The 135,410-nt window shown below is 37.8% G+C and overlaps 2 protein-coding genes across 21 annotated transcripts in view; one reads left to right on the forward strand and one right to left on the reverse strand.

Annotated features, from left to right (window-relative positions):
* The window catches only part of LOC136839275 (popeye domain-containing protein 3-like), a 465,954-nt gene extending 454,524 nt beyond the window's left edge, over nt 1-11,430 (forward strand). For all 17 annotated transcript variants that reach the window (XR_010853282.1, XR_010853283.1, XR_010853281.1 and 14 more), the window contains one exon: nt 10,797-11,430. Coding sequence is in view for 10 of the 17 variants with exons in the window: in XM_067105090.1 (XP_066961191.1) it covers nt 10,797-10,961 (165 nt within the window). In the remaining 7 variants the exon portion in view is untranslated. The remainder of the gene's footprint in view (nt 1-10,796) is intronic.
* A 32,853-nt stretch (nt 11,431-44,283) lies between these two features.
* On the reverse strand, nt 44,284-120,607 carry LOC136839274 (gem-associated protein 5-like). Of its 4 annotated transcripts, none has more exons than XM_067105073.1 (25): nt 120,354-120,607; nt 101,070-101,222; nt 100,394-100,552; nt 99,509-99,734; nt 99,218-99,382; nt 97,256-97,422; nt 95,772-95,900; nt 94,785-94,969; nt 91,644-91,752; nt 91,260-91,422; nt 76,110-76,187; nt 75,823-75,940; nt 70,362-70,540; nt 66,093-66,248; nt 62,597-62,755; nt 62,087-62,179; nt 58,780-59,029; nt 57,439-57,608; nt 54,515-54,662; nt 52,360-52,453; nt 51,378-51,541; nt 49,531-49,741; nt 48,767-49,063; nt 46,327-46,480; nt 44,284-46,036 (listed from the first exon to the last, which is right to left on the reverse strand). In XM_067105073.1, exons 1-25 carry the CDS (start codon nt 120,486-120,488, stop codon nt 45,435-45,437), a joined length of 4,464 nt encoding a protein of 1,487 aa, XP_066961174.1. In that variant the 5' UTR covers nt 120,489-120,607; the 3' UTR covers nt 44,284-45,434. The 4 variants fall into 4 exon arrangements, with proteins under 4 accessions (XP_066961174.1, XP_066961175.1, XP_066961176.1 ...); XM_067105074.1 differs by having other exon boundaries at nt 57,439-57,605; nt 120,354-120,587; XM_067105075.1 differs by lacking the exon at nt 120,354-120,607 and adding an exon at nt 110,742-111,088.
* Between the last annotated feature and the right edge of the window lie 14,803 nt (nt 120,608-135,410).

The raw sequence follows: 135,410 nt of genomic DNA on the forward strand, positions 1-135,410 counted from the left end.
TTATTAACTCGCAGTTCTTTAAAAATTTGATATATAAAAAGTGGAAAATAATGAAGATTTAGACAAAATTGCCATAGGTACAGTACTTCTTGTCAACATGATACTATAATTGAACAGAATTATATGCGGGGTGTAAGACTAAATGAGGTTCAGTTTGCTTTCAAAATGATAAATTTTTAATTCGTATTTTTCCTAATATACAAACCTAAGGTCTTTACATATGGAAATACCTTCGGCACAGCTGGAAACTGGTCATTCAACTCTAACAAGGTTGTTAGGTAGTTAACTACCAGACGGTCAGTTGGGTAGTCCCACCCTTCCGTCACGCAGTGCATTCACTTACCTTCTCCCCCAGGTATCAGAATGAGGGGTGGCTTGAGGTGGGCAGTTTATGTAAAGACCTCATGTTTGTATGTTAGGAAAAATACAAATTACTTTAAAAATTTGTCATTTATTCCTACACAAGCACAAACCCTCAGTCTTTACATATGGAAGACTTACTGGTGGAGGGATAGTGAGTAAGCTTCTGAACCAACTGGTGGTTCACTTCACCTGGGCCTCTCTTCCTGGTCGTGTAGAGCAAAGGAAGGAGTCACTACCTAACAACCTTGTTAGAACTCAATAGCAGGTTTCCAGCTGTGCTGGCAGTATTTCCATATTGTAAAGACCGAGGGTTTGTATTCATGTAGGAATAACTATCATAGGCTTCAGCTACAAAATAATTAAAGGAAAATAGAAGAGATTGTTACTATTATTTAAAAGCTACTGAATATAGCAGTGTAAATGCAATGAAACAGAATCTATTATATTTTGGAGGTAACATTAGAATAATAATTGTGTAGTGCAAGTAACTCGCTGGCGGCCTCAGGTAATTGTCTGCAACTTTTATGCACTTGATGTCTTCTAGAGAGTCATTTTCAGGCTTGTATCCAGAGAATTTATTTTATTCCAAAATTGTATGCCCCTTATATTGTCAGTTTAATTTAATATTGCCTTTAGCTGGTTGCTGACAAGTGGCTTATCTTTCTTAAGTTTCCCCAAAATAGAAAATTACTGCTGTCTCTGCAGATTCCACTGCAGATTTATATGCAATTGATAACATTTTCCAGTTTCTAGTACACAATTTGTTTATGCGTCAGGAAACCAAGTTTTGTGGGTTCACTTAATTTTAAACTGTTATGAACAGCATACTGTACAAATTACATCATAATGTACTAGTATCAAGCTGGAAATAGAAACAAAGTGGGTTGTAGGTCTGAAGATGTGAAAATACACACAAATGTAAAGGTAACATTAACAGTTCTCCAACATGAATCCTTAACTTTTGATATTGATTGCATCGTTCCCACTGTGGAACTCGTACAGATTTTGAATATTCCTCATATAAGTAATTTGGCACCTAAGGAATGTGAAACTTTCTGTTCACAAGTAATGCAATGGTTTCAATTATTTACCTTAAGCAAGGGTGGTTTGTTTATTTTTTCCTTCCTCTGGTACTCAGAAAATTATTAAAAAGAAACATTGAGATGAATTTTCTTGTGTAGGTTACAGAATTCAACTAAATTTGTCCATTTGAAGATTCTGTTTTTAATGTATTTATCTGAATATTTTTGTACAAAATTATGTAAATAAAATTTGTATATTCAGTGTTTTACCATGATGATGAAAAATACAAAATTTTACCTAATTGCCCTTTATGCTTTCTTCAGGTTATATTTTATATTTCTCCTTTGAATTCATCATGTTAAAAGAAGTGTTGATTTAATGTGTGGTTCTATTTCCAGTACTACACAATATGAAAAATTAGGTCTAGCATGTAAACCAGTGATAATTTCTTTTATAGTGCTTCAGCTTTTGTGCTGTAGCCCAACAACAGTGCCATCTGACATGTTTTACTTTTATTAAATTACATAATACCCTGTACCCCACTTAAAAGTTAGGTAGTATGACACTACCCTTCTGCAGTAAGCATTGTGTAATTGTGTGAATGTTGCTTTTTGATCATAGTAGCAGGCCTTAAAACTGATAATCATAAATTATACCTTGCAATGTAAGTTATTCATTAACATCATCTTGATCAGTATGCATTGATGTCCTGATAGTGGTAAAAATTGCTCCAATGACCATCCCTTTCTTGATGTGCATGCAAGTTCTACATTCCAACATCTGTGACCATTTTTATCACCAACTCTACACCCCTTTTGCCTTTTTATTGTAGGTTAAGCTCCAATACCTTTCAAAATTTATTTGTTCTTACAGGGATAAAACCATCACCTTTCATACATTGGAATCTTCTTTAGTGCATGCTTGAAGGGCTGTTGAATGTTGCTAAACAAGGTAGTTAAACTGGTGGAGATGGGAGGGAAGGAGGTTTCTCACTTGCCCTTCCATAATTTCTTTGGCTACCATAGCAAAAGAACAGTGCTGCTCTCTTCAGTGTGTGATCATTTAATTTTAGATGACTACCCCGATTTCATTGTTCCTTCTACCTACCATGCCCTATGTATAGTGATGGGCAATCACTTTTTGCTTGTTTTTTGTCTTTTGGCCCTGTTTTTCTGTTATGGAGAATAAGACTAGCATGGAGGTCATGGGCAGACTTGTAGCTTATGTCTCCTTTTTAGTAAACCACATACATTTTGTACTACTTGTAGAGTAAGAGAATGTCCTTGTTCCCTTCTGTGTGATGAATTTTGTTGGATTCTTCAGAAGTTAATGCTTCACCAGAAACTATGCCAAATGCTTCTAGAACCTTCTTGTTTCTGGCTACCATTCCTCTCCTTCCTACACCCAGCTCCTCACTGTCTAAGAGGGGTATGTCACCCAGTAACAAAACTGTTCATTCCTCATCTGACGATATGGAAGTTAGAGAATTATCCTTTTTTGGCTACCTTCATAAAATGTGGCCATCTTTGAATATCCCTGTTAGTTCATCACTTGCTGCATTCATGGATTTGCTAGAAGGAAAAAATCATGAGCAACCATCTATCAATGCATCTGCTTCTGCATCTTCCTTTACTACAGGTGATCCCCCAGTGGTTATGGTGATGTCTGTAGCTGAGAAAGCTGATGATGTTACTTCTCTTCCCCCTGCCTAAACCACCTCTCCAGCGTGCAAGACGAATTAGACTCAAGTCAGACATAGTGGCAAAAGGGAAGAAGCATTATTGTCATTCTTCTTCATTTTCTGCATATCACATACTTTGTCGTCTTCCTCCTCATTCTCAGACGTTTGCTCAGCACAGGAAGAGGTCCAAGGCCTGTAGGAAGAGGCCCTAGCAGACTTCTCCCTATTGTTTTCTTGGCAGCAGAGCACAGGTACCAGTTTGCCTCTGGGTAAATATTTTACCTCTGGTAGGGATAGTGCTTTGGCACATACCCACTTTGACGTGATCATTCCCTTGCCTTCCTCCCACCGTGAGCTCTTGGCCTCTCTGGGATGTTGCTGTGCAGCCCCCTCAATTCCCCTGCTCTGAATTTCCAACCCAGGGTCGGGGCTCAACTCTTGCATACTCCCTCTCTGTGGAGCTAGATTGAGCCACAACAGAGCAATCCTGCCTGGTCTCTGTAATGTGCACAGATGAACAGCAGGTTAGGATTTGTTCACCTTCAAATGGACAAAGATGGGACCATGTACCACCTTCTTACCCAGTGCATTTGCAACCCACTCTTGTTGTAGGGAGATATCTCCAATTTTATCCTCTCTAACAGTGGTTGAACATCTGAGTCTTGGTCCAAACTCTGTTCAGACAAAGATCCTGTTGGTTCCTGACTAACTTTTCTGTCAAGAGGCTTGACTGGTACAGGAAAGGAGCAGCAGCAGGAGAGGGAAAGGAAGTCAGGCTTGGCTTTCCCTCCTGGAAGATGGGGTAGCTCGGACATCTGGGAAACCTTTAGTTCCTGAGGGGTGTGCTCCTCTGAAACCCCTTTAGGCAGGGTTGGAGCAACATTTTCAGGTTATTTCACTTGTTCATAATCACAGTAGTCTTGGGGAGTCAGTTTTAGCTTGTAACCTTCCAACAATCTCAACTTCACAGCAAACTTAGGCTTTGCCTTGGGGGCCAAGACCATTAGCCAAGTTGCCAGTTATCACAATTAAACTGGGGTGTTTTGGCAGATGCTCCAGTTCGAGGCTTTTTGCTTGGGATTGGTGATAGCTCCTCAGGTGTTCCCCTTAGTGTCAGCTTGGGGTTTTCAAAGAGTTTTTGCCTGTATGATTAGTTAATCTTAGCTTCCTCCAAGGAACATCTTCTGCAGGATAAAGATCATCTGCTAGTGTTTTGTCACAACCAAGAGACTGTGATCAACTGGCATAAGTCTGATCTCATTCACAAGCAACAGATTAAATATCAGGATATGCTTCTAGACACTGTAACAATGAGAGCCTTCCCAGTAGGCTTACACCTAGACAACTTCAGGGAGGTAGTGGTACAGTTCTGTGTCATGAGAGGAACAACCTCTCAGCGATGGAAAGTAGTCCCTGGTCATCTGTCATTGGTTGTCCTCCAAGAGGACAACCAATTCTACTTTAGTTGCCACTCAAAAAATCATAAGTGGCTCTGCCCGGAGGAATCAGCTTCTCTAACAACAGATGACCCAGGACTACTTGCAACTGAGCAGGTTGTTCCTGCTATTACAGGGACTGAGCCACTACCTTCCTGAAGTTTTCCAGATTTCAGCTCAATGGGAAGGCTCTCATTGTTACAATATAGGCAGTCCCTGGTTAACGGTGATCTGGTTTTATGGCGCTTGTCTAGCAACGAAAATCGGCAATTTTCGGGGCCGAAAATCGCCGATTTCCACTTATCGGCACCGATAATTGGGTATTGGCGCCAATACATACCTAACACAGGCACCGATAACCGAAAAGGCTCTGAAAATTGTCGCTTTTCAGTTAGCAGCGATTTTCAGTTATCATCACACCCTCAGAAACGGAACTCCGCCGATAACCGGGGACTGCCTGTATCTGGCATCATCTCCAGATACTAGATCTGTTGCTTGTAGATAAGATCAGACTTCTGCTAGTTGATCACAATCTCAAGGTTGTGACAAAATGTTACCAGATGATCTTACAGGTCGTCACCGTGATCTGTTTGCAGCCAGACTAAACAGGAAACTTACTCTCCTCTGTTTCCCAATCCCACACCTGTGGGCAGTAATGGAGGATGAGTTGCAACATCCTCAGAACAATCTGGATGTGTACACCTTTCCATCTTTCAATCTTTGCAGGATGATCAACAGTGTTTGATACTGTGTCTTTGGTTGACTCTGGTGACCCTACATTAGCCACATGCCAAGTGGTATGCAGATCTGCTGACACTCTTGGTCAAGATACCAAGGGAGTTGCTTCCTTGCCAACCCTTCTTTGTCAACCGTACATTCGTAAGTATCACCAGGCAGTTCAGTCTCTCCACCTTCACTCGTGGAGGTTATCCACTGTTTCCTGCAAGTGACAGGCTTTTCTTGCAGAGGTGTTGGAGTACCTCCATCATAATGCTCTGCAGACATGTACCAAGGAAAGTAGGAGTATCTGTTCAGAGGATGACAGATTTCATCATTTTCTCCATCAAGACAAGCACCTCTCAGTTTCTGCAGTAGAGGGCTATCACTCAGCCTTATCCCAGGCTTTTTAAACTAAAGGGGTTGAATCTCTCCACACTGGCAGTTTATCCATCCTTAGAAACTTCAAGCAGTCTTACCCTTTCTGAGAAACCCAACCTTTCAGTGGGATGTTTCACTGGTAGTAAGGAAGCTTGCATGCCTTCCCTACAAACATGTCTCATTCTATGGACAGAGATCTAACTTTGAAGACTGTTTTTATCTTAGCTTTAGCTTTGCAAAGAGAGAGGGGAGCTGTATCTGTGTTGGGTATCCCTCTTGTTCGCTTTCATCCCAGAGTTTGTAGCAAAAACTCAGAGCCAAGGAATTGAGAAACTCAAATTTCTCATCCTGAATTGAAGGCTCTGAGACTTAGTGGAGACCTGGATGAGATGCTGTTGTGCCCATTCCATGCTCCTAAGTACTATTTGAAAAGTGCCTCCCACTCCATGCCCTTAAGAACTTTTTGAAATAGGAAACTTATCATTAGCACAGGTTGGCACAAGACAGTGGTGTCTTCTTGGCATTCTGAGGTCATTAACCCTTAAACGCCGAGCCTCTATTTACAAAAACGTCTCCCGTATGCCGGCGGCGTTCGGGAGTTAGCACCAAAGCGGAAAATTTTTTTTTTTTTTTCAAAAAATCACAGCACGCTTAGTTTTTAAGATTAAGAGTTCATTTTTGGCTCCTTTTTTTGTCATTGCCTGAAGTTTAGTATGCAACCATCAGAAATGAAAAAAAATATCATTATCATATATAAATATTTTAATATATGACAGCGCAAAAAAAAATTTTCATATATAATTTTATACATTTGCCCTGTGAGCAAAACGGTTAAAGCTAACGGGTTATTTTTTTTTTTCTTTCTATTGTACACTAAATTGCGATAATGTTGGTATATAACAAATTGTAAAACGATCAAAGCAACACAGAGAAAATATCATCACAAAATGATGCATGAATTCGTAACGCGCTGACGTAAAAAAATGTTTTTTTAAAAAATTCACCATAAATTGAAATATTGTGCTAGAGACTTCCCGTTTGTTGAAAAATGAAGCTAATTGATTGAATATTACTAGACTGTAAGTGTTTTAGCTTACAATTGCAGTTTTAGACCATTTTGGTCGAGTTAAAGTTGACCGAAAGTCTAATTTTTTCTATTTATCGTGATTTATATGAAAATATTTCCAAACTGATAAAAGCTACAACCATGAGTTATTTTTGTTGTATTCTACATGAAATTGCGCACATTTTCATATATAAAAGTTTATGTAACGACTAATATAAAACGGTGCAAACATTACGACAACGTGACGAAAGAATTTCTGAGATGTTCAGCTGAGTTACCTCGCGGACGTAAGGAAAATTTTTTTTTCAGAAATTCACCATAAATCAAAATATTGTGCTAGAGACTTCCAATTTATTGCAAAATGAAGGTAAATGATTGAATATTACTAGAATGTAAGAGTTTTAGCTTACAATTGCGTTTTTCGACCATTTTGGTCGAGTTAAAGTTGACTGAAGGTTGAAATTTTGTCAGTTATCGTGATTCATGTGAAAATATTTCAAAACTGATAAAAGCTACAACCATGAGCTATTTTCTGTTGTATTCTACATGAAATTGCACACATTTTCATATATAAAAGTTTATGTAATGACTAATGTAAAACGATGCAAACATTACGACAACATGACGAAAGAATTTCTGAGATGTTCGGCCAAGTTACCGTGCGCAGACGTAAGGAAAAAATTTTTTTTTTTTTTTTTTTTTCAGAAATTCACCATAAATCGAAATATTGTGCTAGAGACTTCCAGTTTGTTGCAAAATGAAGGTACATGATTGAATATTACTAGAATGTAAGATTTTTAGCTTATAATTGCGTTTTTCGACCATTTCGGTCAAGTTAAAGTTGACCGAAGGTTGAAATTTTGGCAGTTATCGTGATTTATATGAAAATATTTCAAAACTGATAAAAGCTACAACCATGAGTTATTTTCTGTTGTATTCTACATGAAATTGCACACATTTCCATATATAAAACTTTATGTAACGACTAATATAAAACGGTGCAAACATTACGACAACGTGACGAAAGAATTTCTGGCGCAGACGTAAGGAAAAGGTTTTTTTCAAAAATTCACCATAAATCGAAATATTGTGCTAGAGACTTCCAATTTGTTGCAAAAGGAAGGTAAATGATTGAATATTACTAGAATGTAAGAGTTTTAGCTTACAATTGCGTTTTTTTACCATTTCGGTCGAGTCAAAGTTGACCGAAGGTTGAAATTTTGGCAGTTATTGTGGTTTATTTGAAAATATTTCCAAACTGATAAAAGCTACAACCATGGGTTGTATTTTGCTGTATTTTACATGAAATTGCGCACATTTTCATATATAAAACTTTATGTAATGGCTAATATAAAACAGCACAAAAATTATGACAAAATGACGAAAGAATTTCTGAAATTTTCGGCCGAGTTACCGCGCGGGCGTAAGGAAAAAGTTTTTTTCAAAAATTCACCATAAATCGAAATATTGTGCTAGAGACTTCCAATTTGTTGCAAAATGAAGGTAAATGATTGAATATTACTGGAATGTAAGAATTCTAGCTTACAATTGCATTTTTCGACCAATTCGGTCGAGTCAAAGTTGACCGAAGGTTGAAATTTTTTGTAGTCGACGTACGGTACGTCCACTTGGCACCCAACAGACAATTTTAGTCGACGTATGATAAGTCCAGTAGGCGTTTAAGGGTTAAGTGGGTCTGCAATTCATCCACAGAGGAGTCTGGCCTCCCTTCTCAGTCAGGAGTAAACAGTTTGGGGCATGGGACCATCTCGCCTTTCAGAAGAACCTTTCAGTTTTTCACATAATGAGGGCAGGAGTCTGGCATAGTCAGGCTACCTTTACCTCTACTTGAGGGATGCTGCCCACAAATCCCTGGACACTTTCTCCTTGTAAGTAACTGGTGGTGGTTGCTCAACAAGTTGTGTAGTTACCAGGTCCCAAATGGGTACTCTGCATCTCATGTAAGTACAAAAGCTTGGAACATCAGTATATGAAGAGTGATTGAGGATAGAATGGTTATATTTTCTTTCCTTTTCCCTTCCTATGGACTTACAAGCCAAAGTACATGCTGTTCTAAGTATCTTAGAATGTGTTGCCCTCTGTCCTTTCTCCTTTAACAAAGAGAAGGAAGGGTATGGAAGAGCTTTTCTCTGAATCCATTATTTATGAATAGCCAAAAAAATTCTGCCTGCTGACTTGTCAACACCTATGGTGGTTGTGTTTCTCCAAAATTGTTCCCACTTGAGTTCCCTTGAATTTTTGGGGACCTCAGGCACACGGCCTCTCAGGTCATCTTTTCACCAGAATGGTTGGAGGTTGTTACAATAATCACATCCCTTGCTTGTACAGACAACCAGGAGCTTGGCTTTTCCTGGTGGAATTCAACTCTCATCATCATCATCATCTTCTGGGACTACCACCCTCCTTTATATGAAAGCTTATGGTCATATTCCCACAGGAACAAAAAAATGTCTGAAGCAATTGGTATTTTTCCTAGGTATAAAACCATAGCCTTTTATACAGGTTGTACTCACCTCAACCGTCCTGCTTCATCCATGTGGCCAAAGGAAAGAATGGAATGGAAAACTTGGGTAATCCAAACCAATCAACTTCACCATTTTAATTACCTTAACAAGATTCAATAGCTGTTTCAGCTCAAACTGAAGAATACACCATCTTTGAGGCCCTGGTTTATATACCTGGAAAAATTACAGATTATCAGGAGTTAGATTACAGTTTTGAAATTTCAGAGTAGCATGAAAAATATAAATATATCTAAAATTGTTGGAATCCTTATATCACTTACAAATACAGGCAGTCCATGGTTAATGGCGGGCTCGGTTAACAGCGATCCGGTTTTATGGGGCTTGTCTAGCGACAAAAATTGGCAATTTTCAGTGCCGCGATTTCCACTTATTGGTGCCGATAATTGGGTATTGGCGCCGATACATACCTAACAGAGGCGCCGATAACTGAAAATTGGCGCTTTTCGGTGCCGATAACCTCCGAAAATCGCCAAAAAAGCGCCAAAATTGCCGATTTTCAGTTATCATCACACCCTCAGAAACAGAACCCCGCCGATAACCGGGGACTGCCTGTATATATAAAGTATATTTATTTGGGCAGTAATATGCAGATAACCATAATATTCAGTATTTACGAATTTATTACATGGATTATAGATTCCTGTTGTGTGAACTGAAAAGGAGATGGAAAACAGCAGCTCAAGACTGTCATTGTGGTGAACCTCCTTAAATTTTACGAGTATAACATGCTTTTGTTTGATATATATGTAATTGAAGTTGGTTTTTCACATTGGAGGAGTCACATAATTTTTGAATCACTGTAATCAAAACTAGCTAAGTGGGGTATTATATGCTGATGAATTATTTATTACCAAGAAAATCTGAAATGTGATATATCAACAATAGACTACCTGGATCTTCATCAACCATTATTTAATTATTCAATTAAAGCATTGGTAATAGTAGTGCTGCTATTCAGGATGGTAAGTGAAGTAGACAAATTATTTGTAAGTTAAAGGTACAAAACTTACAGCATATAAATCACTTATCAGACCAGCTTGGATTATATGATTTACCATATAGTGTGCATTCATCTGCTTTCCTTATTTTGCATCTAGAAAGGTTCTCTATATATATTCTCTATATCTTGAAGGGTGTTCTACATTTTTGAAGTCTAACAGAATTCAAGATTTTAGTTTCTTTAAATGTTAAAATCAATGTTGCCATAGAAATACTGTTACAATACTTAGCTTAAGGTTTACATGCAACTTGTATTATCTGGTTCTCTCACTGAATTTCATATACAGGTACCTTAAGATCTTTCAAGCACAGCCTTCATTTTCAACTACTCTTTGAACCTCATGTTCCCACTAATGTTTTATTTCACATTTTAGCAAGAAAATGGAGCTTTCCAAGGCTTATTGGAAATACAATACAGTAGAGGCTTAGATAAAGTCTTGGGTTCATGAATTTTGTATTCACTTAGTGGTGTTAAGAGCTTCAATAGAAATTACATATCAAAGTTGTATATATATATTACATAATATTTTACAAGGCAGAGTTATTGATAATTTGTAAATTTTAATTTTGTTTTTTCTCGGCAGCTAATGACACTCCTCCGTGGCGACTCGGACGCATTGAGGAAACAGATCAGGAGACTCCAGTATGAGCCTCATGAGTTAGGCTCACCACTTCTCAATGCCTTCAAGCTCTTTGCCCCCCAGTTGGAGAATGCAGAGCATTATCATCATCACCTTGTTGAGCTTTAGATATTATCATTATCCTACAAACAATGGAGAACTGTACCATAAACTACCGGCCTTGACTCTTAACAGTGTTGTCAGATATGACAAGTTTTTATGACCACATCAAAATTAGTAGTTTACTCAGGTTTCCTAAAGTGCACCATCAGTTCTTCAACTTCGACATTTGGTCAGTCATTTTCATATCTCCACTGATTAGACACTGGCTCCAGTGGCCCACTCCTGTTGTAAATACATTTTATAAGTCATTTATATACGTATGAAAATATATATAAGGTGAAGTCTAAGAAAATGAAAGGATATTTCTGATCCTGATTTTGTGAATTTTATGAAGACTGAAACTCTATATTTATAAGTTGAAAGTTGCTGTTTATATTTATGTTAATAAACATTTGTACGAATTTTATACAAATTGTATATATGGCTATGAAACTTGGGCTGTGTGCTTACATTTAATAGACACTCTTGAACAAAATGTCTTTTATTCTCCAAAGCTTTTAAAGTATTTTCATACTCCTAAATATCTTATGTAAAGGTTTTTAGTGATTACCACTATCTTAAATGGAACTTGAATTCCAAAAATACATGAAACCTCTTTAAAAATGTTTCTTATTTCTTAGAAAATAAATCATAGTTTTACATGTACTATGTAGAAAAAACTTAAGAGGAGATTGCTGACATTGTAGCTGCTCAGAAGAATATTGCATAAACAAAGTGTATGTATAGTACAGTCCGACCTCTAAAATCCGGTACCCTTGGAACCAGGCCACTGCCAGACCACAGAAAATTCTGAATTTTAGAAATCACCCCTAAAAAACCCCCTATACAGTCTTGCCAGCTCATTCCACATATATAGTGCCATTATCAAAAGTAGAAAAAAGCTCATGAATAATAACTGTCATTTGTTAGGTTATTTGCTTACACCTTTGCTATGTTGGAGCTTAAACCTCTTTAGTGCACTGTCAAATTCTGATCTCCACCCTTCATTGTTTTCTGGCACTTCAAACTTTTCTGGCTTTCGTTTTCAGCAAAAAGCCTAAAAATCTGCTGCTTTTGTTTCTTTAAACCTCTCTCTCTGTGTGCGTGTGTGTGAGAGAGAGAGAGAGCTAATGGACCAGTTAGGTTGTTACATCTATACATATCCATTTGCAAGTCAAATAATACAGTTGTATTAAGAATAACAATAATTTTAGTAAAACTTGTTTTACGTACTGTGTGCAATTATATTTCATGCATTATAGTCATTATTGTATTATAACTGATGAACAGCAAATGTGTGCCATTTGCATTCTCTTAATGTTTACATACTTAAAATCATCAGCTCATTGCATTTTACCAATATCATCACAGCCATTAGTTACTAAATGAAACATTTCGGAGACTCGTTTTATATGTAAATTATCAAAGCAGAATTTAAAAAACAGGTTTTGACGTAGGAAAAACCTATTTTTGGTAGTCGCTGTTGAGTCCTCAAGGAGTTACCTTCCATGGTCTACCAGAGCTCCATGGTGACCAACTAATATCAAAGAATTCTCTTCTAGTTGGTCTTTTTGGCCAGGTATTGTGTTGTAATGATTAACTTTATAACAGGTGATGGAGTATATAATGGACTCCACAATAAGAGGGCACTTTCCCTTACCTTCAGCGAAGCTGAACCCGGTTTTTCCAACGTCAAAAGAACCTGTAAGAAAGAGAAGTGACTATTGCGCATGGTGCAAGAAAGAGAAGTGACTATTGCGCATGCACTTCGCCCTCTTGTTTACAACTGGGCCATTGAAAGACCAAGGAGCCATTACTGTCTGTTGGTCAATGCAGGTTGACCCCTTCCCCAAATCCCAATCCTTTTCATCAGGGAAGTGGGAGGGTTTTGAGGACTCAACAGCAACTACCAAAAATAGGTTTTTCCTACATCAAAACATATTTTTTTATAGCGTAGTCGCTTGTTTCATCCTCAAGGAGCTTACAAAGAAATTAACAGATGATGAAAAAGGCTGAAGCTCTCACTTTATAAACCCAACACCCCAAAGGAAATAACATTTCTGGTCCAAGGTCAAGCCACAGATTTCAAGTCCCATTCTTTATTCCAAATACTCTTCAGGTTTTGATACCAAGGAACAAAAAACTATACACAAACTTACGTTTTAGGATACAGTTCTACAATGGCTTACTTAAGCATGCTGGGTTTGGTTGCAGTACTGTCGCCCCTCCCCCAGCAACAGTTAGCATACTCACCATCAATAAGACCCCTGGTTTTCTGCCATAGCACCTAGGGGTTAAGACTAACCATGCCACATACTGATACACAGTGTAGTCGAATTTGTTCGAGCATGTGGCAATAATTTAACTGATGACCACCCTATACATTTGGAGATTTCTTTGAAAGAGAGACTTCTGAAGGTCAACGATGTACTTACTTTCCTAACATCATGTGACCTATGAAAAGTGTGGATTTGCCTTTTTAATGAGAAACACTACAATCATTATAGAGCCTTTGTAGGGAGAGTGGTTAGTGTGTGCTAGAGTGTAGGAAAATAGGATCTTCTGGGATGTTTGCCGTGACTTCTAGGTAAACCTTAAGTGCTTGAACTGGGAATAATGTCTTGCCTGCTAAATTTAGTTTTCTTATAAGACTGGATTTCCTTTTTAGAGGATCCATATTCTTGGCCAGGAATGATGGGCCAGGGGACAATAATAATTGATGGTCAGCTATTTGTGTGATGCATCATAACCATCTAAGAGAGCACAGTTCACTAAATACAAGCTCCTGATAATAATGCAATCAAGAAGATCACCTTTTGTAGCATGTGCATTGTGGTTGTATTGGGTCCACTGAATTGAGGGGTTGATAAAAGACTTTCTAAGCACCTTGTTCAGGGACCAAGTAACTGGAAGCCTTTCAGGGGTGGGCTTTTGTAGAGCAAAAGACTGCAGGGGGGAAGTGACAACTTCTATACTGGAGTCAATCCCGAATCCATAGAGCAAGGGTTCCGTTAATGCAGCCTTGTATGCAATGAATGTTGTAACCGCAAGGCATTTGTCTACAAAAGGGTATATAAGAAAAATAAAAAGTGTTTCTATACAAATCTCAACTGGGCTCTCAGTATGGATATAATCTAACCATATCTTCCAAACAGGCTGGTATTGCTGGATAGATGATGTCCGTAATTTTTGTACTAGGTACCTAGCAATGTTGGGTGAGTAATTATCACGATAGATATTTTTTAAAAAAGTCTATACATGAAGGTCTCGGCTCAGAAAGGAGGATGCATAAGAGACTTTCCCTCCTAGTGTCTGGGTCAGAACAGCGGACACTAGTGGAATTGATCTTTTTGTCCGTTGTTGAGGTAATAGGAACCAATGCCTGTTTGGCCAATTTGGGGCTATTAAGTAAACTGTTCCTTTGAAGGTTAGAAGTTTGCTCAAAACCTCTGAAATCTGGGACAATGGAGGAAAAAGATATCGTCCTCCCCTTGTTCCAGTTTTTAGGAAGGCATCTCTTGCTGTTGCTTGACTGTCCAGGTTTGGAGACACATATATTAGGAGTTTGTGATTCTAGTATGTAGCGAACAGGTCCACTTCCGGTTGTGGAAGCATGCTGGCTAGTGTTTGAAAAGAGTGGTTGTCCAACATCCACTCTGTTGAGGCTGTTGTTTTCCTTGATAGAGAGTCTGCTATTACAACGAGACCCCCTGTGAGATGAATTGCAGACATGTGCCACTTCCTTGCTTGCACCATCTGAAGGATGGCTAACATTACCATACTGTATTGAGAGGAGGCGAACATGATCCCGACCTCTTGATGTAGGATATTGTAGTTATGTTCTCTCTCTTCTGGAGGTTTGAGTTTTTTGAGAGAAAAAAGACAGCCATCAGCTCCAGGAAATTGATATAAAAATTCCTGAGTACCTAATCACCTCCCTGCCACCTGTTGATCCTCCCAATGTCCTCCCAACCCGTCAAAGAGGCATCTGTGTGTTTCTCACTCATACAGACGGAGGAGTCAAGGTGACCTGTTTTGTCAGAGAATCCTTCTGGATCCAAGGCCAAAGTATCTCCCCAACTCTTTTATTCCTTCGATGAGGTAGGTCTCGCATCTTTTTTTATTGCATGCAATAGCCAGAATTTGTTCACATTTTTAGTTGCAATCTAGGTATTGGATCTATTACTGATGAGAACGGCAGCAGGCCCATCATACGTTCTGGTTGCCATCTGGAAACTGGACTGTGCAAGGAACCTTTTGAGGACTTGCCTTATTCTGTTTTGAGTATGATGGGGGGAGACAACAGGCCGTGAAGACTATCCCAACACAGTCCCAGCCACTGAAAGTGTCTGCTGGCGTGAGGCAGGATGTTTTCAAATTTATTATAAAACCTTTTGACCATACCGTAGTCTGTTGACCATTGCTCTTAGGTTTTTCAAGCACTCTTTTCTTGTGGGCCCCCAGATTTTTTGTTTGAATTCTCGAACAAATAGCGTTGCTAATTTTGTAAAATATTCTTTAGGCAATGTTTAGCCTAAAGGGTGTGACTTTGAATCTGTATGTATCTTTTCCTATCCAGAACCTTAGGAAGGGGCGGAAGGGAACGGCTATAGGGATGTGCCAGTGTGCATCTTTCAGATCTATAGAAACTGTCTGAGTCCTTTTTGGAATGATTCAATGTACTTAGGCAACGGTAATTATCCGAAACTTTTGGCAAACAATGTGCTTCATCAATGTTGATTGGTTGAGGATCACTCTTCTTTTGGAGGAATCCTTTTTGAGGACACTGAAGAGACATACTTGGTGGCGAATATACGCATGTTTCTCTATGGGCCCCATTAACAGGGCCTTTTGGTATATATAAATAATGCTATACCCCACACGGAAAACTCCATTGTCTGTGATGTCATCGAAGCCGACCCCCAACCAATATAATTCCTCTTGGTATCCGCCTCCTCCTCTGCCTTCCCCATTGATAGTTATTACAGGTGTTGTTGTTCATTTGTAGAGAATTGTCCCTTCTGACTACCTACCTGTTTTTTGAGGAAAAATTTTTGGGGGTGACTGAAGGCTTATATGATTTTTTATCAAAGTGAGCCTTTTTTTGAGGATGGGTCAAGGGAAATTTTAGATTCTTTGTTTCCTGAATTCCCCTTTCCCCAGAAGAGCGTACACTGTACAATTCTGTTGGTGGGCATGCTCGCTGAGTTGAGCCACAACAGACTCCTCAAACAGCAAAAATTATACTGGGATCTTCTGGAAGCCTTTAGGTGGCAACTTCCAGCAAGGTGGTAGAGGTTATAATGCTAAGGAGTCGGAGCCTAGCATGAAATTCTCACGAGGCTGTCCCCTCTGAGAGTCTTATAGGTCCCAAACTGCTGAGTAGCTATATCTAAAGGGAGCTTTTTCCTTTCAAAAGGGAGTTGCAGCATTGCCCATTCCTTGGTGGAATTTCCCAAACCTGGGATGACTGTGGCAGATGGTCTTAATTCTGCCACTGTCTCTTGTTTCTAGTCACTACAAATTCTGAAAATCTGTCTTCACATGATTAATAATTTTGAAAGTGAAGGGACAGAAATGCTAGGGCTACTTGGTGAGCAACTTGGGTCTTATTCAAAATGGAAGTAGAGATCCATTTTTCATTGACCTGGTAAAAGGCAATTTCTATAGGTTTTAATGCTATAGGCACAGGTAAGGAAACCATTTCTGTTAGTGGTTTCTCCATGCCTGGTGAAGATGGTACCAGGTGCCATTCTGCATTAGGGAATGCTGCTGTTTGTAAATTCTACATTTACAACTTCGATCATAGTTTTCCCTCATTAATTACCTACAGTACTTGCCATCGGGAAAGAAAGTGCACAATGAGGCCACTGTACATCCTAAAATGTAAGTTCGTATATAGTTCCTTGTTCCTTGGTATCAAAACCCGAAGAGTATTTGGAATAAAGAATGGGACTTGAAATCTATGGCTTGACCTTGGCCCAGAAATGTTATTTCCTTTGGGGTGTTGGGATTATAAAGTGAAAGCTTAAGCCTTTTTCGTCACCTGTCAATTTCTTTGTAAAGCTCCTTGAGGATGAAACAAGCGACTATGCTATAAAAAAAATAAGTTTTGATGTAGGAAAAACCTATTTTTGGTAGTTGCTGTTTAGTCCTCAAAACCTTCCCACTTCCCTGACAAAAAGGCATGGGATTTGGGCAAGGGATCAACCTGCACTGACCAACAGAGAATAATGGCTCCTTGGTCTTCTAACGGCCCGGTTGTAAACAAGAGGATGGATGTGCGTGCGCAATAGTCACTTCTCTTTCTTGCACCATGCACAATAGTCACTTCTCTTTCTTGCAGGTTCTTTTGACATTGCAAAACTGGGTTCAGCTTCGCTGAAGATAAGGGAAAGTGCCCTCTTATCTTTGAGTCCATTAAATACTCCATCACATGTTATAATGTTAATCATTATGACACAATACCTGGCCAAAGACACCAACTAGAAGAGAATTCTTTGATATTAGTTTGGTCACATTGGAGCTCTGGTAGACCGTGGAAGGTAACTCCTTGAGGATGAAACAAGCGACTATGTTATGAAAAACGTAACTTATTTTATTTATAAATGCAGTAAATTAAATAGACGTAAAGTTGTGATTTCGGCAGCATCGGATGTTGCTTTTAGCTCTTCCAAGATGTTTTGTGGCCTGCACATTATTTGTCTCTTCAGCCACAGCTACAACCGTAAATTTAGTGGCATATTCTCTTAACACTTTCCTCTCCAATGAGTGAGGATGAATAAAGATTTATTCTATTCTTATTTATGAAAGTTACCATTGAAAATCAGCAATTTTTAACAAGTCGACAACTGTAAGGCAACCCTTAATAAACGTGTTGGTTACGGTAAATGACATCAGCAAACGGCTGATTCTCCATTCGATTGTTTATGTCAGTACACAACTTGCTGTTAATTATAAGAAAATAGAGATGAATTCTCGACAAGTTACAATGTTGGTAAACCTGATTTAATGTCTGAAGAATAGCATTTAACCTAATGAGCTTTGGCTTCTAGGCCTATTTATTAGTTAAAAGCTAACTTGGATGTAATATGCATTATCGATGGTATCTACCGAAACCGAGACAGGCATAGAAAGCATAACATAGTGTAATCTACTGAAAATACATCTTGCAATATACAAGATGTATCTGATGAAATAATGTTTTTGGACGAAATTTTAATGATCACGATACATGAGATCGGAAGATACACGAGTAAACTGTATACGCAAATTAAAGTTCTTTTGTATGCCATATATTTATGAGTTTCACAGAATGTTTTTGCTGAAAATAAACTCTGCTTGTGTATTTATGGAGCAAGCTTCAGTACCGAAATCCGAAAAATTCCAAAAACTGAAACGTGGCACCGCCCTTGTGGCTGCTCAAGAACTACTGGCAGCAGATTCAAAAACGTCCTGGACCACGAGAGTTCCAGGACCACAGAATGCTGGATCTTTGAGGTTGGACTGTACACTGAAAAAAGCAATTAGTAACTTTATTTGATAGCAATATACTAAAAGGCCAGTCTGTGGATTCGGGAGGTCCGCATCCTAGCATCATTATTATTACAGTACATAGTTTAACCTGACCACTGAGCTAATACCCCTAACTCTTACCAGGGTTGTGTGCATCCAGCATGAAACTACAGTTAGCATACTACAGTATACTGAACCTTAATTTTTCACTTATACTATACTGACGCCAAAGCATTGTGAGTTAAGTATACCTTAGTTTAACCAGACCACTGAGCTAATTAACAGCTCTCCTAGGGCTGGCCCAAAGGATTAGACTTATTTTACGTGGCTAAGAACCAACTGGTTACCTAGCAACGGGACCTACAGCTTATTGTGGAATCCAAACCACATTATACCGAGAAATGAATTTCTATCACTAGAAATGAATTCCTCTAATTCTTCATTGGCCGGCTGGAGACTTGAACGCCAGCCCAGCAGAGTGCTAGCCAAGAACTATACCGACCCGTCCAAACGCGAAACTAGCATTGTGAGTGCCATACTAAATTCATGAAAGAACTAAGTCTTCAAGCTGCTATTTTTGGTTAATGGTTTGACTCTCAAGCACAATGAATGATGAACTAACTAATCAACTTAGTCAATGAAGGATGGAATACCTGTTTTACAAGTCTACTATATATGGTTGTTAGGATGAAAACACATGTCCACATGATAATTACATTAATTGTATGCGATAATTACTCGGGAGCAACATGAAGTCCTTACCTCCACAGGATTACATGTGGCCTTCTTCTTTGTACTGTAAAGTTAAAAAAACATTGTTCAAACATATCAAAATGAAGTATGCAATTTAAAGGAAAAAACGCAAAATTTTTAAAGTAATTTATATCTTTCATAGGTATACAAACCACAGCCTATTACTGCACTTTACCACAGTCTACTTTGTATGTCCTGTGAAACCTCAAACAATTCCACTGTACAAAAAAGATCAAGTGCCTCTGGTAGGATAGCACACACACTTACATTCCCTTAGGTCCATAATGGTTAATTTAATCACATGCATAGCCTGAGGTGCAACAGAGCCATACGGAGTAACAGGTTTGTACTAAAAAGACAAATTATGTTTTTTGTTGAAAATAAACTGTTTTAAAAAAAAATTACATTTGTTTTTACAGTATTATAAAACATCACTTATCACAACATGACTAGCAACTTACAATTAATGTGAGCTCAGCTGCTGGTACACTGATAAGGTGCAAGGTACCTGAAAACACAAAGAAGCCCCTGGTATGAGATGTGTAAAGATACCCAAGGCTTCAAAGAAAAACAAGGGTAAGGGCTGGACTCGAACCCAGTAAACAAACTGGAGTATTAGGTTAACGTAAATTTTTCCCTTTAATTTTCGCTTTAAGTAAATTTAGATTAGCCTTGTTTCTTTTAATTTTAAGTATTATTCTTAAGGAACGCCAGTGCTTTGTAAAAATTAAGTGTAAGGTGATTTTCAAGTATTTGTTTACAGTTTTGACGCCTCCTCCCCGCTTGTTTACGTTTATTAACTATCATATTAACGACTGTTCCGTTATTTTATTTTTCGAGTGCTGTTGGACGCTTGTGGTCAACGTTTCACTGTGAATGCTGCGGCCCAATCAGTGCGGGTTTAACTTCTCCCTTGATTATTACTCAGCTGGAGCCTTTGGAATACTATCTTGGCATCCTTGAAGTGAGTTTCCTACTCTGTATGTGGCTCGTAGGTATTTCTGTCACCTGTCGTTACCCTGGTGAGAAGGATTTTCCCAGGGTGTTGATGGCGTTGCTGTTCTCCATCACCAACAGGAGTTGAATTGCCACTGATCGACTTCTGCCAGGACACCTTTAAAGCTGCTGTTGGGAGCAAGTTTGCTCGTGAGGAGGCCTGTAGGGTGGCCATACCCAGGTAGGAGTGAATATCTCTGTTTTGTCAGGCAGGACCGCCTTAGACACTTGCATTTGACCTGGTGTGTGTGACTTCTCTTGGCAGCAGAAGTAGCAGTTGGATTATGGCCTTCATATTACTTCGTTTTTCTCCTAATGTGAGATTATTGTTCAAATATTAAAATACATATTTTCATATAATATGTCTAGCCGTTTTTATGTTGTGACGGTAGTGTCCACTGACAATTAAATTATATTGTTGTGTAAAGACTCATTGTAGTTTAGTTTTGTGGTGATAGGTAGGAGATTATCTCCTGAGTGTTTTCTTGCTGTTTATTCTCTGCCTTCCTTCGCTTACTTTTAGCTTTAGGTTATTGTGTTCAGGTCTGGCCAGCAAAAGTGTTGGATCCGAGTATTCGTTTATCTTAATTTTCCTTACTTTGTTAGGGCTTAGCTTTATTAGCTGTAGGTAATCCTATGGGATTTGTAAAGGACCAGTATTTGTCCTTTTTTGTAGTCTTAAGGTTATTTTCAAAGACTCGAGGTTGATTTAAATATGTCATTTCTTTAAATAATAAATATTGTTAAGTTTTCTCAAATGTTTATTGTTTTTACTGACCCTTTTGCTCTGAGTTACTTTTTGCTCGGTGGAACAGCACTTGGGTAATTTTACAATATTTTTGGTGTGGGTTATTTGAGTATTACCTTTCTCCCAAGTTAATTTGTTTAGTCATAATGGAGGATTTTGAGTTTGATCTAGCTGAGTTTTTGAGGGCTGCTGACTGTATTAAGCATTTGCCAATTTTGACTAAAGATTATTTAGCAAGTTGTGCACGGTGGTTGGGTATTCCGCTGAAGGCAGTGCATACAAAAAAGCAGTTGTTGGCAACCGTTAAAAGTAAGGGTTGCTCAAGGGTTAGCTGAGGCTGAGCATTTAGTGAGTGAGAGTGGTGAGGATAGTGATTTTGAAAAGGATGATGATATTGATAATGTATTGAAACCCAACTGGGACAGCTTGTCTTTTATTGAAGCCCAGAAAAAGGAATATAATTTTTATTTAGGTGACACCACGGATCTGACTAAACCTAGGTTTTGCATAATGAATAGTTTATTGTACCGAATTAGTCGCCCCCACTGATGATCTGAGCAGGACGTCTCGTGTTGAACAAATTGTCGTCCTGTCTCAGTTTCATAAATCTGTTTTGAGTCTTGCTCATGATAATTCTTTTTCAGACCATTTTGGGGTATGGAAAACTTTTCGAAAGTTGGCAAAATGTTTTTGGTGGCCTGAATTAAAATCATCTGTGAAGCAGTTTGTAAAGGAATGTGAGGCTTGTCAGGTTATGGGAAAACCTAATCAAAATATCCCTAAAGCCCCTTTAAACCCTATCCCTGCAATCGGCGAGCCGTTTGCAGTTAGTTATTGATGTGGTGGGACCATTGCCTAAAACTAAGTCTGGTTTTATGTATCTTTTAACCATTATGGATAGGGCTTCTAGATTTCCTGAGGCATTCCCTACGAGACGAATAACATCTAAAGTAGTTTTTGAAAAACTAATAGAATTCTTTTCCAGGTATGGTCTCCCTCGTGTAATTCAGACTGTGGTACGAATTTCACGAGTAAGGTATTTAGGGGTAAGTGTGCTGAACTGGCGATTCAGCACATTACCAGCGTACCTTATCATCCAGACAGTCAGGGTGTGGTGGAAAGGTTTCATCAGACTCTTATTTCTATATATATTGAAGAAACATTGTTATGAACAAGTAATGAATGGGATAAAGTGCTTCCCTTTGCTCTCTTTGTGCTTAGGAATCACCTGAATGCCTCCACTGGTGTAGCTCCCTTCGAACTGGTATTTGGGCATAAGGTACGTGGTCCATTGGAAATTTTCAGTGAGATGCTCAAGTCTGGTGAAGGGGAGATGTGAAAATGGGGAATTTGTGGAGGATTTGAAAAAGAGGTTGTCTAGTGCTTGGAAGTTTGCCTGGGAGAATTTGAGTTCTTCTCAGGCTGTTATGAAATAAAATTTTGATAGAAAAGCTAATGCATGATCGTTTGAGCCCGGAGAGTTGGTTTTGGTTTTGAGTATGGACCCGGACAATTTTCTTGAACCATGGTATAAGGGGCTGTGGAAGGTATTGAGGAAATTGTCTGAGGTAAACTATGAGATAGAGGCTCCGGGAACAAGTCGTAAGTGCAAAATATTTCATATTAATACATTAAAACCATATCATTGTAAGTCTTGATCCTCTAGCAATTGTGTACGAGTCTGTGTCTGTAGCTATGGAATTACCTTCTGAGGATTCAGATGACTTGATGTGTCAGATACCTTAAGATGCTCTTTTTGACAATGTAAAAAATTTAGAAGTTTTGCAGGAAGGTTTAGAACATTTGGATGTTAGTCAAAAAAAAAAGGATGTACTGTACTTAATTTAATTTATCCCTTTTCAGATTTATTTCAGGATTCCCCAGGATTTCCTCCAGCATGATGTGGACGTGGGAAATGCTTCCCCTGTTAAACAAAGTCCTTATCGGTTGAATCCCATAAAAAGGGATATAGTCGATAAGGAGATTAAGTATATGTTGGAGCATGACCTCATTAACCTTCAATTAGTCCATGGAGCTCCCCTATAATTCTCGTTAAGAAGCCTGACGGGAAGTTCCGCATGTGTGTGGCCTACCGGAAGGTAAATGCTCACACTAAAAATGACTCTTTTCCTTTGCCTCGTATAGATGATGTTCTTGATCAGATAGGGTCTGCCAAGTATATTACTAAATTGGATCTATTGAAGGGTTATTGGCAGGTTCCTTTATCCGATTGAGCTCGTGAAATCTCTGCTTTTGTTACTCCCTTTGGTCTGTACGAGTGTAAAGTGATGCCCTTTGGGATGAAGAATGCTGCATGCACTTTTCAAAGGCTTTTGAATCGGGTCATTTGTGGTCTGGAAGGTACTGAAATTTACATAGATGACTTAGTAGTTTACAGTAATGACTGGCATACGCATATGGTATGGTTGCGTAAAATTTCTGAGGTTCTTACAACTGCTGGTCTTGTAAATCTGGCCAAGTGTGAGTTTGGTAAAGCCAAGGTGTGTTATTTGGGTCACGAGGTTGGTCTGGGTCAGGTGGCTCCTAAGCAAGCCAATCTCGAGGCCATTATTAATCTAAAGAGGCCGTGCAATGTCAGAGAGGTGAGAAGAGTTCTGGGAATGACAGGTTATTATCGCCGATTTGTGCGAAACTTCTCGGACCTTGATCAGCCTCTTACAAAGTTACTCTAAAAAAGCAGAAATTTTTGTGGTCTCCTCAATGTGAGGAAGCTTTTAATACCCTTAAATTAGTATTAATGTCTAACCCTATACTGACTTCCCCAAATTCTCAGAAACCATTTGTTATTGCCGTGGATGCCAGTGACGTAGGTATTGGTGGTGTCCTCTTTCAAAGGAATGAGGAAGGAGAGGTTCATCCCATATCTTACTTCAGCCATAAGTTACTGGCGGATGAAAGGAGGTATTCCACTATAGAGAAAGAAGCCCTTGCTTTGGTCCGCACTCTTTTACATTTTAAACCTCATGTAACCAATTTTTCTTTTCCCATAGAGATTTGGACTGATCATAACCCGCTGGTTTTCACAGAGCGTATGAAAGGAGCCAACCAAAGGACCCATGCAATCTGCCAGTCCTCTACTAGCTCCCGCTGGAGAATGACAGAAGTCTGTCGAAACGTCGCGGCAACAATTGTTTAGCAACTATGTCATAATACTCTTACTGTATAGAATATATAAAGAAGCAGAATCCACATTTTTTTTCTTTTCCCCCATGAAATGACAAATATAGGCGAGCTGTTAGCACGCACCTCCAATGAAGAGAAGTCCGCAATAAGGAAAATAGAAAAAGTCTTCTACAAAATAAATGCAGCTGAAGCAGCAATAATATTCAATAGAACCAATAATAATAATAAATATACAGTGATTACAACAAAAACAAAAATGGACAGGATCAAAAAAGGCCCAGGAAGGAAGACTGCAGTGGTAGGCCATGTTACGAGAAGGGATGAGACATATGTAGGGAGGAGAGTCATGCAGATGGAGGTGCCTGGTGGGAGAACAAGAGGGAGACCGAAGCAAAGGTGGATGGCTGTAGTTAAAGTAGATCTGGGAGACAAGCAGTTGTCAGAGGACGATGTGTTTGACAGAACAAGATGGAGGAAAGCTGTCAGAAACATCGACCCCACATAGTAGTGGGAAAAGATGCAGAGAAAGAAGACTGCAATTACAACATTGATGCATTTCTATAGTAAGTTATGAAAAATTCTAAATAAATTCAACCCCGATCTTTTCCTTGAGTCTTGGAGCTCAGGGGGGAGAGTGAACCTGTCAAATATGTCAAATTACTCGACATTTCTGACCAAGGGTAAATGTTGCCACAATGTGATCAAATCAATTTTCTTTTTTTTTTCCTTCCTTTCTCTCTCTCTCTCTCGCCAAAGGGAATGTGAGAAATATATATAGATAGATAAACAGATTAGTTAGTTAGTTGTAAATGATTTGTTTAACCAGATCTCTGAACTCTTTTACGGTTCTTCTCGGGCTGGAAAAAAAAGAGGGGGGAAGAATTAATAAAAAATTAAATAAGTAATTAAATAAATAAATAAATAATAAAAAGGGAAAAAATTAAAATACAATAAAAAACTGAGGGAAAGAAAAAAGAGGAGGGAAAAAAGGGGGCGAAATTATACTCTATTTATTAATTTTTAAGAAGAGAATGATGTTATTAACTGAAAAGTTATTACCTTCAGATAGCATATCCTTTATTGATTTATTTTGTAAATAAGTATTTCTTTCATGTTGCCATCTGGGACAGTCAATCAAGATATGTTTGATTGTTATTGGGATGTTACATCTTTCAAAAGTCATTGGATTTGTGTGTGGAGTTGACATCAGAAGACCATGTGTGAGTCTGGAATGTCCTACTCTGAGTCTTTTTAAAATTACTTCATTAATTCTTTGTTTTTGGGTAGAAGAATGGCACTTTTTAACTTCGTCCTTAATTTGTCTTAGTTTGTTCTGAGGGGGTATATTTGTCCAATCATTTTGCCAATCCCTATAAATTAAAGGTTTAACTGATGCTAGCCAGTCTGATAAGGGAACTTTCATAGTAGTCAGGGGGATTGTACAAGCCAATTTGGCAGCCTTATCTGCTTTCTCATTACCCTCAATGCCTACATGGGCTGGGATCCAACAAATATGAACTTGATGGCCCTTTGTAATTAAATGATGAATTTCCCGTTGGATATTGTGGACAAGGTGATTAATTGGATTAAATGATCCTATTGCTTCAACTGCACTTCTTGAGTCACTCAATACGAGTGCTGAAGGAATTCCTTTTTTTGATATAATCTGGAGAACCAATTGTATGGTTGTTAATTCAGCTGTAAATACTGATGATATCAGAGGAAGGCCCATTTGGATACTTTCATCACTTGAATAGGCTGATGAGCCTACTACAGCTTCATTTTCGGATCCATCTGTATAGATTATGAAGGGATTACCCTTCCATCTTATGTGTTCCATGGCATATTGATGATACATTTCTGTGTTGAACATATATCTTTTTAAAGATATGATAAATATGTGCATATTTTTGCCCTTTTTAGTGTCCATGGTGTGATCTGATTTATTTCTTGAGTAAATTTGGGTATTATGTTATGTAAATTCAATAGATGATTAGTTTTTTTAGTAAATGAGTTTTGATTTGGGTTATTATTTGTATTTTGATTGAGAAATTTATTTGATACAGGAGATGTGCCTGCTTGAAGGAAGAAGCCTCTTCTTAAAGTAATTAGATCTCTCTAATATTTTAGAGGCAGCTGGCCTGCTTCTACTAGGATAGAGACAGTTGGAGATGAGCGGAAGGCTCCTGTACATATACGCACTCCCTCGTGACGTAAAGCATCTAGATTTTAGAGTTGCTTCTGAGGCAGTTGAATAAATTGGACAGCTATAATTTATAATTGATAGTACTGTTGCATTGTACAACATTAACATTGTATCTCGTCCTGCACCCCATTTGGTGTGAGAGATTTTCTTTAATAATGTACGGCCTTTAGATCCTTTGGATTTGATATATTTGAAATGATCTTTCCAATTTAAATGTTGATCAAAAATTATACCCATGTTTATCTCTTCATTATAAAGATATATAACTTAATGGTTTGTTGTTTCAACCATCTTTTGTCTTTGTAGAAGACAATGCCATTTGTTTTATTTGCCGACAACTTGAAGCCTACGGAGTTAGTCCAAGTGGTTACATTATTTGTTGCTATATTAAGTATTCTTTGAGCATGTCTCAGAGAATAACTTGAATAATATATTACAAAATCATCCACATACAAACTATTTTCTACACCCTCAGGCAGGTTCACAGTAATATCATCTATTGTGAGGGCAAATAAGATGCAGCTCAAAACACTGCCTTGGGGGATACCCTCCTCTTGTATGTAGGAATTTGAATATGTATTTTCTATGCGTACTTGAAATGTACGATTTGTTAAAAAATTGTTGATAAATATAGGAAGGTGACCTCGAATATCGGATTTGTGGAGTTTGTGCATAATATTGTATCTCCATGTGGTATTATATGCTTTTTCTATATAAAAAAAAATGGCCACTGTCAGCTTTTTCTTTTCAAATCCTTTTTTAATATGAACTTCTAATTGAGTTAATGGGTCTAGTGTAGATCTACCAGCTATTCATCCCGTTTTCTCCAACAGTTTGTACAAGCAACTTTAGTGATATTGGCCTATAATTAGTGGGGTTGCTAGGGTCTTTTCCTGGTTTACTGATGGGTATGATTATTGCATGTCTCCACTTAGTTGGGAAGACATGCCTTAGCCATACATTATTGTATAATTCTTTAGCTAGTGTAACTAAATTCTGTATCATTTCAAATGAAATCATATCATGACCTGGAGCTGATGATCGACATGATTTTTGGGCAAAATTAAGTTCACTCATATTGAATTCTTGATTATAATCAAGGTCCTCATCAGTTTCAAAATTAAGTGTATGATTAATTTTTTGTGTTCTAATTCTTTTGAAGTGTTCATCTAAATAAGAATAAAGAACTAATATCTTCTATATGTTTGGCTAATATGTAGAATATACTGGTCACTTTTACCAGACACATATGTAATTCTAATAGCCACAATGCCCTTGGCTAATATATTTGAAATATCTTGTAGGTTATGATTTAGTTTGCCATTATATTGTATTGGGCTTCTAGGTGGTCTTATATGTTTACCATTGATTTTATGAGTTTTGTGCCATATTTCCTTCATTGAAGTATTTGGTGACAACTCCAAAATATAATTTTTCAACAATTGAGCTTTTTCAAATATTATTGTTTTTCGAAACTTTGCATTATATTTATTGTAAAGTGGTTTAACCCTTAAACGCCGACTGGACGTAGCATACGTCGACTAAAATTGTCTGTTGGGTGCCAAGTGGACTACAAAAAATTTCAACCTTCGGTCAACTTTGACTCGACCGAAATGGTCGAAAAATGCAATTGTAAGCTAAAACTCTTACATTCTAGTAATATTCAATCATTTACCTTCATTTTGCAACAAATTGGAAGTCTCTAGCACAATATTTCGATTTATGGTGAATTTTTGAAAAAATTTTTTTCCTTACGCCAGCATTACAAAACTCGGCCAAAAATTTCAGAAATTCTTTTGTCATTTTGTCGTAATTTTTGCGCTGTTTTATATTAGCCCGTTACATAAAGTTTTATATATGAAAATGTGTGCAATTTCATGTAAAATACAACAAAATACAACCCATGGTTGTAGCTTTTATCAGTTTGGAAATATTTTCATATAAACCACGATAACTGTCAAAATTTCAACCTTGTCAACTTTGACTCGACCGAAATGGTAAAAAACGCAATTGTAAGCTAAAACTCTTACATTCTAGTAATATTCAATCATTTACCTTCATTTTGCAACAAATTGGAAGTCTCTAGCACAATATTTCGATTTATGGTGAATTTTTGAAAAAAACTTTTTTCTTACGTCCGCGCCAGAAATTCTTTCGTCACGTTGTCGTAATGTTTGCACTGTTTTATATTAATCGTTACATAAAGTTTTATATATGGAAATGTGTGCAATTTCATGTAGAATACAACAGAAAATAACTCATAGTTGTAGCTTTTATCAGTTTTGAAATATTTATATACAATTATATACGATTTTTTTTTCGCTGTCATATATTCCAATATTTATATATGATAATGATATTTTTTTCATTTCTGATGGTTGCATACTAAACTTCAGGCAATGACAAAAAATGAGCCAAAAATGAACTCTTAATCTTAAAAACTAAAGCGTGCTGTGATTTTTTGAAAACTTTTTTCAGCTTTCGCGCTAACTCACCGAACGCGGCATACGGGAGACGTTTTTGTAAATAGGGCTTGCATCGTTTAAAGGGTTAATTCATTGTTTTTGATGTCTACATTCCCTCTCTTGTGTGGGGTATACTTAATAATTTGTTCTTTAATATGGCTGGTAAGATCTGCTTTTCTGCTTTTAATATTAAGAATCTGGACCAATTGTCTGGTCCAAAAATATGTTCAAAATGAACTAGTGTTGGATTGAGTCGATAGATATTTCTTTTTTATATTTTTACATTCATTGGTGATGAGTTTGTGAAGTCCCCGCTCAACGCGTTCTCTGTGGAGAACATCCCGTTTTCTGCGGTGCCTTTCCACAACCTAAAATCAAGTGGAATATATATTTACCATCACAACTATAAACTACGTATATGTTGTCTTTCCAAACAATCATTTATTATGTAAAAGTAACAAGTTATTTCATATGTCAGACATTGTTTATCACTATGTTCTCTGCATGAACCTGTCCTGTTTTTTAAGAACTAGTTTGACCTCAGGTCACCTGTAAATCTTTGTACCAGCGGTCTCTGCGCACTATGCAGACGTCCGCATCCCGCTTCATAAGCAGCTATTTTTTACCAATAAATTAGCAGTATTAGTCTCTCTCACAGTGGTGACCCCCAGAGTGGTTCTCGGAAGCCATTAACGGACCCAAATGGCGACTAAGTCTTGGCCCAATGAACCTAATCCACGCCCCTAACGGACTAACTACGGCGCTCTAACAGAGCGTTCAGGTGTTGACCGGCCCTTGTCAGCAGGTCGCCAACGTCATCAGCGGACCCACACGGCACGCTCCCCCAGCGTGTATTGGCGTGAGTGTTCCCACACACTCCAAGTGAGAGCGCGAAGAGAGCATGGACAGAGACATTCCCAACCACGTACAAATTACCGCGAACCTCTTGAAGGCAGACACCTCCCTCTCGCAACCCCCTCCTGCGAGCACCTCCACACCGGTACCGCCGCCCCACACGATGGTTCCCGACCAACCAAAGATAGCCCTTAACATAAGGCTGCTGCCATTCACCAGGGAGAACGCAGCATCTTGGTTCTACAGGGTCGAGGGGCAATTCAGAATAGCAGGCCCTCCCGGAGGAGATTTATAAGAAGATAGCCCCATGGTTATGACGACGTCGGTCCCCGCCACCTTCCAAGAACTGAAATCCACTCATGTCGAGACCTGCTCCCCGCCAGTCTCCGAGAGAGCTGCCCACGCCCTCGACCTCGCCCTCAACCCCCGGCAGGAGGGAAACCTCTTAGAAGTGTGGCACACCCTCCAGGACCTCCTCCTTCTCCAAGACTGACAGCAGCGGCAGGCGCAAGGAAATCAGTCTGTCGAGGGAGATCTTCCTGCGGCAGCTACTGCCGGAGGTCTGTGGGCAGATCATGGACGCATACACCCTGCCGGTTGAGGACCTAATCAGGTTAGCGAAGGCAGCCAAGTGGGCAACCACGGCCGCACACTTCGCCAACTGCCTCCTGCCAGACCCCACCACAGAGCCCGTCAACTCCATTGAGCAGAAAAGGTCGCCCCACCAGCAGAGGAGGGAAGGGCCGGGGCTGTGCTACTTCCATCAGAGGTTCGGGAGAGCCGCCCGGAAGTGTGAAGCCCCCTGCCCTTTCTTCCCTTCAAAAAACGGAGGCGGCAGCAGCCAACCCCAAAGGCTGCCGTGGCAGCAACAACAAAAATACCCAGGGGCCCCTTACCAGTAGGGTTCTATGTCTGCGATACCATTTCCAGAAGGATGAAGTTGGTCGACACTGGAGCCATGCATTCAGTGTTTCCACCTTCAGGAGAGGACCTCAGACGTCTGCCGGACCCGACTACCTGCCTGACAGCCGCAAATGCGTCCCTCATCCTCTCCTACGGCACCAAGCTCCTGTCGATCTCCATCCTTGGCCGGAGGTACGACTGGGAGTTCATCATCGTGGACGTCGGGACTCCACTCCTGGGGATGGACTTCCTCGCCCACTTCAGTCTGGCAGTTGACATCAGCCGCAAACGCCTGCTAGACACCCAGTCCTGCCAGTCCCTGCCCTTGTCGCCAGGCCCCAGGGAGCCCGCAATCTGTCCCATCGAGCCACACCAGTATGGTTCCCTCCTGAAGGAGTTTGCATATGCAAAAAGGCTCCCAGCCTGTGGGCTTCCCCTCTTCACATGGTGCAGAAAGCAGACGGTACCTGGAGGCCCTGCGGCGACTACGGGCAGCTGAACCTGGCAACAGAATCGGACCTCTACCCCCTGCCAAACATGCAGGACCTGACAGCCTCTTTCCATGGGGCCAGGATATTCTCCAAAATGGGCCTACTAAAATCTTATTTTCAGGTCCCAGTAGCTCCGGAGGCCATCCCCAAGACCGCCATCGTCACGCCCTTCAGGTCCTACATCTTTGCCTTCTCCACCTTCGGCCTGGGGAACGTGGGCACGACCTTCCAGAGTTTGATGGACAGCGTCCTGGGGGACCTGGACTTCTGCGTCTGCTATATCAATGATATCCTAATCTTTTTCAGATCCCAGGAGGAACACCAGCGACACATCCGGAAGGTCCTGCAGCGCCTACAGGAGAATGGCCCCGTTGTCAGGTTTGACAAATGCACCTTTGGCGTCGAGAAGGTGGGGTTCCTGGGCCATGAGATATCCCCGGAGGGCGTCCACCTGATGTTGTCGAAGGTTGAAGCCGTCGAGAAGTTCCCCACCCCTACCTCCATCAGGGCTGTACAAGAATTCCTCAGGATGGTCAACTACTACAGAAGATTCATCCCAAGGATCGCTCACACCATGGCCCCCTGACGGAGGTCCTCAAGGGACATCCAAAGACCTTAGTGTGGGGACACAACCAGCAGAAGGATTTCCTCCTAACGAAGGCCTCCCTCGCCAAAGCAACATTTTGGGCCCACCAGGATCCCAGCGCTCCCCTCCAGCTGACGACGGACGCCAGCAACGTCACCTGCGGGCAGTTCTGGAACAGATCATCAGAAGGACCCCTCAGCCCATTGCCTTCTTCAGTAGGAGGCTAAACCCCGCCGAGTCCCGCTACAGCACCTTCAACCGAGAACTCCTCGCAGCATACCGGGCTGTACGGCACTTCAAGTTCCTCCTGGAGGGGACGCCCTTCACAATATGGACCAACCACCAGCCAATCGTCCACGCCTTCATGAAGCTGGGCGACGCATGGTCCTCTAAGCAGCAGTGGCACCTCGCAGCCATCGGGGAGTTCACCTGCACCATCAGGTACCTCCCCGGCAGGAAGAACCCGGTAACCGACGCCCTCTCGAGGATTGAGATCAATTCTGTACAGCTCGGGATCAATTATGAGGACCTCACCCATGAACAAGCTGCTGACCCTGAGACACCAGCCTACCGTACAGCCATCACATCGCTGAAGCAGAAGGACGTGCCCTTCGGCTCAGAGGGATCAACATTACTGAGCGATATCAGTACCGGACGCCCCCAGCCCCCTGGTACCCGCCTCCAGATGTCGGTTGGTTTTCGACATCATCCACGGCCTATCCCACCCCTCTGGAAGGACAACAGCCAGACTGCTGACGGAGAAGTTCGTCTGGCACAGCATACGGAAAGATGCGACGGCCTGGGCAAGACAATGTATGCAGTGCCAGACAAGTAAAGTGGAAAGTGGGGCGGCACACCAAAAGCGGGGGTGGGCAGATTCCCCCAGCCAAAGAGACATTTTGGGCACATCCACGTTGATGTAGTAGGACCTCTTCCCTCATCAAGGAGGAACCAGATACCTACCAACAGTCGTCAACCGCTCCACCAGATGGCCATGGAAGAAGCCACCTCCAGTGCATGCTGCGGAAGCCCTCCTCTCCAGCTGGATCAGCCGGTTCGGTGTCCTGGACAACATAACGACGGACAGGGGACCCGCTTTCCTGTCCGAGCTGTGGACCGCCCTGGCACGTCTAATGGGAACCACTCACCACAGTACCACCGTCTACAATCCTGCAGCCAACAGAATGGGTCCTCCTTGGGTTGAGGACTGCCCCCAGAGCAAATGGTGACCCCTCCTTAGCAGAAAAAGTCTACGGGGAGACTCTGGTAGTTCCAGGGGAACTCGTCGAAGAGAACAGGGACGATATAAGAATACAGAGGCTCCGAGACAGAGTTGGAAAGCTTGCCCCCCGCCAAAAGACATTCACCGGCAGGATGTCCCCCTTCATGCCCCCCGAGATGTCCTCCTCCACCCATGTCTTTGTCAGGGACGACGCCGTATGCCCACCCTTGACTAAGCCCTACAGAGGACCTTTCCTTGTCCTGGAAGGAACAAGAAGGCATTCCGAAAATCCATCCATGGGCGGGAAGACTGGGTGTCAATACATCGTCTCAAACCCGCATTCCTGGAGAGGGGCAACGGAGACAGACCCCAAGATCTCCTGCAGGATACGGCAACCCCTCAAACAACCCTGGTCTCAGGAAGGAGGTGAGGGCGTCCCTGGAAAACCCAGAAACCTGACGAAAATGCACCACAACAAACCACTGCAGAAGACATCAGGGAAGGTGACCACCCTCTCCAGTTGACATCAAGAGAGGACTCCTTCGTCGCCCCAGGAGATAACTGGTTTAATCAGACGTTACCTCCATCTTGTGGGGAATATTGTAAAGTCCCTGCTCAACGCCTTCTCTCTGGAGAACATCCCGTTTTCTGCAGTGCCTTTCCGCGAACCTACGGTCGAGCGAAATATATATTATCATCACAATTATAATCTATGTACAGTATATGTTGTCTTTCCAAGCAATCATTTATTATGTTCAAGTAACAAGTTATTTATTTCATATGTCAGACATTGTTTATCACTATGTTCTCCGTATGAACCTGTCCTGTTTTTTAAGAACTAGTTTGACCTCAGGTCACCTGTAAATCTTTGTACCAGCGGTCTCTGTGCACTGCGCAGACGTCCGCATTCCGCCTTATAAGCAGCTATTTTTTATCAATAAATTAACAGTACTTGTCTCCCTGCTCATTATTTTGCACCTCTCTCACAAGCTGTCTTATGTTGATGGGGTTTTAGGTGGATTACTTGTCTCTATTTTAGAATTATTGTCCATTATGGTTCCCGTGTTATGAACTGGAGTTTACCAATTTGTTTTTATTTGTTTCTTTTTGATTTTCTAAACTCGAGTCTTTAGGAATTGATATTTTATTCGGAACAGGATATTCCTTTGTAGGGTTTATATTTATACTAAGGAAATTCAGCAGTGACGTTCCAATAGTCATCGACTGTGCCAGAATTTTACCATCATGGGGTCCTGGGGTACTGAAATCTTCATAACTACTTTGCATAAAGGATAAAAAAAAAAAATAAATCTTGAAAAGGTATCATTGGCTTTTTATGAAGTTGAATGTTCCACTAATGGCACAAGTGTGAACTGACTCCCAAATGTCCGCATCCCTACCCTACCCCAAAAAGGGGATGACATATCATGATTAGTATGGCCCAAGTGTAAGCAAAACCTCCCTGCTAGGACTGAGTGTATTGTAATAATACAGTCATCCCCATCCTAATCATCCCAGCCCGAGAAGAACCATAAAAGGGTTTAGAGGTCTGGTTAAACAAATAATTTTTAACTAACTAACTAACCCATCCTAATCACAATATGGGCTAACCGGACAGAAAGCCGAGAGTCCTATTCCTAGAACCAGGATCCCCCTGGAATCATGGTCCAGCTCCACAGAATAGTTCTGCCTGAAAAAACAGGTCAGAACATTATCAGGTAGATGATGGTTCTACCACAGTTCCCACTATTTAGCTTCAGATTCAACTCAACTCCACTCCATGCTATGATATGTTTTCCTGTTTATTAAGTTTGGTTATTTTGACAAAGTGGAAAAATCCACAAAATTACTCCTAAAATGTATTATTATATATGTGGGACACTTGATATCAAACTTAGGGAGAGGAAAAAAAAAAATTAGATCCCTAGGTTCAAGAGCCCCTCACCACGTCAAGGTGGTTCCAATTTGAGGGGGAGATAAACAGATACTGTTAGTTCAGCCCTTCTCTCTCTCTCTCTCTCAGGAAAAGATACTGCTAATTTGAGTCTCTTTAAATTTTTTTGTCAGTCGCTTAAAGAGAAATGCATTAACATTCCTCAACAGATTAAAGAGATCAACTCACTCACTCTCTCTTTTGCCTGTGCCAGCACAGCTGGCTGAATATAAATTAGTGGTAACCTCTCTCTGTTTTGCCTGGAAGGACCAGAAGTGCGTATATATATATTTTTAAGGGTACTAATGTTTAAGATGACTTTGAAATGATAATACAATTTCAAAGATTAATACAGTAATACAACAATAATTTATGGTATATTTGATGTAGGATGATACTTTAAGTATACATTTGGTTATCTGAACTTTCAAGATAGGCAGTTATAAGAGTTTTTAGAGGGAGGGTTCTAAGTATTCATGGATATTAATTATTTGCAGGGGTTTGTAACACATTCCCATGAATATGGAGGGTTTACTGTATATATGTTGTCTATATTTTATATATAATAATACACTACATTTTCTACTGTACATCTAATAAATGCAGAATAATGATATGTAAATGTTGAAAGCTGTACTGATCCATAACCAACACTAGGATATGCAAAGGTTATGTAACTACAGTAAGAAGTACAGTGCTAACAGAATGTACATATTTTATATTACCATATTTACTAGTATATCATGTGACCCTTCACACTTAAGTCTCCAATAAATGATTTCATTATACAGTAAATACAGTCAAAGTCTCCAATAAATGATTTCATTATACAGTAAATACAGTCAAACCTCGGTTTCCTATGCCCTAGTTTTTGTACAATTCAGTTTTTGTCAACTTTTTTTCCCAGTTTTCGTACATCCGCATTGAATTCATGACCCAATCTGCCTTTGTTTCTCGTTGAGTGAGCAACACCTTGCGTGTTCATCCAAAACATATCATAATAATCCATTGTTTTTTGTGCTTTTTGATTGAGTGCAACTGTTAAATAAGCCACCATGGGGCCAAAGAAAGTTCCAAGGGCCAGCCCTTCGATAAAGAAGGTGAGAAACACGATTGAATTTAGTAAAGAACTAGTAGTGAAGTTTGCAAGTGGCATACACTTGGCGGATGTGGAAGAGTTGTTGGGCGACCACAGGAAAGAGCTAACCACTGAAGAGCTGCAATACCTTCAACTGGAACAGCAACAGACGGCAGATGAGGAATGTACTGTACCTTCTTCAGTGATTAAGGACGTGGAGTGAGTTGCAAAGTTTTCTGGAGAAATATCACCCTAACAAAGCTGTTGCAAGCCACGTCTGCAACATGTTCAATGACAAAGCCTTGTTCCATTTTAGGCAAATCTATTTTGTGTGACAGGGGTCTAGTGACTCTCAAGCTGGTCTTAGTGCCAGCAAAAAAACAAAGGGAAGTAACCCAGATAGGGCCTTGATACCTGAAGTCCTTATGGAGGGGATTCCCCTTCCAAACAATAACTCCTCTTCCTCCCTCTCCTGTCCTCATCATCTTTAATAAGCCAGCAAGTCTTCAATAACGGTAAATGTGATGCTAAAAGTTCATTTATCCATTTCATTAGTCTTTTATATTTATTTATCACTGTTTTCTGTATGTAAAACTATTCTCTATAAAATGTATATTTTATTAATATTTTTAGGTGTCAGGAACAGATAACAGCCAGTCCCAGGTTTATGGCAGGGGTTCCGTTCCTGGCAGCGCACCGTAACCCAAAAAACGCTGTAAACCGGAACAGCATAGCAATAATGGGAATAAATGGTGCTTACAGCACCACAAGCACCGTAAAACTGCTTACAGTGCCACAAAATCAGGTTAACAGCGCCATGAGCCAAGCGCCGTAAAGTTGGAACACTGTAACCCAGGAAATGCCTGTAATGGGATTTACATTATTTATGGGAGTTATTGCTTCAGTTTTCATCAGACTTTCTGGAATGGATCACATACGAAAACTGAGGTTCCACTGTAGTACTGCATATCATATACTGTACCATGTTTTGTGAGTGCTTCATTTCAAGTATGGAGATTAAATTTACCCAACTTATGCACATAATATATTTATATTAAAACATATTCACACTTTTTACCTTAAAATAAACAACCACCACCCAGGAAGGACAGTTTATTTTTTTTTAATCTTTTATTTTGGGTCAGGTACTTCAGACTGTCCTCACTCGTGCTTATCAAGAATATGCAAAACTATTAGATTAAAATATTATGAAATGGGTATTTCTACAAAATAATAATTTATTCAAACATCTATTAAAACATTATAAAATGAACATACATGATCAAAAACTGATCATTTCAAATGTTCTTACGCTGGTAGTACAACTGCAGCTTTTATAAAATAAAAATTAATTCATACAAACTTATCAAATCAGAATTAGCCTCAATTTGCAGCATAAAATTCCCCCAACATGTAGCTTCTGAAGGCTTGAAGATTGAGAGAAAATTATCCCTGCAAGCGTAAAGGATCACTTGAGGACTGCTTAGGGTCAAGAACCAAGGAGTTAACCCTTTAACGCCGAAGCCCTATTTACAAAAACGTCTCCCGTATGCCGGCGGCCTCCGAGAGGTAGCGCCGAAGCGGAAAAAAATTTTTTTCAAAAAATCACAACGCTCTTAGTTTTCAAGATTAAGAGTTCAATTTTGGCTCCTTTATTTCTCATTGCCTGAAGTTTAGTATGCAATCATCAGAAATGAAAAAAAATATCATTATCATATATAAATATTGGAATATATGACAGCAAAAAAAAAAAAAAAATCGTATATAATTGTATACAAATCGTTCTGTAAGGAAAACGGTTAAAGCTAATGAGTTACTTTTTTTTAGTTGTATTGTACACTAAATTTCGATGATTTTGGTATATAACAGATTGTAAAACAATTAAAGCAACACAGAGAAAATATTATCACAAAATGATGCATGAATTAAATAACGCATGGATGTAAAAAAAAGTTTTTCAAAAATTCACCAAAAATCAAAATATTGTGCTAGAGACTTTCCAATTGTGCCAAAATGAAGGAAATTGATTGAATATTACTAGACTGTAAGTTTTTTTTAGCAATTGCATTTTTGAACCATTTCGATCGAGTTAAAGCTGACCGAAGGTTGATTTTTTCTATTTATCGTTATTTCGATGTAAATATTTAAAAACTGAAGAGCTAAAGGAATGATTTATTTTTGTTGTATTCTACATGAAATTGCACACATTTTGATGTATAACACTTTATGTAACGAATAATATGAAAGGGCGAAAAAATTACGGCAAACTGATGCAAGAAATGACATGATTTTCAGCGGATCAGCGAAGCAGAGGAAAATATTTTTTCAAAAATTCACCAAAAATCTAAATATTGTGCTAGAGACTTTCCGTTTGTTGCAAAATGAAGGTAAGTGATTGATTGTTACTCGAATGTAATAATTATGGCTTACGAATGCGTTTTTTTCGATCATTTCGGTCGAGTCAAAGTTGACTGAACGTTAAAATTTTGTCAGTTATCGTGATTTCGTGAAAATATTAAAAAACTGTGAAGAGCTAAAGGAATGATTTATTTTTGTTGTATTCTATATGAAATTGCACACATTTTGATGTATAACACTTTATGTAACGAATAATATGAAAGGGCGAAAAAATTACGGCAAGCTGACGCCAGAAATGCCACGATTTTCAGTGGATTCCACGCCAGCGAGCAGAGGAAATTATTTTTTCAAAAATTCACCAAAATTCTAAATATTGTGCTAGAGACTTTCCGTTTGTTGCAAAATGAAGGTAAATGATTGATTGTTACTCGAATGTAATAATTATGGCTTACGGATGCGTTTTTCGATCATTTCGGTCAAGTCAAAGTTGACCGAATGTTAAAATTTTGTCAGTTATCATGATTTCGGCGAAAATATTAAAAAACTGTGAAGAGCTAAAGGAATGATTTATTTTTTGTTGTATTCTACATAAAATTGCGCACATTTTGATATATAACACTTTATGTAACGAATAATATGAAAGGGCAAAAAAATTACGGCAAGCAGACGCAAGAAATGCCACGATTTTCAGCAGATTCCACGCAGTCGGCGGAGCGGGAGGAAATTTTTTTTTTCAAAAATTCACCAAAAATCTAAATATTGTGCTAGAGACTTTCCGTTTGTTGCAGAATGAAGGTAAATGATTGATTGTTACTCGAATGTAATAATTATGGCTTAAAACTACGGATGCGTTTTTCGATCATTTCGGTAGTCAATGTTGAAAATTTGACAGAATGTTAAAATTTTGACAGTTATTTTTGTTGTATTCTACATGTGATTTTTCATGTAAAATATTAAAAACTGTTACGAAGAGCTAAAGAAATGATTTATTTTTTTAAAATTGTATTCTAAATATGAAATTTCCGCAGAATGATTTTGATGTATAACACTTTATGGATAATCATTTGAATAATATGAAAATTTTGTCAGTTATCGAAAAAACAATAAAAACTGTGAAAGCTAAATGCTGATTTAAGAAATGCCATGATTTTCAGTATAACACTTTATGTAACGAATAATATGAAACGACGAAAAAAATTACGTGACGCAAGAAATGCCACGATTTTCAGCGGAGTTCAGCGCGTGGAGCGGAGGAAATTTTTTTTTTTAAATATTGTGCAAAAAAGGTAAATGATTGATTGTTACCAAAAATCTAAATATTGTGCTAGAGACTTTTTGTCGTTTGTTGCAAAATGAAGGTAAGTGATTGATTGTTATTCTACAATGATAATAATTTATGGCTAATATGATGGGCGTTTTTCAGCGGAGTCATTCGAAAAATCTAAATATTGTGCTAGAGACTCCGTTTGTTGCAGCATGAAGGTAAATGATTGATTGTTACCGAATGTTAAAATTTTGTCAGTTATCGTGATTTAAAATTTTGACAGTTAAAATATTAAAAAACTGTGAAGAGCTAAAGGAATGATTTAGTTTTGTTGTATTCTACATGAAATTGCACACATTTTGATGTATAACACTTTATGTAACGAATAATATGAAAGGGCGAAAAAATTATGGCAAGCTGACGCAAGAAATGACAGGATTTTCAGCGGAGTTTTTTTCAAAAATTCACCATAAATCTAAATATTGTGCTAGAGAAATTTTTTGCAAAATGAAGGTAAATTGATTCACCAAAATTTTAATTATTGTGCTAGAGACTTTCCGTTTGTTACAAAATGAAGAGTAAAGGAATGAATATCACCAGAATATGAGTATTTTTTGCTTACCAAGCTGACGCAAAAGAGACCAAGTTTTCAAAAAAATTTTTTTTTTTTTTTTTTAAATATTTTATTATTGTGCTATATATGTTACAAAATGAAGGTATATTGAATATATATATATATATATAAAAAAATTATATATATATATATATATATATATATACACATATATACAGACATTCATACATAAACACATATAAATTATATTGTTTTTACTTTGTTACAAAACATAACTAAAAGGAATGGTTGTGAAAAACTTTGTTTTTGCATAAAACGAAATTATACAAAACAGCAATGAATACAGATATATAAAAACTTGTAATAAATATAAAACTAAAAATAAATTCAATGCAGAATACTCACTCGTAAATATAAAACTAAAAATAAATTCAATAGAGAATACTCACTCGTAAATATAAAACTAAAAAAAAAATAAATGCAGAATACTCACTGGTAATCCTGACTCTTCGTGCTGTTTCTTGTTTTCTCCCTCCTCCATTGAAAAGTCTTGCATTTTTTTCCTCCCGACATGACGGGGCACAAGCGGAGGAGGGAGACACGCGCCTTACTGCTGGTGGGCCGCCCTTCGGTGGCTCGCTGCGTCCTCCGGTGTCGCTCAGGCAGGCACACTCCAATAAATAACCGCATTGTGGTACCTGCGGTTACACTCATCCAACCTGCAAAGTGCTACCTTGCAGGTGCGACACACGTACCGGCTGTCTCTCCTCTTGCCATTCATATGGCACACCCGGCACCGTTTCTGTCTGCCCCCTTCGATGAGCTCCAGTGTGTGATCTCCTGGCTGCAGCCGACACACTGGGTCGGCTACCCGACGGGACTGGAATTCGAGGGGCGGCGGCATCTTCAGGGGCGGCGTCATCATCAAGGTCGGCGGCAGCAGGGGCGGCGCCAGCAGGATGAGGAATTATGATGTCGGGGTATCTCACGACATCTGACCTTTCCTCTCGGGGCAGGGGGGCGCCGTTGGAAGGCCACTCCTCCGGATCGAAGTTGATGAGGGCATTCCCAGCCACCTCAAGAAACTGGATGTGGGTCAACCTCCGAGCGTCCGAATTATACCCACAGTAAATGATGTAGGCATTCTGGAGGGCCAACTGAAGGAGGTATTTGAGGAGCTTCTGTGTCCACCTCCTGGTTCTCCTGGCGAAGGGATAATACTGGATGAGTTGATCAAAGAGATCAACTCCTCCCATGTGCCTGTTGTAGTGCCCGATGACAGTAGGGCGCTGGACACGAAACTCCTCATATGTAACTCGGCCCTGCCGGCGTGTCTTCTTCCGCTGGGTGATCTCCTCTTGGATGGGCTCATGACTTGTCATAATCATGGGCACGAGTCGGACCCCCTTCCAACAGATGGCGAAGACATCTCCCTTCCGCCGCCACTCTGTCTCTCCTCTTGCAAGATGTTGCGGGTGGCTGGCAAACCTCTTGAGGACATTCGAGGCCCCACGCACCAACAGAAGGGTACCACTGACGTGCACACCTGCTTCATACAGTTCCTGGGCCAGGGATACAGAGTTATAATAATTATCCATAAACAGGTGGTATCCCTGGTTAAATAAACGATTCACAAGACCGAAGACAGTGTCACGCAGCGTGGAGAAGACCCCAGAATACACCAAGAAGTCCACGGCGTATCCAGTGTTGGCTTCCGTAATAAAAAATAACTTTACACCATACTTCTTTGGCTTCTTCGGGTTGTACACTTTGATACTTAGACGCCCTTTGTATGGCATCATACCCTCATCCAAAGAAAGGTTCTTGAAGGAACCACGAGAGTCTGGCACCGTTCACGAATGAACTCCAACACTGGGCGGACTAAGATGAGGCGGTCGGGGTTATTCGGGGTATAGCCCTTGGTTGAAGGCGTTGAAATACCTGTCCAACGCCAGGAAACTATCACGGGACATAATGCCGGCCACATTAGGTGTACTTAAAAAAATTCCGCCTCAATATTGCCTGACGTCAGCAGCAGGCATCATCCCAAAGAATATGTGGAGCCCCAAAAAGTGCGCCATGTCTGTGAGGTTGCAGCCCGCCACGGTCGCGACAACGTCGTCCGCAATTCCTCACGGCAGTACCGAGCGTAATCTACCGTCTCCGCAACCAGGAATTCAAGCAATTCCCGCATCAGGAAAAGCTGAATGAACCCCAGTACCGTGAGAGGCACAGGGACGGTCAGTCCAGGTACTGCCGTGAATGGGTGCATGTTAGGTGGGGTGGGGTCCTCCGACCACCCCTCATCACTTTCGGACGAACGGCCTTCACCCGAGCTGCCGCGACGTTGCGACCTTCTACGGGTTTGCGCTCGCGCACACACACGTGCACGGGCACGTCTTCGCACTCTCACACTCCCAGCTGGGCCGTCTCCTTCCCTTTCCCCATCACTTTCTGTTTCGTCCCCACCAGCCACAATCGAGTCATCCTCCTCCTCCTCCAACTCACTTTCTCCCTCGTAGGCACTAAACCCACTAAACTAATTCACTTTCCCGCTGAGGATCCCGTACGGACATTGGTGGCAAATACTCGTCATCGCTGACGTCAGGCGTTATGTCGTCATCGCTAGATGACCAACTACCACCGAAATCAGGACTTTCGACCTGCTCTCGATCGAGCTCCAACAAGTACTCGCCAATGTCCTTCTGTTGGAGGCCTCCCAAATGTTTTCGGATGCCCCTCAGGACACCCGATGCTTCCTAGGGGTCGTAAAAGGAACGGGATGTGGTCCTTGGTCGCCATAGGTCACACGTGGCGAACAACACGCTGCTGAGAAGCTGGGTCACTCTGGTTGCTGGGTCCTTCTCCAGCATCCAAGTCCAAAACTCGCCTCACACGCTCACTTCCGACAGGCAATGTGCGCCTTTCACGCTTCTGACGCCTTTGCGACATCTCTGCAAACGTTCTGTTGCAGCACGAATACGCTAACACTCGGAAAAGTTCAACAAAACACGTCTGCATCAAAATATCGCTCCCGCAAGGTGCTGCTCTGATGCTCTCTGATGCGAGATGGGGAAATTCGGCGCATGCGCGTCTGGGTGACGCTCAGAAACAAAACAACAGCTGGATCCGTGAACTCCCAGCATCCGCCGGCGCGGATTTGAAATCTTCCGCAAACTAGGCCTATAATTATTTTTCCGCGAATATTTAAAAAAAGCATTTTCAGTCGACGTTTGCAACGTCCACTCGGCATTCGACAGACAATTTTGGACGATGTTTAAAATGTCCAACAGGCGTTTAAGGGTTAACTGTAAGATACCTACACAAAAGTGGAGAACTAATCCATGCAACCATTGGTACAGGTAGACAAGCAGAATCCTTCTTTGTCTTGTGAAAAAGGGGTACTAGTCTGTATATGCAGACTGCTATAAAAAGGCATCCCAATAATTATGGCAAGTATAAGAAAAATTATCTTGCTTTGCTGGCTTCAATGCCAGGAATGATTTGAAATGTGAAATGTTAAGATTATAGGAAATCAGCTTCAGCTGCCAAGAAGTAGCTAAGGAGTTTTGAACACCATAAGACACTCGTAAAAGAGGAGGAAAGTCATGAAGCAGCTGTTTTGGAAAAAATGTCATGGAGGAAATTTTTTAGCAAAGAAGAGATAATAAACACTAGGTTTGAAGGCTACTTTTGAGCTAAATGCAGCTACCTTTAGCTGTGTATAAAGCTGTTCTACTGCACAATTAAATATACCATGTACAGTATTTGTCTCTTTATACTCAACAGCAGTCTTACTTTATGAATGTAACGTGGTCAAATATGGAGGCCTGACCTGTGGCTTGGGAGTCTTTTTTTGTATTATTATTGCTGGTAACAAAAGGTAATAATATTAGGGTGTATGTGCCAGCTCATGTAGATTTTAGTATATTAATAAAGGGTAAATAAATTAATAATGTGTATATAAATATACTGGAATCTAGCTGGATCTGAAGCTGTATCCTGCAGCTTTCTATGTTAATGTGCCACGCTACATTGTTTAACAATAGAAAAATCAATTTTTTTGGTTGAATGGGATGCATATTACAGCATTTCTCATTACTCTGTTTTGAATTATTAAATAGAAATAAAAGGGAGGATCCAAGATGCAAACAGCTGGACAGGCTCATAAAAAACAGACCTTGATAAAGCTAAAGACATTGTCTTGAACTACTAACATACTTCCTAGAATGAAGAATGAACATTTAAACATTACTGATAAACCTTCTGCCTTTTATTAAAGCTTGGTAAAACAATAAAAATGACTAAGTAAAAATTCCATACTAAAACTGTTAATATCTTATCAATTTGCCATTTTAATGTAATACATTAAACTGAAATCTAAAAATGCATATTTCAACAAAAAACTTACAAGGACGAGACCATTATCCTTCTGATTGAAAACTTCTTCACTGGTAATAACATTCAATACTAGCACTGTACTAACAAACTGAAAAAATGAAGGAAATACAGTGCATGAAATATAATATACTAATTTATTCATATGGAAAACAGCACCACTCCAAAAAACATGTTATTGATGAAATTTCAATATGAAGAACCTAAAAAGTGGTAATTACAATTCTTACATATGGTTTAAAATTAACTTGAAGCCTGCTCTCCTGCAGTTATTTTAATGACGTAATTCAGGGTGTAAATTCACCTGAATGCTGAATCCGTTCTTTTCATTATGTTGTAATATCCCAAAAGCACATGCTTTTCACAAGCACAAGTTTGAGGATTAGCACATAATTTCAAGACATCTGAGCTCCTCATCAATGTGGAGGCAAAAATTCCTGAAACTGTGAATTATACTACTGTACTGTATTCTTCTTGAACTTGTGGAACTGTAGTACTGTATTGATCACAATTTGATAATGAGATTCTTAATAAAAAACAAAATTTCTCTCAACAGTTAAATTTTACTCATTAAGTTTTAGATATTAAACCAGTTTTAAACTATATAAAAGCTTCAAATTTCATGGATACTTATCTATTATTATCACTGATGCCTTCCATCAATTTTTCCTTTATGGTGTTTGACCATGGCATGACTTCTCTCCACACTCTCCTGTCTCGTGCAGTTTCCGCCCAATTTTCAATCTGATCTAGATTTTCATCTCTGCCCTTCTCCTTGGTTTCCTATCCATTCATGCTGAGATTTTTATCCAACTAATTTTCTAACATAATAATCCATCCATTTCTTATCACATGGCCAACCATCTCAACCTGTGTACTTATTTACCATCTGAGCACACAAAAGTCATGAAAATTACTTTCATACCAACATGTCATATGAATGGCAAAATAAACAGACTGCTGTATAAATCAAAGATTAATTCATTAAATCCTACACAATAAAATTTCATACTAGCTCTTGAGTGAGCTTATCTTGAAAATAAGGTCCTGCACATCTTTATCCTTCAAATTTCCTTTTTCCTTCAAATCCAAACTTATTTGCAACAGAAGCTCCTTAGGATTTGATAAAACTTCAGTAACCCTCTTCATCACATCATGACTATCTTTATCTGTCATAAAGAAATCACAAAGGCTATGAAGCTTACTCAACAACTCTGTGGTTGTCCCAGGAAGGGACAAAAATTTTATGTCAGTTAATTTACGTTTAAGCTTCTCTTTGTCTGCCTGTATTGCACAGTCAAAATGTTCACCTTTTTCTGCCTCTTTTATCACAGCCTTCAATACTGTGTTTTCCTGTTTTTCAGAATCATAAACTGATGTGCTTCCATTCTCAGTTTCACATGAAGAAATATCACCTGGATTCTCAGAAGGTTTAACATTCTCTTCACCGACTAAATTCTGCTGGATGACATTCCAAGCTTCTTCACACTGCAACTCTGAATGTAGTAAACCCAACTCTGACACATGGTAAATATGAAGTAACAGGCTGAGAGCTTTACTAGAACCCTCTTGATATTCAAAGTTCTTGAGAACAGTAGAAAGATCAGTTAATCCTGAAAAGCAAAAATATATCTTAAGTTCGAGGTTTATAATACTGTACTCTGTTCTGTGAAGTCTTTTAATAAATGCCTTATGCTTTGAAGAAATAAAAGTGCTGTAAGTGAAATCTTAAAACATGTTTACTTTCTATTAGTTTATGAATTATATCCATTTACACAAATTTATGACTGAAAGCAAGGGAAAAATCTGGCAATGCATAATCTTCGATTAAAAATAGAAATTACTTGGAAACACTGCTTCAATAACCAAAAATTAACACTGAATTCACAAAGGAAATACAAACCTCGTGGGAGTAAAATGCGAGTAAGATGATATGCCTGGTCTACTTTTCCCCAGGACAAGGCATAATTCAGCATTTCTGTTAGATGAAGCTCCCATAATTCCTGTGTTGAGCTCATTAGAAGTTCACACAAAGCTATGGCTACAAGGAACCAAAGCTGGGGAAAAAATCACACTTAGTTTCTATTATAGTCAAACCACTTTACTTAACAAAACTATGAAAAATAAATGGAAAGATAAGGTTTTGATCATCTTAACCTGCTGAGCACTATATGAAATAAATATCTTGCATACAAGACTAATAAACTTTATGCTACAAATACCCAAATGTCACTCTCATTATGCCTAACTGCCCAATGGAAGGGAATCATTATTAAAACAATATGAGTAACTAAAACTGGAAATGACCAACACTTTTTATTGCCCAAATAAAGTTAAAGACTGTTTGATATACAACATAATCCAACTTGTCTCCTCTACAGTGTTGATCCACTTCTTCCATGTATGGAATGTTTTGACTGATAATACTTAAGAATTATGGCAAATTTTCTTTTATCTCCTCTACTGACAATTCAGAATGATTTTAACTTTTGAGAATAGAGGAGCTAAATCCAGGGAGTGGAGTAGGCCAGATACAAAATGATGAACTGCCCCTTTCAAGAATTTCGGAGAGTTTCAAATAAACTATCAACTGTCTGGTCACATCAAGCAACCTCACGCTGAGCGGTTTCCTTCAGCCAAAAAAAGATAATACCACACTAATTTCAGCAACTTTCACATGCCTTCATTTGGCTGTGGCAAAGAAGTTGTAAATCAGTATAATGAATGCTATATGTTTAGGCCCTGTAGTCTTTTATCATTTTGTTTCCAAAGTTCAAATCCAAAATAAAAGGTATTTAACATTAGATGATGGAAGACAAAGAAAATTTTCCACGATACTTGCACATCAGTCATCCAAATGTACTATAAGATGTACTACAAGATTCATTCCATGTTCTGGGAATGATGTACCAGCAGTGCAGGGGAGTACTTTGGATTAGGCAAGTATTTAAATCTTTTATTTTCTGGATGAATCTCAGGTATATATGGGCACACTGACTAATTTTGTTTACATTATATTCAGTAACATACTTAGCACTGCAAAATTTATGCACATTAAAAATTTGCTTTGAACTCTCAGATTGTGCACCTTTTTTTACCACATAATCATTACTATATAAACAATTTTTAACAAGACCAGTGAGTCAGACTGCTGCAAGGCTAGGCTCACCTGAAGGATTTACTCCTGTAAGAGGTGAACATTTGGTAAAGGTAATTATAGAGAAGTTGGACAACTAAGCAGAAAGAGACCAAAAGCAACGATTAAAAAGCATATGCAAAAAACAATACAGCTGGTGCTGATGGATACTGTCAAGAACCTCTAGTACCATGTGCAGTGGGGTTACTCTACAATAAATTAACTACAATTAAAGGTAACTGCTTGTCATAACTAATTAATTCTGTGGTGGGATCTATTTGGGATTTGGGATACAAAGTGGAAAATATCATAATCAATAAACTATGATATTCATGCTGAATAAAGATGTATATAATTAAGCTTTTGAGTTCATTTTTTAGTTATATTTGTTAGTACAGTACTGGACTCTTGTTGCTTTGCTGTGAGACTGAAGGTATTTTTAACAATATTCATTACATATTGCTAATGTTATTAAAAAAAATACATGCCAAAGTGGAATTCACCAAGTAACCTTCCACAGAACACATGTCCACATGAAAACACAGATCCAAGATGAGAAAACTGCACTGAAATACAGATGCTATATAAATGATAATAAAACTTATAACTGTATGGGGTTGTGAACGGCGAGCTCACTGAAGCCTTAAAACACAGTCTGGTACCAAGTCCTAGTCATCAGTTTCAAAATGTAACTATTTACAGCGTCATTTTCTTGTACCTGTTCTGTGTATAATAAATTGCTCACTATGTTTTGTTTCTGTTTTACTTTGCTGGTCTCTCTCTTTATTATACCGCATCTTAAAAAATTTTACACCAGTAACAGAAATAAAAAATTTATATATAAACAAACAGCTACTGGGAAAGAAAAAACAAAAACAAGACAAAATAACACGGCACTGAAGTGGCATTACAGCTTTTCTAAAGTTATAAGCACCAACACCAACAATATCAGAGAGTTTTCTGCAATTTTATATTAGAAAGTCATTGTTTTGTTGCTTTCTTGTAAGTGACTATCTAAAGTTTATAGTTAGAACCAAAAAAACAATTTAATGCTAAAGCGTATCTTTTTCTGTTACAATAGTCCTTGTGTTACTATTGTAACCTTTTACAAATGAACTATCATATTTTCATCTGAAATGTATTCTTATTTCTATGCACAATTACAATTGTTTTGGTAATTATTCCTGCTTCTCTACACCTGTCTTACCTGTTTAACAGATGTGGGCATCTGCTGTGCAGCAAGACTACTTGTAATAGTTTCATAAAGATGTGGATAACTTTCATCCTTGAACCCATAGTTTATCAATTCCACAGTTAAATGCTGCAGAAAAGGGTATTTTTCCTCTGCATCAGAAACAATAACTGACTCCTCTTCAGTTTCTGTGTTCCCCTTATTAACTACTTGTGACTTTACAATACAGTAAGTTGGAGGCTGTTCATCACTTGTGACTTCTTTTACAAGCTTTACCAGATTCTGATGGCAGCAAGATATAATGTGGAACCACTGAAAGATAACAAAATGGGATACATTAATAACTTTATAATTTTTCTGATGGCAGCAAGACATAATGCGGAACCACTGAAAGATAACAAAATGGGATACATTAATTTAGTTAGTTATAAATGATTTGTTTAACCAGACCTCTGAACTCTTTTAGGGTTCTTCTCGGGCTGGGGATACATTAATAACTTTATAATTTACTTAAGGATTAAATCACCCATGTCTGAGTCAATAAAATTATATTTACTCTTGCTTTTTTTAACCATTGGGTTCCTGGATAGGGAGCAATGCAGCTAGACTGAATGGAAGCCATATTAAAAACCTTTAGTTACCATCTAGACTAAGCACTGCAAAACTCAATGCAGGTATTAACCCTTAAGCAGTAAAAAATCAGTAAAAATATTCCACTTATGATTTCCTAAAATGAAAATACTTTAACATTAATTACTAAAATTAATTGAATACTCTACCTCTAATTCTGGCAAAAATGCCAAGTAACGATCTATCTTATCATGATCTTGCTTGATGCAGGCCTCTTTCAGTGAGAGCAACCCAATGGATTTAGCAAAATCTTTCTTTTCAGCATGTTTGTACAGAAGTGACGCAACAAAGAGAGATCCATGATCATTCCGTCGAGCCATGGTTGCCGCAGCCTCCTCAATCTGACCAATGCTTATCTGACTGAAGATTTCCAAAAGTGATGATTTTAGTATTACTACTTACTCCACTTTGCATATCCTATACTGAATCACTACAGGGAATTTACAAAGTTAATGTAGATATGAATTATTATCACACATCGAAACTTAACTGTGAATTCACAGTAATTAAACATATTAACCACTCAAAGTAAAGTGAAGTTGGACCTGCATGGAATTAGTGAGGTAAGCCCTTCACAGAATTGCAAGTAAAAAGGAAATACTGTATGTGATGCCAATCTAGACCAATCGGCACGTAAAACATGCCGTAGTGACTACATAAATTACTTTCTTGCATTCACAGGCTTTACACTGTAATACATTTTTGTAACCAAAAGCATTAACGTAAACATGTACCTAGGATCCTTATACTTGAAAGATTAAAAGATACTACCCTACTATATATGTATGAAGTTGTAATTAAAATTATTTTCATGTTTTCATTTAATAATGAATAGAATGTTCACCTATACCATTAATCTATATTACTCTTAGACCTTAAGGAAGTTAATTTCCAACAGTATGCATATGTATACAAGAAGCAAGAACACTAACTACACATCCACACAAACATTTTTCATTCTCTATATGGATGAATTTTCAACTACAGATAAGCTGAAAGATTAATGTACTACAAAGTAAATTGCTAAAATGTACGTATATATTAAAAAGGAGGTACCCATTATAATATAACACAGGATAAGAAAATTAATCAGATCTAAGACCTTCACATGATAACTTCGTAGCATTTCAGACCAGTGATGCTCTTGCTCACCTCAGTCTTCAATGCAAAATGTCATAAAACAAAGAAAAACTAACACCAAAATAAGAAATGTTAGAACTAACATGCAGAGTAAAATGTATTGTAGTTACACTGTAAAACCACCACACAAACATGGCGACTCAAACAGAACAATAGGGATAGGATAAAAGATTAAATACAATACAGACTATGCAAATATTATAAATAAGAAAAATTAATATTCAAAACCTGATATATTTTGCACGTTATTATTTGTAAAAGTAACGCACAAGCATGTGTCATTACATTAGTCTTGCCTATGTATGGTTTACTTATACAGGAATGAATCTTTGTGACTCTAAATTTTTAATATAATTTTAGAGTATTTACTATTCAAAATGTAACTTATCAGGGCATAATACAGGAATTTGATTATTTGTCTAGCAAAAATAATCTTCCTCTGGGGTTAGGATAGGCCTAAGAAAAACGTAAACTTTGGCCTTTTGGATCCACAGTAAATTTCGTAGATTTATTTCAGAAAACAAAGAGCATCATCAACGACAGGAAATACAGTACATGAATCATAAAAGAAGCATTCTTTCAGTTTCATGCTTTCTCCTTCACTACTCCATGAACAAATAAACTGTACCATGAATGTTGGGAAATAAATGAACAAGCAGCCAGTGAATATACAAAACTTTTTGTTTATCACATACTATCAGCCTGTTATGAGATTATCTGCCACTTTAACTATGAAAAATTAATGCTAATACAGAAAACAAGTAAAATTTTGTACTAGTTTTTATCCCATGCACAAATATTCCAAGCTTTACTCAAGAAAACGAATTTATAAAAATAATATAGCATGAATACTTACAGAGATGCAGCAAAATCAAATGCACCTTCAAATATTGTGGATGCAGCCCAACCAAGAGTAATCTTCTTGACAAGCTCTTCACTATAACCCCTACGACATTTGGCAATTGCCATAGCTTCCCGGAAACACCTATTCTTCATCAGCAATTCTATGGCTTCTTCAACCTAAAATATGCAAATGGTTTAGTTCACCATTATTTATGAAATTTACTGATTTATTGTATAAAAAGGAAATAAACTGAAAAACTAATGAACATTTCATAATCTTTATAGCGTTTATTAGAATTCCACGACCTTATCCATATTATCTTTCACTTTTGTGGAGAGCAAGAGAAAAAAGGACAAACCTGCAGAAATTTACCCATGTTGAAATTGCTTTAGCAAAAGTTGAAATATTACTGGTAGTTATAACAACCAAAAGTATTAGCAATTAGGATAGATCACACCCGATATATTCTGTCAAAACTGCCCTTGCATGTTGTTATGGAGTTTCTTACTATTTGCATGTTTCACAGAAATGGTCAGTGGAAAGGATAAGGGCTGAAGAGGAAAACTCAAGTGCATGGTTAACTTAATATATAATCTGACCCTTGGAAATTTTAACAATATGACCTAGTCTGATAAGGCTGCATAAAACACATATTAACAACATAGGGCAACCAAAATAATCAGAAGTTTGGCTTTACCCTTAACAGCTGGCTTGCCTATTTGTGTAATCTGTTAACTGAGACCCAACAAAAAAAGTCTGCATTTTAAGTGAATAAGAACCATTTCAACTAGAATCTGGAAGGACAGGTGTAAAAATATTTACAATGGCATTTCAAATTTTTACCAAAAAAGCATTCTCCTCTTTCCTTGAGCAGTCAATTTTAAGCTGAATTTTTTAAAACAGATAATTCTAATTTTAACTTTAGTATAAGTGTGTATTGGAATTACAAATGAATATTGCATCCAAATAAATACACTTGCAATGTTTAACTTGCCTTATTTATATTGACTAGATATGTTGCTGCAGAAATAAAATCTCCTTCCTCAATCAGCTGTTCTGCATACGCCTCACTTGCAAATTCCCACAACCTATAAAATGTTTTTAAAATATTCCATTGATATGCCAAAAAACAACTGTTTGACACTGAAGATAATTAATGCTTGAACTATAATTCTACAATGTTAATCATGGATGACAAAAGATGCAATTATGTAACCTTACTTAGAAGACTAATTACCTGTAACCCTCATATTTCTTTTATGCTTTTGCAAGTTTAACCATGGAAACAAATTATTAGTTCACAATTACAACTTCAAAATACTGTAACAAAAAATAAGTGCCTCACAAAATATTGTAAAGTTATCAAATATCAATGTGACATCCGTATTACTCTCAACACAAATGCATTCTAGACAGAACCAGAGCCTATATAAGAAATAATATACGAAATTGTAGCTATGGCAAAGATAACAGAAATGACTTACAGAGCTGGCCAAAACAGATGCTATACCAGACAAAGAAGTAGTATTGCCAGAAAACACATTTACTTTGGATATATACGCAAAGGGATTGTGTCTGCTCACTAATGTCTCGACTATTTTTATTATGCTGACCCATCAATGAGGAAAATCGCAAACAAGGTATTATTATTCATAAGATGAACCCTTTTGATATGGAACAAGCCCACAGAAGCCACTGACTTGAAATTCAAGCTTCCAAAGAATATGGTGTTAGTAATAGCATTATATAAATCCATATTTGAAGAAATGAAAAGTAAAAAAATAAGCCCAACAGAAATCATAATGTATCTCTCAGAGATAAAACCCAAAATCTCAGCCTCTCTTATCCCCTTGCCATCTGAGACAGCTTGGTAGAAAGAGATAAAATGTAAATATATAATATATATATATATATATATATATATATATATATATATATATATATATATATATATATATATATATATATATATATATATATATATATATATATATATATAATATATATATATATATATATATATATATATATAAAAGGCACAAAGTGTTCAGAATAAGGTATGTACAATAATTTCTTTCAGTACTGGTATTTGGTAAGTAGATACATTTCATTTGATGTTAACCTACTGTTATTGTATAGTAGTTGTCTTTGATAGGTTCTGCAGTATATTCAGCAAAGTCATCAACACATTCTAGCCAGTTTTTTCTAGCATGAGTTTATAGCCTCAGGCATGATAGTTTTTAAGGCTCTTTTGATATTTATACCAACTGCAATAGTATAAACTTTCTACAGTTTCTCTACATTTCCTTTTGTGGGGTCATCTTCCATAGCCTGGGCAATCCTTTCTTATTAACCCTCATCTAGATGTTGGATTAAGGTCACTGTTGGATATCCAATCAAATGAATTCAACACCTTCAGTGGTTACTTCATGAGGTTCTGAATAGCAAGGGACACTATCCAGTACCAAAAAGATCTTAAAATGTAATCCCTTGCATGTAGGGGATTTTTACTTTATTCCTAGCCTAAGCAAGCCACATGCAGGTTTAAAGATATGGCCAAAAACTCACAAAAATTTCACTTAATTACTGATAAAAAACCATCAATAATGAAATCCATGAATTCAGAGGAACAATGAACAGTATAATCAAATAATCAAAGTAAATAAGGAGAGCAAACTTAGATGATACATACACATAGCCATTCATACAAATGAACATGAGTACTTTACATGAAAAATAGCCAGTAATTGAAAATTTTAATAATCTATTCTATAAATATATAAAAAGTACCACAAAGAAAGCATACCTACTATGTAATACATAACTGAAAGACAAAGTAAAATTTTTCATATTAATAAAATAGAACTGAATAAACAAATCAGCTATTATTGTTATTACCAACATTATCTGAAGCAATTTAAAAGAGACCACCATAAAGTACACCACTATAAAGTACCTTCATGGGACAATTAAAAAACAAAATGCTCCAGACACTTGCAATGAACCTTAAAGGCTTGCTGCAATTGGTCATAATAAGACAAAAAAAAACCCAAAAGCTATAATAAAACTGGTCTAATAAGAATTATTTTAAAATTCTGCCTAAATGCATGGCAGTTTCTTAAGCACACTTTTCACAAAATGATTCTTACTTTATAGAAACTTGCGGTGCACTAGAAACTAGAAATGGATTGAGCTGCTTCTGTCGAGCAGCACTGAGGATATGTTCATTTAATGATCCACGCCAGCAATGCATTAGGTCTCCTTGAACAGAACTGCCTCTTTTTATATGCTCTGAAACTATAAATGATCATATAAGAAATACTGCAGAAAAAGTTCTAACAAATGCAAAAACATTTAAGAATTATGGCCTTTCATAAATATAATACAGACACGTATTAATATATTTTCAAAGCTGATAATACACACACTGGAAACAACAGATAATCATTAAGTAAGCCCTCAAATTTCCAGCGTAAGTCTCCCATAACATGGTTCACATCTTCTAACAATTGCTATTTGCTTTATCTACAAACCCATTAATCATATAAAGGCTGTACTCACCATTAATGAAGTGTCCTTTAAAATTGCAATACTAATTTAAGCACAACTGAAAACCCTAATTTCTCTCCCTCAAGCATATTACTATATAACATGTACTCAGATATCTGATCTTGCATATCATAAACCCCTCAAATCTCACCTCCAACATATAATTTCATCATATATCCTGTGATACTGTGTACGTTCCATTTTAACTGAGTACTAATTAATTTACTGTTGGGAAACATAAACAAGGGAGGATTTTTTTTTATTTTGTCACTGTTTATCTGTTAATAGCCGACTTCCCCCTCATCTACCCAGAACATACACAAAACTTCCCAGCCATTTGCACAAAACACATTATGTAAAGGGTACTGAAAAAATAAATAAAAAATCTATTCAAAATTTCTAATAAAAAGATTACAATTATATATGACAAAAACTACTTCTTTCAAATTTCGCTAGTTAGTAGTGATGAGTGAAATATAGTCTAATGCTTTGATGACTAATACAGGACAGCCTAACCTTTTGCACTGCATGGATATGTCACACACATTCACTAAGCAATTTGTGCTAATATCTTGTAATCAAAGTTTGATGAGATACATTAGTCATGAAGATTGAAGTGTCTTTTAGATAATTAGCCTAAATTTTGATGGATATTGGCAAAACTGTTGTCACTGTTTTCAGTATTGTGTGAAAATCTTGAGTGGAAGGACAGACTTGAGTTTTCCAGCTTATCATTCAAACATTTTTTGGGTAAGTTTCATTCAAACATATTTTGGGTAAGTTGAAGTCCTATCTAATCCATACTAACAGAGGGTAAACAAATGTTCTAACTTTTCTATGAAGTTTGTTAAATCTTCTAAAGTAGCTTAGTTTAGATACAGTATGCTCTGAAATTTTGGTCCTAAAAAAAGGACCATGGGCACATGTTGGCCATTTTCTCTGCTTTCTATGATAACTGTCTATAAGAGAAAATGAATTGCACACAAGTTTTTAACTGGAAACTTCACAACTATCTAGATTCCTTAAAATTTCTCATTTACTGTTTTACTTTTTTCTTAATTTATTTCATTACTTTATATGCTTTCAGGTTCTCCATGGTTTTCAGTCACTCAGTCAAGTCATTCTATTCAGTTTGTGATGCCATAAATTTTTTATAAGAAAATGAATCCCCTAAAGATGAAAATTTCATAGATAAGGTTGAAATCCCTCAGCCAGTAAATGAATTAACAAATAAAGAGGACTCTGATGATGAGATCAGAGATCCAAACTTCATTTTGCAAACTTCATCAATATAATGATGAGGAAGAAGTAACTCAGCCAAAATGCAAAAGATAAAAAAAACTCTGATTTGTCTTGGAGAACAAAGGCCCCTTATTTCTCAGAATTCACATCTTCAATTACTAACGGGGCAGATGAAAAGTTGAAATCAATGAAAGATGAACTCTGTGACAAAAGCCCAAATGAAATTTTTTAACTTTTCCTTCACGATGATATTCTAAATAAAATTTGCAGAGAATCTATTAATTACTTCACACAGAAAAATTTACATGATTTCAACAGACTGTTTGCAAAATTTCTTGGGATCTTATTTTACTCAGGTTACCACAAAGTATTGCCAAGTGAAAATTACTAGATTTTAGAACAGTTACAAGAGCTCTTTTGCAGCTCTCCTTGGACTCTGATCCTAAAAATTCTGGACAGCCAAAAGTATTATCTTCAAAAGTAATCCCCGAAATTAGAGTTTCTTCAAGTGGACATGTTCTTGATTGAACTGGAGGGAAACAACAGATGTGCACTTATTGTAAGAAAAAAAAAAAATTCAAAACAATGCTGAAAATTAACACTGGTCTTCACATTGAAGATGTTTTAACAAATGGGATTCCTAGTAATCTGTAATTCTTTTGCATTAGTACCTGTAAATGGAAAAGAGATAGCTTTTATTTTTTATTCTAAGATTTTTCATCTTTGACAATAAATTAATCTATTCTGAGAATCTTGTTTCACTGAACATAAGTACCTCAAGTGCCCATGGTTCTAAAAAAAAGGACCAAAAATTATATTAAATTTTTTCTTAAACTATTATAAATTTTTTTTTACATTTTTATCATAAAATAGTTGTGTAAAGTAATGTTTCTGGGTGCAAATTTCAAGAAAAAATTTTGGGCATTAAGAGGTTAAGCTAAGAATTAAGTCTCAAAGTCGCACAATACTAAAGTGTACAGCATCATGTAATTATTTTCATCTGCATAACCTAGGAAGTTTGAAGATGGTGAGCACTCTGCCTGTTTGCCTATCTGTCAAGCAGCACAATGTCGTACAGCACAGGAGCATCAAGCTAACAAACTCCTTGTCTTTTTTTTTTTTTAAATAAATTATTTTTTATCACTTAGAATTTAACATAAAAATTCTTATCTGTAAATACATAATCTTTGGATTCCTGACAAAGAAAGGAAGGAAAAAGAGAGGGCTGCAATAACATCCAAAAACATTTAATGCATACCAAACATCAATGATATATACTTACTTTCAGCTGTCAAAATTTCATCCATTTCCACTGGCTTTCCATATAATCTCAGCGCATACAAGAGTTCTTCAGCCTCTGGCATTTCTGTGTCTTTTTCCAACAAGAAATCAAATTGTTTGCAGACATTTTCAATGTTCTCAGTATCCAATTCAACTTGATCATTACTGCTGCTGCAAAGTGAAATTTTTATATCCATTAACAATAATAATAAGTATAAATGATATTGTAAGGGTATATTTAAAAAGTATGCATTTTTTCTAAAACTGTAAATAAAAAAATTAGCTATTATTTTTATCATCTCTGACAATCACACAAGATCCAGCCCAATGTAAGCGATGCTCTAACTATGCACATAAAGCGAAAAATGACATAAAAAGACCTGATTTTATCATTTTCAAGAAGGTAAAGAAAAAAAAAAAAGATTCACTACATTCACTAAACTTGAAGGTACGTAAGAGAAAATATAGAAATGGTGGAGATGCTAGCTTGAAGAAATGAACACTTGTAATGCAAGGGAGGTAAAATAAAATAAAAGGTGCCACAAAAGCACTTGGTTACACAATCAAATATTAACTCTGGTAAAATAGTGTCAAGACAGACAAAATGGAGTAGGCATATACAACAAAGACGAAATAGTAAACGTAGTAAAAGTGGAATGAATATAAGAAAAAATGTCTAACAAGAAAACTTCTTACAAACCCATTATAATTAGCTCACATCTGTGGTCTTTGAGAACCTACAACCGTTCAGTCTTTTTGCTTAACATAAAGAAAAAAAAAGTGGTGGTAGTCCTGTGTATTCCCATAAGGTCCCTGGATCGCAAATACTTAATTGCCTCACTATTCTGGCAGTTTCACCTATTATCTGTTACATCAATGGGACTGGAGGGCAAGAGCTTCATATTTTAAAAGTAATGGGTTTGTATAAAAAAAATTAAATTTTGTTTTCAAAATATCAGTTGTTTTATCAAAAACTAACACTACAGCCCAAAATCTGTCAGCAAATTTGCAAATTACAGACACTTTCATTTTTTGTTCAAACAACAAAAAAAGTGGCTGCCAATAAGAAGATTGATAATTTAAGCAAGGTCAGTGATCAGGAAGTCAATAAGAAAAGTTGAAGATATGGATGAAGGAGGAAGAAGACCTGTTGTAAGTTCAAGTAAATTAAGGAAAGGGGGCATAGATGAGGCCACTGACCAGAAGGAAAGTGCACATGACAGAAGAGTGTGAAGACAACTCATTTCACATCTCTACCCCATGAAGGGAAAATCTCAAGTAAAAAAGTTCATGGTGATGAATATGAGGATGATTTGAAAGACAAAGAGATTCTTGAACTAACCTTTCTTCTAATTCATCACTCAATTCTTCCTCAATTTCTTTTCCTTTGGCCTTGGCTTCTTCATTGTTATTTTTGACCGAGTTCAAGAGGTTAACTACAATCAAATGGAAAAAACTCTTTTTCTTTGAGCAGGCTGAATGGAGCTTCGGGAAAAAGGATTTGTATATGCCTCTCTTGGTGCTAGCCACCATGGTACTGCCTGAAATGGGCTTCTCACTGGATATACTTGCTACACCAGGTTTTGATTTTTCTGTATGATAAATGACAAAAATCATTTAAAATAAACAATACATTAAGTAAACACCAAATCAAACTCTGAAAGGGAAAAAATCATTTGCAGAAGGAAAACAGAGTATATTATTCTTGGCAAAACATAAAATTCTCTCAAACAACACTTATAGTTACTGTCAAAAAGATGCACACCCTAATGGTACGTAAGGTAACAATTACAAACAAAATGATGAGTTACCAGAGTTCCAACAATATTTTAACATTTATTCTAACATAAACTTGGCATACAAGGTTCAACATACACTTCATATTTCTCTGATGCAGCCTGATGGACATGGATTAAATAAACCAGCATATGCATCACTATTCAAGTAGCAAAATTACAATCTTTTTAAACTTAAAATATATTCTTTCATACATACTCTTCAATCATACAGAGCTCTCATTCAATGAAGAAATGTCCCCTGAAATGTATATTCATGTTTTGTAGAAGGAAGCAGAATAGCAAAAAGTGACTGTTCACACATAAAATGCATTCAACTTATCAGTAGGTTATAAGTACCCTAACTGATTCACACAGACTGAATGTGACACAGCAGAAACTAGCACAAGAGATATATGTAAACATATGATTTGTTGTAGAAATGAAAAGTTTCATGAGAAACCCATCAATTGTCCAGAGTGCATATATCAATTCAAGTCTATGGTCAAGCAGTACAGATAAAAAACTTGGCTTCTCAAATAAGGCACCTAAGTTCCTCATTTCAAGCTTAAAGAAACCATTATTTCTTAAACATAATGCCATTCCTAGGAAAAAAGGGATGTCAACTTCCCATACACCCTGTTATAAATGTGTGCCATGAGGTCCTAGTTGTGAAGATTTATGGCAGGCATTATAACTTGTACTTTATGTAAAAAATATATGAATCATGTAAAAAATATATGAATCACACAATAAAAATTATAAAAACAAATGAACTCACAATTGAAAAAAAAAGTAATCTGTAGATATTTAAACAAAACTGAAATAAACTAAACCTGTCAGAGGTGGTTATTAATACATTTTTTCACAAAACACTGAAACAAGGGATTAAATTATTGATGAGAAGATATGAATTGAAATAAACATAAATGAAAAAAAATTATCCTAGAAGCTCACACAATTGGAACAACCTGATGTAGTGTTGGCAACAAAAGACAAGAGAAGCAATAAAAAGGATGGTTGCTAATTCCTATGGGTTGAAGGCATGCTTGCATAAACATTTACTTTAGCTATTCTGCTTCTGTCTACAATATATAAGAATACAAACATCTAGGGCTCTGTAAACTGACAGGCCTCCCAAGAAACATCTCCAGTTCCACATATGCTACAAGAAAAATTTTGATATGCAAAATGGAGATAGCAGTGACAAAATGTCACAAAATAAAACAGTATGCTCCAAAAACCATAAACCTTTTATTTCATATGTGCTATAATGCCCAAAATGATGCAATTTTAACCAGTAAGTCATTAATGACGAAAAATTTGGGGTCATAAATATCTCCAACTAGAGAACTTAATCTTCTTTATTCATTGTATCACAAAAATCACTGCTATTTTGTGAACTGGCTACAGGAAAGTAACAGGAGAGGCTTGTATGAGGAAATCCCAGTAACATAAACTAGATAATAGGCCTCCAGGAAAAGAACAATTCCAGTCTATATGGAAAGAGCTTTACATTTTAAATTATGTATCCATACAATATGCATACCTCTTAATTCATTTATGTTAAGTTGCAGCATTATTACATGGGCAGTAATATGCAGCTTTTCAATATACTATGGCCCCAGGTGGAGCCTTAAGAGCTTTGATGTTATTGGTCCTCCAGGCCATCCCTATGAGTTAAGAATGTTAACTCAGTGTCTAGTTAAACTATATGTATTAATAATAATTGATATTATAAGCCCTTTTTTAACAACTCTAATCAGGCAAGAAAACTGAAAAGATGAATGTGAACTCCTACTTAAGGAAGTACTACAACTGAGGCACCTGTGGCTCCATACAATCCTAGACAGCATTCACTGCGCAGATACTGTAAGCAATAATTCTTGACGTAGTTATAATTTTAACAGTAGTATATATGCAGTACTACTACATATACTTAACTTAAACAGGAAGTAACAGGAATAACACAACTTTATGCTCTAATAAGACTGGAAATATATAAAGCTAATGAGCAACAAAATCAAATGCCACATCTCTTTCTCTCTCAATTAGAATTTGATGTGTCCATGGAACATCCATCATGCCACCTAAATATCTTTAAAGATAATTTTACTGGCTTTGTACAAATTCGCTGCCAATGAACAGAGGAAGGGTAGTCAGCACTGGAACTTATTACTTTTACTGTCAAAAAATAGTTTAATAAGGTCACTGACATAAACTTTTAAACTTTCCAAGGACCTGGCCTAAGGATTGAGTACTACATTACTAGAACCAAAAACCCCAAATCTGAGGTAGTAGTGACAAGAATGACAAAATGATTAAGACAGTCCCTTTTAGTGAAGAGTGCTCACCAGAGAAGAAACCTTCAGATTTCTTTCACCTACTGGTAATTCTACACAATACTGCTCTGTAGACAAGAGGTTTGTACATTTTATGGATGCTAAATTGAAATAACTGAAAATGTCTCACAGCTCCTTTCTTAAATATATTACATTTTGGAACTGAGTCAAATGAAGCTGACCACAGGTAATATAAGTAACCCATTCAAGCTAACTATATAATTTAAGCTAGCTGCTCTTTACATGATTGAACGTCTAGGCTCCCGTAACAATATGATCTATTATTATTAACTTATTACAATATGTTTCCATAAATCATGAAATTTATCTAATACACTCTTTCAGAGTTGATAAAATTATTTACATTAATCCTCATTGCTGACTATTAATGTTTCAGTAAATTTTTAAGGCAAGTGACACCCTGAATGAAACTCTTCAAAATTGAGGGTTCACTTAAAAACACTACAATATTATTTTTAACCCGTGCTTACCAAAATACAAATAAAAACAAACCAACAATAAAAATACTAACTTTCAACTGAGTTTGAGGCTGCTACATCCTTATAAGTCTGGTCCCCTGTTTCTGCCTGCTCTTTCGTTTTCTTTACACGATCCTTTCCCTTAGCTGTTAAAATATACACAAAAAAAATACATACACTGTTCTTTAAACAATCCTAATTGATTAAAATGTTAATTTCACGGCAATGAGGGATTTTCAGATATAAAAGTACAGTACTTACTATGGTCACAATGACCATACAAATTCACACCACCATGTTACAACTATTCTTCTTATAGTAATTGAATATAAATTCATATAGAATACACGTGCAAGCAAGCTTCCACAGAATAAAATGCCCATTTGTGAAAAATAAAGTTACATACATTCAAAGTCAATCAGTGTAATGGAAAGTTTCAATCACAACCCCTTTGTACTTTCAGTGCTCTAAAAATCATATCAAGGCAAACTAAAAATTTCTGATTAGGAGTTCCATATACCTCAAAAGAGTATAACCTTAATAAATTGTTAAACCATATTTACCTAGACTTTCACCTGGTGTTTTACTTGTAAGTTGTGAAGGTCTCCAAGAATGCAGAGAGTTCTCTTCACCAAAACTGAACATAAGATCTGGGTCAGATGGACTGAACTCAACTCGGAAAACTCTGCTGGTATGCCCTCCATAATTAACTAATGCTTGACCTGAAAAGAGTTGAAATTAAAGCATTCAGACGGATCAAATTAAGAAAATGCATATCATTTACTTACACGTTAAATAAGTTTTGTTCCTGAAACTCAAGCAATAAACATAACTGCCCTTAATTACAGTTATTCTCTGTTATATCAACTCAATTAGAAAATAACTTCTGATCAAAATAAAAGAACTCATTTTCAATTCACTTATATTTGTGCATCTATATATAAATTCCAAGCTCTTTTTCAAGAGAATACAAACAGTAGAATGTCACACTTCCAAGAACAGCATGAATGCTACTAGTTGTGGAAGTATGGACTATCAAACTAGTTGACTGATTAGTTCAGAGGACTCAATCAGTGAACACACTGTAAGGGAAGCACTCACCGTTGAAATGAGGAGTTTGTATTACAAAAACATATTTTTCAAAACTGCATTTGTTTCAGATGAATTTACTTTTAAATAGTCAGAAAAGCCGACTTGAGGAAAATATTCAACAGGATCCAATTGAAACCAGGCTTTAACATCAAACTTTTCAAAAGTTTCCAGGCATCTCTAGGCGCCACCATCCAAGATGACTTTAACAAAGTTGTGATTAAAATATAAATGAGACTGACAAAATCCTTATTGCATGACCCTTTACTTTCATCCTGGTGGCCATTTCAACTGGAATGTCTTCATAGGACTTCAAAACAACTTACTTTCCAAGCCTTTCATGACATTTCTTACCTCCATTGGCCTCCCATTGCCTTGGGGTTGGTAGAGATACACTCCGACACCTACAACTGTTCTACTTTTCATTTTTATATACTACTTTCCACAGGTCAGCATGGGGTTTCACTGTAATGTGAGAGTTCTCCAAGCCTGTCTTTGATGGATGGGTCCTTTGGCCTTCTACCCCACAACTGTTCTAGCATGTGAATCGTCAATATTGGTCTGTGGTGGAGAATATTTTGTCTGGGCTATGGATAGACTACCTTGGACTTGTACTCTAGCATCCTTCAAAAATTTCCCTTGCTCAAGACTAGGGATCTGAACTTTGTGCTCCTTTGTCTGCCAGTTTTTTCGAGAGCTTTTCCCTTGTGCTATCATTCTTAATACCATGGATTTACCTTCTTAGCAGCCTATCATGGCAAGACTTGTTCTTGCCTGAGGCATGGGGATACTGCAGCCATCTCTCTTCCTCACATTTCTTTATCAGACAACTGGCTGAGGGTGTTTTACCTGAATTCAATGCTTTACGCCCCTACACCAGTGTAGTTTTCTTCTTATGTAGACCCATTACTCATGGGCATTCACAATTTCTGGATATCCTTCCACTCCAAATCATGATACAAAAGTGCTCCTTTTTGGCCTGTTCTTGTCCACTTCTCATCTTTCCTTCTGATAGACTTCAGGTAGCCATGTCCACCTTCTGGGACTCATTTGCTCCACCCTAGCCACCTTGTTCCAAACCCAGCTGCCTAATCCTATGTTGAGCAAATTGGCAACCCCCTCGAGTACTGGTCAACCAAATCCCTCTCCCAGCCTGCACTATCTTTGTGCCAATGGCATTCACCTTTTGAGTAAAGGTAACCCCAGACATTACAGCCTCTTCATTAGTAGCACCTATCTGTCCTAGGTGACAACAGTCTAGTTTCATCATTCTTCCTCCAAGAAAGTAACAGTTGAGATTTAACATGTTTTCAAAGGGGTCTTGAAGTCTTTAAGAAGAGAAAAGCAAATATATCTTCTTATAACTCAGAGAATAGAAAGATAGCCTATGCTTCTGGCTAACATGGCTCCCCATGTTTTCCTCCTGAGGGTGTTGGCATTAGTGGCATACTGAGCTTGCAGTATAGAAGATAATAAAATGTAGAATTTGGGCCAGAGGCCAAGTGCTGGAACCTATGAGGTCATTCAGCACTGAAACTAAAATTGATAGTAAAAAGGTTTGAAAGGTGTAACAGGAGGAAACCCTCGCAGTTGCACTATGAAACAATATTGTTAGGAGAGTGGAAAGTAAGATGGAAGAAAGAGATTATGAATGGAGGTACAGTAATAGGAATGAAAGGGGTTACAGCTAGGGGCAAAGGGACAATGCAAAGAACCTCAAGTAATGTCTACAGTGCACCACATGAGGTGCACTGATGGCACTACCCACCTATTTGGTGAGCTTAAAGTATAGACATTTTGGTATCTTTCTGTCTGGGTCTTGATGAGAACCTCTGACACCACTCAGGTCTCATCACACCTGTAAGTAAGTATTAAACCATTAAGGAGTTAGTGAGACCCTTCCCTACTGCATTCAGCCCTTCCAGGGCTGAATGCAAAAATTCAAGTCTACCCTCTGACTATTCTGAAGAGGCATAATGCCAGCCAGAAAATGGCAGTAAATGGTGATAATACATCAGGTCTCCCTAAAAATGCGAGTTTCTTCAGCAGATTTAGCATGATGGAAAGCAGTATCTATTCTGGATGACATTCAGGTCCTCATGACAAAAGTCCTGTTAGTCACAGATGCCTCCAACCAGGGCTGGGGAACTTAAGATAATTCCAGTTTTGCCCCAGGGTCTCTGAACATCATCACCGACCCCAAGCAGAAACTAGGTTATCCCACTGGAATGGTCTCTCATTGCAGTATTCAAGGCAATACAGTAGTTACAGGAAACACTGACTGAAGACCTTTTAGCAACACCTAAAACCACAACCTGGCCCTGTATTGCTCCTGCAGCCAGACCTAGAAGTATGGGGGCCATGTATATTAACTATCACTTTATGAGTGTACTGATCATGGCCTAATGATTTAATGATTGTCTGTCACTAATAAAATTAACATTACTTTCATGTTCATTATTACAGTGCTTTTTTTCATTGTTAATTGTTGAGGGGATGCATATTTTATATTATAGCCTAATAAGGGTATATTCGCAAACTTTTGTGTGTAAAGTAATGGCTAATGCTCTTATGTATAATATATGCTAGCCTAACTTTGGAGTGCTGTACTTGGAAAATCTGGATTTTGCACAAAATACATAATATGCTCACTTTTATATTTTTGTAAAAAATGACATTTTTAATTTATTTGTCTTTTTCATAGCTAACAAACCTACAGTCTTAAATGAAGGATAAATCTTCTAGTGCTAGCTTCAGTTTATAATTTTTCTCTTTATTTACAAGTCTTAAAAGTATTACTTCAAGCATTTCATTACTTCATTTTTTTTATTTCGTCTCTGTTTCCCCTTGTAATACTTTAATCCATTTTGCATTTCAAAAACCTACTTTCTTCTCTTTGTTGTATTAGATTGCAAAGCAATATTTTTTCATGTCGCAAATCATGGCTAACACAGAGGGGAAAAAGCTCACCTGTGTTTGCATTCCACAACTGCACTGTGTGATCATAAGATGCTGAGGCAAGAACATCTGGGTTATGAGGTGACCAGGCCAACCAAACTACACGTGATTCATGTCCACATAACTCTCGAGTTGCTTGGGTCAAGATTTCAACTTCACATGGTGCTCCTGTTTATAAAGAAAATACTTATAAAATGCTTGCATCTGATCTTATACTAAATACTTAACATTTTCATAAAATTAAATTCAATCTTCAGATTATCATTATAACATTCAATCTTTTTTGTTTTTTAGCTTAAAATTTACTGTTTTACATATCTAATTGTCTTAGGACACATGCTAGAAAAGTTAATCAAAATTGTAATACTGTATTGGTATTTTTTTCAATGTGCTGATATGGGAGACGAAAATCCCTTGTAAACACATGCCTTTGTGTGCTGAAATGACATTTTCATAATAAAATAAAGTTGTATATATACTTACCAAGTAATTACATAGCTATTAGTTTCATTTATTCGCAGTAGCTTAAATTCAAATTTCGCGGTAGCGACACCAATGTTCTGTGTGGGTGACTAATCTCGCCCCCTAACGAGATAGTTAGGAACAACTTAGCAGAGAATCCTAAGTCTGTTTGTGCTTTTGTCCATCAGAGGGGAGGAGGGAGGGCTCCGATCATGTAATTACTTGGTAAGTATATATAAAACTTTATTTTATTATAGAAATGTCATTTTTATATAAGTAACTTACCAAGTAATTACATAGCTGAATCTCACATTGACAGGAGGTGGGAAACATGGACACATTCTACTCTAAAACATTAAGTCATGCAATGAATTAGAAATAGAAAGTGTTAGCACTGAAAACAATGCTTGTCGTTCCTTGTTAGTTAAGAGAGCCTGCAGTATAAACTACCTCTGGTTGGTGCTCTACTTAACCTGTTGCAGCATGGCAGTAAAGGCGAGGGTTGCCTCTACTGAAGGGGGAGCTTTGTAGTGGAGGAGTACTTGAATTGCTACCAAAGCATCAGTGGAAGTTATGCAGTCAAGGAATTATCCGATGGCTAGCAGAACTTTAAAGGTGCCTTTGCCCTGGGCACAGTACCGTAATAAAAACAACCAGATTATGTTGTCACCTACACTGAAGTAAGACCTAAACCCCTCCACTAAGAGTGCCGGGTGGTCCAGGTACATTGTATCCTGGCCGGCTCCCCAAATTTCGACACTTCACTACAAGGCGAATAGGCATTAGGAGAAAATCCTACGCTTCCTTCTGTGATACCATGCCAGTAACTAAAAATCGCAAGGTACTGCCAAATTTATAAAACAGTTTAAACTCCTTCAAAATAGAAACGAAGAACAATCATACCACCAGTAGGTTGATTGTTGAAGTGATGTAAGGGATATATAGCGTTTGAAAGTTGATGAGGTAGAGGCTGTTCTGACATCTTTAGCTTTCACTAGGAGGAGGAAAATGCTTCTCTTAAATCTGAACACGTCTCAGAAGACAAAATCCATTAGGATAAAGGGCATGATGTTTTAATCAGAGAGCGAGATACGCTCTTGTCCTAACTCCCTGGATTATGGACGGCCTGAGACTACTGGCTTTTAGGCAATACTATACCATCCAACTGGGCAGAGTTCTCTAAATTCCTCCTCAGGGCCAGTGAGCGCTATGGCTCTCTGAGTTCTAGTCAGAGGAAGAAAGTAGTTCTTGCCATTACACCATAGGTTCTGGATGACCTTTGAACCTGAACATTCAACTGGATAAAAAACTTTAGTCTTTCTCAGAGCTAGTGAGCGCTACTGGGTGCTCAGAGTGAAAACTGACGTCATAGTCAAAGCTGGTGCAAGGCTATTGTTAGCGCCAAGAGAGCAGGGTGCCAGATGAGCTTGGGTGTTGTCTGGCGTTCCTGGAAGACAAGGATGTCCATGAAATTCCTAGGGGAAAAGAAAAAATGGATCCATGTCTTGGATGGGTTCCTGTCCTTGACTAAAATCTAAGGAGAAATGAGCAAACCACTTCTTCCTTGCTTGGGCGTGTCAAGAACTTCAAAGGAGATTAAGATATCGATGCCAACGAACTAGGTCTCCATGTTTATACATGAGTTATGCACAGATTTGTCTGTATACTCAAACATTATTTGAGACTTACGGAGATATAGGATATCATTATCGGCCCTGTAGCAAACGCAACGGTTACGTTTTTATTACGCTACTCAATATATATGGAAGCAAATGCAAAGTTTACTATATCACATTACTCTGCAACACTTTACATTATTACATTACTCGTCATAGCGAATGCAAAGTTTACTTTATTACGTTACTTGGCAACACTTTACATTATCACATTACTTGTCGTAGCAAATGCAAAGTTTACTTTATTATGTTATTCAGCAACACTTTACATTATTACATTACTTCGTCATACAGTTGAGTAAAACCGAAGATGTAATTTCACTACTGTAGCCTAGGAAAAATCAGTTCAGTAAAGAACGTAAATATCGGTTTCAGCAATGAAGCAATGTTTACAATATAGTACGCCACTCGGCAATGTAGTTAAACAATTAACTGCAATTTTCACTGTAACAGTAAACCACCATATTTGTGTTCTCATGATTCGTGGACTCACGCATTTGCAGGTTTCTCTGTGGAACATATCTACCCATTATTTGCAGAAAATTCGCCCATCCGCGGTATTTTTCACTGAGAAATATTCACTAATTACTGTATTTCCATATAATTTTCATGAATAAATGGACTTTTTATGATAACACTATTATAATACTCAAGTATAAGCATTTTTACAGGATTTTTCTTGTGTTTAAACTATCAAAATGGGCAGTTCTTAGTGTTTTTAGAGGAGTTTTAAGTATTTGTGGATTTTAGCTATTCACGTGCGCGGGGAGGGGAGTTACGCATCCCCACGAATACGGGGGTTCACTGTACAAGACTCCATTTAGTAACAACAAAACAGGGAAAAAACTTATCCTGAAAGTTTTCGTCTGAAGCTACTCAACTTTCGGTTTGAACACCAAAGTCCGGTTAATAACGGGCAAAAAAAAGAAAAGCTGCTGCCGACACCTGATGTTAACACCAGACATCGCAGAAACAGACTGAGGATTCTGTGCTAAGTCGTTCCTAACTATCTCGTTAGGGGGCGAGACTAGTCACCTACACAGAACATTGGTGTTGCTACCGCAAAATTTGAATTTAAGCTACTGCGAATAAACGAAACTAATAGCCAAGTAATTACTTGGTAAGTTACTTATATAAAAGTATATATTGTATTTCCATCAAGTGGTGTTCTGTACCTCAACGCTATATCTTACTAATGCAGTCAACCCCCAGTATTCGCGGGGAATAGGGACCACAAACACCCGCGAATAGCTAAGATCTGCGAATACTTGACATCCCCCTCTAAAAATGCTTATAACTGGCTATTTAAATAGTTCAAAAACCACAACCCCCCCTCTAAAAACATTTATAACTACTTATTTTAATAGTTCAGATACCAAATATATACCTTGAACTATTATCCTACACAGAATATACCTTAATTAGCATCTAAAACACTGCGATATGATTTCAAAGTCATAATACAGCATTACCCTTTAAAATATATGGCTTACAGATAAGTGTAAAAACTATTCAAGTTACCCCTATTTTCAAGTACATCCATTTTCTCTCATAAGTATTGATGCAGTCCCATTTTCTTTATACAGTACATGGGGAAACACTGGGAAGTTAAGTACTGTGCACAATACCTTAATATTTAATATGCACTGAAAAATAAATACTGTACATTTTATTGATAGTTTGCTGTGCTTATTTCAATATTAATATTTGAAAATTATTAAACCATTTTTTTATCATAAGAAATATATTTAGTCATGAAAATAACATGAAAATAATGTAATTAGTGAATATTTCTCGAAGAAAAAATCTGCGAATTGCCGTATTTTTTTTTAATAATTAGGTAATAAGGTCCACAAAAATCCGCAAACAGGTGAAGCCGTGAATCCTGGACTGTGAACAGGTGTGGGTCGACTGTATTTCTGTATGAATAATTCACGATATGTAACTAAATACTTCTAAAATTTTATCTTGCTGATATTCCTTTTCAAATAAGATGTAATAAATTTTTCATTTGAAAGCAATATTTACCTAGCTGCACTAAAAAGTGATGTGTTACTGAGCTACAAGTTGCAGAAATTAGTAATTAATCCTATGACAAAGAGACTCAAAACATATGCCAACTACACCTCACAATATATCTTACTTTCACAGTGTGCACTGAGATCAAAGATACACACTCGACTCTCACTGGAGCCAACAGCAACCACATAGGAGGAAGAGGAGTTTGCAGGTGGCTGCCAGAGAATATGTTGAATTGCTTTTCTCAATGCATGCAATGATACACACAACTTCAGGTCTGCTGCAGAATAAACACGTACCTGTCTAAAGAAAAAATTTTAAAAATCAAGCAATGTAAATAGTAATACCACTGAATGGAAACAATTAATACATGGCAAATGCTCCCCTAATGAGACACTCCCCCTACTCAAAATGATTATGAAGAAAACCTTCTGAAGGTGGCCTCATGAAAGATTTCAAGCCACCACTAGGTCCTAAGCCCTGGTCCTTGTATTTTGATAGTTGTGTTTAATTCGTCCTTTCCCATGTATCTGTAAACTTGATGTTACAAATAACAATTACACTGTATTTCTCTGTTCTTCCCCTAGACTGCTTCCTGTCATCAATTATCTACTTCATAATCTCATATCTGTTTATTTAATAATTCAATAAGTTATTTGAATTTTCACTTTAATTTCACTTACTACTGTAAGTGAAATTAAAGTGAAAGGCTTTGTCATTGAATTCCTTAACAATAGAAATAACAATAATGGAATTGTAAATGTGATAACAGATACAAGTACATACTATGTACTTGCATCTATTATCGCATTTACAAATCCATTATTATTACTACTATTGTTAAGGAATTCAATAACAAAGCCTTTTCATGTCAAAGGGAATGGATTTAAAGTAAAATAAGACAACAATCACTATTTCATTTCTTTTCAGTTGCTGAGTTTATTAATGATAAAGCCAAAGTTTTAGAGCCACTTTGTGCTCTGTCACAATCGTCTCATCAGCAAAAAGTTTACTCGTCTTCTTCTATCTAACATATCTGAGCTATCTGGATTGTATGGCCCTTTCATCCTAAAATATTTATTACACTGTAAATGAGCAACTTCTGGTTTCTTTTCTTTCTTTGACCATAGACATAAACATTCTTTCCATCAACTTTTACATTCTCTTTAAAGGACCAGACCTTCCTAAAAGACAGTCACCAATCTTTTCAATGAACATCATTATTTCAATACATCTATATCCAATCACTGCATTTCTTATTCTGTTATCTTCCTTGCTCCACATCATCTTTTGATTAATGAACCTTCATTCCTATTAGAATACTGAAATATGGATGTAAATGTTTGGGTAAAAAAGAAGAGATGGTTCAACAATCCTTTCATATATTTTATATTGTCTCCCTAGATATTCTCCATCTATACAAAACCTGTAGTTTTTCTTTAAGCCCTCTTCCTGCATTAAGAACACTGATTTAAATTTTCTTCCAAATATCTTACTGTCTGGGAAAAAAATTAATTTTTGTATAAAAATCCACTACTTATAGTCCATTCTATTAACTACAAAAATGAGGTTCCCTTAAAAAATTCCTAGAGAGCTACTTGCAATAGAACTATACTGTACTGCTCAGGTACAGCTGCTCTATCAGTTCCTGGTTATCAAATCAGCCTTATTCTTCATTCGTGACATCTTAAGCAGCAAGAACCTAGGACAAAGATGTGAACAAATTTGTAAAGGAAATGGGTATGAGAGAATTTCTTTCTTTTTTAACAATTCACAAGAAACCCATTACTCATCCCTAAATCTCATTTAGGTGAGGATACCTGAAAAGAACGTCATATTTCAACAAAGGGATCTGGCCTCCCCATGTGCCAATCAAGTTCTTCCTACAAAAGCAAATTAAGTATTTCACAATATTACAATTCTTGAAAGCATGAGATCTCAAATCCAGAGGAAAAAATGATTTCTTGGGAATGAAAAGTCATGACTTAACAAAGCTGCATCAAGACCCGACAAAAATCTACACACTTTTAAAGAATTAAACTCATCCAATCATCACACAGATCATTACGGTTGTTCCTAATCAGAAGCTTACTAAGCATGAGAAAGTAGAGAGGTTCAAGGGTACTGAATGAACCAAAGACCCTGTGTGAGACTCGAGGCTCAAAAGGAAGCAAGAGAAATGCACCTGAGGGTATTCATATTAGTCACCACCCTGCTTACGAACATTCAAGTTACGAGCATTCATAAATACAAACAGACAAGGTCACAAGTTCAAATTTTTCTCTGTGCACTTCTGCTAATGAGAATGTTTGCAAAGAACAGAAGAACATGAGGAAGAAGAGAACTGTTCCTTTAACTTCTTTCCTCATTATCCTGAGTATTCTTGTGATTAACTACCATGTATTCTTCTTACAATTAAGAGAAAACTCCTTCACACTTGTAAAATATTCCCACTTATTTCTGTCTTCCTGATTTAACCCATTCTGTAATGAATTCCCATTTCCCATATTTCCTCTCCCCAAAGAAATGTTTAGTATATAGTCAATAGTTGGCCGTGTGCACTGTTTACTTTATGATCTTCCAATGTCAGATGCTGCTCCTGCGAATTTCTCTCCAAGTTCATAACTCAAAGCATGGAATGAATGTTGCATGAACCTATATTTTATCTTCTTTTTACCTTTCTAGCATCCAAAGTCATTCTTTATAATACTGCATGATTTAAAAATGCGGTGAAAATTGTATAATCTATGACTCCCGAGTTAACTTGGGAATGTAAACATCAACAAAAGTTATGCACTATATATTAAAAACCAACTTATGAACAATTCAAGATATGAACAGCCATCTGGAATGTAACTTGTTTGAAAGTAGGGTAAAGATTGTATAGCAAGGCTTACTTTTATCATTTCTGATCCTGATTTCTCACAGAAGGAAGACTTTTTAGTGTCACAAAAGATATAATTAAATAAGGAAACCCTTTTAGAAAAACACTGAAGTCTAGGGATACTTGTGAAAAATTAACCTGACCACTGATGCACAAAGAAACAACCAACTGACTGCTAGTCAGCCAAGGTTCCAAAAGGCACATACTGTATACAAATCTACCTTTCTGGTGCCATTTTCTTTGACTGGGATGAAGTGCCTGGGGGAAATTGTTGACCATGAACAAGTAATGAGTCTCTTATACAGAAAATAGGTTATAGATAATCTGTTTTGCCATAATTCATAGAAGAACACTGGCATTATTAATGGACAAAAAGTCTTATTGATGCAACTAACTCCAGACACACATTCTATGCAATCCCATATGATCTGCAAGAACCCAAATATTTTAAGATCAATTTCATACATATGTCACTACTTTGACTATTTTTCTAATAAGATAAGACCTGCATGGTCTCTATTTGTTTAGTACCAGACCACAACTACACTACAAAGATAATACAAGGTATTAACCATGACATAAGACAATAAAAAATATGGTACAAGAAATTAAAAAACTACTTTGTCTTTTAACTATAATACCGTATATTTTCGTGTATAAGATGACCTTTAGATAAGACGAGGTAAAAAATTATGACAAATTTTCACGAATTTATCTCATATCTGTAGTAGAAGATGATTGCTAAATTCCAAAACCATCTGTGTATAGGCTAGCTTTTGCAACAACAGGTATCTTATGAAATATTGGTTATGTAAAGATGATGCTATTACAAATGCTGTGTTACTGTATCCTTAGAAATTCAAAATACCATATATACTCATGTATTATGCAACTTTTGAAGACCTAATTTTGAAGTTAATTTTAAGGGGATTGCATCATACATGAAATATAAAATTACTGTATGTAATATTCATATATTAGTATCGTATTATAAAATACAAACATAACAAATATACATCTTTTCCTTGGATCTTTTAACAAGTTATGCTTTACTTCACTGTATCCAGTATTACTGTACGTATTTGCATATTACTAATTGTATTATAAAATAAAAACATAGCGATCATGCGCCATCTGCATAGTTTAGGTTTTCGTGAACGTGGACAACGATAACTTCCGGGAATTTTTGTTTTGGCATCAACTCAATTTCTCTTTAAAGATAACCATGGGAGGTGGTTTCGTCCCATTTGCCATGCTACTGGGCATGAAAGAAAATAGTAAAATGTGTTCTTTCATGCCCAGTAGTTTTGATTAAAATACTTTTCTCTCCAATATTATTTACGGTCGAGTTTGATGGCATATCGATGCACGATAATTTATAGTCAGTAGCACTTGAACATTGTTTGTTTTCTCAGCTTCAGCTACAACTTGCAGCTTAAATTTAGCAGTATATTTCCTTGCGATCTTTTCTCCATAGCGAATAAGGGTATAACATAAAATGTATATCAGCCCTATTCTACTTAACGTCTTTTGTAACATAACTACAGTGATTGTTTACTATCGTACAATGGTTGAAATGCAAGCAAAACAGGTGTTGTTATCCGATTCGGTTGTTCACAGCTATGGCCTAGGGCGTGTTCATAGCAAATCAGTTGTTTCTCCGTTGGTTGTTTATGGCTGTACTCATTTACTCAACGAGCATAATGTAACTAACGATACAGTACTTTTATCTTCGCTTTTACTTTTTTAACCTATTTAACTAGCTTTTACTTTTTTAACCTATTTAACTAGAAGGTGGGATAGAAATGGAGTAAAAGATGTTAGTCCATAGTAATTTGGTCTCTCAAAACAGGAACTCGCAAGACATACGAGATACATGATAAAATAATTATTTATGGGTGGAAATTTGAGGGCCGCACGATGCGCGAGATTGCACGTTAACGAGCATATAGGGTAAACGAAATAAAGTCGATTCTATGTCATCCTACACATGTCGCCTAAAAGGGAAGCCACTGTTTTGTTTACATTTCATCGCCAATCATAAGCAACCCCTAACACAATACGATAAAGTATGATAATTATCGTTCGTATGACTGAATTGTTCTAATCAGTTATAAACAGCCTGAATTTTAAATAAAAAATGAATATTATGTTATCCTAAACGTAATTACTACCATAATTACACTACGTTACCAAAATATAAAGGTTGCTGTAAGCACAACTTTAACTCGATATTTACATTTTGTCAGCTGGCTGGCCTCGCATAGATAAAAGTTGATTTCACTGATATGGAATTATTCCTCGAATAGGCTATTTATTATGAAGATATGCCATAATATATAAGGTAAATATAGTTTTATTATTAACAGTTTATTTCATAATATGAATCTTTTGATGTATGTTGGTGGTTATCGCACCGAGGCCAAGGCTAGCCTACTGATAAACATCACTTAGAATTCAAGGATTGATTTTTAGAATGGTAGTTTAAGACGACCCCCAATTTTTAGGGGTGGATTTTATGATTTAAAGGTCGTCTTACACATGGAAATACTGTATAATACAGTAACTAACGCATTTACTCGAGATCCAAAATTCATCTTCAAATGCCCTTCATATGAATGTTCCAAATAATACTTCAAAAACAGCTTAAATACCCATCATTTGCTCCAACAGCAAAATACTTGAAAAACAGCTTACATACCCATCATTTGCTCCAACAGCAAAATACTTGTAGTCACAACTAAATGAAAATTCGGTGACATCCTTCAATGCCTTGTAATTAGCGGGTTCTGACAATAAAGGCAGCAGCTGCACAGGATCTAGAAATGCATACATGCAAATAATTTATACCCTCCGTACAAATCCAAAAGTTCAAGAACAGAATATATATTCTAATACAGTTTTGAGACATCTCATCTCTCAAGTGAGGATAATATTGAATTAGGCATATTATAATTACAAATTACAAATGCTGTTAAAAATACATACCAGTCATTGCATTGGAAGACGAACGAATGACAATCTCTCGATCTCCAAATGAGTAAGCACACCATGTATCACTCAGATCTGGATGGAAAATATGAATAATATATACCATTCCCTTTCTTTCCAACAAAAAATTATTTCTAATAAAAAATGAAAACTTCACACAAACCTCCATAAAACCTTAAACTGCTTTACAATTGCTTCACACGTAGGAAAACCTCAATGAAACAAAATATTCCCCCTTACATCTGATGCACCTACCCTTGATATACAGGACATTTAGCTTGTAAAAAACTGAGATACACTGTATATTGTTTATAATGCATAAAGCACTTCACTAATATAGCACTCCAGTTATTCTTTATGCCCTTCTTCCTTCATTCGGAGCACTGAGTTCAGATGCTTTTTTTGATAACTAACATTTTTGGAAAAAATAAGAATTTTCATGATAAAATTATTTGGATACTTACCTACAGTTAGAGTTAGCTTATGTCTTTGCACCATTAGGTGCGATCAGCAATCAACATAAAGCAAAATAACGTTTAGTTAACCCTAGGACTGTCTCTGTTATCATGTTTCCCACCAGGTGGCATTGGAATGTTTACATTCTTGTCAGAATTCTTCATGACAACCCACTAAGATGTGGGGGGGCTGGTTGGGTTTCCACTTTAACCCTTAAACGCCGACTGGACGTACCGTAAGTTGACTAAATTTGTCTGTCGGGTGACGAGCAGACGTACCGTACGTCGACTACAAAAAATTTCAACCTTCAGTCAAAATTGACTTGACCGAAATGGTTGAAAAACGCAATTGTAAGCTAAAAATCTTACATTCTAGTAATATTCAATCAATTACCTTCATTTTGCAACAAATTGGAAGTCTCTAGCACAATATTTCGATTTATGGTGAATTTTTGAAAAAAAAACTTTTTCCTTACGTCCGCGCGGTAACTTGGCCGAAAATTTCAGAAATTCTTTCGTCACTTTGTCGTAATTTTTGCACCGTTTTATATTAGTCGTTACATAAAGTCTTATATATGAAAATGTGCGCAATTTCATGTAAAATGCAACAAAAAACAACCCATGGTTGTAGCTTTTATCAGTTTGGAAATATTTTCATATAAATCACGATAAGTGCCAAAATTTCAACCTTTGGTCAACTTTGACTCGACCGAAATGGTCGAAAAACACAATTGTAAGCTAAAACTCTTACATTCTAGTAATATTCAATCATTTACCTTCATTTTGCAACAAATTGGAAGTCTCTAGCACAATATTTTGATTTATGGTGAATCTTTGAAAAAACCTTTTTCCTTACGTCCACAAGCGGTAACTCGGCTGAACATCTCAGAAATTCTTTCATCACTTTGACGTAACGTTTGCACCGTTTTATATTAGTCATTACATAAAGTTTTATATATGAAAATGTGCGCAATTTCATGTAGAATACAACAATAAATAACTAATGGTTGTAGCTTTTATCAGTTTTGAAATATTTTCATATAAATCACGATAAGTGCCAAAATTTCAACCTTCGGTCAACTTTGACTCGACCAAAATGGTCGAAAAAGGCAATTGTGTCTGCTTTTCTAGAGACCCCAGCGAGGTAGTGACCTATAAAGCTGGCGACTGCTAGATGATCTGTCAACGGGGGCGTGACCACAATGTGACTAGATCATAGACCATACAACAAGGACAAAAGAGCATACCAACCACCTAACCAACACTAAGACATTAGTCTGCAATGGATTGGGAAGACTGTCTCCATCAATCGACCCAACAACCATAAAACCACAATTAAAAAACCCCTCCTAAGCAGGATTAAAGGATAGGAGCAGAGCTACCCCCTGACCCCAAGGTTGTTGAAGCAGCAATGTATGGTCCCAGCGAAAAGCAATTTTCGTATGCTACCTTAACATCTCTCAAGTAGTGTGAGGCAAACACCGAATCGCTTCGCCAAAATGTGGCACTGAGAATGTCACTGAGTGCCATATTTTTCTGGAACGCCATGGAGGTAGCGACCGCCCTCACCAACTTGAAGTTGGAATCGTCACAACAAGAATGTGCCTCCTTGATGACATTCCTAATGAAGAATGCCAGTGCATTCTTCGACATGGGATTAACTGGCTGTCTCACAGAACACCATAAGTTATCCGAGGGGCCACAAATGTCCTGAGTTCTTTTAAGGTAAAACTTGAGAGCTCTAACAGGACATAGAACTCTCTCAGGTTCCTGTCCAATAAGGTCCGTCAAACCTTTAATTTAAAAAAATCTAGGCCACGGATTAGAAGGCCTTTCGTTCTTAGCCAAGAACGTAGGGGTTAAAGAGCAGACGGCATTGTGTCCCTTGAAGCCCACATGACGGTTGATAGCCTGAACTTCGCTCACTCTCTTCGCCATCGCCAGAGCAGTGAGGAAGACCGTCTTCCTAGTAACATCCCTAAAAGATGCAGATTGGAGAGGCTCAAAAGGACTGGACATTAAAAATTTGAGCACAACGTCCAAATTCCAAGTAGGAGGAATTGGCCGAGGAACCTTAGACGTCTCGAAAGACCTCAAGAGATCGTGGAGGTCCTTATTGTCAGACAAATCCAGTCCTCTGTGTCTGAAAACAGAAGAAGCATGCTCCAATAACCTTTGATTGTCAGAACTGCTAACTTGAGTTTTTCTCTCAAATAAAGGAGGAAATCAGCGATCTGGCTCACAGTGGTCGAGGAAGAGGAAATTCCCTTCTTGCTGCACCAACTTCTGAAGGTTGCCCACTTCGATAAACTCTGATAGAGGAAGCTCTTCTGGCTCTAGCGATGGCCCGTGCCACTCGCCAGAAAACCCCTCGCTCTGACCAATTTTTCGATAGTCTGAATGCAGTCAGGTTCAGAGCGGGGAGGTTTTGATGATATCTCGCGAAGTGGGGTTGTCTGAGCAGATCTGCTCTCATAGGTAGGGTCCTCGGGCGTCTACCAACCAGAAGAGAATCTCCGCGAACCAGTGGTTCGAAGGCCAAAAGCGGGCGATGAGAGTCATCCTTGTTCCTTGTGAGGCCGAGAACTTGCGAATCACTTCTCCCAGAATCTTGAACGGGGGGAAAGGCATATCGTCCATCCCCGTCCAATCCCAGAGAAGAGCGTCTATCGCCACTGCCCCCGGGTCGAGTACAGGGGAGCAGTAGAGGGGGAGCCTCGCCGTTCTTGAGGTCGCGAAGAGATCCACGAGAGAGCAACCCCAAAGTTTCCAGAGATCTTGGCAAACCTCCTGATGAAGGGTCCATTCCGTCGGCAGAAGTTGATGGCGCCGACTGGGCAGGTCTGCTCGAACATTTTCGACCCCTGCAACAAATCTTGTGAGGATTGAAATGTTGCGAGCATGAGCCCAAAGGAGAATCTCTCTTGCAAGGCCAAACAGGGAACGAGTGTGTTTCCGCCTTGTTTCTTGAGGTAAGCTAACGCCGTGGTGTTGTCGAGTTCACTTGAACAACACGATCAGAAACTTGGACCTCGAAGAATTGGAGGGCTAAGAAGATCGCCGCCAACTCTTTGATGTTGATGTGCCAGGACACCTGTTCCCCTTTCCAGGTTCCTGACACTTCTTTTCCCCCCCGTGTTGCCCCCCAACCCGCTGGTGATGCGTCGGAAAACAACACTAGGTCGGGGCTCAGAAGCTTGAGGGAGATCCCTTTTCCCAACTTCGCAGGATCGAGCCACCACTTCAGGCACTTCTTTATGGAAGGAAGGATCCTCAATTCCTCTTCCAAGTCTTCCTTGTTTTGCCAGTTCTCCAATAGAAAGAACTGAAGAGGCCTGAGATGCAGTCTTCCCAGAGAAACAAACTTCTCCAGCGAGGAAATGGTCCCCAGCAGACTCATCCATTCCCTTACCGAGCATGTTTCCTTCTCCAAGAAGACCGAGACTTTTTCGCAACATTGAAACTGCCGTTCTTGCGATGGAGACGCTAGAAAAGCCGCTGAATTCATCTGAATCCCCAGATAAACAATGGACTGTGAGGATCAGCTGCGACTTTTCCACACTGACTAGAAGTCCCAGGGACTTCACGAGTTCCAGAGTTAACTGAAGGTCCTCCAGACACCTTTGTTTTGATGGCCGCACGAATCAACCAGTCGTCCAGGTAAAGAGAGATCCTGACGCCCGAGAGGTGCAACCACATCGCTCGTTCTTCATAAGAAGCGTAAACGCCCTCAGGGCTGTGCTGAGTCCAAAGCAGAGAGCCCTGAACTGGTAAGTCTTGCCCCCAAGACAAACCGGAGATACTTCATCGAACGCGATGAATAGGAATGTGGAAGTAGGCATCTTGGAGATCCAACGATACCATCAATCCCGGGACGAAGGGCTCCTAATATTGACTGAGACGTCTCCACCTTGAACTTGTCCTTCAGGACAAAGTCGTTCAGCCTGCTGACGTCCAAGACGGGTCTCCAACCTCCTGAATGCTTCGGGACTAGAAACAGTCTGTTGTAAAATCCCGGGATTTTGTGTCTAAGACCTGCTCCACTGCTCTCTTCTCGATCATCTGTTAGAGAAGTTCAAACAGAATTTTCTGCTTGGCAGGATGGTAATGTGGAGACAGATCTCTGGGGTTGGAGACAAAGGAGGAAGAGTCAGAAAAGGAATTAGGTAGCCTCTCTCTACTACTTGAAGGGACCAAGCATCTGCCCTCTCTCTCTCAGGCTTGGGCAAAATGAAGAAGCCTGGCTCCTACTGGTGTCTGGAGGTGAAAGGAGTCACTTGCCACCTCTCTTGGAGGCGACTTTGCCTCTAGGGAAACCTCTCCCTCGAGGCACGGGTTTGGAAGCTCCCCATGGAAGCTCCTCCACGAAAGGGCTGCTTCTTCTTAGCCTGCTGTGGAAAAGAAGAGGACGATGATGGAGCTGAAGGATGCTTAGAAGACCTGGAAAGGAGGTCTTGAGTCGCCTTCTCTTGAAGGATAGCAGCGATATCTTTAACCAAGGTCTGGGGAAAGAGATGGCTTGAGAAAGGAGCGAACTGTAGCTCTCCCTTCTGTGTAGGGAAACCGACTTCGCCGAGAAAGAGCAAAACAATGCCCTCTTCTTTAAAAGGGCCGAAATGAAAACTGCGAAGCAAGTTCTTCAGAGCCATCCCTGACGGCCTTATCCATGCACCGCAGTACACTGGACAGCTCCCCAGACTAATGGAACTCGGGCTAGTAGCCTTCGTGTGCAAAACTCCCAGACACCAGTCCAAGAAGTTAAAGACTTCCACAGTCCTGAAGAGTCCTTTAAGATGGTGGTCTATTTCCGTAAGAGTCCAAGAAACCTTAGAAGAGGACAAATGAGATCTTCTGGAGGCGTCAACAAGACTCGCAAAAAGTCTCCTTGAGAAGTCGAGGGAACTGTCAAGCCAATATCTTCACCTGTCTCATACCACATGCCTGCTTTGCCGGACAAACGTGAAGGAGGCAAAGCGAAAGAAGACTTTCCTTGGTTTTTTCTCGTAGTCATCCAGTCCTGAACCTTCTTGAATGCCCTCTTGGTAGAGAAGGACTTCTTCATCTTAAGAAAACTAGGAGTTCTTCTCGCTTGAGACGAAGCCAACTGTGAAGGGGGAGAGCGAGGAGCTGAAGCTTGAAAAGTATCAGGAAACAAGATCCTTAAACAAAACAGTCAGAGTTTGATAATCAGTAAAAGAAGAAGCTTGTTTCTCTTCGTCCGAAGGCTCTGACGGAAGGGGTTCTTCTTCCTCCGCTGGAGGGTCAAGAGAGCGAGGAGGAAGGAGACCCGACTCGCCGATACGTAAGCGGGACCTGTCGTATTTAGAAGAAGTCGTGGCTAAATCCTGAAGAACGACAGAAGTCGAAGCGGGAAGTTGAGCATCAAGAAGCACTGCAGGCGTGGTGTCAACGAAAAAAGGGCGTGAAGATATAACGCGAGGCGAGCGAGGAGCGTCCTGGCGGGGAGCGCGCGCAGCTCCAAGGCTGGATACGGAAAGAGCTTCACGTTGTGGCGCGCGCAAAGCGTCCTGATTGGGAGCGCGCCGAGACTCAAGGCGAGGCGCGTGAGAAGCGTGAGGAGCAAGCGAAGCACGAGACACGCGCTCCTGGCGCGTATCGAGAGAAACGTCCAACTCTTTAAATCGGGGAAGACGAGAAGAAAGCTCCTTTATGCCTTCTTTAGGTGAAAGACGAGAAGCTTCATGCGATCAAGCAGACGAAGACGACGAAGCAGGAGACGAAGGAGAAGGCCTAGACTTCTTAACAGGCAGATGCAGATCCTTACGACGAGGCCTGTCCTTTCTACGGTCCATGAGAGTATCCAGCTGCTGTTGCAAGCCCAACAAAATCTGCTGTTGGAGAAACAGCTCTCTCAGGAGAAGGGCTGAACCTGCGAGAAGGAGAGGGGAGAAGGGATGTCTTCTTCTTTCTCACCGGTGAATAAGCAACAGCCCTTGCCTTAGCGTGACTGGGGGGGTCGAGCAGCGTCATCATCCGTTGCACAACGAAACTTCTTCCGCTGAGGAACATCCCGAAAACTTTCAGGGAAGAGCACAAAACGTCTAGAGGAAGAGGACGTGGCGTCCTCTCCTCTCAAGCTTCTCTTAAGAGGGCGAGAGTCCAACCGAGCTCCAACCCTGACGTGGGGAGGGCGTGTCGGAGGACGAAAGCAATCCTTATGGATGCGTGCCCGTGCACGATCCCTGGCAGCCTGGGTAGGGTCATCAGGACCTGCCGAAGGGACGTCAGATCGGTGGGAAGTCCCCGTAACCTTCATGCGGCTTTCGACATGCCCCCTCCCTGTATCCTGGGAGTTCGGCAGAGGTCCAGGCCTAGAAGCATTATAGGGCCGATCTGACGCCCCCTCCACAACACTAGGGGCATCTTTGCGCTTGCAGGGCATTCACTTTGTTTTCAAGAGCGCGAATTGACTCTAAAACGAGAGCCAAGGTATTATTCTCTGCAGCAACAACCTCAGGGCCCGAAGGCAACACTACGGGGTTAGGACTAAAAACTACAGGGTTACTAACATGAGAAATCCCTGACTGTCCGTCTACAGAAGCACTCCTGGAGGAAGACCTCCTCAACCTATCACGCTCCAATTTGCGCATATAGGATTCATACTTCTTCCACTCCCCTTCAGATAATCCCTCACATTCATTACAACGATTATCCATAGAACATTCCATACCCCTGCATTTCATACATAAAGTGTGAGGATCTACAGAAGCCTTCGATAGCCTCACCTTACAATCACCCAAGCTACAGATACGATAGCTAGAGGAAGACATCTTATTTAAAGAAAAGTCAAAAGCAAAATCAAAACGGTCCAGAAAAGCGTATGCCAAGTCACAGATCCAAGTCGAAACCAAAAACAACCAAAATACTTAAGTGACAACAAATTTCCGAAATCCAAATGGCGGGGAACTGACAACAGGTGTTGACAGTCCGGCGACAGAGAAAATCTGAATAGAAAATGGAAATGGTTCCTGATGCCCGCCTCCCAGCGGCGGGAATGTGTACTAACCACCTAATCGGCCACTGCGTGTGCGCGAATTTTGAAATTCTGTCGGACTTCGGAGATTACAGCTATATATATATCTGACAGGTAAGTCTCATGAACAAAAAATATATTTATTCATTTAAAGTTAATATCGAAAACATATCCGACTTCCATTATTTTCATTACTAACAATTATTTTCATAAAAACAAGAGGTATGGCAAATTTTGCTATCGGGAAGCTGTAAACAATACATGGCGGTGCCCTTGTGGCCGCGCAACAAACTAATGGTGCCTGATTCAAAACCAGGCTGAACCACGGGAGTTCCCAGACCATAGAATGCTGGTTTTAAGAGGTTCAACTGTAGTATGTCTGTATCCCTATAACTCTATCAGTTCATATACATCACTATCACTTTCTTCAAAATGGATGATACACGAGCCGGTGAACATGAACGCTGAACTACCAAATAACTCCCGCGATTAATGTGTCGAATCTGAACCGGAAAGACGGTTGAAAGAGGTGGTGAAGAGCACAGACCTTGGTCCTGAGACACGCCATGGTTCCCTGTCCTCTGAGAAGACCAACACACCCAGGGCAGCCCAGAGGGTGGGCTACACAGACGCCATGGCTCCTACATCTTTCTCATGGAGGAAACCAAAAAGGGTCAATCACTGGGGGGGGGGGCAATCTTTGCCCTAATACTGTATATACGTTCAAATTCTAACCATAATAAAAGAACCTAACCTCAATTGAGGTAGGGTGGAATTGATTCATCAAAACTCCAAGCTGCGACATGACTTTTAAGATCTGTTTGGAGCTCAAGCTAATTTAAACCTGACGTCCCATTGCTCTACAGTATATTGCGCAAGTCGATAAGGTGTGTCTGTGACACAGAATGCTGAATATCAAACATAACGTAAGAGGTTGTAATTTTATACTCGCAGAGAGTGTCCATCTAATGCCACTTTTACAGCAGGGGACACCACAAGCACTTCAATACTCAGACCAAGTATCCTGTATTCTGCCTCAAAGGGAGGTTTACTTTATTTTTCCCAAGTGAAAACTTGTTGGCTGTCTTGTTGCAAAACTGTCACTGAATCTGGTTGCTGGAGAAGCAGGGAACAAATTGTGAGCTAGCTGATTTGGACTTTGCAGCCAATTGAGGCTTGTCAAGTCACAGTAAAATCCAAACTTGTCTCTTCAATGTTGAATACAAAACTCATTTTTCTTTACAATAATTTTTGATAAGTAAATTAAAGTTACTGATTTAAATAAGTTTTTGAATGAGCTAAAAATCATCTAGCTTAACGTTATGTCTATTGTGTAACTTATCAAGCATGAAAAGATTAATTTAAACTACATGAATATATACAATGTAGGAGAGTGGCACAATAAATGCAATTAATACAAGTTAGCAGGGACTGCTTCTCTTGAAGTTTGTAAGTGGGCATAAAAGCACTATTGAAACTGAAAAAATGTTGGATTTGTTTGTGTCCTTGACAAAACAGTTAACAAAATGATATTTTCATAATAAAATAAATTTTTGAACATACTTACCTGGTAGTTATATATATAGCTTAAGTCCCTGACGTCACGGCAGAATTTCAAAAACTCGCAGCAATCGCCGATCGGTAGTCAGGTGAACCACCTGTGCGCCCTCTACCCAGGTACCTGGAACCATTCCAACTATTCCTCAGATCTTCCATGCCCCTAGTCTCTAGAGGGGAGGAGGGTGGGAATTTAATTATATATAACTACCAGGTAAGTATGTTCAAAAATTTATTTTATTATGAAAATATCATTTTTAAACATCTAACTTACCTGGTAGTTATATATATAGCTGATTGACACCTTTGGTGGAGGGTCAGAGACAGCCAACATCGTTGGAATTTGCTTAAGGGTTAATAAACCAACTTAAGGTCCTTACCTGGATTAAGGAAGCTGACTTCAATGAACTCCCTCATTTTGTCTGCTTTCCTTAAGAGGTCCAGCGATCCACTCAGGGGCTGAAGACCTCTAGGAGCTGCCAACCGGTGTACCAACCTCTATGTGACAGACAACCTATAATACCCTTGTTCGGGCGCCACCAAGGGACAAAAATGATCATTTGACTAAAATTGATGATTGTGGAAGACTGCATTCAATCTTCACAACCAACCATAAAATTTCAACCATTCCAATGTAAGAACAAAGGGTATTGTTTTATGGAATTGGATTAAGGAAACTGAGTTCAATGAACTCCGCCTCATTATGTCTGTACTCCTTAAGAGGTCCAGCGATCCACTCAGGGGCTGAAGACCTCTAGGAGCTGCCAACCGTGTACCAACCTCTATGTGACAGACAACCTGTTCCGGCGTCACCAAGGAACAAAATGATCATCTGACTAAAATCAATGATTGTGGAAGACTGCGTTCAATCTTCACAAACAACCATCAAATTTCAACCATTCCAAGGCAAGAACAAAGGGTATTATTTTATAGGATTGGATTAAGGAAGCTGACTTCAATGAACTCCCTCTCATTATGTCTGCATTCCTTAAGAGATCCAGCGATCCACCCAGGGGGCTGAAAATCTTTAGGGGCTGTCAACCGGTGTATAACCTCTATGTGACTAGACCTCCTCTCAATACCCTTGTTCCGGGCTCTACCAAGGAACTTTCATCCCAATGATTGCGGAAGACTGCGTCCAGTCTTCACAAACAACCATAAAAATTCTCAATTCCAAGGTAAGAAAAAGGGTATTGGTTTATGGGATTGTAGGGGTATTCCCTCTCCCATTACTGAATTAGATGCTATAAACGGGCACAGCGTATAGCAATCTTCGCATAATGTCTTGACTTGTTTTAGATAGTGAGAGGCAAATACTAACTTGCTTCTCCAGAAGGTCGTGTCCAAGATACTCTGCAGGGACCTGTTCTGTTTAAGAGCTACAGAGGTTGCTACTGCCCTGACCTCGTGTCGTCTTTACTATCAGAATCTTGTAGTCTATCTCTCTACATTCCATATTTGCTTCTTTTATCAACTGTCTGATAAAATAAAACAGAGCATTCTTCGACATCTATACAGAGAGCTTTTTGACTGAGCACCAAAGCCCTTCTGAATCCCTTCTTAAGTCCTTTGTCCTATCCAGGTAGAGCCTTAGAGCCCTTACCGGGAATAGGACTCTCTCTCTCTCCTCCCCTGTTATGTCCGTTAGGTTCGAATCTCGAACGTTCTGGGCTAGGGTTGTGTGACAGTATTCATTTTTTTGCAAGGAAGCCTAGTTGCTGAGAGCATGTATCTCACTAACTCTTTTAAGCTCTTGACCAAACTGACCAAGAAAAAGAGTTTTCATGGTGAGGTCCTTTAAAGATGTCCTCTGCAAGGGATCGAACCTACTCCCCATGAGGAACCTCAGGACCACATCTAGGTTCCATGCTGGTGAGTTCTCTATATACAAATTTGGGTTACAGAAATATTGGAAGAGGACACATGGTTGTCCTTGCACCATCCTCTAAATACCTCCCACTTGGATTGGTATACCTTAATGGTGGATAACTTCCTTGATTTGCGATAGCGCCAGCTGCCTCCTTCGAAAAACTACTGGCTCTTGTGAGTTTTCCGATAGTCCAAAAGCAGTTACTAGTAGCGCTTGTAGGTTTTGGTAATATCTTTCCAAGTGGGGTTGTTTGAGTAGATCTACTCTCTGAGGTAGGCTACTCGGGATGTCCACCATCCAATCCAGTCCTTCTGGGAACCAATCTCTTGTCGTTTAGTAAGGGGCCACAAGGGTCATTCCGGTCCTCTCATGTGACACAAATTTTTTCAGTACCCTGTGTATTATCTTGAAATAGGGAAATGCATACACGTCCAAGTTGGACCAGTCCACCAGGAACGCTGCGTCTATGTATATAGCCCCGGGATCTGGTACTGAGAGCAGTAAGTGTCCAACCTCTTCGTTTGCGCTGTGGCGAAGAGATCTATGCAAGGACGTCCCCAAAGTCCTGATGTAAGCGTTCATTCTTTTGAGAGGACTTTATTTCCTGCTCAGAATGTCCGCCTCACATTTTTCTCCCCTTGGATAAAGTGGGTTACTAGTTTTACATTCTCCTCCTTTGCCCAAAGAAGAGATTCTCTTATTGTCTCGTATAGAGACCTGGGAGTGAGTGCCCCCTTGTTTGCTGATGTAGGCCAACGCTGCCGTGTTGTCGGTGTTGACCTGCACCTCTTTGTTCCCCACTGTGTTCGAACTCCTGAGAGCTAGAAGGATTGCAGTTAGTTCCTTCTAATTGATGTTTAACTCCTCCTGCTCTCTGGTCCAGGAGCCCGAGACTTTTATTTCCCTCGTGTTGCTCCCCATACTGAGTCCGACGCAGCGTGGGATAACAACACTAGGTCTGGGTTCCTCTAATATAGAGAAGGACCTCCTGGAGCTTGACGGGGCGTTCCACCACTACAAATACGGTCTTATTGGTTCCAAAATGGGGATGCACTTGGTCTCCAGTTCTATTTCCTTGTCCCAGTTCGATTTAGATGAAACTGTAACGGGCATACAACTAACCTCTCAAAGGAGACAAACCGTTCCAGCGAGGAAAGGGTTCCCAGCAGACTCATCCATTCCTTTGCCAAGCATGACTGTCTCTTTATAAAGTTCTGAAATTTTCTTGAGGCTTGTCCTGTCTTTGCAATAAACGGAAAAGCCCGAAAATCCTGACTCTGAATCTTCATCCTAAGGCATAGAACCTCTTGGGATGGGATCGGCTGAGATTTCTATCTGTTTATCAGTAGACCTAATTCTTTGTTAGACGCTTGATGCCAGTGCATCTTGCGTCCTGAGCTAACTCCACGTCTTGGCTTCCAATATCTTGAAGCCTGACGTCCTGACGTCCAATGCCTTGACGCTTGACGTCTTGGGTTCATTGACGCTTGTCATCATGGTGTTTCACTCCTAGATGCTTGACGCCACTGCATCCAGCGCTAGAGTTTCATTCACTACGCTCAGCGTCTTAAACTTCTGGACGTCTAGAAGCTTTAGTTGGACGTCTATTATCCTTCTTCTGTTTGCCTGGTTGTCACGCTTTGCAGCCGGAAAGACAAAGTCTGCTGCATATTTATAGTAAAGCTATATGCGGGCTTCCTGCTGTTGGGGACAGGCTGGGGAAGTCTCAACTACGGCAATTATTTCCTTCTCATCGTCAAAAATGGACCGTGGAGGTTCAGCAGATGAGTACCAATCCGAAGGAGGAAGAGGAGGATGTAATGAAGGCAGCACAGTGTCCGCCACGCTCTTGCAGCCCGGTATCCTGACTGAATAGAACTGTCTACGTTTGTTCTTAGTAGGAGAGCTACCCTTGGGGCTGGAAGGGAAGAGCTCCGGGCTGCTGCTGTGGCTACAATCTGTAGTCTATGAAGTGTTATCATGACGTCCCTCAATATTGGGTAACTTGCTCTTGAGAGGTCTCGGCTCCAGAGCCAGACGTCAACCTTGTCTGTTCAGGCCGAAAGAGAGAGACCAAACTATAAAACCTTTCCGTGGACGAACTTCAGAAAATTCTTGGAGATCGGGTGCATGGGGACGTGAAAATACGCATCCTGGAGGTCCAGTGAGGCCATCCAGTCATGCTGTCTGACCGCTGCTAGAACCGATTTTGTCGTTTCTATAGCGACCTTTGTTTATTGCACAAAAAAAGTTGAGTGCAATCCCGTCTAGCACCGGTCTCTAACCCCCAAGCATTTGGGGATCAGGAATAACCGAATGTAGAATCCTGGGAAATCGGATCCTGAATTCTCTGTCTGGTCTCCTTTGCAACATCATAGACACTTGTTGCTGTAGCACCTTTGCCTTGGTTCTGTCGTTGCATTTGGCAGAAAGGTCGAATTGTCTTGTTACTAGAGGGGGCCTACTCAGGCTGGACAGTCTGGCTCCTACCGCAGTCTGCAGGAGAAGAAAGGCAGGTCCTCCTTCTTCCCTGTGTAGAGCCTCTTTGTTGTCATTCATCTACCCGCCCTAGAGGAACCTCTATCGGAGGGTCGACCACGAAAGAGCTGAGATACCTGAAACACAGGAACCTCAGCCTTACTCTTTTTAGCGATGAAAGTCGTAGGTAGGACTTTTCTTGCTGTTTTAGATCTTAAATCTTACGTGGTTTTCTGGGCCAAAGATGAAAAGGCCTCTATACCAAACCTTGAGAGAAGGGGTGAGAGGAAAAAAGAGGTATAAATCAATTCTGATTTTGATTGGACGTGACCCCATTAGCCAGGAAAGAGCAAAGATGGGCCCTTTTCTTCAGGAGTCCCGCTGAGAAAGGTGCAGTTGATTCGTTGGAACTATCTTCGAGTCCGTTATCCATACACGACATCAGATATATGAGTTCTTCGGTGTCAGTCGTGTTGAATAATTCCATCTTCCTTACTAAATCTCCAAATTCTTTTGAGGGTGGTTCAATTCTGATATCGACCAACAACTTCGTTTTCCCCATGGCCACTCGACGAAAAGAGTCAACAAGATTCGAGAAGGTTCCTGGGAAGGGGCAGGTATTTCTTCAAACGATTCTCCAGTTTGATACTAAACGCTAGACCTTGAGCTAGTTTGGTTGGAGGAAAACAAAGGCTGTCTTTCATTGTTTCTCCTTCTGAAAGTATCCATTCTTCGATTTCGAAGACGGAAGTAGCGGCGTCTTTCAAATATCATCTTTAAGCCTGCGTCCTGGCGTCCAAATGCTGCCCTCTTAGACGCCTTCACAAGAGTAAATTCTGAAGGTCCTGGCGTCCAGCTTCTCGGCGCTGGGCTTCGGCGCTTCGGCGTCCTGGCGTCCAACGAGAGAACTGGCGCCAATGCAGCAGTCAGGATAAATTTCTCTGGGAAAAATTTCCGAAAATAGCTTCATAAGCACAACAGGACCGAGTTTTCAAGTCAACATGATAAAAGCTTCTGAGAGGGATTTTACCTGTTGGGCCAGGGTCTGAATGGCAGCCAACAAATCATTAAGTATTGGGTCCTTACCTGTTTCAGTAGGGGTTCAGAGACTACCACTACGGGAGAAGGATCAATAGGATAGTTATCACGGGAAAAGAATTAACTATTCCCTGGTTATATCAAGAAGAGTGAGAAACAGTACTCTTGGCTCTTCTGAGCCGGTCTTTCATTCCCGTTCTTCAGACATACTAAGTGGGGATCCAAGGAGACTTTAGCAAGCCACTTGCATCCCCACACACACATCTTCACACTGATGAAGTCAGATATGTTATAAGAAAATCCAAAAGCGAACAAGCGAAAGCCAAGCCAAAGTGTACTTCACCAAAATAAGTTGCGAAAAAACACAGGCTACGAGCGAAATTCCATCGATGTTACCGACACAGCGGCAGGGGAAGATCTGAGGAATAGTTGGAATGGTTCCAAGTACCTGGGTAGAGGCGCACAGGTGGTTCACCTGACTACCGATCGGCGATTGCCGCGAGTTTTTGAAATTCTGCCGTGACGTCAGGGACTTAAGCTATATATATAACTACCAGGTAAGTTAGATGTTTAAAATTACTGTGGTAGAGATTCCCATTGGGATTTTTCTGAAGCAACTCCTTTCTTAAAAAAAAAAAAAAAAAAAAAAAAAAAAAAAAAAAAAAACTAGTTAAAATCATGAAAATAATACTGAGAACAAGAGTAAAAATGAAGTAACGCATAACACTCACATTTGAAAAGCAAGAATCACTTACCAGTTTTCTCTGGGCATACCAAAGGAGCCCATTCAACTTTATATACAGACTTCTGGTGGTAATATGCACATGAAGTTACACGTCCTGATATGTCAACCCAACCAACTTGCCCAGAAGCTGTACCAAACAAGAGTTTCCCCTCATGTTCTGGATGCCAAGACATCTATAAGAGAAAATTATTTTATTACAAATGAAAATTATTACAACAAAAATACACAAAAATTTGCTTAGCTAAAAGTTCACCTACATGTTTCCAGAATTATGGGTAGTTGTACCTGGTAACTGTGAAAACAATTACAGTATTTCCAGTATTCCATCAGATTTAATACATAGAAAAACTATGCAAAAATAATCTCTCATTTAATTAAATACAAAAATACTTACTGACATAATCTTGCCCTTTATATTCTGCCAAACAACTTGAGTTTGTAAGGGCACTTTACCCTCGAAATTAATAAGTCGTATGATATTTTCCTGAGATCCAATGGCCAATCTGAAAAAGAGGAATCCTTCATTCACTAAAGTTCCTTTTATAAATCATATCTGATGATATGAAATAACAAAACCCAATAAGCATTTCTAATGAAAAACTGAAAAATGAGGTGGAGCAGCAAGGCAATAGCCGCTGTCTCAGCAGGCAGGCCCATGCATCCCCCAAAACAACACCCTTAGTTCACAGGGCCAGTATGGTTGGTCACATGAATGAAAATTTATCAAACCTGAGCAAAATTGTAACCCAAGACCAAAGGACTGGGTTGCTGACAATCCCACTTAATTTCCAATTTCCAGGATCCTAGTAAATTAGCTGCAGCAATGACTAACTTGGTGAGATTTTTAGTATCTGATGTTAATTATGGATATGAATGATGATTCACATAATTCACTAAGTAAATTATCTGTTCTTCCCTGAACAAGCTGAACTTAGGAACCCAGACTTGCAAAACAGAACACCGTTGTATAAATTGGGAAAAACTTATTTGATGAGTACTAAACTTGACAGTGTATAAAAACTGATTCCCCAAAACATATGGCTCTAAAACAGCCTATGGGTCTTACATATGATGAGGTACCTCGCTGGCTAATGTTTATTCAATCTCTAAAGAATCAAAACAATCACCTACCCTACCTATAAATTCCATAATACTGTAATACTGTATTATATACTCAACAATGCTTGTACAACAAAACATGCTTTTTCACACAAGCCCATTAACCACATATTGCTTCTTGCCCAAGGTCAAGGATATAGAGAACATTTGGATGCCAGCAAAATTTCCCTATATGAGTAAACTTGAAGTAAATAATACAAGGTTGTGAAGTAAATTACAAGAGATACAAGAAAAGAAAACTAAATAAATAGAATCTTAAAAGACAAGAAAAGAACAGCAAAACACAGAAGGAACAGAGCAGCAGAAAAATGTCATCAATTTATTATACAGTTGACATACTTCAAACTTACAGATACACACAAAAATAGACTACACAAGGACTTGAATTTAAAATCAGGACCAATTAACTAGTTTGTTAACAATAATTGTCCTTACACTGTTGTGTTGCTTTGTGCTGCTTCTGCTTTGCTAATCTACTCTTGTTCTCATAATTGTTTTATAATTTTTTTTTACTTTTATATATCTTTTATCATTTACATCATGATCTGTATTATTCAAAAAACTACTTAAATAACTAAAATAACTTAAATGCAGCCATGAGCAGCTGCACCTCTTCAGAGAGAGTACTCAAGAAAATTCACAAAAAACTTTTCATCTCCAGATACCAACCTATGATCCCACAGCTCAAGTTGTTGAGATCTTGCACAAACTTATCCTCCAAGAATACGTTACCCAATTAAACTAATTATCCAATAAAACTAATTTAAGAATATTAAAAGTCCTTTCAACCAAAATTTCTCAGATTTTCATGTCATACAGGTATTTCCAGTTGTCCCCTCCTCCAAATACTAACCAATGATCCCTCAGAGGAACGAAGAAATTTCATGAAAATTTATTATCACAGGACAGGTTTCTCCAGAGGAACTTGTGTAAGAAAATTAAAATGCTCTTTTGTGGCCCAAAGATCTCTGATATCCCATGATACAGGTATTTCCAGTTGTCCCCATCCTATAGATGAAAACCCCACAGATGAAAGAGACCTGAAAGAGACCTTAAGTACACCTATCCTCACGAAATGAGTTTCTCCATGGACATAAATTTCAGTCAAATGACTATCACAAAAGAATTCCTTACATAGAGACTCAGCAGAAGTCTTCAAGAGTTTCTACATCCTGATTTAAGCCATGAGAACAAAAGCTTTCACAACTTAAAGCACCGCAGATCCTAACCCAAAAAGCTGGCTTCAATTCAGATTATTTATAAGCAACTAAAATGACAAAACTGGATGGCAATGGAATGAGCCAAAACTACTGCAGGAGATATCACTATATTAAAACAAAAATATACTGCACAGAAATTGGATGAACACACCTTGAAAATAAGCGTCTTCCATGTCAATGGCTGCCATGAAATTCTAACCACAGAGCAGGCAACAATCACCATTATAGACGTATTTTTGGGATGCCAAATGAAGAACCAAATCAATTGTAATGGCACCAACCTCTATTTAATCTATAAACACTTCTTCACTGGTAATTTTTCTTCATTAAATTACATCACTAAGGGCATTATCATCATAAGGAATGGCAATTGCAGCAAAAGTATCAATTTCTCTCTTATCCAAAAAAGACAAACTTGAGATAATATCATTTGCTATATACAAGACTATGTTCAAAAGGTTAGTGATAAAACTAAATTTGAACATACAAAAATTTATCAGGTGGTATCCAATGATACAATGAGAGTACACAATATGAAAACAAATGAAATATCATTGTATAGTTCTGTACATAATGTTCACTTGTTTTGCATCTGAACATTGTCAGAATTCAAGTAACATCAGAAGAAAAGTAAAGTGGTAGTGTGAAAAGGAGTCTGGTCCTTTTACTAGAGCTTGAACATCCTCAAAATAACATCAAAAGAAACGTGAACTATCGATGCCAAAAAATGTTTGCTCCTCAAAGCAACTTGGAGAAAAGTGAACTCTTTCCACTGGGATTAGAACATCCTTATACAACACTAAATTTTGCCTCTCACGTTTCTGATGAACCTTTTTTGCCACAAATGGCAAATAAAATAATGAGTTGTGCTTTAAAGTTTAAGTTATCAATATTGCTGAAAATTGTTAAATTACAAAATGATCTGAATAATTATCAAATACTAGCATTTACAATAGCCAAATTCTTGAATTTCAGTATGTAAATCAAGAACTCTACATAAAAAATACATTCTTAGTGGTGAAACCTAAGAAAATATTGTAAAAAAACAATAACTTGATGACACTTCTGGTCACCAAAATTAAATTACTCAATCAAGATACTGTCAAAATTCAAAACCTTTAGTAGCAAATTCTATTTAAGCACTGCTAAAATAAATAACATGCAAATATTCTCCTTTTACAGTATATTTCACATACCTATTGACATCATGTGGACAGAATGCTAAAGAAGTGGCACATGCTCCAAGGATGGGATACTGAAACATATGGGAAGAACTGACTACATGATAGCCTTGCAAAAACCGGTCTTGACCACAGCTAACAGCAATATTTCCAATCACTGTTAAATTGTATATGGCTCGCATATGTAAGTGATGAATTACCTGTTAAGGAATAAATATACATGTATTTAACAGAAATGGAAGATTAAAAAAGAATAAAAATAACAGAAAATATTTGTAAACACTGCAAGTGCTTCATAAACAAAATATGAACATTTTTCAGAGCTTAATATGATGTTGATGATAACAACCATAACCTAGATACAAGAAAAACAAAAACATGATGCAAATCTGAAAATTATGAGCAACAAGCATTCTATACTGCAACAAGATCTTACTCGAAGCACTGAGACCTTGAATGATAATTCAGTTATAAGAGTACTGCATAAATACATATACAACCAAGAAAAGATAACTGTTAATAAAACTGTTTCCAAATACAGTACATTAATTACTCTGTATCATAAATATTTAAAAAATTCAGTAATGAACCATCAAGACATATAACAGACATCCCAATGGGTGTTCATTAGTTCTACCATTGTAAATATGTACTTCTATTATTATAAAAAAAAATTTTACCAAATAGATCATATTGATGGTTATAGCTACAACCTCAGTCATTTACGACCAACCAGCATTGAATAATAATACCAACACAAGCGGGGATGATAGGAATGTTACACACCTTAGGAAATACCTGCCTTATGGTCTAAAATGAAAGGCTCTGTCTGGTAAAATGTATTTAGCATTTCAGGTTCTGCTAAAGTTTTGGCAAAATTGTGTATTTTTCAGGAAACACAAATGTCAAAAACTCTTCTTCACTGCAATCTCATTCCATTTCTGAATTTTTAATCGCTCTGATTTCTGAAATACCTAAATACGAAAAACACTCATTAATTACCGTGTATCTTCCACCTCCTGGCCATAACTTCCACATGAGTAATTCCCCTTTCGGTGTTGTTGACATCAGGTCACTTTTGTACCATGACAGCGAAATGTGTTGCTTTCCTGTTGTTTTCTCCTTTCCATACTGAAAAGATTGTAATTAAAAATATGTACAGCTAAAGTGTTATAAGATCTGCTGGACACAAAGAAAACAAGCTGAATCAGTTACTGCTGTAAATAGTAAAAAATTATGTCAAGCCTTTTAGCCCTTAAACGCCGAGCCTCTATTTACAAAAACGTCTCCCGTATGCCGGCTGCGTTCGGGAGCTAGCGCCGAAGCGGAAAAAAAGTTTTTTTTTTAAAAATCACAGCACGCTTAGTTTTTAAGATTAAGAGTTCAATTTTGGCTCCTTTTTTTCTCATTGCCTGAAGTTTAGTATGCAACCTTCAGAAATGAAAATAAATATCATTATCATATATAAATATTGGAATATATGACAGCGAAAAAAAAAACTCATATATAATTGTATACAAATTGCGCTGTAAGCAGAACGGTTAAAGGTAATGAGTTACTTTTTCTTAGTTGTATTGAACACTAAATTGCGATGATTTTGGTATATAACAGATTGTAAAATGATTAAAGCAACACAGAGAAAATATTATCACAAAATGATGCATGAATTAAATGTAACGCTGGACGTAAAAAAAGTTTTTTAAAAAATTCACCATAAATCGAAATATTGTGCTAGAGACTTTCCAATTGTTTCAAAATGAAGGAAATTGATTGAATATTATTAGACTGTAAGTTTTTTAGCTTACAATTGCATTTTTTGACCATTTCGATTGAGTTAAAGTTGACCGAAGGTTGATTTTTTTCTATTTATCGTTATTTCGATGTAGATATTTAAAAACTGTGAAGAGCTAAAGGAATGATTTATTTTTTGTTGTATTCTACGTCCTGTTGCCTCACAAATACGCAAACACTCGCCAAAGTTCTGCAAAACACGGATGCGTCAAGATATCGCTCTCCGACGATGCGCCGCTGATGCTTTCTGGTGCGAGAAGGAAGAAATTCACGCATGCGCGTCTGGGTGACGCTTATAAACAAAACAACAGCGTGATCCGTGAACTCCCAGCATCCCTCAAGGCGCGTGATTTAAAACCTTTCGCAAACTAGGCCTATAATTATTTTTCCGCGAATATTTAAAAAACCATTTTTAGTCGACGTACCATACGTCCACTTGGCACCCAACAGACAATTTTAGTTGACGTATGGTACGTCCAGTAGGCGTTTAAGGGTTAAACTGCTCGTGAGAACCAAGAGATAAGAAAGGGATTCAAAATATTTACCCGCCTAAATAATATCACCATGTATAATCGCCACATACATGTGAATTTCAGCTGACATAACCTAGTTAGTATGATCATTTGAACACTGTAACACTAGAGGAGCTAAATGAAACATAACAATTACAAACAAAAATAATCAACTTTACTCACAAATTTCTTGGTGTAACTTGCACTCAGGGGAACTGAGACTTCTGTTACATATCTCTTGGCACTCAAGTCCCAAATGAAAACCTGGCGCCCATGATCTGAAGAAGCAAAAAATGGGCCCTCCATGTTTGATGACTGAGTTTTGATTCGCCAGTTGTCACTGTCTGGACCTATGGAATGGAAATGAGGTTATGAATTAAGTGAATTTTAAACCATTGTATTTATTTCCTTCAAAAAATATATGAACCTTGTGCTGAGACACTACTTAAGTGGGAGGTGACGTGTGACTCTTTAGTATTTTTGTCCAATTACAGACCAACACAACTGTAACTAAGTACCAGCAACATCATAGGACACAACATATCTGCAGGGTCGCTCATGTCCTGGATGTCAGTCATTAAAAGCAGTAAAAAAGTAGTAAAATATTTTGTACCCCATGAGAAAGCATGAAGTTGTATTAACTTGTCTTAAACACAATGTTGTTACAAGAATAGAATGGTTACCAAGTGTCCAATATGTGCAACTCAAAAAGGAGGAGAGGAATGGAGGGTGCTGACATACATGGTTAGATCCACTTTCAAACTAGTTCTAGCGTGATCAAAACAAGCCACAAAATTGTGGTTAGAAACCAACAAGAAGGTACCATAAAAGGTTATTCCTATTTTCTACTTTAGATTTAAGAATATTGATAAACAAGAAAATTTTCACTGACTTAAAGTCACCTGGGAAAAGATAACGTTCTGACCCTTTATAAGCTCAGTAAATGACACACATCATAGGAGGGATACTGCTTATCCTGTGCCCCACTTCTTTGTTTTCTTTGACAATTCATCCATTCACTTTGGAACTCTTCCTGCCTCGCTGTCCAATTTCCCTGCTTTTTGCTACAAAATTTCATGGCTGCTAATTTTTTGACAGCAAGTTATAGAGAAATTTATTCCATTAGATAAGTCTGACTGAAGATAAAGAAGTACCATATATGAAACACGAACCTCCACCCCTTACCTTCAAATTCAATTTTATCCTATGGCCATACAATGAGAAAATGGCCCTTGCTCTTTTTAAATAAACATTTCAGTGTGCATAACCATACCCTTAGCATGATATGGACACGACTGTTTTGATACTTTACCAACAGATTCATGCACATTAAGGAATCAAATAGGCTATCATGTTCCCTGGTATCTGTCTCAGGATGCAGATTTCATAACAGTACCATCCAATGGAAAATGCACTTGGATATCATGTTACCTAAGCTTTAAATTGGATGAAAATAAACTACAATCAGCAAACAGAGAAGAGATCATCACCCAACTAGGCATAGTTCTTGTTATGGGTGTTTAGTTAATGGTCATTCTTACTAAAGGTAGCCTTGCATGTTGCACACTGCAAAATAATAAAATACAAATCTATTTTTACTCAGATTCAAAAATAAATAAGAGGGACATGTAAAGCTTTGAATCCCATGATGGGAGAAAAATTCACAAAAAACTTGTCTAAACAGGGTAAAAATTGTAAGAATTTCAGGAAATATCATGAAAAAGTACCCCAACATACACTTCAGACATTGCACAATTGAAGGTACAACTATACAACTTATGTAACTTTCAATCTAGAAAGTATTTTGGCAGTGACTGAAATTTGCAACCACCCCATCATCAACAACTTTAAAGTTGGGATGGAGAAGTAAAAATAAGCTTCATCCACCTTAACCTTGATCAAGTTTAGTATGCAGATATAAAATAACAATTTATAATTATTATCAATGCTGGAAATTCAACAAATTCATTTTATCTAATGATAACTAACCCACAAAACAGAGGTGATATCCTATAGCAAATCAAGAGAGTGGAGTTGCCAGCATGTAGCTGGCTCGTTCACTAGTTGTCAAGACTAAGAAAAGTTTCAATTCTGAAATAGATTTAACCTGAAAAGATCAGAAAAGAGACAGGTAACAATAAGTACCTTTGACATCATTGGCACTTTCATTTCCATTTTTGGACTCTTGAGAAACTGGAGGATGGTCATTTTCTTGAGTATCCGAAGAAAAAGGACTGCCTTTGCCTTGAAACCATTTTATACAATAAATATCTGAATTGTGACCTTGAAACTGCATCAGAACATTACCATCTGCAATAAATAAATTAATTATTGCTAAGGTTTATTATAATAATGACATCATAACTTTATTCACTGATGTATCCATGACACTTAACAACAGATACAAAATGCTTTTCATAATCAAAATTACTTTACCTTTAAGGTCAACAAGGTGTATCATTTTTCCCCCAGCTAGCAGGGCTTGACTCCGATCACTGGGATTAGTTTCAAGACAAGCCGCCTCAGTAACATTAGGAAACTTATGAACTTTAGCTACCTGATGTCTTGGCTGACATACTACCATGCGACTTTTCTCATCAACAGAGACAAGAACTGGCTCTTCTCCAACAATACCCCATGAAAGGCCTGTAACTAAGGAGCCCTGGAGAAAAGTAATAAATCCTTTTCAATATTACACAACTGACATGACTGCCAACATTATTAGGAGACAAAAGCATTAAAGTTGAAAATTTGCTCATTTTGAAAATAATTTAATGTGACCAGTGAGTCATACTTCAAGCCTTCTATAAGGCTTGCCCAAAAACTGTTCTTGAATGAGAACTATTACAAATGTAGCTACTGTACAAGGCAAAGTTAAAGATACTGTAAACCCAACTGCTCCATACAAGGGGACCATACAAGGAGGAAGCTGAGATCAGCACATTATCTAATATGAGTACTGTAAATAATTACAACATTAGTTTCATAAAAAGAAACAATTTAACACTTGCAATTCTTTGCTTATACTGTACAGTATTGGGATACAACACTTACAAAAAACATTATTTTATGCCTTTTTACAACAAATCAAAATGATTCTCCTCCTACTAGCATACAAAGTAATAAAAAACTTTCATTCTTTTAAGCCGTTTAATACTTTAAATCTATTAAGACGTAAATTGTACAAATAATTTGCGTTGCTCAGAGATAAAACACCATTCTATATTTGCAAAACAACCCATGAGGTATCCAGTTACTATTTGATAAAACTGCTATCTATCTATATAGAACCAAAAATTTGCATATAAAAGCCAACAATACCTGGTGTTCGCTGTGACGCCAAACGTTAGCACCTGATTCCATATTAATGAGTCTAACACTCCCCGAGTCACTACAACTGCCAACAGTCATCCCATATACAGCATGACTTGCGTCTGGGTAAATTGATACCAACTGAACCTTTTCTTGATATGGCACAAGCTGTAAAGACAATATAAATTCCAGAAGCTTAATAATAAAAGTAAATAAACTTTATTGCATGCACTCCTATATTATTTCTATCAGTAACACATTAATTTTACTGAATGCCCAAAGCATATCAAAAAAGCCCTCTCAGCAAGGGCAACCTGTATTTGAATATTTATTTTGACAGATAATTTGTCTCCTCCAGAACACAAAATATTTGGTAATTTTAGAAAAGTAAGCAAATAGTGTTTCTCCTTATGTACTCACAACAGACAGTTTCTCCCTAAGCTTGGTACAAAGTACATTACATTACTGTAAGGTCAAACAAGATACTCAACTATTGCGTGGACACAAGGTATTACCTTCACATGAACACATACATGCATACATATATGGCTTGCTTACAAATTACTGTATATGAGAGTAGCACACACCAAAGCAAGCACTTCGAAAGCAATGGAACATTCCATTACTTACTGATAAATATCATACTGAATTTTATAAGAGTAACAAAATTTACAAGTATACAAACCCTGAGTATCTTAGGTAACGAAACATCCTGAAGCAGCTGATATACTACAATATTCTTGAATGATGCAGTCACCAAAATTGCATCTTCTTCTCGACTGTCAACAGCTCCACTCAAAAACCAGTTAGGAGAAGGGGGAAATAGTATGTTCCCAAACTGTTGAAAAAACGAGACATTTGCATTTTAGTAACAGCCCTAACCTGCAGTGCCATTAGGTGGTACTATAATTTACAATTGCAAAAGCAGCAAGTCCAAATTAATACTGAAAACATTGAACTAAATTAAAAGCCATATAATCAAACAGCCATCCTATACTCCTTTTTATAGCAAAGATGTAGCTAGGCTTTTGCTAAACACCCATTTCTTCTAAGATTATCCAAAAGTTGGCAACAATTTCTCTACATTAATCAAAACAAAACATGTTTTCATTATTTGCAGAAAACATCACAGAAAATTACAGATATATATAAAAACATAGGTTGTTTTCATTCCTTGCAGAAAAATCATAGAAAATTATATACTGCTATACAAATACAGCATAAAATCAAAACAATGATGATGGATGGTGCATGGCAAATCCACCTGACCTCACAAGGAATATATGTTGTTTAAAATCTGTAGCTTATCCCGAGGCTAACTTTACGTTTATACGTCAACACTTACCAACAATCTCTATTTCACTTAATAACTATAAGTTTCAAATTTCTACAGTACTACCATATGCATGTCTAAATAATCCACAGTAATATGTTTGGTTCCAGCTTTCATATGCGAGGTCAACAACAGCTGGCTCAATCACTGTCTGCAACCTGAAATTTATTGCCTATAATTTTTAACTGTTGATCTATTGTCTTTGGCCTAAATTTTGGTTGCAAAGCTCAAGCAAATGCTAATATTTAGGCTAGCCTAAACTTACCAGGTGAAATCATGGATTAAGCCAAGATTCACCCAACAATTCTTGGAAAATTCACTCATATTAGCTCCAGCAACCATCACTCAGCCTAGCTAGTAACCCAACCTAAGACTATAGTAACATGGCACCACAACATACAGGAACTTTACCCCTAATAACTTCTAGTCTAGTGACTCATTTATTTTTTACCATTTTTTTGTTTTCCCTACCCTAACAACCCACATCTAATAATTATTAGCAAACCACAGTGAGAGATCAACATTTCATAGTGGGAAAATAATTAGGATGACAACAGAAATAGTGAAATATCAAAATTATTCATCTGAAAAAATATTGTTCATGTTTGCAATCCCTACAATGGCAAAAGAAAAAAGAAAAAAGCAAAGAAAGTGCTATTAGTTATTAGAGATACATTCTACACTAATCTAACCTAACCTACGAAACAAGGGGCCAGTTGCGAACAACTGACAGGTTTCACCAACGAAGACCTAACCTTTCCTACAATGCTGTGTCCTGACCTAACCAGACCTTACCTTCCTAATCTGAATTGAGGCAGCGTGTCCTGACCTGGCCAGACAGGGTTTCCCTTCCCTTGACCCCCTCTAAATAATACTAAACATCGGAAAGTCACTCTGCAAACTATCCCGACAGCATCCTCCCTCACTGGGAGGCTTCACCCTCAACTGGATTCCCTTAATCTTGCCTATAAATAATGCCTAATTACATGGATACACCCTGACCTAACCTAAGGCAGAGTGACCTACATTGCTGGGAGCGGAGGTTTTGCCCCTGAATCCCTTTCCATATCATACTAATTGCTTGCCTGGAGTTTTTGAGGACAGTATTTTGTCCTTAGAAAGTTTCAGTAATAATTATTGAATACTGTATGGTTCTTCTAAGGTGACAAACCAAGTGTCTACAACAAGCTCACCCTCCATGTTCCATGAATCGTAGTTGTTAAAAACTGTGGTCTACCAGCAGACTAAGTTATTATCAAGTGAAGCTTCTTAATACCTTAATAAAAAAAAAGCTACAGTCATCCTCAATCGATCCTTACCACTGTTAGATTTTGTTATGGCTTAAAATTAATATTTCATACCTTAGCCTTTAACAAGGACAATAGAGCCACAGTTTTCAGCAACCAAACTTTGTGAAAATGACCTGGTAATAGTAATTATAGTAAAAACCACAGGTCTTTGCAGCTGGGACTCCGCCCAATACCTACATCACGACCATACCTTGAAGCTGAATGGTCAGCTATGGTTTCGCAGTGTTGTTAATCTGTGGTTCTTTTCATCTTCATTAACCTAGCAATGGTTGTTTTAACAGGCTTAAATAAGTTCTGCTGACTATCAAAAGGAAACGTAATATTATCCCGAAATAAAATCATAATACATATCTCTAGAAATGGTAAAAAAAAAAAAAAAAAGGACAATGTGAATGACTCAAGGAATGTTCCGCAATGCTGCATGTTGGTTTTTTTATAAATCAGGTTCACCTACTCACGGCGGTGACTCAAGGAATGTCTGCGTTCAAATAGGTACACTTGAATTACAGGATAATGATAATTAGCCTACTGTCAGATACTGTCAAATGTGTTCACCATTCTAAATATAAACACAGAGACTGTCTCTAAAGAGCTATGCAGACTGGTTATTTCAAATTGATTTCAGAAAATTTTACTACACTTTGGTAGTCATAAAATTGATTTCATTGCAATTGTTTACAAATTTAGTGGACTGACAAGCAGTAACTGCACTCTAAAAAACCAGAATAGGCTTATGTTTAGCTCAAAAGTTATAGTATGATAGGCTATACAAGTCATACAGGATATAATTTGCTGAGAATTTTCTTATGGACATTTTCATCTTTCAAAATAACAGGATCATAATAAACGATGTAGACCTATAATGTCTACTCATAAAAAACTAGTGTTGAGAATGATCTGCTTACTATTGTTAATTGAAATTTAGTCATTTGTTTAAATTAAAAGTAATCAAGATCTTTATGAATACAGTCTACGCTAGAATATTCTCCTAACAACAGAGAGAGAGAGAGAGAGAGAGAGAGATTTACAACACTTGTCTATCCTTTTGTCCAAAGGGTAATCTAAAAGAAAGCCCTGATGATCAAATGAATTACTGGTTCCTAGCAGTCTGGTTTGGGTCATTTCATACATGTCTTTTTCAGCTAACATCTATTTTTTTCTTATTTTCTTATATTTCTTATGATGCCTTCCTACCATAGCCTTCATTTTCATACAAATGCTATAGCAGCCTTATATTTAATTATTACAATACTATAATTTGTTATCCCTTTTGGAAATATTTTCTATATAATTCATTGAGAGCAGTTTGATAGTTGTGTGTAAGGCAATGAGACAACCTTATGATTGGTCTGTGTGCTATCAACTATATGCTCACAAGTTTTACTTTTTTTCTCTGTGGTATAAGTGGTGCTACAATTAATTTCGCCATCAACGCATGTGCACAAGAATGTATATAAGGACGTGCTTAAGAAAACGCAATCAACCTATAACATAGGCTCATGATTGTTAGAGACGGGGATTGCTACAGATTAACAAGCTATCAGTCCACCCAGCTGTAGATGACCAATAGCATCTGCTAGGGCTAAGAAAACTTAATGATAATTAGAGTATTCATACTTTTGGTGTGGCACCTACATAATTAACACTAATTTCCTTTTATACTGCAAAATCATTTTCGCATGTGAATAACTAACTCTCAAAGTAGGAATGTAAGGACTATGAACACAGTTATGACAATGAACATGTGTCATATGCTTGAGTTACTTAATGGTGACCCAAACTTCGCAGGGAGAGAAAGAAAGACGGCAGCTTGTAATTGGAAAATATAAGTTTCAGTAGAATAATATTGTAGGTTATTTGGACTGCCAATGGGGGGAAAAATTCCCTTGTAATACCCTTTTCTTTCATGTGTTCTGTCGTGATAATAAAAAAATTATTGCAATCTGAACATCTGGATAAAATATGACTCAGAACAGATTTTAGTTGAGATAGTCGTATTTTACCAAACACACCAACATGCTGAAATTAGAGCTATCAAGATGACTTACTTATTTTATTTATATAGTGAAAATTTTACGATAAATATCTTACCAAAATAAAGACAAAGATTCATTTTAGTTATTGTACCACCAATATTTCCTCTTTTCTTACTTGTAATAACGGCTCTCTCTCTCTCTCTCTCTCTCTCTCTCTCTCTCTCTCTCTCTGTGAAAATTTTACAAAGATTCATTCTAGTTATTGTACCACCAATATTTCCTCTTTTCTTACTTTAACAACACTCTCTCGCTCTCTCTCTCTCTCTCTCTCTCTCTCTCTCTCTCTCTCTCTCTCTCTCTCTCTCTCAAAATTTTACAATAAATATCTTACCAAAATAAAGACAAAGATTCATTTTAGTTATTGTACCACCAATATTTCCTCTTTTCTTACTTGTAATAACGGCACTCTCTCTCTCTCTCTCTCTCTCTCTCTCTCTCTCTCTCTCTCTCTCTCTCTCTCTCTCTCTCTCAATTTTAAATAAATATCTTACCAAAATAAAGACAAAGATTCATTTTAGTTATTGTCACCAATATTTCCTCTTTCCTTACTTGTAATAACGGCACTCTCTCTCTCTCTCTCTCTCTCTCTCTCTCTCTCTCTCTCTCTCTCTCTCTCTCTCTCTCTCTCTCTCTCTGCCATCTCATGCAACGACAATGTAAACAGTAAAAGTAGGGCGGCAGAATCGATAACAATAAGCAGTGAGTAGGAGATAACTGGCAAGGCAACACTGAGTCATTAGGAAGCATAACAGATCTAAAGCAAAGTCAATCATCTCTCTCTCTAATGCACGAAGATTTTTCTTTTCAAGATAATCATAACTACTAGGTTTATTTCCCTTTTATTATCCCTGTTGCCTTAACGATTAAAGCCTGGCTTATTAATTATTGGAGACACTCTCTAATGCACAAAGTTTTTTTTATTTATTCAAGATACTAATATCAATCAAATTTCTTTTAATTTCATTATCCTGGTTGCCTTAACGATTAGTGCTAATCTTATTAAATGCTGGAGAAATAAATAAACACATGGTAAAAAAAATGAAATTTTTTGAACATGTAATTATAGGATTGATTTTATCTAGTGTCAGCGGATTTTCAGATTAGCCAGTCAGTTTCATCTTTTCAAAAACTGTTTTTGAGAAAAACTTTAAGCTTTAAAGTATGAGGCCAGCAGGAAAAGTGAAGACTTATTATAAAATGACAATAAAATACTTACGATTGGCTGCTTTGGTTTGTAATTCCTCTTCCTGACCTAATCAAACAGTATTTCATTATAAGTGCATCTCTCTCTCTCTCTCTCTCTCTCTCTCTCTCTCTCTCTCTCTCTCTCTCTCTCTCTCTCTCTCTCTCTCGTTCAATTATAAAATTTTTATTACAGCTTATTTACAATATATCTCTGTGAATAAAAGCTTCTTAGCAATGTTAATTAATTACCCAAGTTTAAACTCCTGAATGAAATATATGCGATTATACATGAATTTATGATATCATATCACGCACAGACACACAGACGCACACAGACACACACATACACGCACAAACACACCCACACACACACAATATATATATATATATATATATATATATATATATATATATATATATATATATATAATTTATTTGTTGGATATATAATGTATGACGTTCGTGTTAAAATTGCGTGGAAAGGTGGTTCGTAACATCATATATCCTAGTGTGCAATACAACTTGTTATGAAAAATTATTTGAGGTGAATACCAAGTAGGTACAAATGGGTCTGACTTCCAAGTGTAAGCAAGAGGTTTTTATCAATTTTTGTGATCGAAACGCTGTGTGCTGGCAACTCAGAGCATCTTAGATGGGAGTTCAAATCCTGATCGAGAGCTGAAGTTTGATATTAGGTACAAAAGAGCGGGTCACATTAAGGTATGATAGCTAATGGACAAGATAATGTTAGATGAAAGAGTGAGTATATACAATGGTTAGACTTGAACAGTTTTTACTGTAGGTATTTTGGTCAGTGTAGAGAATCTGCGGCTCTTCGTTGGGAGTGTCGGTAGAGCTGTGGACTAGCACTCGCTAGGCCCGAGTTCGATCTCCGGCCGGCTGATGAAGAGTTAGAGAATTTATTTCTGGTGATAGAAATTCATTTCTCGCTATAATGTGGATCGGATTCCACAATAAGCTGTAGGTCCCGTTGCTAAGTAACCAATTGGTTCTTAGCCACGAAAAATAAGTCTAATCCTTCGGGCCAGCCCTAGGAGAACTGTTAATCAGCTCAGTGGTCTGGTAAAACTAAGGTATACTTAGAGATTCTGCTCAAAGAGTTCATGATTCAAAAATCTTTGGAGAAAGAGGAGGGGGAGGGGGGAGGGATGACCACATAGACTAAAAGAAGTATCAGAACAGAAATTTAATGTGATATGAATATTGGGGTGTTGTACTGCTGATGAGGCCCTTGTATAGATATTTGAATTAGCGGAGGTTGCAGACATTCAACCGTATATGGTATTCATCCATGAGCCAATAGCTGGAGGATGAATGAAGATGACAGAAAACTGCCTAATTATACTTGAAACCACGCCCACACATAAAGCCTTCCCACACGCAGACCTATTGTTAACCGATAAAAAAGCTCTTCTCTCTCTCTCTCTCTCTCTCTCTCTCTCTCTCTCTCTCTCTCTCTCTCTCTCTCTCTCTCAACAATAACCAGTGTATCTCAGTTCCTGGCCAAGCTGCCGTGTTGCCATAAGCGTTGTAACAGCACAAGATATCATCACGAATCAATTCCCATCAGTGTCAGGTATACATTCCTGGAGTCACATAAACGGCTTGAATGGCAAATATCTGTCTTTGAAATCTCTCAAAATGCATCGCTTTATCAGCCACCAGGTGGCAGACAGTGAATTTGTCATAAACTGAGCCCCAGTGAATTTTTGGTGAATAGGTTTCAGGTTCGTGGCTGATTAGACTGTCAGGAATATTTTGCTTAAATCTATTTTACTTTCATTCAATTTCTATTGATATCTGTTTTGTGATTGTACGTCACTTTCCATCTTTTTTAATTATGCAATTCTCAAGATTAAGTATTTTTAGTAACATTTTAATGTTCATTATCTTTACTGAAGAAAACAACCAGACTTCCTCTGCGTCTTACGTCAGTAGCATCATTGCAAAAAGGCCCACGCGGAAGCTGATACACGCCATGGTGTTATTCATCACTGATTATGACCTCATTCCTCTTCAGCAGAAAATGGGATTGTACTGACTGACTACCCGCTGGTGACCTACATTCATGACAGTTTATTGATTTGTTTTCTTTCCACTCACATTTCAAACAGACTCAATCTAGTCTCGGCATGAAATTTTTAAAAATTATGCATATAATATCACATTCTGGAACGTACTTAATTTAGTTTAGCTGGGAAATTTTATAGGAAATGTATACGTTAAACGAGTACTGTACATTCAACCCTATGCATATACATTAATATGGGAAAGAAAATTATTTGCAATAAGAAAATGATGTATGGGCCTATGACCTGCAATTGCCTCAAAATATAAGAATTTGACGAGTAGGCCTGTGCCTTGTAATTGCCCAAAAATATAAGAATTTAATGTATAGGCCTAATCTCACAATGATATTAACATTTAACATGCACGATTATGATGAATTAATTCCCTAATATTGGGTCTGGCTGCATATGTCTACGATTAGTTTCAAGTAATGTGGTCTATGTGGAATTGCTTATGTAGGCCAATACCAATTTAAAAAAAAAAAGCAAGATGCTTGTGTATTTAGGGCTGTGCATGATCAAGAACAAAAATAAAGATGCACAGACAGAATGATCAGAGATCTTCATAAGGATAATATTATATAATCAAATATATCTTGTATTGGAGATATCAACTGCAACTTCACAACTATGGGAACTCAAATCTGTGTTATCATGCACAGAGCTCAATGTCACCAAATGGAGTCAAATCCGTACTGGTAATCATTTGGACTGTTAACTACTGTACTTGTGACGTCATTCCCTTTCGAGAGCTAGCTCATCAGTGTTGTGTAGTGGGCAGGGCTTAGCTGCAAAGAGCCCTGGCTTTTACTATAGCGACCAAACAAAGATGTTCCACAAGACTAAAATTGGTGATAGCTACATATGCTATAATGGAATGGAATGGAATACGAGTTGAGGCCAAAGGCCAAGCACTGGGACCTAAGAGGTCAATCAGCGCTGGAAATGAAATTGAGAGTAGGCAGGTTTGAAGTGTAACATGAAGAAAACCTCGCAGTTGCACTAGGATATGCAATAATTGTTAGGAGAGGGTGGATAGCAAGATGGAAGAAAGATTGTATGAATGGTGGTACAGCAACAGGAATGAATGAGGTTACAACTAGGGGCCGAAGGGATGCTTCAAAGAACCTTTAATAATTTCTACAGAGCACCCTGTGAGGTGCACTGACAACAATACTTCCCCCCTCTATGGGTTATGTGCTATAATTTCCAATGGGTGCGAAAAACCTCTGTCAGTTTCAAAATAGGTCAAAAATACTTCAGGAACACAACAGATAATATTCATACTTTCTAAAGACACTATAAAGTCCTTATAAACCTGAGGTGAGCGAACGCTAAAGGTATGTTAAAGGGGAATTGCCCTGGTTATTCGCCATTCAACATTAAAAGCATTTGACTTATCATAAATTCACACCTTTAAATATTAAAAGTGTAATATATTAGTGCATTGGGTAGATCCAAGTAGTAGGCGATTTCCTTCTAACCTTAATTTTCTAAAGTTTTTGGTTGCTAATTATGAATTTACCTTCAATTTTTATTGCACAAATGTAATTAACCTGTAATTAACCCCTGAAGTCCATCCAAAATGGGGTCTCCATACGTGATCTTCACAAGACAGAGCACGGGTACGTCTGTTTCGAACGGTTCATATCCTGTCCGGCAAGTGCAATAACTTGTTAACGTATGGGTACTGCGGCCCCCCCCCAGGCCAGTACTAAACACAGCGAAGGGACATTCCATTTGGCCGACAACAAACAAATGCACTGCCAGTATCAGAAGCCCTAAAAGTGTAGAAAAAACCTGTTTCCAAGGTAAAAACAGGCGCGGAGGTAATATTTACAATTACCGTGCATTGAAATATTAATTTCACAGGCCCTATTATTACCCTTGCCACATGACAGGGTAAATAGCCTAGACTAGGGGCCACATCCTTTGTTGTTTTGTATATTCCAAGTGTTTTATCACAAAACAGCCTATGTCTACTGTATGGCCTGGCTTGTGAAAAAATAGTGTTGTGGGCATGTAGAAAAGGCCTGGGCATTTAGACAAGGCCTAAGAGGCTATTCATTAAGAATGACAACATTGCTTTCCAGTTTCTGAACATGGGTTCGGTAAATCCCCGTTTGTGTGCAAAATAGGCGCCGTGTTTAGTACCAGCTCCTTCATACGTAAAACATAAAACATATTTCACTAAATACCACAAACAGTCAAGCATAAAAAAAAAAAAAAAAAAAACAAAGGACGATAACTATTCCGATCGGAGACGGGTATGAACAAGGCGGCGGTAGTCGTATTCAGTTTTACCAAATATAAAATTGTGTGAAACTACATGACACAAAAGAATATAAAACACACTAATGCATCCTGTCTTGACATTTTGCAAAAGTGAAATTCAGGCGTTACCATCTCGGAGAGCTGGGAAAATGGACTTTCATTGGCCAACGTTTCCAAAAGAGTCAAGTCTCGCAGCAGGTGCTTAATCTTCGAGCTTTCACGATTTTTGAGGTAGGCATTCACGCATTCAGCGGGGTGGAATCAAAATTCATGCTGGTTCTCTCTCCCTTTCCTTTTCAGAAAATATCTCTCTCTCCTATTACCATTATATCGGGCTCTGATCATATGACGCTTGCCATTTACCGTAAATGAAGATCAAATTGTCTTCAACGTTATAACAACACGCGATCTCAAGCACATTCTTTAAAACAAATCAGTCAGAAAACCTTGAAAAGAGGGAAAAAAAAACTCGTTACGCATCCGTGAAAACTCATTGATTTCAATTTTTTTGTTTTGTTTTGTTTGGTGATACTTCTCAAGAATCACTTTAAGTAATAGCATTTTAATGGATGTCCTGTACGTCGGTTTAAGTTCATTGCCGCAGAAAGAATGCCTTAATTAGGATCTGAATGTACATTCAACGTATTTACAATAAGACCCCTCATGACCAAACATTCATGCGCGTGCACATTTAAGGTGCTAAATAATGAGCAAGAGAAAAGTTACCGCTGATTTATTCATTTGTTGTTTAAGATTAAGCCAGCCTTGTGCTGGCACGGGCTCTTGCTCCTGGAGCAGCTCGTAAGATTTATTCGGGGCACAGGCGGTTTATATAGCGGCGGACTGACGTCACGCCGAGGAATATAATGAGATTCAGGGTGACCTGAGGTCAATTACTCTTGACAATAATTACAATGAATAAACACAATCTGAGTTACAAAAATGGACAATGATCTAGCTAACGACATTCTGATACATGTGCAAAAGAAACATGCAATATTAGTTAGTAACAGGTATAAATTTACATAGGTCAGTTTGGTTGATTCAGTATGGCTGCTCCTTCTTGACCCGCTACTATGGGAGCGGTATAGAAAACGGGTTGCCATCATAGAAGACCCGCTTAGCGGGGACTATGGCTGCTCCTTCTTGACCCGCTACTATGGGAGCGGTATAGAAAACGGGTCGCCATCATAGACGACCCGCGTAGTGGGGACTTTACACACACACACATACCTACAATATAATATAAATATAATATATAATACATAACATATAATATATTATATAATATACATATAATATATAATATATAAATAATATATATATATAATATATATATATATATATATATATATATATATATATATATATTTATATATATATTATGGATTATATTATACACACACACATATATATATATATATATATATATATATATATATATATAATATATATAATATATATGTATATGTATATATATATATATTGATTTTTTATCACACCGTGATTTATATACAATCATGAAGCTACAAATGTTGTATAATAATTCCAATTCTCCCTACTTCGGGGCTATCCCTGATGGGGAATTATCACCGAAGGAGAATTTATGTGATAAATGATAAATGGATCGGTACAGCTGGGTCTCGGTGGTTCAGTGGTTTGACCGTCGACAGGAGTTGTTGGAAGGTATTGTGCTGAGGGATCGAGACCCGGCGGTAGCAATCCACTTATCACTTATAAATCCCCCTTCAGTGATAATTCCCCATCAGGGATATTCCCGAAGTAGCGTGAATTGGATATTAAACGTCATTTGTAGCTTCATGATATATATATATATATATATATATATATATATATATATATATATATATATATATATATATATATATATATATATATATATATGTATATATATAATATATATAATATGTATTGTATATGTATAACTGAATCACAAAAATATGGAAAGTGATGAATATATAAATAAAGGCAATGCCACGAAGGAAAGACAAACAATGGAGTACTGCAAGGCCTTTTGACTTGTAGTCCTTTACTTAGGAGACTGAAGAAATATAAAATAGGTTTACGAAGAAAGCTTGTATAAATGATAGATGGGGATTGCAAAGGAATAAATATGTACCGGGAATCCAACACAATTGAAGAATTAGCAGACCTACCAAAACAGGGTTAATAAAATCTCTTAAATATGAACCCTGCTCTGGTAGGTCTGCTAATTCTTCAATTTTGTTGGATTCCAGGTACATTTTCTTCCTTTGTAATCCCCATCTGTCATTTATATGAACTTTCTTTGTAAAATTATTTTTATATATCCTCAGTCTGCTAAGCAAAGGACTATAAGTCAAAAGGCCTTGCAGTACTCAATGTTTCTCTTTCCTTTGTGGCACTGTCTTTATATATATATATATATATATATATATATATATATATATATATATATATATATATATAATATATATATATATAATATATAATATATAATATATAATATATAATATATAATATATAATATATAATATATAATATATAATATATAATATATAATATAATATATAATATATAATATATAATATATATATATATATATATATATATATATATATATATATATATATATATATATATATATATATATATTTCATGCATTTAGAAAATCCGTCCCGCCAGTCCGTTAGCTAGGAAATTAAATTTACTGGCAGCTGGAGGAGACCTCACGAGGTGGGGGGGGGGACAAATGTAGATGCCCTAACCCCATATCATATGATTTTAGGGGACAGAAAGCCGTTAGGGAAGGACCAGTCAGGACCATAATCAGGCTGCTATGCTGACCCTTAGTTAGTCTTAACTATAAGACCTATTTCCCTTCGACCTTTGTTCTAGTTGTTATTGCTCCTTCCAGATCTACTGATGTCCTGTGCCCATTCCTAGAAATCGAATGGGATGCCTCGGTGACCTCTCTCTTTACAGTGGCCATGTGTTGGGACTTCTGCGACCGGAATTCGTCTTTTGCAAGCGAGCCCCATGCACAGATGCAGTAAGGTACGTCTTGAAGTTGCAAGTAACACCAGTGCTCTTTTCCTTCTCGTGAATTTCTCTCCATTTTCAGTATTTCCAACACTTCATTCTCCCTAACAAAGACCCTTTGTTTCCCACAGCCTAGCATGCACATTTGCCCTCATGACTTGTTCCAAGCTTAAATTAAGTTTGTCCTGTGATAATAATTAGAGCATTCCCACCACAGTGTTACCATGTGCTAATTAAATCTAATTGATAATTTCCTCCATTGTGAATAAGTAACTTCATGTGAGAGAAAATCAGAATACCTGAATGCTAACCTGGAATCCTTTTCCAGAATCCTGTTATCTGGCTCTTCAAGTTTTCTGCTCCTGCCCTTGTGAACCAAATGGCCTTAGATGTTTAACTACCATCTTGCTACATGCAAGACTCTTCTGACCACCAGCGGTCCAGGGGCACGTGATCAGGCCCCTGCCTGCGTTCACGTTGTGTTAAAACCTATTATTTATCAGCCAGTCTCAGCAGCAGCATTTGTAAATGGGCTATATATACAAGAGTAAATCTTTGTAAAATTAAGAAAAATATGTTATTGTTCATAGGTTGTGGAGAAGAAATGGACTGAAGACAAATCCTAAGCAGGGAGGAACAGGAAGGAGATTAAATTACCGGGAAATGAAAAACAACCCTATAATCTTATAATTATATCATCAGGGTTTGTCTCAAAGATATTCAAAGTCTGTAAAGTTGTTTTGTAAAATTGGCAACAGGGCAGATCTTTAAACACCACGCCAGAGGTCTCTTCGTGCAGCCTATGAAAGGTTGTTTAGTTTTAAGTACGGTAGGCGGCCGTCGGACTGTGAAGCCTCAGGTAACCATCGATGGGCGAGAGTGACCAGATGCTTCTCACCACTCCCGGCCTTGAGCAGCACGCGTCAGGGTCACGGTGAAGAACGTCTGGATAGCCTCCTATGAACAGCTGATGGGTCTACCCCTGTTACTTATCAAAATATTGTCAAGACAATTATTGAAAGTTATCAAGACGTAATCGCGATTGGCGACGAAAGCCCAGGCAGAATAAATAATTTTCCTTTTGTTATAGAGACCGGGGATCAACCACCCATAAGATCTAAGCCGTATAGAATTCGTTTGTTATCAGCGGGAAGTAGAGAACGCAATTAATAAATTAAGGGAACAAGGGACAATTAGAGAAAGTGAATTTCCTTGGGCCTCGCCGATCGTGATTAAGGTCAGAGATAGTAAATTCTTCACCACCTTGGATTTAAAATCAGGTTATCATTAAATACCTATAGACGAGAGTAGCAAAGAAAAGACAGCCTTTATAGCTAATGATCAATTGTTTGAAAATAATTACCTTCCTTTCGGAATAAAGAACGCTCCTGCCCATTTTTCACGTGTTATGATATCCGTATCAGCTTCGCACAGCGCGTTTGCATACTTAGATGCCATAATCATAATAGGGGCTGCAGTAGAACAACATACTGTACTGCAAGAAGAGCATTACTCCTAGAAGCTTTAAAGCGACATGGTATGAAAATTAACCTAACCAAATGTAAATTCTTTCATCAAGAAGTTGATTTTTTGGGGCACATCGTAACATCTGAAGGCCTTAAGCCTTGTGCAGATAAAGTAGCAGCAATTAAAGAATTTCCCCAACCGAAGAATGCAAAAGAATCAGCCAGTTTCCTCGGGTTCACAGGCTGCTATCGTAAATTCATAAAAGATTTTGGTAAAATAGCAAGACCACTAGATTCACTGAGGAAACAGTCAGATTTTCGCTTGGGACTGGAGGAAGAAATAGCTTTCCAAGAATTAAAGTTTTCACTCACTAGTAATGACTGTTAGCTTATCCAAAGTACGATCGACCATTTATAGCAACCACCGACACGAGCAGTATAGCTATTGGGGGAGTGATTTCTAGAGTTGACGATGCAGGAAATGAAAAACCAATTTGTTTTGCATCACGAGCATTAAAAGGGGCAGAGAAGAGTTACAGTACCTTCGATAGAGAGCCATTAGCGATTCTATGGATGCTGGAGAGACACCACTAATCTTTGCTGGGGCATTAAGTCAACCTAAACACAGATCATCGCCACTGAAAGATTTATTCAAGAAAGGGGATTTAACCACTCGCCAGGCTCGTTGCATCGAGCGGCTATTAGAGTTTGATATTGTGGTAACTGAACATATAGCAAGGAAAACAAAGTAGCTGATGCTCTCTCCAGGAGTGCCATAATGGGAATTACACCCCGAGCAGCAAGGAGAGAGGAACAACGACGAAAGAAACAGTTGCATGCTTCAGAGGCACCCGATGTAGAAAGCAGGAATAACTCGGTAACTCATGAGTTGGGGAGAGAGAGAGAAGGGGTGAGAGTCAAAACAGCTGTGCGAACGAGAGAGCGGATGCTCCAAGGTGGGGTCAGGAAGCGGATGTCCTGGGAGTGAAAGAGTGTGTGGAGTGTGGAAGAGGTGATGAGGGGTCAGAAGTCCGAACCCTCGATTGAACAAGTTAAGATTTATGTATAAGGGGCGCGAGTATCGAATTTCCCGATTTCCTAACAGTGCCCAAAGATATGTTCTTCCCTGAAGGAGATATCTTATTTTATAAATATGAGGAGAGACCTGACGGTATCCGATCTCGCGTCGTCCTTCCTCCCTCTTTGGTAGAGAAAGCCATCCACATAATACATGTAAGTCCCTATGTCCCTATGTAGGACATATAGGTATGAAAAGGTCCCTCAAGAGGACACGAGAATCCTTTTTTTTTGGGGGGGGGGTGGGCTAGAGATGCTGCCAATGGCGGAACTTGCACTGGCAAGCATGTCTGGGCATCATTAATAGTGCACCCAATGTGCATACAGACGAAGGTTACAAATGTTGTCATGTGCTGCTGTGAAAAGAAAACATCATAAGCGTGTCTATGTACTTGCCTCCCATGATCTTTTGTCTCAGTTTTTGTGGTTGATTTTATTCATGTCTATTTTATGTTATTTGTTCTTTTTATTCAATTTATGTGATTTGTACAAAATTATTTTGTCTTAGTGATTGATAGTAATCTGGTGTTTGCCTTGTTTTGAATACCTGCCGTTTTTACAATCCAATTCTAACAAAATTGTGTTAATGTGTGGAGCTAAAAATTATTATTCCATTGATCCTATATAATTTTCTCCTTTTTTTTTTTAAATCATAGCAATGTGATGCGTGGAATTCATAACACTGTAAATTGCTAACTGTAACTGCGCCATTTTACCCTGGCTTGCTAAGTTTTAGTTTTTGTTTCTGCATGAATTATTGATAACATATGTCGGGAGGTATGGTATTCAAATGACAGTGCACAAATAGCAGAGAAACTAACTGAGAAAAAAAAAAATAGTATTGCTAGTCCTGCGAGACGCAGAACTTTTAGGAGGGAGTGGTGAACTGATTCATATAGAAATTCATGTTTGAGACGTAACAGAAAATCTGCTAGTTGTCTGTACGTCTTTGTTCTGGTAGAACCGTTATATGACCGGGAATCAGGTCATGTGGGTATGTATGTATGTACGTATATGTATATGTATATATATATATATATATATATATATATATATATATATATATATATGTGTGTATATATATATATATATGTATGTGTATATATATGTGTATATATATGTATGTATATATATATATATATATATATATATATATATATATATATATATATATATATATTTGTATGTATTTGTATATTTTCTCTTATGCAATTCTTATTAAAGTTAATGGCATTATTTGCAGAGCCTATCTTTTTATTTAGACTTTAAATCTGTCTATACTACTACTACTCTTTCTCTTCAGGTAAGCTTCTCAGGAATAAAGAAAGGTTATTCACGTTTGCTCTCATTTACTTCTTATAGTCGACGGACAATTTCCTCGCCTATCGGCAGCATCTTCAAGGCTGTATTATTTTGTAATTTAATCCTGAAGACGCTGCCGATAGGCGAGGAAAGGGTTCTTTGACTATAAGAAGTAAATGGAAGCAAACGTGAATCATCTTTCTTTATTCCTGAGAAGTTTGCCTGAAGAGGAAAAAAGAGAAATCTATACAGATTCAAAGTCTAAATAAAAAGATATAGTCTTTGCAAATAATGCCATAAACTTCAATAGATATTTCATAAGAAAATGTATGCTTAAATAAAACATATATATATATATATATATATATATATATATATATATATATATATATATATATATATATATATATATATATATATATATATATATATATATATATGTGTGTGTGTGTGTGTGTGTGTGTGTGTACAATCAAACTGTGAAATCAGTCATTTCGTGAAATGACTGAAATTTCAGGCAGATAGCGACATGCACTTAGGGGACATTTGATCCCCCCAGGAGCTAGTATTAAACACGGCGAAACAGTGAGTCACTTACACTGTTTCGCCGGGTTTAGTACTAGTCCCTGGGGTCAAATGTATTTCGCCGTGTTTAGTACTAGCTCCTGGGCGGATCAAATGTCCCTAAGTGCATTTCGCTATCTGCCTGAAATTTCAGTCATTTCACGAAATGACTGATTTCACAGTTTGACTGTAACATATATATATATAATCTGCTAGGTTACATATCACTTCCCCATATCGTGGCTGACATTTTTTTCTCCTTTTTGTTTCGCCTTTATTAAGTCCATAACTTTGTGGTGTTAATGTCGTTTGCTAACAGAGTCTTATGTTCTAATTTTAAGAACTGCGTCATTGAAAAAATACGGATTTTTCATCTACCATAAAGTTTACGTGAGGAATAGCTGTTGTCTGCCTCTTTTTAAGGCTATGTGATTCCCTACGCTAAATAAAAAATCTTAGCTTATGAAGTTTCCAAAGAACAGTAAATATTGCCAGTAATCAAGTTCTAGCGTACTTCATATCACGTTTCTAGCTTTGAGAATACTTTTGAAAACAGTATTCAAATTATTAGGCTATACAGTTACTCGGCATGTTTAAAAACTACTCATACTGGAATCAAAAGTAGACTCACGTTCTTTTTTCTCCTTGATGTCTAGTAACCTAACAAATATGAAGAGATAAGCTAAACTACGATACTGAAGGCCAGATAAGATCATTTTAACATTTAAGGTCAATCAAAATCTTGATTCGTATAAAGACGAGGATGGTGTTTCGAAAAAAATCTACATCATAGAACAAACACAACAATAAGGAATTTAGTAATGTCTCTCATAGCAACTATGCCGCAAAATTGTTTGAGTTCAAAAATGAAATCGTCCTCCGAAGTAAATACGCTGAATCAAGCTGATGTATATTTTGATTTAACGTAATGGTAGTTTATACCAAAGTTAAAAACTTTTGATATAGCAAGTTCTCGGGTGAAATTAAAATCAAAACTGAGGCAAAAAGAGATCCTATTTCCTTACTCTGATCAAAACCACGCACATGAACTGCTCATTAAGATAAGCAAGACTAGCTCGAGTAAAAAAATAAAAAAGATTAACCGCATAACCCACACATTTCTTCGCTGACCAAGGCCATTAAGGGGCAAACTGATCAAAAAGCTGGTTCAGCTATAGCTTGCAAGTTTCCTCGAATACAACTCCAAACAAACATCGATCCATGCTCACACCATCATGTCATTCACAACTGATTCAGCTAGTTTCTCATTAATTAAATTGATTATCAGTAAATGCTTCGGAGCAATTAACGACTGTATATTGGAAAGAAAGAGGTGTTTCCCGCATTATTTCATGAGAGATAGGAAGGAGAGAAGTTATGGCTATAAAGTTGGCTTGCATGTAACGTTGAGTGTATAATGTTGACATAAAACCTGTAACTTGAAATATAAATTTTGCCGTTATCCTCACCACAATCCTAGATTGGCGTCTCCATTATTACAATTGTTTACAATGTGCTTATACTTTATTCTTAGAGGGAAAAAAAAGTAAAAAAAAAAAAACACGGAACATCATTTGTAATAATGAAGGGAACATAATGCCGATTTGCAAACAAGGGAAAGAAAAATGAAAGCAAATAATGGGAAATTCGAATGGACAACCTACATTTCAAAGCAAATACTGGGACATGGATGGAAAAAAATGGTGAAATGAAAATGAATGAATACATAAAGTTAAGAATTTTGGCCACCTGAGTAAAGCTAGCTTCCAGTGAAAAGAATTACAACATATAACAAAGGGAAGAACAAATATATAATACAAAATAAAGATAAATTAAACATTTTATACAGAAAACTGAGGTGACTGTGTATGACGCTTTAAATTTTAAGCAGTTATACAATCACTTACGCATAAGCATCATCAATTAACGCTGCAAAGTTGAATACTGCCCAGTAATGAGAATGTAAGCAAAAGGTCCTGGGGGGCTCCAGGCATCCATACAGGGACAATATTTAAACATTATTAGAATAAACGATCGTGGGCGCGTGACATTACTGCCACCATTGCCCACAAAGGGAAACTTGCGAACAGAACAATACGAGGCTTCCTGACAGCATCAAGTGATACGAGTTTCAAGTGCTGAGAAAAAAGTGTGTGTGTGTGTGTGTGTGTGTGTGTGTGTGTGTGTGCGCATCTATTCTGTATGGATAATAGATAATTGCGTATTACCACATGGATAACAGTAATTTAATAGTACATTAAAGTACAGAAATAAGGTCAGCATTACTCACGTCCTCTGTCTCAAAATACCATTCTTCTTGGTTTAGTAGTTTCAGTTTGTCACTGAGTCTGAACGCCAAACAGGTGTGAGATCCTATATCACAGTCGACGCTTTTCGTTGAACCGGAGAATACTTCGTCCTCCATTTTGCTTAGACGAATGGCTCCATCAGGCGAACAACAGGTGGGAGTTGGGACGTTGTGTTCTGCCTCGGAGTAGTACCGAGTATGACCGTGGCCACCGGTGAGACTGGGTTTTGGCCTGGGAATCTAATTTTTAGGCTTGTTGCTTACGTCAGGTCTTGGACGGCCATTACTGCAGTTGCCGAAGTTTTGCGAATAAAAATAGAATTGTATCGAGTGAATTCTACTCAACGTCACTAGGTCCATATGCAGGTTATAAACAAACATTCTTTTTTTAAGTGATTGTTTATTTTACAGTCTCTGTTTATTAAATGTAGATTTCTTGAGCTGTTCTCTCTCACTCCTTTCTAGGTCGGCACTACCGTCTCTCTCTCTCTCTCTCTCTCTCTCTCTCTCTCTCTCTCTCTCTCTCTCTCTCTCTCTCTCTCTCTCTCTCTCCCCTTATAATTCGTTGTTATGATAATTCATCATGTCCGTTGTCGCATGGATTTTTTTTATGATTTTTTTGTTTTTTGTTTTCAGTTCTTTCGGTTGAACTGGTGAGTATGTTTTTTTATTTTTCTAGAGAACTGAAAGCCAAACCAATGGCACGACTTACAGTCTCAAATGCAAGAAAAGTTTTGTTGACTTCAAAAGGAATCCTCACGATCTGACAGGAGTCCATCTTAAATTAACCAAAGAGTATAGAGAAGTAAAGAGAGGACACTTGTGCCTCCCCTTTGTAACTGCTTCATTGGAGTTGGAAGATGTCAACAACATGACAGGGACACAGTTCTGTGCTGCAGTTAATTGCTTGTCATAATTCAAGAAAGAAAAGGCCTGAGTCATCATTTTTTCGATTCCCCAAAGACAAGGAAAGGCGAGTATATGTTTTCAGTTATATTTTATCAAAACTAAGTTCACACTAACGAAATTATGAGATATAATGATGGTTATTCTCTCGTTGTTCCTTTGACCAAAGAGTATAATGTATTCCAAACTCTCTGCTCTGGTTGTTTCATTCACCAATTCACCATGTTTTGTCTAAACACAACAATGGTTACTGAGTGATGTTGTAGCGAATCAGGCATTCTCTTACTGCTCAAGCTATTTCATATAGCAGTGTTTGTTTGTTTAATTGGATCTCACCGGAAACTCTCGGTCACAATCGCTTAGATTTCTTCTTTCTCGATTCTTCTTTGGGTGGTCTTCTTTTTGATTCTTTCTTGTCTCTTCTTTAGTTGTCTTCTTTCTTACATTGTTACACTATTCTTCTACTCCTGTTGTCACACAAACTTTTCTGTAAAAATTGAGCACTGGTGGTGTAGTGTGGTATGAGGAGAACTGTGCTAAGTGAGAGTTTAAATTATTTAATTATTTTATATCTAATTAATTAATTAATTAATTTGGTTGATATGACATCCTTTCACAAACTGTCAAATGCTCATGATGTATTGTGTGTTGATTTAAGAGTACACAGACTTTGTTGAGAAGGTGGACCAATTGTTCAACTGTTTCAACAGTGGAACTCGTATCAGTAATTCAAAAATGCGACATGCCATGAGTCTGAAATCAGGTCACAAGGAATTTCTAGTTAACTGCCTCGTATGGTTGGATGGTTTCAAATCACTTTGCCCACTCCACGAAAGCTGCCTTGCCTCTCTGGATGGCAGATGACAATCAAAGGCCTGTTACAGTTGTGGGATGAGTAACATTCAAAGTACATGCTGTCTTACCTATTATCCAACAGACTCAATCAAGATTGTTTGGAGAATTTATTTTCAATAATTCGGGGGGAAAGGTGGGCACAGGGGCAACCCAGATGCATTTCAGTTCCGGACTACATTCCGACAAGTCATGGTAGATGCTATTATGGTTCCACGTGCTGGTGCTAACTGCCAAGACGACATTGATACCTTCCTGGTAACTCTGAACAATATAGGGACTTCAGGTTTTGCAAAATCTGCAGTGAATATCACACATTCTTCTCTGCCAATTCCTGTATCAGTACAGTCAGTAATGACCCTCCCTGGGGAAACCCTACCACTCGAAGAATGCAACGTGTTAGCATATATCACAGGTTTCATTGTGCGTAGGATTCGTCACAAGCTTTGTAGAGAATGCAGGACAAAGCTTAAAAGTACTCTTGAAACACACAACCCTGTTCATGTTTTCCTTTCCAAGAAGACTTATGGTAACAACTAGGAGAGGACCTAACTGTGCAAAGTACAGTCCTTTGTGACATGATTACTGAGATGGAAAACGAGTACAAAAAGATGTCTTCTGACGTTTACTACATAAGTAGAGTTCACTACAGACTTGTGACGGGCTTGGAGAAGAGAGGTAGGGAAAGTTGTTAGCTTGTTATGTGTGCAACTGCAGGTTCGTCAAAGAAATGAGTTTAATCAGCGACAACCCAGATTACATAGAATAATTCCGTTCGATTCAAGAAGATGCGAGAAGGCGACTGGAGGCAAATGGCGTGACTATTTTAGATTCGAGTGCCATCCGTTTTCACGAAATTCTGGCTAGAAGCAGACTCACGTCCGTCGTCACACTGCTTTCGAACAGCTGGCATGGCTACTGCGCCAAAATATGTCAGCCATTCTTTGACAGGCTTAACGTTATCTATGACGTTGGCTATCATCGGGTGTACATAGAGTTCCCGTGATGGCTGGCGCTGTGCTTAGGCCGTATGCCATCGTGATGTCGAAGCACGGTGAAACCCTAATTAGGTGGGTGTTATCGAGACAGCCTTCAGTGCTCCTGATACTAACGGTATTAGTAAAGACCGGACTAATTCTTTGGTGTGTGCATCGCCATGGTTACGCTCACAACGACATCAAGAGCAGCAACATATGCGTTGACGTCACAGACGCAGGTACGGTCGAGGTTATGCACTGTGATTGGCTGGGGAGCGAGTTGCAAATTGGGTTCGATAGCTTGGCAGTGGCGGAATCGTCTGTTCTATAACCAGAGAGACAGAAATTCGTTAGAAACTGAACGTCAGGGGAGCCATCCAAACATCGTCCCGTTTGTGTACCACGAAGGACCCGCAAGCGAGTCGACAGATGCGTACGGAATGGCGGGGCTGATCCAGAGTTTGAGAGGCGCTGGCATAACCACGTTCAAGCAGGAAAAATTGTCGCGTCTCCTCAGCCAGTATTTGGCTGGTGATGGAAGTGACTGTTGGTTAGAGACAATCTTGTGTAATCTAAATTAGAAATATCTACACGAGACCAACTGTAGGCCTACTATGAAAGTATTAGGGACCACCTTTTGTGATGAAGTTACAAGAGAGCGCTCTATCATGGTAAATAATTCTGTACAGAAATAAATCTGTAAAATGCACTCAGGATTGTAACGTTTTGGGTAGAATGAATATTTTGCGACAGGTATGTTCAGGAAAAACAAGAGTATGGGATGCTTATGTGCCAAGCAAAAGTCTCTGTAAACTATTTGTCACTTATGCGCTGCAGTGGTCATATACAAAAACCAAATAAACCATTCATTAACACATTTCTGAGTTTTCTTTACCTAAACTACTGCGAAATGCCAAATAAAAGAAAAATTAAATACGCAGGTGAGCGGCAGTAATGATGTCGTACTTGAGAGATTGATATAGTATGTGATGGAAAAAATGTTCAAAAGAAATTGAATGTTGGTGGATTCATAAAAAAAATTATGCAAGATTAACAACATTTAACGGAGAAAAATAATTGTATACAGGTTAACAATATTGGAAAAATCTGCAGAATATCAATTCAAGTCATGAAATTTTTTGCTACAACAAACATGCTTGAGGTATCAAGCGGTATTAAACATTATTAATATGACAACCAGTTAGTTTTGAATCTAAAATCAATTCAAAAGGCTTATGCATGTCTCAGAAAGGTCACTCACAACTACTTCAAAAATCATGAAGACTAATCAGAGTCCTGTAAGGGTGACATATAGATGGCCGAAACTTTTGGACATGAGACAGTCCTGGATTTGACACTTGTTTCCTAAACAAGGAAAGCATACCTCTAAATAAATGAGAGAAAAAGAGTTTAAGTGAAAATAATGTTCCAAGTACAAGTTAGTGATACAGAAGCTTATATTTTCCTTTATAATTACTTGTTGCTCATTTAAATTTCCTTTTGATATTTTATTTTTACAGTTCTGCGGTAATCTTCGTTCTGTCGTTAATTTCACTCAAAATATTATTACATGCTAGATAGTCAATATAAATGTAGTTACAACCTTCCCATATTCTGATTAGAAAATTCTTGGTGCCTTTCTTATAAACTGCTTTTTCCGTCTATAGTCAATGTCAATTTCATTTTTTTTTTTTTTTTTTTGCAAAAGAATAGATAACTGTTCATAAAGAGGTTTACTTAGCCTCACGGACAAATTCAATTAAAAAAAAATGAGAAAAATATTGTCATTCCAGTCTTGAAATCTTTTTCAACATTTGAATACATAGTTTGATCTTATCTGTATCCAAATATCGGCACGAGAATTATAATTACAAGGTTGCTTATTCTTTTTTACAAACAGAACCAACTCCAAAATAATAATAATAATAATAATAATAATAATAATAATAAATAATAATAATAAATTACAATTAACATTAATTACTTTCACCCCAAAAAATAATGGCCTTGCTCCAAGACCTTAAACTGTCAACAGAATATCCTCTTCCACTGGTAAGTGTTAAAGCAGTTTAGAGGACAGGACTAAAAATAAGATACTGCTCCATTCCCAAGTGTTCTGACTGGAAAGGAAGGAGATTATCATTCGTACACAAGCTAGGAATTAGATTTACTTAGAAAGTTTAAGTAGTGGTGTGTTTGAGGCCTGTAATTCGGGATCTGTTGGGATATAACAGGTTGTCTTAAATATATTTTTCTAACTAAATGCTGTTTATGAATATATAATCTGTTAAAATGGTAGAAAGTCTGAGGTTTTAAACTATTCATGTCTTCGTCTCTTGTTTAACCTCATGATATTCATCCATACACCATAACATACATATATAAATTTAGGCTATTTAAACTGAGGTTGCTTTAGCTGCTACATAATAGATCCGGTGGAATAAACAACATTAACATAATGAACAATAAGAAATCTGACATTTATCTTCGCTAGAGATGGAGCTGTTGCTGCTTTGAAGAGCGACAACAAAACCTGGTATAAGTCTCTCTAAATCATACGAGGCAAGTTACTATTGATGGGCAAAGTGCTGAATCTGAGACGCGTGCATTCTAAACAATAGGTGTTTAACAATAATTAGGCATGGGTATATGATAAAATACTAAAAGTAAAATACGGTAATCAGCAACATTTTGGCGCACCAAAGCACTCCCAAATTGACCAGATCGTTTCCCTTTGGGGAGAGGATTACCGACGGTTGACCTTCACGAACCCCGACATTCTCTGGACCGTGGTGGTGTATATTACGGGCTGCTCTATGAGGAAGAGCCCAGGTTGACATAACGCCACCTTAATCATAGTCGAACATTAACAGAAACTAATTCTTGAGCCTGCTCTGATGAATATAAGGTTGGAAATTACAATGAATAACAATGATATGTTAATGACATGGTAACGTATGGTAAAGGGGTAGTAAAAGATTTACAAAAGGAACAACTTTGACCACAAGTACACGGAAACATTGGAAAGAAAATGGGCAAAAACAGGACCGAACCAGCCTAAACAATAATAGATCGTATTCACAATGTTCCGTAGAACTTAGCCCTTTTTTTTTAGTAAAAGGGCATTGCATCATATTTAGACATTCTTATCAAGCTACCTCGAGAAATAAAATTATAATGTTAGCTGGCGTGTAGAAAACATCTGATTAATGAGATAAACGCCTCTAAACTTTCCAATTCCTTTGCATAAAAAGAAGTAGGTTTCAAATGAAATGCTAATTTAGAAAAAAAAGAATGCGAAAATGTATAGAAAAATCTATAATTCATCTAACATACATATTCGCGTCTTAAGGATGAAAAAAAAAAAAATAATTAGATTCCTGTAAGAAAGAGAAATAATATTCCCTTAGACTCATTTGAAGAGTTCTACGTATTTTACTTAACCCTTTTTTTCACTTACACCGTGGGATATGAGACAGATCTGGATAAGCTTTGTTGAGGATCTGTCATGTAGATAACTATCTTTTCTCAGACTAATAACCAGATTGAATGAGACTTAACTAAAGGGGGAAAACTAATGAGATATATATATATATATATATATATATATATATATATATATATATATATATATATATATATATATATATATATATATATATATATATATATATATATATATATATATATATATATATATATATATATATATATATATATATATATATATAAATCATGTTCGAAAATACTAACCACTTCCATAAAAGCACGTGGCTCTAAATACTAGATAAGACATATCGCTCCTACATCTATTGATCATTAACATCCACTTTTCAGTAAAGTTGTTGGCCTAAGGTTCTATGCAAATATCAAAAACAAATTGAAGGCCGAACGGCTGAGCACACACCGAGCACATAACCTACTCTTAAAGCCCCTCAGAGAGATCTCGGCGTTAGTCGAAAAGCTAAATCAGACAAGGAACTTGTGAAGACAAAAAGTTTACAGGAGTTTCTTAATATTACAAAAAGTAGACTATGGCAATTGACGTTTTCCTATGTTATTTTACTTGCTTTACAAAGAATTTAAATTGATGTATGGTCGGCCGGCTGTAACTAAACTGTAATTGACCTTTGAAGACTGCACGACGGGGTAGATCTAAGGCGTTCCGCGGCGAGCCCCTCACCCCCTCCACTGCTAATACGGCAAAATTGTAACCAGTAAACACCCCTAAAAATCCATAGGGGTGTTTACTGGTTACAATTTTGCCGTGTTGGCTATGGAGGGGGGTGGGGGGCTCGCCGCGGGATGCCGACTTAGAGCTACCCGGTCGTGTAGTCTTCAAAGGTCAATTACAGTTTAGTTACAGCCGGCCGACAAAATATTACTTTAAATTCTTGTAAAGCAAGTAAAATAACATAGGAAGACGTCAATTGCCATAGTCTAGCTCACCGCGGAACTACGGCTTAGAATTTACAAATAATATAATAACCTTTAAGTAGGCGTCAGTTTATTTACTTAAAACAGCAATGAAAAATCCGCCACTACGAAAGGTTTATAATTTTGTAATTCACCAGGTATTACAAATACAATACAGAAGTCGGCCCTTTTAAAAAAAATTTTCCATTTTCTATGAACGAAGAAAATGTAGTGAAAGAAAAGAAACCATGATTGAAGATATAACGATAGTAATTTACAGTGAGAAAGAACTGAATGTCATGACAGACAGGCAATGACTCTTGGCAACGAAGGTTAAAAAAAAAAAAAAAAAAAACAGCGGGGAAAAAAGAAAGCCAAACACACGATATTGCAAAAATAAAGAGACCCAATTTTAAATTCCTAAAAGGTACATAACTGCAGGGTCATCAACAGGAATTTTGTGCTTTTAGTATTACGGGTGAAAATTAAATCAAACAGCAATCTAACAGCTATTAAAACTGACACTATCAAGTTAGGTATTTTAATTTTCAATACAAGGATTGATTGGATTTTCCCCTTCTATTCACTGCATTTTTACCAATATGATAAAACTTTCTTCTCCCATGAGTGTTAGGTCTATGGTAACGAGTCATTTGACCAGACCAGTAGAGCTTAGGTGAAATATAATTAGATCTAGCCCTGTGCCAACGTGGGAAAGTGCATCTACGAGCAATTCACGTTCCGGATTAAGAGACATGGGTTCTTATATCAAAGTACTACGTGTGTAAAATCCTAATGCATAACGTAATTACGTTAGGCAAAGATTATGAAAACGATTTGACCTAAAAAGACAAGAGAATTTTCTGCCCTAATAGTCCATGTCGGCACTGAAAATAACAACACATCATGGCCACATAAAAGATATATAAAAAAATGTCATCTCACCTCTCCATACACAGATGCAGTGTTTAAAAAACATAAGAATGATTTACTGTTCCTATTTATAAATGTCGTCTTTATTGTTTATATTTACATAATTTCCTTTTGTAAATATAGTTTAAATTAATTCTTACAGAACTGGTGTTAAAAAAATAACTTCCCTCGTTTACAATTCCTAAAACACTTTTATGGCCTTCAATTTTGTCTCTAGATAATTATGAGAATGAAATCCAGATCACGTACTTAAACATATTAAATGTAAAACTGAACAGTTTTGCTTACTCCCATTCCTTGGCGCCTCCGTTATCGATATAACTCTTTCTACCTCAGTTTACATAAAAAACACACACTCTATACTAAGTTTTCATTTCCTAAGCTTTTCTCTTCTTTACAAATTTAAGAGCATATAGACACCTGCTAATCGAGTATGTAATGTTTTCTTCAGGTTCAACACAACTGAACAGGAAATTCTGGATTTACATAATTGCTTTTGCTCCTAATCACTTTGTCACAATATCAAAACGTTCTCAGACCCGTAACTGATAAAAAAATTAATTTCACAAATCAAAATTTTCATTTAACCAAAAGGCGTTAGATGTATAAAACTACCATAATTTGAGAAATCGTAGCTCTGAAGGAAAAACATTTGCAGAGTACTGTATTAGGAAATGCCTACCCAAAGATACGGTTTAAGTTTGTGTCTACTAATAAAATCATGTTTAGCTCTTACCTAGGCAAGAAACAGCCCACCAGGCGGCTTATCTCAATGTGTTTACCAGTTCACTTATCCTAACTGTAACGCCGAGTATACTGGTATGGCAACCGAGAGCTGTAGCGCACTTTCTGAACACGCGGAAGAGCATCAAAAGAGAACCACCACTCACAAAACAGTCTCTCTCGACTATTAGAGCTCACTCTCACCAACAAGACCATAGTATTACATGCCATGACTTCAAAATACCGTTTAAAGCAATAAACAAACTGAATCTTCTCAGCAGTCACTTCGTATTAGAAGAATGTAACTAGAGCTTAACGGTAATACACTGCCTGTTCAGCTGTTCATTAGTTACTAGAGTTACAGGTAGTTTGGTAAAGTTTCCTTTCTCCTTCTGTATATTATTTGCAACAATCAATTCATTGCAATTATGCTAACTGCTCATCTGGATGAATATGTTATTTGCTATTTGTTTTTGCTAAGTGTATTCCGTAACTGCAAATATATGATCCGTGTCATGATTCATGTTTTTTTTATTTATTGTCTTTATTACTTAATATAAAAAAATTATGGTTATTAGCTTGGTTATTTATAATTTCTATATTTTCTTATTCCTCAGTCTGATGATAGGGATATAGATTCCCGAAATGTTGCTAATAATATATATATATATATATATATATATATATATATATATATATATATATATATATATATATATATATATATATATATATATATATATACACACACACACACACACACACACACACACACACACACACACATATATATATATATATATATATATATATATATATATATATATATATATATATATATATATATATAGAGAGAGAGAGAGAGAGAGAGAGAGAGAGAGAGAGGGGGGGCATACTAGCTTTGATTAATATAGTCAAAGCAATATTTTTAATTTTGTGCAACAAGATGTAAAAATAACTGCGGATAATACACATCACATAGTATAATAATAATAATAATAATAATAATAATAATAATAATAATAATAATAATAATAATAATAATAATAATAATAATAATTTACGTTTGCAAAGAATGGTAAATGGACATTTTTTTATTCTTTACCTGTCACCTTCTTGCTATCTTAACAAAATTAATTGAAAACATCTCTTTGAAATTACTGTCAAGGCTTTTCTTTTAGCTTTGTAATCATTTTTCGCTGATAACATTCCAAGCTTTGAAAACCATAAACTTATCTTGAATCTTAACAATTATTTATATCAAGTACCTGTACTGTATCGACACATTAAAAAAATCCCTTACATCGTAAGAGACTTATTTGCGTGGGTGGAAGATAATGAGCCACAGAACTAAATGCAGCTCATCTGATAAGAAAATCGATGTTTCATCAAGTGCACTATAAATATGAGCATCCACTACAAGTCTTATGGCACAACCGCATTTCGTTCAGTACTTCCTGAGCTTCAGAAGTTGAAGCTTTCAGTGAGCAGCCAGTTGCTGACGAGTGAACCACAAGAGCTAACATCAGACAGCAGCACTATCTATTATCTGGTTCAATATGCTATCCAGGTTCTCAAAATTTAAGGAGAAGCTTACCGAGGTTGTAATAGCTCTCATTGCCTTTGGTGTTTTCTTGTATTATGTGGAGAATAACAGGCAGCTCTACTACGAAAGCTTCACTGTATTTACAGGCAGCGTTGGACCGAAAGCCTACACGCCACCAATCACAATATGTTCTCAGCTCCCACTAAACCCAGTGGCCCTGTTGGAGTTTGGTCTAGATCTGAACTCTCACTGTGATCATTCTCGTATGAGGGACTACCTCCATCTCAAAGGCGTTGAGGATGAAACACCTCTTCTGCAGCTGCTTGATCGCACAAGGTTCCCCATAGGACACTTTGTTAAAGAAGTCAGTTTGGGCCATCTGAGGGAAGTTTATGCCATCAGTGCTAAGTCATCTCCTTTGTGGACATCCCCCATAGAGAATATTCTATGCTACTCTTTGAAACCACTTCCTGTGACCAGTTCCAATACTCTTCTTATCCATTTCAGGAATGAATCCGAGATCTTATCTTTTTATAGTAACGATTTTGCCAATGATTCTCTATCGGCAATAAATATGCTAAGGAAGAAGGGTCGCTTTAAATATTACATTTCATCGAAATCTGAATATTCAATCGAAAACTCTGTAACTCCCTTTGAACCTCTGGCAGATCAAATGCATCTCAAAGTACAGTCTTACTCTGTCCACTTTGTGAAAGTGAATGAAAGGCATGTGTTGGAAAAATGCCATTCTAGATGCTATGTTGAGGCTGCAAGACAGAAAAATCTCTGCTTTGATACATTTCCTAGCCCTAACGACAAACTGAAAAAACCATGCAGTCTGAATTCTCATTTCATCATTCCAGAGACTTGTTTGAAAAAGTGCGGTTTTAGTGAATTTCGAGAAAACTGGTGCACCACGGAAGAGATATCTGTGGCTGAAGATGGGGTCTTGAGAATTGATGTCAACCAGAGGCATAAAGTGTTTTCTGAGAAATACTCTTACCCAGCTTTTAAGTTCTATTCAGATATAGGAGGATGTCTGGGTCTTTTTCTTGGAGCATCTCTGCTGACATGCTTTACTTGGATACAAGCTAGTTTTCAAGCTTTTTTCCCAAAAATCCAGAAGACTTGGAGTGACCTTACCGCTTATTCTATTTATCTGTTCCTTTTAGTCCTTTTAGCAACACATCTCCTCCTATCTGTTGCTTACATGGTTGAAAATTCTGGCCAGATGTTCGTTACTTTGGTTCCTGATAAATCAAAACATGAGCCACACTCGAATGAAACAATGGTAATGCCAAGTCTTCCTAGTGAAGGCCATGCTCACCATGGTCATATGTCACATGGTGGAGGAGGTCATATGTCACATGGTGGAGGAGGATCATCTCCTCAGGATATGGTGAAAATGGTTATGGATGATGCTCTGGTCAAAAGATGGGCAACTAGAACCTTTGGCTGCAGAGTACCCTCACCAGTCGACTCCTCTGTCCAGTGTTTGCTGAAAGATCAGGGATCAGGAGTGTTTGGTGCAAGCCCTTTCGTGGACATATCCGATCTCCCTATTTGTCACAAATCATTGATTGCCTTTCCAGTATTAAGATTTGCTGTTCCCTCTTACGTTCTATCCCTTCTTGGTGATAGTGAACATGTAAACAAGTGTATAGCATTTAAAAAATCTTTGGTAGATGAGATACCTGAAGCCAGTTCCAACTACAAGTATAAGGTAGAATTCAGTTGTGGCACTAATTTCTCCGGCGCTTTTGTCGAATTTGGCGGTATTTTTGGTCTTTACTTTGGTTTGTCCCTTTCTTATTTCCTCCAGAAGCTGCTATTCCACAGGGTATTCATGACAGGACTGAAAAAAGCTGCTATGAAAGTGGCTGAGAAAACAATAATGGTGATACTCGGTATTGTCACATTAATGATCTGTGGATACCAGCTTTATGTTTTCCTGTATTGCCATCAGATCGCTCAGTCAACTAGGGCATACCCACTCAAAGGGAAGCATCCCGTGTCAGCTACTATCTGCCACTGGCCTCCCATCGATACACAAAGACTCTTGAAAGAAGCTGTGGTTTCACATGATCCTATGGACCCTGACGTAAGTGATATGTTATCTGTTCTTGCTAAAAAATTTGCTATGAATCCATTGCTCTTTCGTAAAGCATGGAACAATTCATTGCTGACTTTGAGTGAAACGCAAGACTGGGTTAAACTGATAGGTGAAGATATCGATGGCAGTTGGGATACTATTAGTTTACTAGGCCACAGGTGCTATAAATTTACTCTTGAAGTTTATGACAGTGTGTATTTCTTCAACAAGTCTGAATCTACTGACAGACACCATCTCATATCATTTCATTCAACGAATGATAAACCACTCTTACAGTTTCCCTATAGGTCTAACTCCACATTTGCTGGGGTCATACCCAAATTATCGGATTACTTAACACTGGAAGGAAATTCAGTTGGTGAACAATACGGTGTTTGTTTAGATAACTGTATCCAAGAGCATCTCTCCGAAGAATTTCAGTGTGATGTGCCAGTCTTGAAAAATTCTTACGAAGGTGTGGGATGTAACCATTCTCTGATCTTGGATTTACTGAAATGGTCCTTCAAGTCAGAACCTACTCACGGTAATCTTTATCCTTTCAAGTCTTACAGCAGGACCTTTGATGAGGGGTGCAAGACAACCTGCCGGATGCAATCCAGGACCTTCCTGGAAATGCACGGGCACTCGGTCCACGAGACCTATACAGGGATGAGCTTGACAGTGGTAGTAAATGAGACAATTCATGTCTCTCTTTCGCCTGATCTACACTTTAGGGAAGTAACAACGGAATACGACGGCTATGCTTTTTCGCAGATGGTTAGCCAGATGGGAGGTGCCATCGGTATCGTCTTGGGGGCTTCGCTTCTGTCTGCCCTAAGAATGGTCTTTGGTTTTGATTGAAAGATAGTGAGCTTTATGGTTATTCTGTTTTATCTGGAGTAGATATCGATAGAGTTTTGCTATTCCGACTGGATTATTTTGATGGCCATAAGTTTTTTTTATGATAAATGGATTACGTTTATTTTCATTTAAATACAATGAAAATTTCCAGTCATTTTGCCCGACAAAGACGAGAAAAGATCATTTAGATATGTGTGGTACTAATGGTAAACTGATATAAAACCCGTTAACACAAAACTGCCTACTCCAACCAACGGCACCAATAACAGTGAGGGATAATATTAGCTGAAAAACTGAGATAAAGACAGAAACTCACTACAAGCAGAGGAAATACATTTTTACTCCAAGTAACAGAAGGGACGATGTGCCATAGAACGTGGAACGCACACTAAAATAAATAAAATTCCTCATCAAGAACAGTGACTCTTAAACGAAAATGTTATTAAATGAGGTATATGAACTACTCACGTCGAGGGTGCTTGGAAGGTCGTGATTCTTGTGACACCAGGTACACTTCATCGGGAAAACAATAATGAACTTCAACGAATCAAGAGGTGTGTCGTGCATTTCTCCGTCCATTACTTCTTCAAATATACTTACAGTCGCCGGAGGAAGTCTTGAATTTAACGTTTAAATTTATAAAAGACTGTCACCTCCTGCTTACGAGAATTTGAGTTTTCGTCAATCAGGGCTTCATCTTCTCGACGCATTTACAGTTCATTTACTCTGTTTTCTGGTGAAAATGTCAGTGATTGAATAAGAGACAGAAAAGTTAATATAAAATAAAAAAGAGAAAAGTTGCTGTAACACTCAGTAATTTTAATCAACATTAAATGAACTATGTAATAGTCAATTTCTTTGTAGACATCTAAGACGTATGTAAGCCATGATTTGAGATAAGGAAAGCACGCATATAAGTGTGACATTTATTAAAAATAAATGACAGTGTCAGTTTCACTCATTCATCTTATTCCTTACTGTTATGCAAAAGTATTCTCTGTTTATCTAACCTCCTGTGCTCTTGAATTCTTTAGAGCTTATTACAATAAAAAAGTGTGTTTGCCGCCATCTGAGAGCGCAGTTCACAATACAAAATCCCTCACTTTTAGCTCTATCTTACTGAGGCAATACACAATATTAAGTTGCGTTGACCGTTTCGGGATCCATTCATAAAAAAAAGAAAACAAAAGTGAGTCACAATCAAAGAGTATGGTTTAAAATTCTCTTGTGTCAATGGGGACTTCTTGAAGGTCCAGTCAGACGCTTTAATAATCTTAAAGACAAAATATAAATTTCATAATTATACTACAATCACATTTTGCTTAAATTAGTAGATAATATAAAAAGTATCTAAGGCAGAGTGCTCAGTTCTCCACTTTGCAATTACACAGGATGCTTCTGAAAGAGGGACAAAGTAATCGAAAGAAAATTAAATCCCCCAAAAATGTATAACACTTTGCCACCCGTACTCCTCTGCAGTTAAGCACCGAAAGCATAGGGTGATTTCTTTGTTGTATGAATAATTCATTCAATAAGGTTTGATTTCCCTTTCAGGAGGTCATTTGATATTTACCTCATCTTCTTCATGACTAAATAATCGAGAACATGTAAAATTTCACCTTTTTTTGGTTACTGTTCTGCCAAAAAAGCGTTTGGACACTGACATCCGTAAACATTGCATCGGTTTGTAAATGTGCTGTAGTTCAATTTCCACAGTAACAAAGCCTACAAAA

The sequence above is a fragment of the Macrobrachium rosenbergii genome, chromosome 6, assembly GCF_040412425.1.
Source record: "Macrobrachium rosenbergii isolate ZJJX-2024 chromosome 6, ASM4041242v1, whole genome shotgun sequence".
Taxonomy (NCBI): domain Eukaryota; kingdom Metazoa; phylum Arthropoda; class Malacostraca; order Decapoda; family Palaemonidae; genus Macrobrachium; species Macrobrachium rosenbergii.

Bases quoted from the DNA above. Each gene is read 5' to 3' on its own strand.
- LOC136839274 (XM_067105073.1), bottom strand. From the start codon at position 120,488: ATGGAGGACGAAGTATTCTCCGGTTCAACGAAAAGCGTCGACTGTGAT. The intron at 95,901-97,255 runs GTGAGTAAAGTT...CAATCTTTTCAG, and splicing joins CAAGTTACACCAAGAAATTT to TATGGAAAGGAGAAAACAAC. The intron at 62,756-66,092 runs GTGAGCTTTTTC...AACTCTTTTCAG, and splicing joins GTTGTGGAATGCAAACACAG to GTCAAGCATTAGTTAATTAT.